The following is a 144,179-nucleotide window of genomic DNA, read 5'->3' on the forward strand; positions in this document are numbered from 1 at the left end:
ATAATACTCCAAGTAAAGCAGCCATCTTCCTCTTTTGTTTGTAGTGAACACCTGGTGCAGGTGACTTCTGCCTGTTATTCCCAAGACGTGACTGTGTTACCCTCTGTGGCCCCATCAAACATGAAAACATTACAAGGAGCCCTGCCTCCACACCCGCTGCTACAACAACCATGATCTCAGCGGCGTCGCTAGGGGGGGCGGCCGCGCTGCACTCTAGGTCCGTTGCGGCGGCATTTATCATTTATTTGGTGACACTCACTCAATCAGTGACAGTAGCATACATGCCAATAGACCCGAATCAGGCGGGAGACTACCGATTTTTCAAGCCAAAAATTACTTTATTTGAGCGGTCTCCCGCCTGAAATTGCATTTTCTATAATAGAAGTCAATGGTCAATTTTCCTTCTCCCGATTTTTTATTGTAAATCTCCCATGTCCCTGTCCTAAAATGTTGGTATGTATGCAGTAGTGTCACTGTACCAAATATATTATAAATGCCGCCGCAACCAGTGTTGCCAGATTGGTAATGTCACGAGAGAAAAACGCATAAATAAAATCAATAAACCAATATAGTTAGAACACCGGCGAGACAGACCGGAATCGCCAATTAGACCTTGCCGGCACACCTAAGCTTGAGTTTCTATCAAACTCGTCCAGCTTAAAACTGGTTGCTTCTTCAAGTCGGAAGGCAGGCCGTGGCAAAGAGAATCTATAGCCAACCAGCACATCGGAATTTTAGCGGCGCAGTATTATTGGCTAACGTGACTCATATGGTCCAATGGCAGGCCATATTACACATTAGCAGTACATCCCTCTCCCAGACGCTCCTGAAAAATGTTTAGCCGTGCGATTGGCTGTTACACGACCCGGAAGTGCAAAAGTTAAGAGTTTTGCGGCCGACAACGGACTTTAGGCTGATTTTACAGACAACCCGTGTAAGTAGGGGAGTTATGACATTAGATTTGGGGTAGGGATGTAGACTGTGTGGCGTGGGGCAATGTCCGTCTTCGGTGCTTCGTAAAGTTCTGTGGCAGGGCTTCGGTACAAGAGGGTCAACGTGGATTTCTGAGTTTATTTCCATGTGTGCACCATGTGGGCCTTTGCCAGCCATGTTTTGTGACCGCTTGCTCTAGCAAATGTGTGCTATAGAAGTAATCGTATGTCCCATGCGGTGCAAGGCTGATTTAACTTCATACTGAGGCAGTCTTACTCCAATTGGACTTTAACGAAGTTTTGTCTTTTTCCAGTAGCCCTGATAAATCGAGCTGAAGTTAACGATTTATCATTTAGGATAGGTTCAGGCGTAAAGAAGCCCATACATGTTTTCAGTAAGGTAGAATTTTGTTTTTGGTAAAATCTGTGTATTATGCAGCAAGTGATGGACTCTGACAGATGGGGCAAATCCATAATTATGCGGGAAATGCCCCAGTGCAGAACCACAAAATTCCGGTGGCCCTTGTTAGAGGTTCATCAGTAAAGTTAGAGAGGTGGGGAAATTGCAGTCTCCACAGAAGAGCACTTTTTGACGAACTGCTTATAATGGGTCATTTTTTTCTGATCTAGTGTAACAATAAATCATGGCATGGAGACTTATGGTTGTAGTAAATAAACTACTTAAATAGTAACGGCTTCTTCGATTCCGGTTTTCAGCCAGTAAAGCCAAAATGTGCATTGAATCCACCACAATTGCAAAGGTAACACTAATCTCTCAAAATCACAGGAAAGGTACTTGAATCTAACTTAAGAAGGCTTATGGTGAGTGATTTAAGCAGGTTTCTTTCCTATCTGTTTCAAGAGACATTGCCCTTGGCGGAAGTGAAACTGTATCCATGCCAAAAAGTTTGGGAAAGGTACTTGGCACAATCTGGAGAACTTCAACAAATCCAGCTCTGCTTGCTTCAATGGCATCTTAAATTGGGGGGGGGGGGAGAAAGACATATAAAACAAAGGTTAAGAGTATGCTCTTTGAAGTTTACAGGCAACCTTCTCGGAGAGCTTGGGATCCAGATGTACTGACATTGAATTCTGAAAAAGCTGTCGCAAATTTTACGCTGAGTGTTTACAAATCCAGAGACATTTTGAAAAACAGTCTATGTACTATTAGGTCACTTTGCAAAATCAACATTCACAATTTGACCTACATTATGAATATTAATGCGATCGGTCTGAAATTGTGACGAATTCAGATTGGATGGCATCGCAAGGATGGTGGCCTGCAGGAGTCAGTAGAACCCCCTTGTATGTGATTGTATTTAAATAAAGTATGTTTGTTAAAAACAAAAATGCATCTTGTTGTCCTAAAGGAAATGGGGCTGTGCGAAAAAACAAGTTTTTGGAAAAGTTCGTGAGAGCTGGACCAGAGCCTACTCCTTAATAATAAACTTTTTTTTTTTTTAAAACATCCGCCAAGTGGTAGGGGTCCGTAAGGGATCCCGTACCATGTGCAAGTTGGTTACAAGCCATCTGCGTTCGGTATCGGCAGGGATGTGCAATTCCTATAGCCCAACGCCTAGGACATATTGTTTGGGTTCTAAGGAAACATGTTTTCATGTGTATTTTGTCCTTGGGACAAGTAGGCCCAATACCCTGCAGCGTAAACCCTTTGGCTGCCAGTTTGCAGTACCACATTATGGATCAGGAAAGGGCACGATCTGCAGTTAAAAGATCATATTTTTGTCCATATGTTAATGCTTTTCAAACTTGTATTTATGGTTAATTTAATTGAAAGCCTTTATTATTAAGGTGAGCACTCTAAGTAAATGTTGTACGCTCTGACTGCACTACTGACAGTAATTCCAGTATAAAAATGTGTACACACATTTTCTAAGTTTAGCAATATGAGGCTATGTATAATGCTCTTAGAATGCCCTCTGATTTGATGCAGATATTTGCAGAAGTTTGAAAGCAAGATTGATGATTCTTTGCTTTCAAAATAAAATGTTCCTAAAAAAATGAAAGGGAAAAAAAACGGTTAGATATAATACTGTAAAATTTAAAGTATCATTTCTTTGCAGCTTTATTTAGTGACACGTGTTGATGCATGCTAGTCTTTCCCAAAAATATTCATAATGGAAAATCAGTGTAACCTGTTTCAATAAGATTATGGGAAACACAAATAAACAAACATTGGCAAAACCAGTAAGTCTAAAATTGGTGGTTAGCTTTTTAGTTTTGTCAATGTATGACTTGTTTTGGCTTGGTTTTTGTAAAACCTTATTGGTGTGGGAGCTGCCAGGCCCTCATCATTATAACAAAAATTGGCATAATCAGAGAGGCTATATCAGAGCTCTTATATAATGAGATTGCTACCATAATTTGTCGCCACACTACATGGCACTAAAGTTGACAAGTGGATTTTGTTACAGGACAAGTAGATTCATGAAGCAACCTGCCCCATGGACAAGTAGATATTTGATCAAATTCCACACCCCTGTATCATATCTCACCTGCATCTTTAATGCTATAGTGTCAGGAGCAGATATCCCCAAGTCCTGGAAGGGGGCAGAGATTATCCCTATTCATGTAAAAGGAACAAAACCGACCCTGCAAACTATCAGCCAATCGGTCTCATTGACTCAAGCCCCCAAAAAGTTTGTAAGATTATCCTTGATTGGTTACTGTCCTGGATTGAAGAGTAAAATCCTGACCCAATTCCAGGCCGGTTTTCGCCCCAAGACCAGCACAGTTGACCAGGTCTCCGGGTTCCATTTGTTCAGGTGGAAATAGGTGGGTTTGGGTAATGGTAGTCTGTATGCTGCTTATGTAGACCGTAAAGCGGCCTTTGACATAGTCTCCAGGGATAGATTGTGGAGAACCCTTTTTGATATTGGGATCCTGGACCCCCTCCTTACCATCATTACATTTCTCCTCGCGATAACTTTTCTTGGGTCAGACGGGGACCAAATGGGGAATCAACTGGCCATTTGTGGTCTAAAAAGGAGTTTGGCAGCCACCCACACTTGCACCCACATTATTCCTGCTGTTCATAGATGGATGCACAATCTACTTGCAGGCCTGTGACAATGACTTCCTAGCTCTGGGGGTGGGTCAGTCGGTCCAAGATTCCAGCTTTGTTATTCGGAGGCGACATGCTGCTAATATCAGACCCCTAAGGGCTATATGTCTGTCCAGTACCAACTCCTAAGTAAATCAAGTCACAGAAAGCGCCCTTATCTTAAAACACCGGGCGGCAACATTATTAAAATTCGCAAATAATTCCTCCATCAATCCACTCTCTCCATTCCTTGGAAGTCTGGAGGGCCCAAGTTGAAGCTGCAGGTATCTATGTTGCGGAATTGTGGGGTCACGTTAACTTGGATGCACTGGAAGTGGCTGCTTATAGCTTTTTGAGAAAGGTTCTTAAAATCCCCCAAAACACCCCTCTAGTATTTAAATTTGATCTAGGCATCCAACACGTTGTCCGCCTATAACAACTCAGACCAATTTCATACTGGTTTCGAGTCTGGGTGAACCCTGAATTAGCAAAACTACAGAGTCTTGATACTATTTGATAGGTCTCAAGGTGGGAGAGAGCTCATGTGGTTGGCCTTTGTGAAACAGATACGTTTTTCATTAGGTCTAGAAAAGTATTGGACCGATCCTGAATCTCTTCTCATGAAATAAAAAACCTGAAGGCAATATATTGAGGTCAGGTGGGGTCAGAACTAATTAGCTGGCCAGACCCGGGGAAACTGACCAAATCTTTTCTAGATTTTTATACCATCTCTTTGAGAAATACATGGACCAAATTGCCCCCCCTTTCACAAAAGCATTATATACCAGCTTTAGGTTGGACACTCTACCTTTAGCATCTGTTACTTGTAAATGTAAAGCCAATCATGAGGATTAGAACTTATACCCTGCATTCAGATAAAATTAGGAAACAGCAGAATATACATTGTTCTTTTTTTTAAATACACTAAACTAAGCAGGCACTGTATATTTCCATTATGCCGTTCGCTTGGTCTCTGCCACTACAGGATAGCTATCAGATTCTGTACAGCCGATAGGTTCCCAGTCAAAGTGTTTTCAATCACTAAATTTTTAGAGGGTATTTTTGCCAATTTGCTGCAAAGTTTTTTTTTTTTTTTTTTTACATCTACTAACCCCACAATAAAATTCAACACATCAGCAGAGGTTACCTAATTACATCTCTAGGAACAACGCTGTATGACTTTATAGTCTAAACCAGTGTTTCACATTGCTATGCTGATTATATGCTACTTTTATGTATTGTTTTTGGACAGGATAGAAGTAATTTATTTGTACTGTATCTTTGTGGATATTGTTTTTATGAATTATGACCGAAATAAAGTGAACGAACGCTGTGCCATCTCCTTTGACGATTTGAAAACGTTGTTCGTCTGCAAACAAAACTGTGGATGCAAACAATTGATGCATTGCAAATTGCAGTTTGGATGGGAAGTCCTAAGCATGCCTTGTGATTCATTATGCATTTCTAAATGCATTTTGTGATTCAGTAACTATTTGTCGAATCACAAAATGTGCTCAGTACTTAGTAAAAAGCCATTTAATGGTCGAAAACCATTAATTTGGAAGATATTGTCTCTTCTACTTTGAATCTTTTGAGAAGTAGAATGATTCTACTGGAATTTAAACTAACATATATTAAATACTGTTAAAGGTGCCAAGCCTGATATGCAGGGTCACTGTTGGGCTCTCTTCACCAACCGATTCATTATTTCCTTCCCAATAAAATATTTTTTGTTAGTCATTTTACTTTGTTACGTGAATGTGGAAAAACATTGGTCAGTAATAAGGATATTTTTAAAGTGGTTCTTACATGAAATTGGAACACAGTAGGTGTTATGTAAGTTTGTGATGGGTTGGATATGCACATAATGTGTGTAAATAGTATGTATGCAGAGTGTAATATACTATTTACCTTTGTTGAGTGTGGGAAGGGGCCATCACTCGAGAGGTGAAGCCTCAAGTGGTTATGTTGCCCCTCCATCAACAACAATAATATTGTCATATTTTATTCTGTACATCTGCATACATGGTTAAGCTAAGACATTTTTATTTATACTTGTTTTAAAACCAATTATTTAACCACAATTGAGATGAAAGAAGTTGCATAAATTTGTGGGTTGAGGTAAAATCACAATAAAGAGGCTTCCTAACTGTTCCCTGTACAGGCATCATAATGTGCAATCTATGAGGCACTAAACACTTTTTCTCATAAACTGTGGTGTACACTGTTAATAATCTGGAATTTGTCATTTGCTCTATAATAAGTGCTTGAAGAAATGTGTGTTTATTAGTACAGTTAAGTAAATAATTATTTGGCCACATTTTTCTAATTTCCACAGCTCAACAACACGTGTGTATGTTTGTGTGTGTATACATAAGAGAGCGCCAAATAACGTGATTTTGTAGATTAATATCGTCATTTTATATGATTGGATAGACTTGTTTTTTCTATAGCATGCAATTGCCTATCTACGTCTAGTAGTATTGAATAAAACAGGTTGGTCCAACTACGTAACTTTTCTCTCCCTTCTTTTCCAGCTCTCTTGCATCCAAATCATGGCAGTCCGTGCCTCCTTTGAGAACAACAATGAGATCGGCTGCTTTGCTAAACTCACCAACACCTACTGTCTTGTTGCAATTGGTGGCTCCGAGAACTTCTACAGGTGAGGGAGGTTCATCCATTGATTGGTCTTGTATTACATGAAGTGCCTCAGGGGTGTACAGATTATGCCAGATAACAAATAACGCCAGGGCAGACATGAGGTGCGCGTTCCCATGCAAGTGAGGAGAAACACTTTGCCTGTCCCCTGCAGTGTATTATGGACACGGGCGAAGATTGCCTCACAAGGTGCACCGACTATGCCACAAGGTTACCCGCAGAAAGGGATCCCATGCCCCCCCCAGCCATTCTGTAGAGGGATCTTTGTCACAATGCCTTACCACCCCCCACCTTGTGCTCCCTGCACTGTGGAAGACAGTGTCTGCTTGAAACAGGCACTCTGCCTTTCACTAACGTGCAGACCCCATGGCAGCTGCGAATTTGCGTCTGCCTTGGGCTTGCTGCATTATCTGATGGGGTGCACCGTCCCTGTGTGGGCCCAGTGCACCTAGTTACAGGTGTGCTGTGTTCCAAACAGACATTGTGCCCTCTACATAATGCAGAACCTGATCAGACATTCATTACTTGCCAAATTGTTACCGTTTCTCCCAGTTTTTCCACTAATTTGTGCAGAGGCTCTACATTTTCAGTAAGTTTGTTCTGCAGGGGCTAATGTTCAGCAGCTGCTTGCATTGGAACACAAGACTTGTGTTTGGTTTGTGCCAATAGTGTACATATTTCATGTACAAATACATGTTGTATAGGGGTGTTTCCACTCTTTCACGTTACTGCATTTGTCTTGTGAGATAAGTAAGCCACATTATGGTTTCTGGACTCGCAATGGTTGAATACCATTATAATACAAGGCCAATATCTTCCTTTAGGCTTGTTCAATAAAGATTTTTGCCCACATGCATCAAAGTAAATTGCATTCGCAAATGGTGCGAATTGCAATTTTCGGCCGTTTGCGAATGCAATTTACAGAATTGGGATGCATCATGTTTTTCGCAATTTTAGAAATTGCAATTACGTTGCTATTTCTAAAATTGCGATTGCATTTAAGAAATCGCAATTTGAGATTTATTAAATGCAATGCATGAACATTTTAAATTTGCGAATTCGCAAATAGGGAGAGGTAAATTACCATGAAGTTGACCTTCATGGTAATTTGCGAAAACTTTAAAAAATGCACAAAAGTGCATTTTTGATAGTTTCATTTTACACACACACATGCCCTTGGGGCATGTGTGTGTGAAAAATGCACTTAAAGTTATATTTCAGGGGGGGTATCCTTTGGACCCCCCTGCACCCTTGAAATTGCATTTTAAATTTGCGATTCGCAAATTGCAAATCGCAAATTGAAAATGACTTCCCATTCATTCCTATGGGCCTCTAGGCATCAATGGGAAGGGATTCCTTAATTGCGATTCGCAAATTGTGAATCGCAATTAAGGAAATTTAAGAAATCGCAAAAAAAATGTGATTTCTTGGTGCATAGCCGTTTGCGATTTTTTTTAATTGCGATTCCTTAATTTTCGGAATTAAGAAATCGCAAACGGCAGCAATGATGCATGTGGCCGTTAAAGACTACTCCAGGTATAAGAAAGGCTTGCCGTTTAATTGCCTTCTATGCCGAAGATCGTGGAAGGTCTCTTCTCAGGTTAACCACTGCCCTCGACATGCTAAGGGATCAGAGTTTGCAGTCAGCTTTCAGTTAATGTGAGATGACCTCTGCACTTTCAATGGTTTTACTACTCATTGCGGTAATGAGTACTTTTTTTTTTCTTTCTTTTTTTTTGTTCTCATTTTTGTCTTGACATGGATTAAGTATAAAAAGAAGGCTTCCAAATTATCCCAAGCGCCTCACTCCCTCGGTTCTGATTAAGGAACTTTTTTAGGGGGAAATATCTGCGAGTAACATTTTGGTAATCCTGTATTAGATTACTCTTTTAAAGAGGGTCACTGAACTTAACTGTAATGTTCGAAATATTAAATATGTTCATAATGTCAAAGTTGCCCCATGTATCATGCAACACCTTCAGGTCTGATATTTAATCTAACAGCATGTTGCACTGTGGCTAGGTTTCACTTTTACCTCTGAAGTATGGGGTCAAAAAATCCCAGCACCCACCTCCTTTTTTTGACTAATAAACCATGACTGACTGAAGGTGTCACACATGACATGTGCAACTTTTTTGGTGTATATGATAATGTGAAAAAATAAAAAGCCAGAAAAAGTCATCAATTTTGACATCCTGTATACTTCGTACATTTTGACTTCTTCTTTGCTCAGTTTATTTTAAATGTAATAAATGCTGTTTATCATGAGAGAAAAGTAACACAAACCCATCCTTTTAAAACGCCTCTACCAGGTGATACCACAATATGTTTGGTTTACCTGCTTTTTTATTATAAGAGTATATTTATTTTGTCTAAATTAAACGGCAACATTCCATATTTCTTTTGCCTATATTTGTTAGGGATTGTACTGACAAGGCCCAATAACGTTTGTCATCTTACTTGTAGAATGTAACATTTTATGGATTAAAGATTCGAAAATATTTAGTAATTTTGGGGGCCTGATTAAATGACACATTTTTATGTGAGAAGTGGAGAATGAAATACTTTTGAAGAGTGTTGCTTTGACGGCATGCACATATTCGGAGGGCAGGAACAATTAGAGGGCTAGGTCAAGTATCTCGACTACAAAGGAGGAATGGATTCTGGAATAGTTAAACAGTTCCTTTTAAAGAATGACAGTTGCGATTATTGTGGTAATTGTACTGCGTCTTTGGAATTCGTATACAACAAGGCATTATGTAATCGTGTGACAAACGCCATAAAGGAGTAACAATAAGGCTATTCGCAAATGACATGGCTTCAAATGTGTTGTCAGTAAGGATGGCGTAGGCATTTAAAGCAAGCTTAACTGTAGAGTTTGCATTCAGTAGGATCTTTTTGCTGAAAGATCATAAAGGCATCATGGGCTATATGCTTTGTGACTGTAATGGAGAAGGCTGCTTTGGCTTATTTTATAGACCATATAGAAAGGTTTGCTTCAGAATTGATAAGTAAATTGCACCCTTTGCATTTTCTGCTAGTTTTTGTTTTGCCTTGTTTTGACATGTTTAGGATTCTGGGGCTCCTATGTTTATAATGGGTGCATTAACTATATTTTTGTACTTGGGTATGTGGGTTATTATAACAGTCTAACAATATGGTTCTAGGATTGGGATTTATGAGATCGGACTGTCGCTCTTTGGATTCTGACTAAAAGCTACTACTGTTGAAGCAATGTTTTTCACAGTCAAATATTGTTTTTTTAGTGTCTTTGAAGGGGAACTTTCTGAGACCATACCCGTTGTTCATGCATCTATTGCAGGCTGCAGAATCATTGGCCGAATGTGTGTTGGTGAGTACTGAAGAGTCTCTTCTTGTATTCAAAGTAACTATACATACCTGTATATGTTTGCCGAATACTATTGGTAAATTTTGAATTCCGAAATTGGTTGCCTATTTCCAATGTTAGATGCTTACTAATTAAAATGTGATGGTAATCAAGGAATGTCTGTAGCGCCGTTTAATCTTTTTGCTTTCTATTATGCATCCTGTGAATGTGAAAGCAAAGTCTAGACATCTTATCTAAGTAATGTGTATGGTCTAAAAGCGATTTGTGTCCTGTGAAACCAAAATTCCCTGATCCAGGAACCCTCCCTCTCAAGTACAGTGTGCAAACTGGTTTGTCCCATGTGCTTCTGCTGTCTTCTCTCCCCCAAACAAGAGTACTTGGAAACGTGCTAAACTCAAATATTAACTTGCACTCTGATGCGACATAGTAGAAAGAATCGAAGGACTACAGGAGATCTCATTTGTGGAAAGTAATTTTCACCACTAGGAAGTATAAAACAGGCAGATTTGTAATAATGATGGGTAACTCAGTGAGGCCTTCATAATATTTGTTATAGCTAATGCTCCTGCTGCCTGACGAAAAATAACCTTGAAGTACCTCAAAATATATACTCCTAATATAGAGAGAATGTGTGCCTATATAGAGTTTTTTTGAACTAGGGGCCTTTGTCCAAGGTCACGTGGTGTTAAGAGGAATATCCACATCAGAAACTCAGCGTTTTAAGTGTCAGAAAACGGCCTCTCTGGTAACAGTGATACAAGGGCTATCAAACCCATAGTCAATCGTCCATGGCTAAATAGGCATTATTGGCACCATCAAAGAAAAAGGATAAAATTACATATAAATGTAGCTAACCGTTAATTTGACTCGCACCTTTAGAGCAGGTCTGCACCGTGCAAGCCTCTCATCCATCTCTGATTTACAGTGATGCCATAGCTTCTCTACGCCACGTCTCTGCCCCTCCAATAACTTTTACACTTTCTGAACAGCTGCCACGCTGCTATACAATAATGCTAAAAGATATTGGCATAGCCAGTACTTCTATTTTATCACTTGGAGAGAAAAGGAGGAAAACATAGACTACTGTAGTTCCACTTGACATTCAATTTCATTATACAAAAAGTGCAGTAGACACCCTATGAAGAACAGAATTATTTTTCTTTTGAGTCAAACTAGGGGTTCAATAATGCCAATTCATTAAAAGTGGATGAGGAGGCCTCACCCACGTAGTGTGGCACGCTTAGTCATTGGCCACCTAACCCCACCCTCGTAAGATGGTACCACCATGGCAGACTCAACTTCACCAATTACGGAGTTCTTGAGATTATCTAAATTCCTGGATATTGCAGGGATCCAGATTACATTAAAAATACCTTAAGTCGGGGGTCTTCAAACTGGTGGGCGCGGGAAGCATTATGCTGATAACAGTGCTTTGTTTGTTTTTTGCTGAAACAAAATGAGTGGTAATAAGCCCCTCTGTAATGGGCCGTCATTGGCATCTATCTTTTCTCTTTTATATCCTGGCTGGCAGAAGGTGTCAAAAGGGAAGGTACTCCAAATATTCTTCAGTGCGAGAAGCAGAAATGTTAGACCTGACACCCTTGGCGTGGTTTTCCCCCATCTTTTTGCCTCTGCCTCCTGTATTTTTGATGCTGTGCTGGATTTCGTTTTTGTTGGTTTAGATGCTTCGGACACTCTGCCACTGCTGATCAGTGCCAGAGTGTAAGTGCTCCCTATGTAAATTGTCATATTGATTGGGCTGGGCCTAACCCTTCCCTGTCTGTGCACATCAGTCACCCCTGTGGAAGGCTCAAGGTACCCCCCTGGGCAAGGTGAAGTGTATGGGTAAGGTAGAGCATGTACTAGTGCAGGTAACATGCTCTGGTAGTGAGCAGCAGCCATTTTGTGTGCTCACTGCTGCAAGGTTATCTTGCTCCATAGACTAACATGTGGGAGGCTGGTCCCAATGGATACCAGCCTATCTTCCCATAGAAACAAGATGGGACATAAGTGATTGATATCCCGGAACTCAGAATTTAATAACACATCTTTTAGGAAAGGTTGTTTTTAAATTCTGTGTTTGAGAATAGTACTTTTAGAAAGTGACTGTTCTCTTGTCTAACCTTTCTGTGTGCCTGGGCCTGCTTGTGGATTGACTGTCTGGTTTGAGGGTGACCGGGGCTGCAGAGCCCCCAGGAGGTTGTCTGAGTCAGCCGTGGTTGAAAGGATGCATCTGCTGCCAGGGAAGTGGGAGGAGATAGCACCTGGGAATGAATAGGGCCTCCAAAGAAAAAGAGTGGTGGGTCCTTAGTTTGTAACTTTTTAAGCTTCAAGGACCTGCCCTTATTCGAGGTTTTTCTTGATGAGATAGAGCCACCACTTGCCAAAACTTTATTTATGAAGTTAAGATATGGCAATCTTATGACTAATTCAACTGTGGCACGTTGGTCCAGGAAAAACAATTGTGATAACGTTATTGTCAATGATATTTGTACTATGTGTGATGGAAACCTGAAGGAAGATGATATGCACATCCTCTTCTTCTACCCTGCCTGCAGGCTGGCGAGAATGAGGTGGATTAAACCTTTGTGTAATTCCCTAGGAATAAGGTCTTGTACTAATGCACTTAAAATAATCAAAACAGATACAATGCAAACAATAGTATTCAGTGCTAGTAGATTTTTACAATCCATTTATTTCATTCGAAGGAAGAAAGAATTAAAGCTGTAAATAAGAAAGGGAGCGTAAATTGTGTATAAAGGACTCATACTTTATTTGATATTTGATAAGACAAAATTGATAGATAGTAAGCAATGGTGGAAAATCGTTTCAACATTTACTGATTGTAATTATGTTTTGAGATGTTTTTTCTATTATTGTATGTTTTAATCTGTAAATCTTTTATGGCTTTGGTAGCTGAAATAAAGATATAAAGAATGAATGAATGAATAGGGCTGTGCCTGCCAGACCACAATGCTGGCTCCACCTCCCGCAGGGCGACCGCCACCTCTGTCCCTCACACTGAAAGAAAGAAGGAAGTCAGGAAGCCCAAGGGCTCCAGCAACACCCAGAACTGGTTTGGACCGGGCTCAGGGCCCACTTGCACAAAGACTTCAAAGACTTTTAGGGGTATAAGAGAAGGACCCCTGACAACAGAAAATTAGATTCTACAATCAAGAGGAACCTCTGGTGGAAGAAGGACCGCTGAAGAACTAAACTGCTGACCAACTGAAGCTGAGGAGAAGAGGGACTTTGCTGTGTGCTGTGACCCTGCCTGCTTGACCTAAGAAAGACTTTGCTGTGTCTCTGAATCTCCAAGGGCCTGAGAAGAGCTGGCCTCCTGTTTTGCAACCCAGGAACAGAAAGGTTGTTAAGGACTACAAGACTCTGCTATGTCCCCTGAAGCTGCTGTGTGCGGTGGAAATCGGGGGCTGCTCGACTAAGACCTGCTGCTTGCCCCGTGTAGCGCGCTGGCTGCTCTCTGATCTGATTGAGAGCGCTGCGCTTACTGCTGCCTGCCGTGTTCCGAGATCGACGTGTTCATCGACACGTGTTTTGTGGTGGCCGAAGGGTTGTGAGCCTCCCCAGTGCGGGCGTGTTGATTCAGCCTGTCCGACTAAACACCGCCGCGGGCCGGGGTCCTGAAATCGACTTCGAGGGTCCGTTCGCAACACCGAAGGGGCCGTGCTATGATTGGCTGCTGCCGAAGGCTGGTCGTGAGGCGGCGCGCTCTGGTTGGCTGATTCCACCCCCCCCCCCCTGCAGAAGTGTCTACGTCACGGAGGGCTCGTCCGAGTGCCGAGCTGTGATTGGCGGGCTGCGGTAAGCCTAACGTGTGGAGCGGCCTGCTGATTGCTCCGCTGTGAAGAACGCCGTTTCATCAAGGAGGGCTTGCCAGAGGAACCACGGCCGGATTGGTCCAAGCGAGGTGTCATCGGCGGGAGATACCGGGAGCCTCGCCGAAGCCGGGAAACAACAAAGAAGCCGCAACGATCACCCCCGGCCTGCCGCCTCCGTGTTAGCAAGGTATTTGAGGCTCCTGCCGCTCGCTGTTGTATCAGGAGCCGGCAGGGAGCTAGCAAGTTCAGCAAAGGCCAGGGGGGAGTCTGTGTGATCCGAGTGTCTAACAAGGAAGGAGCGCTTCATCGGAATAGCGCTAGGCACGGCCCCATGATCGTTTGATAAGCGACCATAACCTACAAATATATTCTTTGATAATTGTTATTAAGAGAGACTTGAGACTATTTTTATATTAGGACATTCCTGACAAGTACTAGTGCAACCATCAAGATTATGTGCAACCTTATGAGAAAGAGCTATCATCGTATAACTGCTGATTTTTACTGCAAAACTAGATAAAGTTATATTTTTATAAATATACTTACCTGTGTGGTCTCAGTTTGTGGTGGATTGGGGATCATTGTTTGTGTTAAGTGCATTTATTATACACATTGCCTTGGGGATAAGCCTGTCTGCTCGAGCCAAGCTACCTAGAGGGTAAGCAGGGGTTATCTACTGTGTGTATTCCTTCACCCTGACTAGAAGCAAGGATCCCTACTTGGTCTAAGGTACTTACCTCTGCCAATGAGAGACCCCCAGATCTAACAAGAAACATAAAAATGGTAAACACTACCATGTTATGTTTCTGCATCTCGCACTGCGAGAAAGCAGAAGTGCCTGTTTGGGGGTGGGATCGTGGGCGGTTGTGCTTGAGGGCAGGGGGGAGTGGCTTACCTACTGTTGTGGGTACTGACTGTTTGGTCGGCTCCAGGGCCGACCAGACAGACAGTACCCACAACCGTGGGTAAGCCACTCCCCCTGCCCTCGAGCACGACCGCCCACAATCACTTTCTCTCTATGAAGGAGAAAACGGCGCGGCTGGGGCGCTGTCCCCTGCGCCTCACAGCATTGTGATTGGCGGAGGGAGGGAGGCTGCCTGCTTTTCCTCATGACGAGAAGCTGCAGGAATTGGCGCTGGACCGGACGGCGGGAGTTGGGAGTCATCGGACCTATCCAGAAGCTCAGGTAAGTTATTTAATTTTTTAATTTTATTAAACCCTTCTCCCCCCCCCCCCCCCCTCCACCCTATACCCCCCCCTGCGCGACGACCCTTTCCACTCCACTCCACCCCACCCGCCCGTAATGCCGGCCGAGACTGATTGGAACAAGAAAGGCCACGCCTGCACAGCCATGGTAAACCGGCTCAAAGCACGAGGTAATTTAAGGAAACACTGGCCTGGTAGGATAGAGTGAAACGTTTTGTTTTGGGGCAGTTACATTTTCATTTGGTGAAGGGGTGCTGCCTGCAGTGCATCCCCTTTGTTCAGCTGTCTGGACGTGTGTGCGGCCGCGGGAGCTCAGCCCTGGAGCAGGTATGGTGGACGCTTGGTTTATGGGGCCCTTGGACATAACTAATCTCAGCTGCAGACCTTCATGACTTGCCAGTCTTTCAGACAGTCTGAAAGGCCTGCAGTGCCAGAGCCTTCCCAAGCAGGGGCATGGAGGGACTCAGTGCTGTCAGGCTGCCTAGGTCTAGACCGAAGGTGGGGGTCCAAGACCGGGAGGAGAGTCTAAGACCTGACCTACACAGTGCATCATTTAAGCACTGGCAGCACAAAAAGACTTGTTTGAGTAAAGTTAATACCCGTTTTCCTATAGTGCTTCATATTGTACCCCTGTCGTTTCTAAGCACTATATATAGCAAATATTGGTTTTCTTTAGCCCTGGCATCATGTTGATGTTTTTCATGGAGACTGGGCCTATGTATTCATTTTAGTGAATTAAACGATTAAAATCACAATTTTTGAGATCCATGGTAAATCCCACACTTCCAGGGAGAAGGGGGCTGCTGTGAATCCTTATGAAAGCATGACCAGATTTTTTATATAGGGGAAGGAGTGTTTGTTCTTGCGCACATATACGTAGAAATATATGCTCCACATTGCTGATGTTTTTTCACTCATTTAAATTGCGTTTATATAGCACTTACTACCCCTGACGAGGTTGTATCCCCAGAAGACGTGAGCTTGTAGAAACTCGGCAGCATTTAAGCACAAATCGCTGCTGAGGATTCACATTTTTTCTACGCTTGTCTGCTTATTGTAAAGTTTATCCGTCCTAAAAAATACATTTTCCAGTTTCCTCTTGAACATATAAGTATATTATGTTTCTCATAGAGAAGTAGAGCGTTTGCTTATTTATTTGAAAAGAGAAAGTGCACTCAGACAGAGGTTACGCCGCACCACTTTCGAATGTCACCAGCCACCACTGTTAAAACGGTAACAGAACTTTATGTACAATATTTAAATAAGTATAGACTTATTTAAACCGTAGCAGTTTAATAGAGTAATTGTGAAAGTTTGTGGGGTGGTCCTGTGATTTTTTTTTTTTTTTTAAATTCTCCTTTTACTGAGTAGGGCACTACATAAAGTTTGAAGACCACTAACTTAAGATATAACACAGGAATTTTCGTTAAATGAGGGGCACCTTGGGTATCATTAGTAGAAAGTAAACTATGAATGTTCTTAGGGTATTTATACCCAATCACCCTTCAAAGTGCCAACACGTTTCTGCGCACTTATGCACTATGGATCTGGTCGGTGGTATTCCTCAGGGCTGTGAGTAAATCCTGAGTTAATAGAGTGTGTATGTGTGTGTGTATATATATATATATATATATATATCAGGGCGGTAACATTACATAAGACACAAACAAGATGCAGGCTTGTTGGGAGACAGTTGTGATGTCATTTCAAATACTGAATCGTTTACCCACAGAGGGTTACAACCTACTGCATGGTCTGATCAGGGGTGGCAATTCCTGTAGTTACACACTTCGAAAAAACAAGGGCAGGTAATAATACCACAGGTTATATGTTGGTCACATCATTCCTCATGTAGATTACTAGTTTTTCTGTAATGGATATTAAGAAGCATACTCTAAACTCAGTTGTACACAATTCAAAAGTGTCAAGATTCCTACTCACCTACACACCATTAGGGAAGTGTTATAAATATTCAACATGTTGGTATCAGTATATAGACCTGTAGTAAATGCACCGAATGGTTTAGGAGAAAGATTTTTCATTTGGTTCCATGGATAAAGCTCAGAATTTTTATGTCCACCGGTAATGTGCCAAATTATTTACTTCGTCAAAGAGGTGCGCCAAACCATTTCTTTTGCCATCGGCTGAAATCTTTGGCGCGATCCTGTTCCCACATTTAACCAGGAACCTAAAAGGCACCATTGTTTGGTGTGGCGAGCTGCATCACCACATGAATACGGAGCATGGTCATCTGTTCCCCTCCATATTATTATTGGGAAATGTAGTTCTGTAGTTCCAGATTTTTACTGGTGCCTGGCCATCCATCAACTGAATTTATCTCCAGCATTTTTTTACAAATTTAGACAGGACGCTACCTGGTTCGGCAATGTACAAATTTAGAGGAGAACAACTGTTATTATTAGTCACTGATTCTTAATCCAGGGCGAGGAGTAGGAGAAGTGTGGAAATGCTCTTTTAAGAGGAAAAATCGGTCAAACAAAGCTAACTCAGCTATAATATTGTTGAGAATATAGTCAGTTTAAAAAAAACTGAAAAGCCAGGTTCTCATGCCGGTCTTTTCAGAAGTACCCAAGGAATTTTATCATTAAGATCATGAGTTCCCTAACAAAAATAAGGGCAAGTATTTTTGGCGGTAGAGGTGAATACAGTTATCCATAATAGGTCTACATTTGTCCCCCACCCCGTACACCACTTGCTGTGAACCTTGAGATTGATGCCCTAAGGGAAACATGACCACTAGTATTTCCAAATATTATCAAAGTGGAGCTAGAGAAGCAATCCAGGAATTAGCCGGGGATCAGTCAATGGCTATAAAACCAGCAGACCTGAGTGTGGTTTTAGTTGTGTTACCCAAACCAATGTATCACAACGAGTGCCTCAAGCTGCTAAATGGTGAAGAAAATAAAACCTAATAGACAAGGGACCCCAAAGCTGATGAGATGCCATTCTTTGTAGGTGGAGGGTTGGAGAACAGATGGATTACAAAAACTGATACTGATAACCTCTTCAGACAAGCATTTGCAATGCAATAGGTTTCGCATTATAAAAGTTTGAGCAGTTGGCATTTTTAATAATAATGCAACACTAGCACCTGACTGCCTCAAACTAAATTCACAACATAAAACAGACCACAATACCTGAAACTGGTCACAGTACTTAAAAATAACTGCAGTACGATCTCTTAAATTGACCACAACCTTTGAAACAGGCATATGTGGTACTAGGTGGTATTATGTTGAGTGTAGTTATGTTGTATTGAGTTGAGTGTAAATGTGTGTTGTGTAATTATGTGGTATTGAAGGTTATGATGTGGAGATTATTTATGTTGCATTAATTTGTGTGTAAATATGTGGTTTGTAATTGTATGGTCTGAGTGGTATGAGGGGTGTATTTCTTTAAACTGGGCTAGTGCCAGGAGGGTTAAGGGTGAGTGGCAGGGAGGTGAGTAGTGAAAGCCAGGAGGGACAAGGGCGACTGTCAGGCCATGTGAAGGGTGATTGCCAGTGATGTGAGGGGTGAGTGACAGACTGCAAACAGTAGTGATTTGAGGTCTAGAAGGAGGTGCGGAGATCATCAGATGGCTGGGACGCTCCAGTGCCATGCCCGATTTGGCTGGATGCAAGAAGTTCTGAAAGGCGGGTGTCAGGTTACTTATAACCTTAGTACAGTAGTGGAGTGTGCAGGAGAGAGTAACATCTTCAAACAAGAAACTAGTAAAAATCCTGAAAACTCCAATTTATGGTCTTGCAACCTTATGTTGAAATTAATTAGCAAATGAATAGTCTTCCGTTGCAGACTTGCACGTTTTTACAGCAACTTTTTGAGATAGTTTGCATTGAAAATAAGCCAAAACTAACACAATTTTAATTAGTAATGGTAAAATTTGCATTGAACTAGACAAGTTAAAAAAGCACCCCAGTATTGAACTGAGGATACAGCATAATTAAATATGGCCAATATTTGTCTATTTTTCACATCTGACAGTGAAAAAAAATGGTTGTGTGTGTAGTTATGTTGGTAAATGCACAGTCATCCTGTGACGTTTGACTGATCTCGTGCGGGTTGGAGTAGGCCGATCTGTACTCTGCTAGGGGAGTGTCTTAAGGGGAGGTAGTCAGGATCTGGCAGTTAGATGTGAGACTGGTGGTGACAGTTTTTCGCGGCGCGCACATGCCCTCCTACTTTGATGTGCGATTGTAGGGAAAGGGAAAGTTCTGGGTTTGACTCCGAATGGTGAGTTTGAGTGATGGTCGAACACAGGAGCCAGGACATGGTTTCCCTGCAGCAGCGGTCGATTTCCGACTGACAGCCTACTGTGAACTGAACGGACAAAAGTGCTGTACACGTTTCTGTAGCTCAGCGTTGTTGGTAAATGACACACAAAGCTGGCTTCTATAGTGTTATGTTATCTGCAGTGGTGTGGTGTCCCACCCTCCTCCCAGTCACTCAAGTAGCTTACCCCACCCCGGTCTGTTCTTGTTGCTCCCTCCTCTCCCTCACCTCCCTCGGCTTGTTTTATTTCACGGCTTTGAGCCGTCGTGTAAACTTTGATTTAAAAAAAAAAACAGGCCACTAGAGACACACTGGTGATAAATACCTGGTGGAGGAGACCAATGCTGAGGGTGTTTAATGCATCCCCCTTGCCAGTTATTGTGTATCAGTCATCATGTTGTGTTTATCTGCTACAGCCGAAAACACGGTGCAGTAGGATATAGGCCAAACACCTGTTGGGTACTTGGGTGTGAATGCAACACTTTACTCTTTAGGCACACTGCACGTGTTTCTTCCTGGAGTAAGGCTGTAAACATCACCACGGTGGAAGCTGTATCCTGCGCTGCAGGTGGCAGCACAATGCACTTCTTTGCTGAGTGCACCACTTTGTGAACCAATAGCAGTACTTAATTTGAGCCAGTGGTTTCCGGTACTCAGCACCAACACGTAATCATCGTCACCGGTGCTTTTCATGAGCACCAGCTAAGAGCATATTCATTTTTGGTGGGCATGGGGAGATTAAGTGATTTTCCCAGAATAATCACAGGATGTTAGGCCAAGTCTGTAGACTCGATGCTGGTTCTCCAGCTCCGAAGTCAGCGGCTCTAGCCGTTATGCCACATCATCTCCTCTTGTTCATGGTTAGTAGTTGGTTCGGTTTTAGACCGCTAACAGGAGCAGAGGACTGGTGCAAGGTGCCTCCTTACGAGAGCCCCTGCACGTATTTTTTTTTTTTTTTAAACAAATAAACCACTTGGGGATTACAAGGCACGGACTAGCTGTGTTTCTGTGGCTTATTATTGCGACTGTTAAAAAAAGCCTATTCGTTACATGGGTGCGACTGAACACTGCGTGTACAAAGGTTGTGTCTACATACGAGTGAATACTGCCTGACTGAGTTCATGATGGCGCATAAAGGAAATGTGCATAGTGTGTGGCTGCACGCGTGTACACTGATTGCCGGTATTTGTTTTAATTACCTATGGGGGGGGCACATGTGTCCTGATTGCATAGTACACACTACTATTGTGTGCCTGCTTTCGTCATAGCTGCCAGCAAGCCTTCCTCCTTTCACCTGTGTTGTTCTTATGTGCGCATATGTTGTGGCTGCATGTAGGGGTTAGGTGGATTGTCTATACATGTGCTGATCGTGTATATGAACTTGTTTGCGTGAAGAGTGAAAAATGTGTTTCTACACACATGCGTGCACCACTGGCATCAGTATTGTGGTGGTTGTATATGTATGTTGTAGTGGGCTAAGAGCGCACAAGTGTTACCGTGTGTTTGTACGTGCATAGTCTGTCAGCATTATACCTCTGTGTTGGTTATGTAGAGATCAGAATGAGTGCGCGCGCGTGAGAGGCACCCTGTCTGCACATATGTATTTATAGTGTGAACACAAGCGTGTACGTGTTGAATCCGAATAAAGGGTCAGTGCACATGTGAGAGAAAGAAAGAGAAATTGAAAATATTTGCACCAGTCTGAAGACGATCGCATAATAAATCGCCAGAGTACACTAAGGAATTCATCATTCCATGTCTGCATGTGTCGGTTACAAATTAACCACTGACTAATAGAATACAAGGCACGGGCTCGCTGCGTTTCTGTGGCTTACTCTTGCGACTGGTAAAACAAGCATTTGCAATGTAATCAGTCAGATTGCATTGCAAATGCTTAATTTTAAAACTGAGCGCCGTGCCGCTTCACGGACATCACGCTCGGTTGCTTTATATATTTCTTAACTTCAACACTGAGCGTGGTGTCCTTGAAGCGGGCGCTGCACTCAGTGCTAAAGTTAAGAAATATATAAATAAACCGAGCGCGGTGTCCGTGAAGCGGCGCCGCGCTCAGTTTCAAAGTTAAACGAGCGAGACTGTGCAGCTAACGTGGCAAAAAACACCTAATAGCCAAATAGCTCTAATATTTGGCTTTGTCAAAGTTTTTGACACATTTCTATGTAAACAAATATGCAAGTTTAGAGACCTCAAACTGCAAACCTTTTTAAATTGTAATACTCTTAAGTTATCAGCGGAGGCAAAAATTGAGAACAAGGAAAGAGTGAGTCAGATGACACAAGGAAGCACTGGGAATGACAAGAAAACAGAACAGAGCAACGAGAAGACACGGGGTGTACAAGGAAGCACAGACTGCCACAAGGAAACAGTAAGTGAGAAGATACAAGGAAACACTGGAGCCATAAGAAACTAGCAAAAGTGACCTGGCCACGCGCCCGCCCACCCGTGAAAGTGATTCCGATCAAAGACAGATGGCGGTGCGATCGCGATCAAAGACAGACAGATGGCTCGCGTGGACTTAAGCATCAGGCTAGTCAGGCCAGCAAAAGCCTCTGGTGGCACTTTAAAAACCACTTACTAAATGACTCGGAGACAGCTTGCGCTGTCTCAAGCGAGACCTAAAAAACACCCCTCCCTTTTACATTCTTCCAAAGGTCGTCAAGAAAAAACACCCATCACTGGGCCGCTATATTGTTTCTGGAACAGGTTCAGCTCTCAACCCCATATCGGAGATCTGTGATTTCTTTCTTAGACCTCTAGTGCATAATATACCCTCATTTCTAAAAGATACTAAAGATATGTTGAATCTCCTTAGTAATAATGAGTTCTACCCAGAGAAACCGATCTTGAGCACCCTAGATGTCCAATCATTGTATACTGGTATACCACAGGAATCCACTCTAGAGGTGACTGAACAGCTGCAGGTCTCCTTATACTGATACCAATTATTTTGATATCTATTGTGCCTCCATTAGTGGTGTGTGAGCCAGTGGGAATCTTTTCCACTTTGTAATTGTGTACAACTGGGTTCAGAATATCCTTCAAAATGCCAATTTCAGAATAAATTAGTAACCTGCATGAAGAATACTGCGACCAATATTATTTACAGTCCATGTTAAAAAAAAAAAAAAAAAAAAAGTGTGTGACTACAGGAGTCTTCACCACTAGTCAGACGACTCAATAATTTTCAAGTCTCTGTTAGGAAAGCAATTGAGTATTTACAAACATTGTATGACTAACCACCAAGCATGTATGTTTGTGTCTTGTGTAATGACCCCTCCCTGTCACGAGTGTGCAAGTTGTGTAACACATGTACATTTATCATCAATAGTATGCTATCAAAACGAAGAACCATGATAAGAATGTCTTTGGTTTTCCCAGGCTGACTCAAAATGTGAGGTGAAGGTAAGATATCACTGCCTCACCTGGTGTATTTCTGCCCATTTATGTAAATATTATTAATTAGGGATCCTCTTGCATCCCTGAAGAATTTCCCTGACCAGACCCAAAGCGTAGGAGTGGGAAGAAACATGTCAGCACTTTGAAGGGTAATAGGGACATTATACCCATAGAACATCCATAGTTGACCTTTCTATCTATCATACATAAGGTACCACCCGTTGAAGGACATTCCTGTGGTATACTTAGTTATTTTTTATTTGATGTTGATCCCTGCAGTTGCTATGAATTTAGATAAAAGTTGAGTCTACCCTGGTAGTACTATCTCACCAGGGTGGGGGTGAGCTGGCCAATAATGAAGCGTTCATGAGTGGTGGCTCGCGGTTTACGGGTCACCGCCTTGTACACACTGGTCTTCAAATTTATGAACCATCAACCAACATATTTCCATTTATAATACTTTTTATTAAAAAAAGTTTTCTCCAATTTTGATCCATCACGTCAAAGGTGCAGGATTCAATAAATCTTGTGCATTTTAATGACTCCAGAATTGCCCATCCGGGCCTATTCATAGGCAATAATCGAACACTGAATCCTCTGACTGTTTCCCAATAACATATCACCCCATGCATTTCGGTCAATGATGACCTTCTTCGGGGGTATATGTAATTTACAAGAAATATGTCTGTCACACTCTTTTGCCAAACAACATTGTGAAGCGTTATCTAACAAGTTTCCCTCCCTTGCATATAAAAATGATAAACCGTGAGAATACACTCATAATCTCAAACTAAAATATTACTTGTGTTCCCCCTCCTCCATGTGCCTCAATCTTTTAAAGAACAGAATTCTGGGCGTTTAATTAGTGTAAACCTTTTTTTCGTGTACAACTTTTTCACGTAACTTTTCAAATTAAAAAACGGTGATCTGGACTGTGCCGTGCATATACAATCCCCCATTACTTAACTATCACCCCTCAAATTGCACATTTATCTACCTGATGATAATACAGGATCTACCCTATTCGGATTATTACCAAACTTCCTAAATACCCGACCAGTCTTGCATGAGAAATTTCCTCATGTGGTGTGCCTCGATCGCACCTCTGCCAAGACTGGTCGGGTATTGAGGACGTTTGGTAATAATCCGAATAGGGTAGATCCGGTATTATCAGGTAGATCCAGCACTACCAGGTATTCTACACAAATTAGTAGGAAGGGTGGTTAGTAGTGTGAGTTTTCGACCACATCACTGCCCTAGCTGAAGATAGCTGACAAAGATTTTTTTTAGGTCCTGACAAATCGCCCCTAGATTTAGGAGTAGGTGAGAAACATGTTTACCTTTTCACATGAAGGAGCGCCCAAACTGAGACTTAAATCTCAGCCTTGCGCCTTTTATTTTGTTTTTACTCAGGGTAGGAGAGCCACTTATAAAAATTGTCTTTGCAGGTACTCCCAACCCTGTTTAAAATTTACTTACTTGACACATTTTTGGACATCTTCACTCGCAAGGCCCCTCACCCCTATGGCACCAAACGGCAAAAAAGATTTCCGCCAAAGTGCCCCACATCGGGTACCTGTCTGGTATTGCAGCACCGATCTGACGAGGAGCAGCCCTATGATGAAGCATAACACCCATTCGGGTGTTTGAGGTGCCATAAATTCAAATAGAATGAATTCCCACCCTTTGATTCACTCTTAAGCAAGCACTTTTAGATCCCTTCAACTGACTCAGCCTTTTAACGATTAGGAATAGCATGTTACTTGTTTTTTCCATGATTCAGGGCGCATATGCTGGACCTTGCGAAAAGCCCTCTATCCCTCATTTCATATATCACTGTCCAACATTTACCAGTGGCCATAGTTTAATGTTACTTCAAATTACTGTTGTAATACTGTCAAAAAGAGTTGTTTAAGCATGCTGTCTCAGTTATTTATTACTTGACAAAGTTGTGCATGGGAAAATCTTCGTAATAATGCTGCTTGTAAAAAAACATTTGTTGTTATTGCAGAGTGACTCCAGATATAACTCATTTACAGCAACGTTTACTTTGTTTTTGGTTTTATCTAGGGAACCGTCATGGATTATTGGTCCCAAATAATACAACAGATCAGGAATTGCAGCACATGAGAAACAGTCTGCCTGATTCAGTCAAGATTCAGAGAGTGGAGGAAAGGCTGTCCGCCTTGGGAAATGTCATAGCATGCAATGACTACGTAGCTCTTGTTCACCCAGATCTTGACAGGGTAGGTCTGAATAGTTGCCTTCATGCTAAATAACAACTGAAAATTATTGTAAATGTCAGATTCACATGTTGAGATACATCATTCAAAAGAGTTCTACCTTTGGATCCCATTAAATGCTCCTTAGATCTGCAATTTGTTTTCAAGCAAAATGTAGGTCTGATGCTTTGGACCGATTTACCACTTAATGATCGTATCATTAGGCTATAGCCCCATCCCAGATGCAGGGATGGGAAAAGGGCTCTCTTTCTGTGAGGAGTGTCTATGAGATTTCTTTAATGAAGGTGTACGGTGTGCTTCTATCGATAAAGGATGTCGTCTCTGGACAGGAAACTACACAGTGCTGACAGGGGGATCGAAACAGATGTGTTGCATCATGAGGAGGGGCATAGTGCTGTGTTTAGTAGTTAGGATGGGAGACAACATAGGATGTTAATGAAGACTCGACTTGAGTGCTACCCTGCATGAGGAGGGAAAAAGTGCAGCAAGTCAGTGCTATGGAATGGAGAGAACATGCAGCCTGTTGGAATAACATGAAGTCTTATTGTACTTTTTTATTCTTATTGGAAATATAAGATCAACTGTTGTCTTAAATGGACCGCTTTTTTGTTTTTCCGACTGATTTTTGTTAGTGTTTCTGGGATCCATTGCATTATGATTTAATGAAGATACCCATGGCGGACAACAAGAATTGCACGCAATTCTTTGTTGTTAATGTTTTTTCTTTCTGACACGTAACAGGGTTATGCCCATGAATTTGTAATTTTCTTGAATTGGATGATCAGAGTTTGTATGATTGTAAGAATGCAGATGTGTCCCTCTACAGTGGTATGTACATGTCATTTTGAAACTTTACCCAGTTGTCATCTTTGACATCTGGGTCTTGCCACAATTAATAGCCATGTACTGGATGCATACCTTTCCTCCAACTCCATTCCCTGTGAGTTGTGCCCCTCAAATGGCAAGTTGATGGTTTCATCCCCAAATGATTGCAACAGAGATGTGGGTACATGTAAGATATGTGCACTCCTCTAGGATTGCCTGTTGACCCCCCCCCCCCCTCTTCCCCAAAAGCAAATTTCGGAAACTTCAATTATGTCTGGACATTGGGATGTGACACCACTCTGCAAGACCGGATGCATGAGCTCCTCTCACTTTACCATTGTTCACCTTTTGATTGATTGATTGAAACTCTAAACACCTATGTAAAGAAAGGGCTGGGACAAAGGCAAGTCTGCAGACAAAATCTATCTAGGTAGACTGCCTTATGTACTTAACTTGCATGGCTATAGCTCCAGATCCCACATTCTTATGCAACAAAATCTGACAAATATGAGCAACAGCACAGCTCAACCCGAAGCATCACATTTGTTGAAGCAGTATAGGCCTATGGCTGGCAAAGCACCCTTTGAGGTACCCTTTCAAGCTGTGAGCCACTGCCCTTTGCATATGTCAATGTGTGGCCTAGTGACAGGCACACAATAAGGTTTGACCCATAATTGTTGTGAGCCTGACACCTAGATGGGTGGGCCTGTCGCCCATGACAGTAAAGTTCCTAAAACTCAACTAGGTTTTTCTTTCATAGTACCTCATTTTGGTAATGTTGGTGGCTGCAGTATTTAAGCCGGGTGCAGCTGTCTCCAAGGGAAGCCCACCAACCGCAGAGATTACTGAAAACTAGACTTCCACGAGAATCAGGATGGTGTGACTTGCATCGGTCCCACCACCTGTCCTTACCTAGAATGCCTTGTAGATTTCACACTTCGCCTAAAATCAAAGTGTCTCCAACATTTCTGTAAGAGGAGGTTCTTAAATTTATTGGGATCTGCAAAATTCCTTCCACCCAGCACTTCCACACTTCTACCGATTGAAAGCAACACCCTACTTGTGTAGGTGGGCCTATTGCCTGCTACAGGAACTGGTCAAAATTACACTGTTTGATGTCCCTGTGGTGTCAAAGAGGTCTTATGGTTACAATTTTGGTCCTTTCCTGTGACTTGAGTAACAATCACCAACTCATGGGGGCCAGCATTTTAATCGGGAGGCCTTTACCCACTGGCAGGATGTGTTCAAGTTGTCTGTCACATAAATATTTTAAAACATTTTTTTTAGCTTATACTTTTCCTTCCATGGCACATTTTAGGTTAGAAAACTTGCTGGAATCTATGCAGTTCATTCTGCTCTGGGTTTCTTGGTTTCAGCAGTGACTTGGGTTGTGTGGTGTGCAGCCATTCATCATGGCAAGTGAGAGGAAATTGGGATTTCTTTGGGTGTGGTTTTTAAATGTAGGCAGATATGGGGGGTTTCTAAAAATCTCCATTTCGCCCACCCAGAGTGTGGTGGTAATAATAATAATAATAATACTTGCATTTGTAAAGCATGCATCTACCTCAGGTGAGGTGTCCCGGCGCTTGGGGCCGCGGGGAAGATTAAGCAAGGTATTGCCCAGAGTCACAAAAAGCTGGGCTAATCAGCCGCCGGCACGGGTGATCAAACCGCGAGCCCCCACATTCCAGAGTCCGCCGCCTTGGCCGCTGCACCACACTTTTTCCCGAAGTAGTGTTGTGTCTGGTACCCTGAGGTGGACATTGATGTCAAGATGGCATATTATCCTACCCCATTAATTATCCCCTTTTTCCTTTGGAGATATGGTGGACTTTCGGACACCTGGGTGTGTAGATTGGGGTGTTCACCACCAATCTGGCTATTGTGGAGAGGGCAAGGGTGTATGAGAGACTACCCACAAGGCCATCAGGGAGAAAAAAACGGTGAGAAACGGAATAGAGTGAGACGCTGGTCTGTTCTGGCACTGCACTATAGCTAACGAGAATGCAATGTCAAATGTATAACACTGTGCCCTGTTGGCACTCCTCCTGAGACGTAGTCGCACGTTGTATGCACAAGTTCAGATGCGTTTATACTCATAACAATAAATCCGTTAGACGTTCATGTATTCAAATGTTCATCTTTAATTGTATTCATAACATTGTTGCATCACAATATTGATGAATTTTTCATATCATTCCTGCTGTACACAAAATCATGTGATTTCTTGTATTGTAGTCGAGTTAAATGCTATGCATCCCTATGCATTTCGGGACCATGCCCTTCATCAGGGGAATTGCAATACATCTAGAAAGGGAAAAGAAACATGCTGAACTGTAACCAGGCTAGTCTGCGCCCCCATGCTCCAATACAACAACTATGGAAAAAAAACTAAGGAATCTTCTGCATGGTGTACTGCTGGTGACCGTCATAAACTCTGAAGAGAAATATTCATGCCAGTGAATGATCGTGGGTCAAACTTAAATGAAATTATCAGCCGGGTGCCTATGCGTGTTAGTAATTGAACATTTAGACGTGGTGCTTGTAAACCTGTGAGGTTAAAACATGCTAAAAATGCACTAGTGTTATCCTTATGGGCGTATGAAAGGATCCTGGCGTCGATACGACTTTAAAGTGCACGGGCAAGTGTCCTGTTAACACTGCCGGGGTCTAACTGTGAAACTTTCAGTCAGGCAAACATGCAGGTTGCTGATGAGAGGTAACAACCTCGAAACACGTGTCCAGGGATGGCCAACGCTACAGTGATTTTTGATCAAGACTCTGGCAGAGGCGCACCCGCTGATGCTTACTTCATGGACCACAATGCTTTGGGGTAACATGCTGATAGGACGAGCAGTGTGCGACCAATTGGACTTTTGGCACCCAGAAGAATCATTAAAGCTTTATTTTTAACAAGAAGATAAAAACAAACGGTCAACAATAGATTGTATGCTGAACACCACGCATTCACTGCACTATAGCTCCCATCCACATATGCCAGACAGTCGGTCTGCAACCTGGGAGAGGAAGAGTTGAGGTGGAGTGGTGGTTAACACTCTCTCTGCTGACCCATATGCCCAAATAACAGCCAAATTAGTATATATTTCCTATTGACCCCGTGGCCTGATGCCAGGATGGGCTATCCCTACTCCACATATATATATATATATATATATATATATATATATATATATATATATATATATATATATATATATATATATATATATATATATATATATATATATATATATATATATATATATATATTTTTTAAGCTACGCCTGGCATCGGAAGGCTTTCATCTCCTTTCTCCCCCCCCCCCCCCCCGCCCCATTAAAAAAAACCTCCTGCTGTGATCTCCAAGCAGGGATCAACTAGGGAGTGGTACCATTGGAAGGGGTCCCAGTTCTTTAAATTTCAGTCTGTGTGACAACAATGCAGTTTTTCGCTTCAATGAGAGGATGAGACCTTCACATTCCTTTGCATTGCAATGGTAGTATGGATGACATTTACATCTTGTCCTGGGCACTGAAACGACTAAGCCTTATTCCTTTCTTTAAAAAAATAACACTTTTGGACAATCTGTTAAGTGACCCTTTTTATATCGGTGATACAGTCTTCCCCTCACACCAGCCTCCAAGAGTAACCCTTGATAGTTCAACCTCGCTACCATCTGAAAGTCGAAACCTTGAAAGGAAGGCTTTGGCATTTCAGCGAGCATGGAGTAGGATCTGGTTTCTACATTTTCAGGACATCCTCATATTTTGCAAGGAAGTTTTGTTTAAATATCCTAGTTTCATGCGGGCCCCTAGATGAGACTTTTTAGGTCTCGCCTGTCGATGCGCATGCGCATCGAGCAAGCGAGAGTATTGCGACTTATCCACTCTTTATCTACACTGCAAGGAATCGTGGCGATTCCTTGCAGTGCCCGTGACTTTTAAGGTCAATGCGCATGCGCATTGAGCTTATGCGCATGCGCATTGAGCTTATGCGCATGCGCATTGACCTTAAAAGCGCGTGCGCGTGCACGTCCGTCTTTGTTTACCCGCTCCGCCCCCTCCAGCCGTGTCGCATTTCTCCTCCCCCTCCCCTCTCTTCCTTCCGTCTAACGCCGTCTAACTTCCTTCCGTGTAACATCGCCGCAACGGTCACATCACTCGTCTTTCCTAACACTAAGGCTAACCCTCCGTCCTCCAAGCCCACCCCCCCCTCCCCCGGTAAGACTCCACGCGGTTTGCGTCCCTCGCGCAGCTCACCCGCTCCGCCCCCTCCCCTTCCCGCCGTGTCGCAGCCTACAGCAAGACTACGTCTCAGTCCGCCGCGAGCCATGCTCATCTACCGGGCTGCAGGCACACTGATCCTGCCAGTCATTCCCACAGGCCGGTCGCAGCTCCCTCGGTGCCGCCCGTCCTCCAGCTGCAGAGCACAGCGTCACACGTATCTTGTGTGTGTAAAGGTGCCCCTCCGATCCCTAATATAACCATTTGAGGGTAAAGGGCTTCTCTCGGGTCACCATTTAGAGGTTAGTGGTGCCGAAGTTTAATTTTAGATAAAGAGAGGCCCCCAAAGATAAGGCAGTCAAGGCGCCCCCAGTGACCCGCTCACCGCAATGAGCCGCTTCCGCTCTTCACTCACCGGTTCAGGGAACGTTCAGGAGCTTTCAGGGCCTCGGGCGCAGGCCTCCTGACTACGTTGTTGAATGTGCCTGCCATCTCCATCAATCACCCCCGGTGTTCCCCGGCACTCTCCACTGTTACTGGAGGGACACAGAGAGGCCCCCAAAGATAAGGCAGTCAAGGCGCCCCCAGTGACCCGCTCACCGCAATGAGCCGCTTCCAGCTCTTCACTCACCGGTTCAGGGAACGTTCAGGAGCTTTCAGGGCCTCGGGCGCAGGCCTCCTGACTACGTTGTTGAATGTGCCTGCCATCTCCATCAATCACCCCCGGTGTTCCCCGGCACTCTCCACTGTTACTGGAGGGACACACGGGAGATTGTGTGGCTCACAGGTCTTCCCCTTCGCTCTGAGTCTCCGCTGCCACTTCAGTGCAGTGATGTCAGGTAGAGGACCCTTGCCAGGCTCACCTCCAACACAGTGTCTTGGCTCCCTGGGGGCTTGCAGTTCTCCGCCACCCTCCCGATGCTGCAGCAGGTCCTCCGCGTCGCCCGGCAACGGGCCCTCCACCTACGCCCTCTCCGACGCCATCTTGATTCCACGGCGGCCACCAGTCTGGAGTCTGATTCACGGCAATCCTCACCACTGGGGTATATCCCTCGCAGCGCCGACTGTTCCGCTGATTCCCTCAATCATTGAGAATTGAATCACGTGTTTTGGAGGTGGCAAGCGCTATGGATGCGCTCTCCTCAGGCTGTTTGGAATGCTTTTAAGATGGCAGCCTCACAATGGTCAGTCAGACTTCCAGCTGTCCCGCAGTCAGCATTTCTTCAAAACGGACAATGCGGGCATGTTTTGAAAGGTGCTGTGTTCCAATGCAGTGGGTCATCTGCCAAGTCAGATGATAGAAGCGTGGGTCCCGACATTTAGTCGTGAAGCTCCCAACAACACAGACTACATCTCACTCACCCTCAACCCCCACTCACCCTCACCCCCTCAACCCCTCAAAACCCTCACTCACCCTCACTCACCCTCCACTCCCCTCACTCACCCTACTCCCCCACCACCCTCACTCTCACTCACCTCTCACTCTCACTCACTCCCACTTCACTCACCCTCACCCACCACCCTCACTCACCCTCACTCACCCTCACTCTCACTCACCCTCACTCCCCTCACCCTCACCTCACTCCACACTCTCACTCACTCTCACTCACTCACTCACCCTCACCCTCACCTCCCTCCACCCTCACTCACCCTCACTCCCTCATCACTCTCACTCACCTCACTCACCTCTCCCTCACCCTCACTCTCACTCACCCTCTCACTCACTCTCACCTCACCCCTCACTCACCCTCACCCACTCACCCTCACTCACCCTCACTCACCCTCACTCACCCTCACTCACCCTCACTCACCCTCACTCACCCTCACTCACTCTCACTCACCCTCACTCACTCTCACTCACCCTCACTCACCCTCACTCACTCTCACTCACCCTCACTCTCACTCACCCTCACTCACACTCACCCACCCTCACTCACCCACCCTCACTCACACTCACCCACCCTCACTCACTCACACTCACCCACCCTCACTCACCCTCACTCACCCTCACCCACCTTCACCCTCACTCACCCTCAACCCCTCACCATCACTCACCCCCACTCACCCTCAACCCCTCACCCTCAACCCCTCACCCTCCCTCACTCACCCTCAACCCCTCACCCTCACTCACCCTCAACCCCTCACCCTCAATCCCTCACCCACACTCACCCCCACTCACCCCCACTCACCCTCACTCACACTCACACTCACCCACCCTCACCCACCCTCACCCACCCTCACTCACTCACCCTCACTCACCCTCACTCACCCTCACCCTCACTCACCCTCAACCCCTCACCCTCACTCACCCTCAACCCCTCACCCACCCTCAACCCCTCACCCTCACTCACCCTCAACCCCTCACCCTCAACCCCTCACTCACCCTCACTCACCCTCACCCTCAACCCCTCAGCCTCACCCTCACTCACCCTCAACCCCTCACCCTCACTCACCCTCACTCACCCTCAACCTCATACTAAAGATTTACAAAAAAACCCATAAACAATTCTAAAAGCACTAACTCTAATGCTGCGAGACCTATTGCATTTCTAATGCTTGTTTTGGTTGCTGCTCTGCAGTAGTTTTGGGATCTGTGAAAAAAGGGGTACAACTGAAATGCAAACTCGCCGTTGCAAAGGGACAGTAACACTCTTTTTATCTAGTTTCCTGGTGGACCATCAGGCTACAGTCCCTTCGTATTTATGGTCTACACTTTCCTTAGGATTGGACGTCTCTTTCTGTAAATTGTTATATTCATTGAGTGCATGTAGTCTCTGTAGACAAGGAGTTTAGTTGTATCCCTCTTTCAGGGGCATCCCCGTGTTTATAACTCAAAGATATTGCAGTTGCCTCTTAAAACAGTTGTAGAAGTTCAGGCTAGCCCCTCCCCCACTCCTTCTCTGCACAAACTAGTGTAAATTGTTGTAGAATGTTGGTTGCATTCACAAAAGCTACAGTGGACCATAGACTACATCTTTGTGTTTAATCATACTGGTATGAGCACGTTTTAGCAGATCCAGGATGTGAGAAGATGCCACTTGGCAAATGAAAACCATGGACTTGGCCACTTCATTATATCTCAGATAAACAGAATTGCTGCTCATGCAACTGCTCCCGTGTAAAGCTTAGGTAGAGGAACTGAAGCCACAGCAGGGACCTGATTGGAATCCTTTACAAGAGAAACAGCAGTCCGTAGGACTGCTGTGGGATGTTACAATAACGGAAGAATTGCGATGAGATGAGATTTTGTTAATACTCTCCTAATTGTGGCCATCGCACAAATGGTATCATTAGGAGAAAATAACCAGAATATCTATGTAGATGGGTCAGAATGGCTCTGGGAAGGAAAAAAAACATTCACACAATTTGTGGCATGCTTCGTCATCGGACCTATCTTCATCCAATAAATATATTGGGATTGGATTGACCAAAATAATTTGGTAGCTCTTGATATTATATATGTGGATAGGAGGTAATTCTATTCAAGAGTATATATAAAAACAGTGAACCGCTTACATAATATGATCTCTGAGAAGTTCACCAGACAACTTCTGATGAATTTTATGTATAGTTATTTTTGCTGAGACAGACTTTTACGCTCCTGCTGAACCCGGAGATATGCAATGTGTTTCAGATTAGAGTTGGCTTTTTTTCGTTATTAGATTTAAGCTATGTGATTTTGCAAATTTAGTTTCATTGACCTATGTGTGCACCAATTTGTTGTCTTTGGATTGTGCTTGTTTCATGCATGCTGCAGATTCTGAACCAAAACTGTTCTGCTTTCAGGAGACTGAAGACATTTTATCCGATGTTCTAAAAGTAGAAGTCTTCAGACAGTCTGTGGCTGAACAGGTGCTAGTGGGAAGTTATTGTGCCTTCAGCAACCAGGGTGGACTGGTGCATCCAAAAACCTCCATTGAAGACCAAGATGAACTTTCTTCACTTTTACAAGTTCCACTTGTTGTAAGTAACAACATTTTTAACCTGTACATCTGCTTGAAGAATTTGTGTTTTTTAATTTTGTTTTTATAAATGTTACTTTGGTGTTTTGTAATTGTGTAAGCTGATTGATTAAACACAGTATTCTGACTGGAAGGGTATCCACGGTCACTGTGTAGTACTGAATGCCTGTGGAGGGGCTTGCAGAATCTTTACATGCACCAGTGTCTCCAAGTGTGGTATCCTTCCTGAGATTAGCATAAAACATCTTTACAGCTGTTTTATATACAGTGCCTAGGCGCCACAATGAAGGATGATAAATCCAAGGCTAATGACAGGCTGATCTGTGTGAAAGTGCGAGAATATTTTCTGGTCTTGTCCACCTCCAGTCTCTCAGTTCATTGGAATGATATTTCAGGTGCGTCATCTGCGTGATGAAATCTAAAAGCAACCAAATTGAGGATGAGGAAATTGCAGCAGTAACACAGCAGTTGGTCTGAAGTATGGAGTTATGAGGTTCAGAAGTACCAGAGACGGCCAGGGCGTTGAAAAATAGAATTTGGCACCTATTAGTAAAGGGCAATGATAGAATTTAGGTGCCCGTCAGAAATGGCTGTTATGTCTAATCTTCAGCCATTTGGGCTGAAGATCGTACCCTTCCTGAACAGTCTCTAGTGCCGTGGTTCCCAAACTGTGCGCCGCGGCTCCCTGGTGCGCCGTTATGAGTTGCAAGGGGCGCCGCGGCACAATGTGGGTAACATGCAGAGTGGAGCTGCAGGGGCTCTTAGAAGGGGTGAAACAACAGCAAGGCCTCATTAACATGCAAAAGGTCTTTTAAAGACCTGTTAAGTGCCCGGGTGCGGCTATGTGTGCACCCGGGATGCTGTCTCATCCTGGGCTGCCACACACGATGGGGAGGCGGAGAAGGGGGGGGGGCGGGGGTCGGGGGCTGAAGCCCTTTGAGTCTGATGGGTGTTGCGCGTCCGAGTCTGAGGGCACAAAGCGAAGACATGGAATGCTTTGTTTTCTGCGTGAAGTTGTCCCACGCAACATTTGTAGAAATTAGAATCTTTAATGCCTTATCTCATACTTTCTGCATCTTTATTTACAAGGACCATAGCCCTTGGAACTCTCACTTGTCACTTATCATTGTGGAAAAATGTACCGGAACGTCTGCTCTGGCATGTGACAGCCCTGCTCAACAATATACACATCCTAACTTTGCGAGTATGGAATGAATTTTCATTGTGTGGAACTCCACTTTCCCACGATTTAAGCATGGAAAAGGTTTTTGCTAATCGAGCCCTTGGATTGTGAGGCTAGTCATGGAGTCCGAAAAAGCTCTGTGGGCTCCTGGCCTTCCTTATATCGTTTATTGCTAGCTCCATCCTGTAGCAAGCAATAATTTTCTGCTGACTCGAGTCACCGGCTTCTGCTGAAAACTGACCCCCTGCTTCAGCAGGAATAAGAAAGCAATTTGTAGCATTTAATCAACTGCAGCCTTCCGTTGTGATGTCATAATCCTACCGCTGCTATTTAAGGGTATTTTAATTGTTGAATGGATGATAAATTCTTAAACCCTACTCCGAGCTAAAGAGCTATTTTAACGCAGGTGGCTGTTTATACCAATTGGTAAGATTAGAGAGGGAGTATTGTTTGACCCAGTACAGAGATCGGATGGGTTCATTTACACATGTTATGTTTGGGGTGAGTAGTATTGCTAGTCATGTGAAATAAATACTTATTCATGATGCCAGAGTTCCACAGTAGATGTGAGGGCAGGCCCGGGTCTCTGCTGTAGCAATTACTTTATCATACATCAGGGGTAACAAGTGCTATATCAATGCAAACCTTTCTTCCCCTTCTATCCCTCCACTATCCTTCTCACTCCAAATAACTGACTAATATCCACCATTGAAATTACTTCATACTTTTTTAAAATTTCATTGTAAATGCATATTCCATATATTCAATAGGGAATATGCATTTACAATTACATAAAAAGAAAGTGTATTTTGTTTAAAAAACATCTTCAAATATACGATGACAGACAGGGTCATTGTCATTTTTCAAAACTATTCTAGACCAAACCCAGTAGAACTCTCGGATGGTCCTTGAAAGGGGAAGGCATTCAAATATTACTGAAACATCAGTATGGTCACTGGCTTCAATACATCCTCCCACGCCTGAGTTCACAACGCATTTACATTCTCAATGAGAGAAAACGTATCAGCACATAAAGCAAAAGTTTGTTTTTCCCCTTTTACAACTGTTATCTTTTTATTTTGTTACAAATGTGATAAAATACCTTCATTGCATCCCAATTAATTTAGGGAAAACAACAGGAAGTACTCCTGAGGTCGGGCTTACATCCCCACCCACCCGTCCACCGGTAAAAAAATGGGGGGAGCCACGGCCAACTGCCAATTAGATCAAGGGAGCCACGGGTCAAAAAAGTTTGGGAACCACTGCTCTAGTGGAATAAACCTGAAGAAACCAGTAAAGATATCTGGGAAAATACGATCACGCCAAAATCAAATTTACCTCCCAGGTAATGGATTGACGCTAGCAGGGAGGCTTAAGAGCCACTATAGTCTCTCCATAGAGAATCGGCTGCTCATCGCAATAATCTTGGTCTTTTTGGTTTTTATTTTGTGCCAGTGACCCCCTACCCCTCCATCATCCACTCTGTGAAGTTCTTCAAATAGTTTAGAAAATGTGCAGCTAATGACACCAAGCCATCCGACTGGTTGATAAATTGGGTTTCATCACTATACATTTACAGCCGAAAGACTCCAGATGGATGGGTTTGACAAGTGGCTCGACATGTACCTTGAAGAGGAGGGTGGGCATGGTTGTGTTTTTAAGAACTCCACAGTGTGAAGAGATTTTAAAAAGTCTACTTGAAAGATTGTTGTGGCTTTTGAAGAAAAATTGTATCTGTTCTAGCACTCAGCTGGTAATCACTGTAGACCAGGGGTAACAGAGCATGCCGGTATGCTTGCCAGTGTCATACCAACTGATACGTCCAAAAGAATCATGATCCAGACACCAGCGTCCACTCTTGCTTAATGTTGTCCAGAGCCACCAGGAGGAGAGGCAAATGCAGAGAACTGTGGCAAGCATAAACTCTTGCCGTTTGTGTTCAAGATAGCAAAGCAAGGCTCCAGAACATTGCTAAGCTCCCTTGGTCTTCAGGCAATTTGGCTGCAGGAGTCTGTAGCGAGTTAGAGCCATTGTTTCATAATTAACTTGGACTAAGAGCTCGTTTGTAAATCTATATGACCTGTGCCTATTTAAATTGGTCACAGAAAACGCCTTGTCTAAGTGCAGAATTAACAATATTAGTATAAAATGAATGACTGGGAAATTGCTATCTTTAAATGTAGCACTGAGGCCCCTAGAAGATCTAGATTTGATTAGGTTCAAAGTGGTGGGAAGCACATGAGTTTAGACCTCACTGCAGGCTTCAAGGCAAGTAATATGTTTATGGGTAAAGGAGCTGGTGGGTGCCTGTAAGTAGAAATAATAGAATTCGGAATTGAAGACATTGCCAAGGGTCTTTTAAGTTTGCAAATGGTATTGGAGACAATATCCTTAGTATTCATCATGCTTTCCGTTAGTATGACGTGCCTGTGGAGGCCAGCATTGGAAGGCAAGTTATCATTTTAACAACAGTGGCATTCACCTTGTTGGGCATTCTTTCTTACCAAAGCTTCTTCGAAGTTCAACCTGGGCGCTAGCTTAATCTGGTTGTTTGTGGTGTTCACATGAATTGGATACCGTTTATTAGCATACTTATAATCCTTTCACAATAACAGATCTAGTCAATGAAACATCCTGGTCTGAATAAATAAACTATTTTAAATTATCCTTAAAGACATGCAAAAACGTTTTTGACTAACTGTGGTCACTACAAATGGTCAGTCCAGGTTGTGCGTGTATTATCGAAATGGAAATAAAGTCCGCAGCAGCCCATAGAGGATTGGGAATGTGGTCCTTAAAGCGAGTTGGTCTTTGATCCTTTTGAACATACATTAGTGCTAATTGTAACTAATGTATTTTCCTAAACTGGCATTGAAGTAGTAATGCAAGTAGATGGTAAAGCAGGACATTGCTGTGCATATGATGGCCGGACAAAATATTTTGGGCTTTGTACTTGTGATGTAAGTGGCAGATGTGTTCAGAAGGAGTAGGATTGCGTGTGAGTAGTACAGTATGGTGGAAAAGAGAAATCTTTAAAGGGTAGGTTCACTTTTTGCCTTCCTTGAAAAACATGTTGCAGAGGAACTTGTGGTGGGGTGAGTGATGATGTACGAGTGTCTGTTGGGTGCTTTTTATTTTATTGGCTGCAGAAGCAATAGAGCGAGGAACCACTTGCACAGATAACAAAAAGCAGGATTGTTTAAACTGAAGAAGTGGCAGAAAGTCCAGCACTGGTGTTAAGTACAAACATCATGGTTCATAATTAACTTTAAGGTTCCATTATGGGGCTCCTGTGATGCTTGTGTTTTTATGGGAGCGTCTTTGTCAAATTTTGTTTGCGTCTTGCAGCTAATAAGGGGAACATGCAATTGTCCCAACTTTTGTGTGCTTTTTTGGGGGGGTCTTTTTGTTTTGTTTCCCCGCCTTACTTTTTTTACAGGTGCGCTGAGAAAGTGGCATCACTTCTTGTTAGCGATGGAGCCAATAAATAAAAAAATGTACTGAAGTGAACCAAACAAGTTACTTTCTTATGGGCCATTAAGTAAAGATGATAAACCAGAGGTCATAAATAATCTCTCGACTCTGTGTAATCTCTGAATATAGACCGGGCCAGGCACTAAATCCAAGTGTAATAGAAAGACACTGGTAGTGCCTGGACGTGAAACCCACCTAAAAATACAGGTGCTCTAAGGCTTGAATTCCAGAGAAAACCAAGCAGGAACCGCAGCAAACAAAAAAGCAGGATAGATGCTTTCACTTAAAATTTGTGCAAGAAAAGTTGACTAGGCTGTTCCTCAAGGGGGCAAGGAAGTGGGGGGGGGGGGGGGTGTTGTTTGGGGTTGGGTTGTACAGATATCCTGGTCAAGGAAGCAGTGGTGGTAAAAAGGTATTGACCTCCCACTGGGTATCCATAATGTTGGACATGTTGGCCTCACACACCCTCGCAGGTGTCATGTTTCATCATTGGCGGTTGCTCCTAGTCGGGTAGGCGGTGCAATTCCCAACGGGCTCACCTCATAGAGGGGCTCTTTAGCGGAGATCTTTTGAGTCCAACTGCCTATTGGTGAAGTGTGGGTATGGGGCCAGTAGGTTTAGTAGACAGAAGTGTGTGGTTAAAATGTAGCGTAGGGTACCTGAGACTATTTTATTCGGGTGGTCCCTCGTTACAGTTAAAAACGTGGATCTAGACTAGAATAGCTAGAAAAGTGATGTTTCTTTATTCTAGACTAGGCTAGAGTTTGGAGAGGTTGGTCGACATGTTTCTCGCTATGTACAGTGACTGCGATTCATCAGGACCTATTATGTGTTGTCTACCAAAGGAATTACCTAAATCAATAGTGTTTACTTATTGATCAGCATATGGGTAGAAATGTTACCTCACTGGTGATTTGTCCTTGCCTGGAGTAGGGGACAAAAAGAGGTTATAAGAGAAAGTAACAATAAAACCGTGACCAGGTGTGGATATCATGGCATGCTCTACTGTGTAATTGTGTGCCAGGCATGTACCCCTTTGAGAACTGGACCACATATGCTTGGTGTGGAACAGTGTGGAAATACAATATTATAGCATCCAGGTGTGTGGCTGCATGCTCGTGGATCATGTGGTTAAAAACACTAAAAACAATACAGCAGTATTCAAGTTGTTATTCAAAACGGATATTCTCAACTTACCTAAAGGTCAAGAATTAACCGCCTCATCAAAACTCGGCGGGTTGTACAGCGCGTAAAAATGCCTCTGTCATAGGAGGCTAGGAGGTGGGAGTTAGAATTGAGGAATGGAATACAATAGTATTTGATCAATTTGGATCACCTTCTCCCTTCTTTTGTAAACATTCCAAGCACGGCTAACCACCGTGGGAGTCCCTTTCTGGTGGGTAAGATTGGCTCTATCCCCCAACACCTACCCAAACCAATCAGGTGGAAGGTAATATAACGACCACCGAAAGAGTGGCCAAACCCATCCACGAATTTGTATCCCAGCTTTCTATTGTTCCTCCGGAACAACCCCTTCTCTTTGATTCCCCCTCGGACTCCACATTATGGAGGGCCAGGGGTTGAGTTTTGGGGAGGAAGATGCAGCAGCGATTCTAAGAATCCCATCAATCCTGGGCGTAGAGACTAGTATAGCAACAGGGAGTAACACAGCGGACTGGCAAGCCCTTTCTGATTTAAAAAGAGAATGGGTCAGAATAACTCTCCATGGCGCTTTAATGGCAGAATACTTTAAGGCCAAAATTGCTCCTAACGGGCTGATCGTAAAGAACTTTCCCAGAATTTTCTGGGAGGATGGACAATTTAAAATAGAGTGGTCTCAGATCTCATGGAAATGCACCCATGATCTGCTAATCCTGATCGTCAATACCTCTAAACGTCTAGCTGACGAATTACTACCCGCATACAAGCAGCTGAGAGTGCACTTAAATCAGCAGTCCCAAATCCGGGTTTTAAAACTAAACTAGCAGAACTTAACAAGGAGTTGGCAGAACACAAGGAATACCTTATGAACCAGAAAGTCACAAAACTACAGAAAGACATCAAAAGGTTCTCCAAAGAAAAGGTATACCCTTACTTAAAAGACGATTATGTCCCACCGGGAACCAATTACCAGTCAGACTCAAGTGCAACCTCATCTAGAAGGGGCTCCAATAGTGGTAGTGACTCCAGTGGGGATGACCCACAAACACAACAATACCAACGAAGGGGAAAGCGAGGAGGAGGACAGGGAGGACAAGGCAATCAGAACTTCCAGCAGCATCCTCCATACCCAATACCACCACTGTGGCAATTCCCTCAATTCCCACAAACCTTTCCACCCTATGGCCCACAATTTCCTCAACAATTTCCTCCCCAGTTTGCCCCACAAGGAAATAACCAACCTTTTTTAGGCAGAGGTTGGGGCAGAGGGCGAGGGCGAAAGCGAGGCAACGCGCCCGAAAAGAGAGTGCAGTGGGAAACAACAACACCCCAACAAGGGATGGACACCAGGAGCATGACGGCACGCAAGTAAGCCTGGTCGTTAACCTCTCAGCACGCGAACTTTCTCTGAAGAGGAAGAAAAAGTACTACAGAAAGGACTAGGTTTCGTACCAACCCCCAAAACAGACTTATTTCAACAAACCTGCGAGATACAGAAATTTTTCAGAAAAATAAGATTGAGGGCATTCTTTGATGGTAAACCTAGAGAACCGATTGAAGACTCTGGGTTGCACAATCCCTCTACTTTCACCCCACACAGCGGGATGGTGCCTAATGAAGTTCTCACATATGAACAGGCAGTCTTAAAAGAAATCAAGACCTTAAATCTCCAACGAAGTCACCAAAACATCTCTAAAGGGGAACTGGTATTACTGGAATCCTTGGCCAATGACCCAACTATCACAATCAAACAGGCTGATAAGGGGGGTGCGACTGTACTCATGAATACTCAGGACTATGAGACAGAATGCCTCCGACAACTGGGAGATAGACGCTATTACACCCCAATTCCATCTGATCCAATGGAACGCCTCAGAAGCACCATTGTGAGTTTAATTGAGGAAGCTGAAAGTGAAGAATGGATAAGCAAAAAGGAGGCAGAGTTTCTGGTCAAGAAGGAACCACGGACCCCATACTTTTACATACTCCCTAAAATCCACAAGGAAACTATCCCCACACCTGGACGCCCCATAGTATCGGGAATAGACTCAATACTTGAGCCCCTATCCCAGTTCTGTGACCACTTCCTACAACCGTTGGTCAAACAAATACCATCTTACATACAGGACACAACCGATGTCCTACGCACCCTTGAGAGCTTTCAGGGTAACGGACAGGCAGAGGGACAGATCAACTTTCTCATCACTCTCGACGTGGAGGCCCTGTATACCAACATACCCCAGAGGGCCACACTCAGGGTGATAGAAGAAGTTCTAAGTAGTGCGCAATGGGGATCCAATACACCACCGGCTTTCATTATGGACTGTGCCACCCTGGCACTAACAGAAAACTATTTTGAGTTCAAAGGGAAATTCTATCACCAGACACAGGGCACCAGTATGGGTAGTACCTTTGCTCCATCGGTAGCCTGTTTATACATGGCTGACTTCAAGGATAAGCACATACACCATGCAACAAACCCCTACCACAGCAATATCATACTTTGGAGGAGGTTCATTGACGACATCCTGATCTTTTGGGTGGGTACAAGTGACTCCTACCAAGCATTTTTTGACTGGATCAATACCCTGAACCCCTACCTACACTTCACTATGACAGTGTCTGAAACAGAGATCCCCTTCCTTGACTTGACCATCAAACTCACTGATGGTAATTTGAATACCACTATGTTCAAAAAAATCCACCGACCGTAATAGCCTCTTGCATTTCACAAGCCACCATCCAAAAGCTCTACGAACGAATCTTCCATTTGGGCAGTTCCTCAGAGTGAGACGAAACTGTAGTAGCTTACCTGAATACAAAAAACATTCTACCATCTTATCCAAGAATCTACTAGACAGAGGCTATCCGGTGAGGGACATATCTCAGGTACAGAAAAGAGCTAGGAATAACCACAGGGATGCTTTGCTTGAACAAAAAGTAAAGATACCAAGTGAAAACGAGCCCATGACATGTGTAACCACTTTTACACCAGTCTCGACACAGATCAAAAGCATTATTAAACGCCACTGGCATATTTTAAACACAGGGGACTGTTCCTTCGAGTCGCCAAGATTTGCATTCAAAAGGTCCAGAAATGTCAAAGATATTCTGATCAAAACCAGACCAAAAGCGATCAAGAAACCCACTCAGTCTACCCTCTGGCATCTACCTCCAGTTACGGGACACTACCCATGTGGGTCCTGCAGTGTATGCCCCTACACAACCACATATAAGACAATTCAACTCACAGAATCCTTCAAATGGGAGTTAAGGGGCCACACTAATTGTAACACTTCACACTGCATATACCTGCTGAAATGCCCTTGCGACTTACAATATGTGGGCATGACCACACGTCCTATTAAGACACGAATCACGGAACACCGAAGCAACTTCCGTTGTAAAAAGGACAACACAAAAATGTGCAGACACTGGATTGAACACCAACACACTGCTGAATCATTGAAATGGTCAGTCATAGAGGCAAGTCCTAACTGCACAAAACGAAGTTTGTTCTTCAAAGAACAACGGTGGGTACATCGTCTGGCCACAGACAGGGAGGGACTCAATGAAGATATCCCATGGAGTACACTATAAAGGTGTGCGACAATTAAACCACCCCAGTAGTCCCAACTCCCCTTTCTGGTCCAGACTGGGTTAACCCAATACAAGTGAGCAATACCCTTAAAAAACAAACGCATTGAAAACTTGCTAGGCTTACAGACAACCCCCCCCCCCTTTTTTTGGTTAACAAACCCACAAATTCCCTCCCATCAATTGGAGCCAACCATGGGGATGCCATATACTAACATATTTGTCTCCCTACTCGAACACCACTCTAAAATGGCCGTCGTACTAGCTGCTCTAATCACATGACACGCATTGTATTAGCACACACCTCCGTCCTCCTGTCCCGAGGGACGTGGCCACGCCCCCAACAATTCGGTCTCAATACCGGAAGAGACGGGCGATCCCTCACCAGCCCGATCTCGGCGGTCAGAGGGGTAGGACACAAGCCTACAGCGCGGAGAAACATAGGTGAGTGATTATAACGAGGCGCACCGGCCAGAGGCACAAGCTCAGTAGCAGATGGGCCGGTGAGTTAGTCTTTGGTTAGCGTAATCCCCACAGGCTGCTCAGTAAGTTATGAGACAACACAATACACGGGCACCCTCAACCTGAGCCAAGGGTCCACATAATACAGCATGACGCTCCGCAGAGAGCCGTTAATTACTGAGATTGCAGACACCATGCACACAGCGCTACTACTTATGGGACTAGTCTACAAACTGGTAGATTGCATTGTTTAGCACAATCTGGTGACTCGTGGGTTCAAGCGCTCCTTACTAAACGCTATATACATAGTACACACCTGCTGTCACCTGTACACTGTATGTTTGGCTAAGACTCTGGGGTAATATGGTCCAAGGGCACCCCACTTATAGCCAGAACAAAGGGCTCCCTATCTGTAGTGAAGATAGATCTACAATGAATTAACAGACAGACTAAGATACACTGTATAATCTTGATCTAATACTATTGTATTCCATTCCTCAATTCTAACTCCCACCTCCTAGCCTCCTATGACAGAGGCATTTTTACGCGCTGTACAACCCGCCGAGTTTTGATGAGGCGGTTAATTCTTGACCTTTAGGTAAGTTGAGAATATCCGTTTTGAATCACAACTTGAATACTGCTGTATTGTTTTTAGTGTTTTTAACCACATGATCCACGAGCATGCAGCCACACACCTGGATGCTATAATATTGTATTTCCACACTGTTCCACACCAAGCATGATATGTGGTCCAGTTCTCAAAGGGGTACATGCCTGGCACGCAATTACACAGTAGAGCATGCCATGATATCCACACCTGGTCACGGTTTTATTGTTACTTTCTCTTATAACCTCTTTTTGTCCCCTACTCCAGGCAAGGACAAATCACCAGTGAGGTAACATTTCTACCCATATGCTGATCAATAAGTAAACACTATTGATTTAGGTAAGTTCGAGGCATGTGGGCTGCTAAATTCATATCTTAGCATTAGATCGCCACCTAGTGTTGGGTCCGGATGATCGCACATTGTTGTCCTGGAAGAGTCTTCGAAGTATCCTGAGATGGGTGGCTCCTCCCCTGGACTACAGTGCGCATGGGCATCGGCTCCATCCCCAGATTGTTTTTTTCCGCCATTGGGTTCGGATGCGGTCTCGACGTCTCTCCGTCGGAACCGAATAAACATCAATCTTAACGGCCAAAAGGCTTTGGGTTCTTTACGTCGGTATTGTTTGCGTACGGTCTCGAGTTCTTCCGTCTCTCGGAGCCGGAATCAGCGGAGTTTTTACTACTCTTCGGACATCGAGGCCTTCTCATCGCGACTCGACACCAAGTTCCCAACATGGAGCGGAGTCCGTTTAAGCTTTGTCCGCTCTGTGGGTCCAAATACCCACATATAGACGTGCACCCGGTCTGTAATAAATGCCTTTCGCCAGACCATGACGAAGGAAGTTGCAGGGCCTGTGCGAGTTTCAGGTCGAAGAAGACTCTCACGATTCGGCGCGCGGTGCGCCTTGTGGCCAAACAGGCGGCCCCGGATCCAGAAAACATATTCGACGACCAAGAAGAGGAGGACCAGAGCCATCATCTTCAAATCTCCCCGCCTGAGACGGAGGTCGAGGCTGATCCGGAATATGACGACGACGGAGTCGTGGGTCAAGGCCTTGAATACGTCGACGAGGTAGGAGACGACGATATGGTTTATGGGGCCGCGGAAGATAGCTCAGGGGACGAGCTATGCCCCGAAGTTGACGGACATCAGGAGAGGGTCGCGGGATCGCCTGTCGGCCTTACCCAAGACCCTGTAGCGCAAGCCACGGCCCCGCCTGATGGCCCGGCCACGGACATACTTGCTGCGCCGAGGGTTTCGAAACCGAAACTGAAAGCAACGGTCTCGACAGCACCTAAAATGGCCGACCCGAAACCGAAAGTTAAGGACTCAATCGTCCCTAAGATGGCGGTCGTAACAGCAAAAACAAATAAACCGGCAGCCTCATCGACTCCGTCGACCTCAGGTCCGCAGAAGTCGAAGAAACACGGCGATTCCACAGGGTCAAAATCGGCGCCGGAGGAGAGATCCTCTAAAAAGGGTGGCACGCACAAGACAAGCGCGCCGGCGCCGGCAAAGCCAGCCAAAGCAAGCGACACAGCCCCGGCTCCAACGGGGACATCTGCGCATCGCTCCAAGGACTCTGGGTCGGCGCCGTCCATCCCTCCAAAAGACCAACGGAACGTCGCATCCGAAGGCAAGGCCACCTCGTCGGTGCCAAAGACATCGGTCACCGACGCATCTCTCGTTGCTTCTTCACTACAAATAATTAGGGAGAAGGCTTTTTCTTCGTCGACGCCAACGCCATCGACGCAGAAGGTGGCAGACGTCCCGGTCAAGCCCGCTAGTAAACTCCTCTTCCTTCTACCGCCAAAAGTGGTGCCGAAGGCCTTTTCATCGAAATCGACGCCAAAGAAGTCGGAATCTTCGACGGCAGGGGCATCTTCGGGTCAGGTGCTCGACCCAGAAGAGGATTCGGAGTGTTTCATAGACGCGGACACAGGGAAGTTAACCCTTTACAAAAGGAAAATCACTTCGCAGCCAGTGGAATCCTATGTCATCCCCCTAAAGAAGAAAAAGTTTCCACAGGACGCCTCAGGCCTCATGGAACCTATTCAGCCTCCTCTGGGAAGGAGCCCAACACCGTCTCCAGACCATTCTGAAAGTGAGGGCTATGGTGAAGACGAACAATACACGTTCCCAGTCAATGAACCTGATGCACAGCCAGATTCATATGATGCCATTGGGGACCAAGGCACCCAAGATGTGGGACAAGACCCACAGACTTTCAGTACACGTGCATCCCCTACAGAGGATTCTGCAGGTTTTCATGCACTCATTGAGAGGGCAGCTGCTAATCATGATGTGGACATGCATGCTGACCCAGTTGAGGAAGACTTTCTATTCGACACCTTTTCAGTTTCGGAAAGAACTGTAAAGACACTGCCTATGCTCAAAGGGGTCCTCAAGCATGCTGCGGACATCTTTAAAGAGCCTACCAGGGCGAGGGTGGTCAACCCACGTATTGAAAAAAAGTACAGACCAGCGCCTGCAGACCCTGCATACATTCGAGGACAGTTGCCGCTTGACTCCCTGGTGGTAGCAAACGCATGCAAAAGGGCCAACTCCCAAACAACGGGTGAAGCTCCTCCCCCGGATAAGGAGTCCAAAGTGCTAGAGGCAGGAGGCAAAAGAGTGGCTGCGCAAAATTTCTGGCGTATTGCAAATACACAGGCACTACTGGCACGTTATGATAGATCACATTACGACACACTAGAGCAGATTGTGGAACACCTGCCTCCGCAGTTTCAAGAGGGCACCAAAATGATTATACAAGAAGGACAACTGATCTCCAACGCGACCATAAAGTGTGCACTTGATGCCGCGGACACGGCCGCTAGGGCCATTAACACCAGTGTCATGCTCAGAAGACAGGCTTGGCTCCGCATATCGGGGTTCAAACCTGACATTCAAACAACCATACTTAATCAGCCAGTCAATCCGGATAGACTGTTTGGTCCAGATGTTGACACCACCCTGGAAAAAATTAAAAAAGACACTGAAACTGCTAAATCTATGGGGGCCCTACAATCACAGCAGTTTCGTGGCAATAATTTTCGTCGCTCAGGTGCCCGTGGAGTCACCAGAGGACAGTTGGGTCAACAGTCACAGTTCCCTAGAGGTGGAGCACAATCCTCGTACCCCAAACAGAACAAGAGGGGCTACAGGGGAAACAGCAACAAAGGACGCGGCAAAGGAGGCAACAATTCACGCTCCTCTGCCACAAGCAGCCAGTGACTCTCTGTCACTGCCCCCCGACCACTTAACACCTGTCGGGGGGAGAATACAGCAGTTCCTGCCAGTCTGGATCAACATCACCACAGACAGGTGGGTGCGACAGCTTATCCAGTACGGTTATTGTCTAGAGTTAAAATCCACTCCACCCAACATTCCACCAAGGCAAAGACCTATGTCCGCAGAGCACTTGCACTTATTGCAGCAGGAAGTGTTGGTGATGCTGCAAAAAGGGGCAATCGAGCTCGTGCCAGTGGGGGAGGAAGGCACAGGGGTTTATTCCCTGTACTTCCTCATTCCAAAGAAGGACGGATCTCTCAGACCAATTCTGGATCTCCGTCCCCTCAATCTGTACATACTGTCAGAGCATTTCCACATGCTTACACTGCAACAGATTCTTCCTATGTTAAACAAAGGAGACTTCTTAGCAACCTTAGATCTCAAGGATGCTTATTTCCACATTCCGCTACATCCGTCCCACAGAAAGTACCTCAGGTTCACTATCCAGGGCACGCATTATCAGTTCAAAGTCCTACCCTTCGGAGTCACAACTGCCCCAAGGGTGTTTACCAAGTGTCTGGCGACAGTAGCAGCGCACCTCAGGAGGCAGAACATCCATGTCTACCCCTACCTCGACGACTGGCTCGTTCAAGCCAGGTCGGAACAGCAGTGCGCCGCGGACATGTCGACTACCATTCACCTCCTTCACGACCTGGGTTTCTCGTTGAATTACCCAAAATCACACCTTCAGCCGGCACATGTCCGGCAGTTTCTGGGTGCAACAATCAATACCCTGACGGCCAAGGCGCAACCAAACCAGGTCAGGATAGACGGCATACAGTCTTTAATCCAAAAGTTCAGACCGGGACACTCACTTCCAGCAAGAGTGTTCATGCAGTTGATAGGCATGATGGCCTCCTGCATCTTCATAGTCCCTCACGCACGGTTGCATATGCGCCCGCTCCAGGAGTGCTTAGCAAATCAGTGGACACAGGCTCAGGGACAATTAACAGACCTAGTGTTGGTTACCAGTCGGGCTTACAACTCTCTGCATTGGTGGACTCCACACAACCTTTGCAAGGGCCGACTGTTCCAGGAGCCAGTGCCACAGGTTATCCTGACAACGGACGCATCTCTCCAGGGATGGGGAGCTCATCTGCTCACTTACACGGTGCAGGGACTATGGACGACGCAGCAGCAGAAGATGCACATCAACTATCTAGAACTGATGGCGATCTTCATGGCACTCAAGTCCTTCATTGTACATCTGTGCAACAAGGTGGTGTTAGTCCGGACGGACAACATGACCGCGATGTACTACATCCAAAAGCAGGGAGGCACCCACTCACCACAGCTGTCTCACCTGGCTCAGAGCATGTGGAAGTGGGCCATTCAGAGGAACATCTTCCTCATGGCAGAACACCTCCCAGGGAAGGACAATCAGATGGCGGATCTGCTCAGCAGATACAGTCATCAAATGCACGAGTGGGAGATACATCCATCGGTACTCCAGCCGTACTTCCAAAGGTGGGGTCGTCCAGACATAGACCTGTTCGCCACAAGGGAGAATGCAAAATGCCAAAGCTTCGCCGCCAGGTTCCCACACCCCCAATCGCAGGGCAATGCGATATGGATGAACTGGTCAGGCAAATTTGCTTACGCTTTTCCCCCGACACCTCTGATACCACTGGTGGCGAGAAAACTAAGGCAACACTCGATGACACTCATCCTAGTTGCTCCAACGTGGGCGCGCCAAGCCTGGTACACCACGTTCCTCGAACTCTCAGTGGTGCCGCATCAAAGACTGCGCCTCACGCCCAGACTTCTGACGCAGAACCATGGAGAAATTCAGCATCCAGATCCGCAACAGCTCAACCTAGCGATCTGGCTCCTGAAGTCTTAGAGTTTGGATACCTCAACCTACCTCCTGAATGCATGAACATCATCAAGGAGGCGAGGAAGCCGTCAACCAGGGCATGCTATGCCGCAAAATGGAAACGTTTTGTCATTTACTGTGCAGACAATGACATAAACCCGCTAGATGCATCTATCCCTAACATCATTTGCTATCTGTTACACCTTTATAAGTGCAAGCTAGCGTTCACTTCTATTCGGATACATCTATCCGCCATCGCAGCTTACCTTCAAAATAGGCAGCACCTCTCGGTCTTCAGGGTGCCTGCCATTAAAGCGTTTCTTGAAGGTCTGAAACGAGTCATTCCCCCAAGAACACCGCCAGCTCCGGTGTGGAACCTCAATGTGGTCCTCACCAGACTGATGGGACCACCATTTGAGCCAATGCACTCGTGTGAACTGCAGTTCCTAACGTGGAAAGTTGCTTTCCTAATTGCTATTACGTCACTAAGGCGTGTTAGTGAGCTGCAAGCGCTCACAATACAAGAGCCTTTCATTCAGATTCATCCAAATAGGGTAGTGCTACGTACTAACCCCAAATTCCTTCCAAAGGTGGTGTCACATTTTCATCTCAACCAAACTATCGATTTGCCGGCATTCTTCCAGAACCCACAAACGGTGGCAGAAAGAATGCTCCATACGTTAGACGTACGGAGGGCATTGATGTACTACATAGACAGGACACAACACTTTAGGAAGACGAAACAACTCTTTGTTGCCTTCTCACCACAACACAAAGGCAACCCAATTTCCAAAGCTGGAATAGCCAGATGGATTGTTAAGTGCATTCAAATCTGTTATCATAAAGCCAAGCGCACTTTAACAATACCCCCAAAAGCACACTCCACACGCAAGTTGGGGGCATCCATGGCTTTCCTAGGAAACATTCCTCTAGAGGACATTTGCAGAGCAGCCACGTGGATTACACCACATACCTTTACAAAACACTACTGTGTTGATGTACATTCCAAACAGCAAGCGGCTGTAGGGCAGGCTGTTCTCAAGACACTTTTTCAGGTTTCTGCAGCTGGCACGGGCAACCGCCGCTGATGGAGGGACTGCTATGTATTCTATGCTAAGATATGAATTTAGCAGCCCACATGCCTCGAACTGAATATGCTACTTACCAGTATGCATCTGTTCTTGGCATGTAGGGCTGCTAACATTCATATCGCCCACCCTCCTCCCCGGTGCCTGTCGCAGCTGCAGATATACTATTGTATTCAATCATTAGCATGGACATCCTTTACACTTTTCACTCCATCCTCTGCCACAATGGTGAAAAACAATCTGGGGATGGAGCCGATGCCCATGCGCACTGTAGTCCAGGGGAGGAGCCACCCATCTCAGGATACTTCGAAGACTCTTCCAGGACAACAATGTGCGATCATCCGGACCCAACACTAGGTGGCGATCTAATGCTAAGATATGAATTTTAGCAGCCCTACATGCCAAGAACAGATGCATACTGGTAAGTAGCATATTCATTCCTTTGGTAGACAACACATAATAGGTCCTGATGAATCGCAGTCACTGTACATAGCGAGAAACATGTCGACCAACCTCTCCAAACTCTAGCCTAGTCTAGAATAAAGAAACATCACTTTTCTAGCTATTCTAGTCTAGATCCACGTTTTTAACTGTAACGAGGGACCACCCGAATAAAATAGTCTCAGGTACCCTACGCTACATTTTAACCACACACTTCTGTATACTAAACCTACTGGCCCCATACCCACACTTCACCAATAGGCAGTTGGACTCAAAAGATCTCCGCTAAAGAGCCCCTCTATGAGGTGAGCCCGTTGGGAATTGCACCGCCTACCCGACGAGGAGCAACCGCCAATGATGAAGCATGACACCTGCGAGGGTGTGTGAGGCCAACATGTCCAACATTATGGATACCCAGTGGGAGGTCAATACCTTTTTACCACCACTGCTTCCTTGACCAGCATATCTGTACAACCCAACCCCAAACAACACCCCCCCCCCCCCACTTCCTTGCCCCCTTGAGGAACAGCCTAGTCAACTTTTCTTGCACAACTTTGACTGAGGGCCTTGACTTAGGCTGGACCTTCCACTCCATGTGAGTGGTAATCACGCCCTCCTTGATCAATTTGGATCACCTTCTCCCTTCTTTTGTAAACATTCACTTAAAATTTGCCTTGATAACACGATTGTGTGTGTTCCGACTGAGAATTTTTTCATTTGTAAAATCTTTGCATATGGTTGTATAGTGATCAATGTAGACCCTTTCTAAACAACATCTCAGGTCAAGTGAAAGTGCAAAACATATGCCACCGCCTGATGGCACCGGATCTTGCAGACCGTAATCTGTCTACAATGAGACCTGGCTTCTACCTGCTAATATCCATTCTTGCTACTAACCTCCAGAGTGATTTTTGGGAAAGTAAGTTAGTTGAGAAAAGCCTAAGGTTCTGGGAAGGCTCTTTGCCATCGCGTAATTGCCTGATCAGCCAGATATTAAGATCACTGCTCAATAGAAACGAGTAAGTGTTGGCCCATGATGTAGCACCATATTTTGGGAGTTGAGATTAGAATTCGATGTTTAACAGCCAGGAATTTGCCCACAGTACTTCATGAATCCTGATACTGGCACAAGCAACCAGGGGGGGAGAGTGCTTGGTGTATGAGACTGAGAACAATCTCTGATAGACAAAAGCACCGTCCTGCAGTCATAGAGGGCCAATCTCAAAATAATACGTTGTAACAATTAAGCATCCTGGCATAGATTAAGTGACGAACCATGTTTCATTTGTAGGAAGTTATATCGTGTGTTGCCAATACTATCATATCCTTAATACATGTGATGTTGAACGACCATTATCCATGTGCTCTATGTCCACTTCTAATGTTTGAAGCTTAGTTTATAATGATAATTGCAGACTGCATTTAACACAACTAGATATTGGGAATGTAGTTTTATATCTATGAGAATTCAGGTAACCTACAAGTACATGTGTAGTTTGTCTACTCTTAAAGTATCACAAAGGGTTTATGGGGGGGCTGTGTTGGATAAGGATATGTTGTGTTTAAATGCCAATAAAGTTTCTTTAAAAAAATCTACAGAAATGTAGATTGTAATTGAGAGGTTTACAAATCCTCATTTGAATTGTTCCACTGTGTCTGATAAATTGCTTTGTATTTATAGTAAAAATTAAAGAATTTTGATAAATACCAAAGTTTCTGTACAACATGCTATACTAGTTCAAATCATTTGATAGTGTTGTACTGTTGCACCAACTCTACTGCTTAAATGTTTCAGGCTGGAACAGTAAATCGTGGCAGTGAGGTGATTGCTGCAGGGATGGTTGTCAACGATTGGTGTGCCTTTTGTGGACTGGACACAACCAGCACAGAGCTTTCAGTCATTGAGAGCGTCTTTAAACTAAATGATGCTCAGCCGAGTACTATTGCCACCAGTATGAGGGATTCCCTGATTGATAGGTAAGTATGGTTAGCATCTCCTCAGAGAATTGTTAGTATTTTGAATCCTGGTATTTAGTGAGTGTCTCCAAAGCCTGCATCACGCAAGATGAAACACACCTGAAGTTAAATTCATATCTCTTTTTCAGTCTGTTGAAAAAAGTGGAATCTATAGGAAAATAAGGAGTTTTTTAAATTTAATTACATAGTAATTCATTTAACCTTGGCACTGCAAAGGTTAATAAATAGGACAGTGAACACTTTTGTTATTTGGCCTCATTTTCAGTGGCGTTGCATATATATTTATTTGTAGATGTATTTTTTACATTTGACAGTGTAATTTACTACCTTTCCAAGGAGATTTCTGAGTTCCACATATAAATGTAACTAGTTTGATTAGTTTGTTAAACGAATAGGCGTGGAAAGGGGGTTGTTTAGAGGACTCTCAATTTAAGTTTAAATTTGTAAAATGTTTATTTAAATATTATTTGTACGTTCATCTCACTAGTGAAGGTTTATGTTTATTATCTTAAAGTGTATTTTTAAATAAGTGAGAATGAAACCTGCAATCTAAAAAATATTTTCTTTTCTTTTTAGTTTAACATAGGAAGACATCGTACAACTTTATTTGGACATATTCTCTGCGAGATGTATGTTCTTCAGAATCTTGTATTGATATTCTTCAAGACTGCTGCTTCAACTAGGCTATCTTCACCGTTAAATGCACTTCTATGGTTATATATATATTTTTTAAAGAATAAATGCTGTGCTTTTGGTTATTGTAACATGCAGAAAAGCAGACTCCCAAATTCAGTGGAAACCTGTTCGACTTTATTGCCTTTGCAGTCTATAAAACGTTTCTTTGCCTGTTAAGAGCTAGCATAGTGTCTCAGCAGTAAATACGGCACATATTAAAGTGTGTGAGGAATGGATTAATAGTGCTTGCCCACATCCTAACCTACAAATGGAAAACTCATGTTAGATCATCCTGTGCTGATGCTTGTAAATTACGACCCATATTTAATCAGACTGCAAGACTCGGTTATCTCATGCCTTTGGGCACTGTAACATACTTGCTTTTCCGCTGTTTGTAAAGAAGAAGCAAAAAGTGACACATTCCCCAGCTTGTGATCCTGCATACTACCCTCATGTTGTTTTTCAGCTCCCAGCCAATGGCCCAAAAACTGTTTTGGGGGTGGGAGCAAGAATAGGGTAAATGGGGAGGAGGTTGGGAAGTCTTGTTCTCCATGTGAAATATATTGGCGATATTGCCCTGTTTTGGACCTTCTTAATGTGATCTTCAACTTTCAAGGGAGACTATGCACTTGCACGTTACTAATTGGATCCAAAGAAAGCTAATGGTATTTGAGCTGTACATAATTCTGGCATCAGTATGCACTGGTGTATGCAGAGTAGCATTAACAGTCTTGAGCCTGCCTTTGCTTGGCCCAGTGGTGGAAGTGGGTAAGCCTGTTCTTGTTGATTACTATTTTCCATCTTTTCTACTAGTCAACATGGCCTCTGATCTCTGTTGAGAGGGAGTTGTACTAAATAGGGTCTTCCTTTTGAAAAAGCTTACCCAAAGCTTTCTTATGTTGCTAACATCTGTTATGTAGGAATATATCCCTACGTTGTCATTGAATCTATCTTGAGCTGGTTCTGTGAGCCACTGTTCAAGATTATGATTTTCTCTCTCCTCCAATGAGTAAAACATTCATTAAGCTAATCGAGTTAAATTGGAGCACTGTTCAATGTACAAACAGCGTGACCTAATGTTACGGAAGTCAGCATTATTAATGACCGAGGGGCAGTTCATGTCACATAAATTATCTTGTAGGGAGTTTTTTGTTCTGTCCATTGCTGTAGTACATCTTCCTGTTACTCCGAACTATTCCATCAGGACTATATCTTTTAAGGAGTGGCCAATGCCATGGGGTTCTTCACACCAGAAGGTTCTAGCCAGAAACGGTTCCCAGGGGCATGTAGTGACAGATGTTTCTCCTCTGTTTGAGTACGCACACTGAAAAACTTCCAATACAGCCCTTTCATCTCCTCATACATCCTCTGGTCACACATGTGTACCCAAACCCAGTTGTTGCAGTAGCAACTTAAGCTGCTGTCTTACACTTTGAAACAACAGTGTGTCTTATGTGGAACAATTATAATGTATCGTGTATCGCAACCAGAAAGACTGAGATCATGTACTGCCCAATGTTGTATACGTCTGTGCGTAAAAAATGCTATTGAATAAAATGTGATTGCAGCCCATCTCTTCGACTTAAATACAGTTTGGGTAAATGTTTTTTTTTTACAGCTACTACCTGGTCAACAGTTAATTAAAGCATTATAGCAACAACTATCTACTGCAAAACCCGTGCTAACAGCATCAGTGCAAGGATAGGGAAATTATTGGGTGCTGAGCTCTGTTTGTCATTTGGTACTTGAGAAACAAACTGTCAGTTTCTTTGCATTGAAAGGCAGGGCATCCTAGTGTAAGATGAGAAAGGAAGGGTCAGGAGTCACAATTTCGTCATGGATTTTATTACAATGTTAATTGTTGCTGAAGGCTTTGCATAGGCACTTTCACGTATAGAGTACATATTATCAACCAAACATCCCTCACTTCATCGTTCTTAAAAGAGGCACTGTTGTTAATTAGCTTTATCTTCAGTTGTTTTGGCCACATACTACTTTGTCATACCTGACCCGCAATGTGCGATGGAGAGGTTTATTATTCCAAACCTCATATGCTGTCATGTGAGCCATACTGTTAATTATGACTTAATATCCTTGCTTGGTTTGCACATAGTTTATGCGGATGCACTGTGTTTCAATAAGGAACCTAAAATGTAGGACTTCTTTAAAAACAGAACAGTTACAGCTGTTCAGTATATAATTGTGTATTTATCATCTGATGTAGAAAGTGCCAACTCTAATACCATTTCTGAATAAAACTGCTTTCTTCCAAGTTTACTTTCTTGTATTTACGAAATAAAAGTAATAGTATCTGAATAAAAGAAGTAAGTAATCTAGTATACATTTTAAGATTAAATTGGTCATCTATTCAAAGACCTCTGGGTCTTAATACAAAATTGAGGGGTTACGGGTCTTGAACTTTGTGACCAGTTGTTCTGCAACATTGGCAAACGGCAATGCCAGAGATTGCTCCTCCTGGAGAGGGCCAGTGATGTATATACATGATCCTCTGCTAAGTGAAAATGGGCAGTACTAACAACAAAACGTGCACTAATCTATGCATCAATTTTGGATAATGAAGAAATGACTTCACAACTAAATTCTTTTGTGAAATACGCCCTAACTGTTTTACTCATATGGCCTGGCTCCTACATTCTCAACCTATGGTCCACGTAGTGGCAGGACCAGAAACTGTTTATATACATATTTAAAGCTTTACAATCCCAAGGCCACATACCAAGGTGTATGACATCAGCATATCCATTCCCTTTGTGGAGTGTGCACTTTAACAAGTCTCTCTTTTCTGCCAATCTGTGTGGTTCAGATTCGGCAGTGGTGTGGTGTTAATCCCCATGGGAGGTGTTTTTGGAGTTACGTTAATTTATGTCAACGTTCTATACGGTTAATGATGCAACTTGATCTACTTTCTACTCCCTATCTCCCCTTACTAACGGTCTTTCCGATATAAGCCTTTAGAGGCTTTTAGTAGTTTCAGAACGACATGCTGTGGCTAAATCAGTGCGTTTTTGTTTTGTGACACGCTTGAACAAATAGCACGTAACTAAAGTAATAAGTAGTGCTGCCATGTGGTTGCCATTTACTTTGCTTAGCTTCAGGCCCCTAAGTAACTAAATCCAGTTATTGATTACTAGGTGCCCCACCCACCCCCACCACAAGTGTTACCATGAACTGCACACAGCCGTGGACTGCCGTGTTATAGGCAACTGTGGTAATTGGGCACTGAACTATATAATCTAGACTGTTTCATAAAGAAACTAAGGGCCATATGTATCATCACATATCCCCATAGACACAGAATGAGAAAAACCCTTTGATACATCTGACCCTGAGGACCAACTTTATATGCCTGGAAATGGTTCCCATACTGAGGACTTTTTTCTGCATATAAGACAGAAGCCCGTTCCTGTGGAATATATAAATAAACACAGGGAAGTTTTACATAGCTCAGCAGATCGGAGTACAAATGTAGAATAGGTTCTTGCTAACTAACAATGTTTTTTTGTTTTTTGTTTTTTTTGTTCTCCACCACCATTAGATGCAATTACTGTACCAGTGAGCCCACCCCACAACATCTGAATACACTTCTGCTGGATGCATCTGAGCAGGTCATATCCTCTCCATAGCTATGCCTGCTTTTCTCTGGGAATAATTGGACTATTACCTTCCATTTCGAATATTTACTCCACAAGGCTTTACATTTCTCACTTGGGCGAGACTATGTCCAACTTAATGAATTTATCCACAGAGGTCAGTCATTCATTTGCTGAAGGTAGATTACATACCCATTAGATGCAAATCTCTCTTCTCGCTAAAGGCATTAAGTAGAAAACCAACTGCTGCAGTCGATACCAAAGAAAAACAAATATGAGCTTACCTCCACACACCGCCTCGAGAATTATATTATTACAATACTACCTTCCAAAAGTCCTGAAGCACCAGAAAAACCATAAATTTATGGATGTCATTGGCACTGGGCTCCCCACACCTCTGACACCTGGAAACGTCTTCTGGGGTTTTTCGTGATATCTTGTCTGTCTTCCAGTAAATTGTGTGTAGAATGTAGAAGTGGTTCTTTTTTGATTGTGGCAGACTTCACACTTGTATACAAAAGATTCAAAGATACTTGCCATAAATTCCTTTGCTCTAGCATTGAGGAATGTCCATCCCATGCGGGCTCCAATCTTGCATTTTTCAAATCATCTGTATTCACCAGTTCCCAATAGTATAGTGCAACTTCTTTGGAGAGCGGGGCAGGGTCCTGTAATCTTTCCTGATGGGTCTTTTCACGACCATTGTTGTATCTCCCACCATGATTGTAGCTGATTGACCTTAAATCTGGATGGTCCAGCACTCATCAGAGCCCTCATCGCTTCCCATGAGGTCAGGTCGGGCCCCTGAGACATCCAAATAGGAGCAAACTCTGAATAGGAATTGATACCTAGTGGATTCCTAACCAACCATGTTTTTACATTTTTTTTCTTTGTTTATATATAATCCTCTCTAGTTTTGTTACCTTTGCTAGTATTTGCATTATATTCACAACTATTGTGATCCATATTTTCTACAATAGGTTAGAGTACGATAAACCCAGAGGAAAATCTGACTTGGAAACAGTCTGGTACAGGGTAAGCTTCTCAGTTGAGACAGCCCCTCGCATGGTGATGGATGTGCCAACCCCCCCCCCCCCCAGCCCGGAGTCCCTCAACTGTAATGATATCCAGAGCCTTGATGCTGATTTTTGTTGTTGTTGAACAAGAGTCAAGGGTGTGCCCTCTGATATAGACCTGTCTCAAGGATTCTGGAATTTTGGACCGGGAAGGGCGCCCTATGTGCTACCTTAATAGTGGTTAAAGGCTACTGCGTCTGCCAGGAGTTAAGTAGCACAGGCGCGGTGGTGGCCGTATACTGTGTAGTGATCAGTTTGAGTGAACAGGCCTTTTTTATCTATGTCACTGGAGTAAGGCCTAAAGACTTACTTATTTAAAGTTCTGTCTGCTGCGGTGTACTTAACTCGCCCTTGGCCTACATCAGTTTGGTGTGTAGTTCTGTGCATGTATACTATTCATGTGCTGGGTGTATACATGCATTTGAGTGGTATAATACATGGAAAATTCAGGGTTCTATTTTGGGACACCTGGGGCTAATTGGAGGAACATGGGAATGTAGAGGAATCACCCCAGACTGATCTATGGATTGCTGAATTCCTGTAAGCTGGGTGGGACACTTTTGAGAAGGGAGAGCTAGGCTCTTCAGTACACTTCAAAGGTTGCTCTTTAATTCAGAGGTGGGGTCACTGGGAAGGGGCCTATTTACTTCTCGGAAAGGAAATGTGGCTGATAAGAGAATCATAAAGACCAGGGCTAAACCCCTGGGGTTTCCTATTGATATCACTTTGATAGTCGCTCCTGCGGTGACAGGCTGTTTTCTGGAGGAAGGGGCAGAGGAGGGGGAACTTCAATAGGAAGCAGATACCCAACATAAATGAGGATCTTGTCCTAAGTACTCCAGTGACCACAGACCACTGCTTTAATCCGCTGATTCCACTCTAATGCACCATCTGAATTTTTTTTCTCTTGGCTCTGACAGTATTTTGCTATGTCGTAGTCACATCACCCTCTGGTCGTATAATATGTCATTATACCACACTATGGCTTCATTGTTTTTGGATGCATGACCTGCTTCGCTCCCTCCCCCCCCCCCCCCCCCGACTGTGCTAGTCCCACAGATTCTGCGGATGCCCTTGTCAGGAGGGCCACATCCTGATCATTTATTTATCCACCCTCTGCTCTTTTCTATCCCTACATATAATTATCTGTCATTCTGCCTTCGGGCCCCCCCAATCCACTAACTTGGCCATCATACGACCACAGTAATTATTCTCCTCCACCTTAGCTTTACATACGCTCCTGCTTGTTCGGATATTCCCCCTCCCTACCCTTTATAGGCCCCTTCCTTAGATCTCCTAGTCCCACCCCCATCATCAACATAACTGAGGCCAGATTGCTGAGCGCCTTGCTATTACCCTTCTTGAAATGACTTGTTTGTAATAAACTACCCCACCCTCCCCCAACATATCTAAAATGCCAAGAGAAATCTCAAACATGAAATATTTAACCTCAAAAAGAAATGCTTTTCACTGACCCCTATATGTGCCACAAATGCGCCCTAATGAACAACCTAATTTTCTCCCCCAACCGGCATACCAAATGGAGGAATGTTCACTCTTCCTCACTCAACACCACCATAACCAAGAAACTCCCTTATGGCCACACTCACTATTGTGCCCTCCGCGCCTTACCACAGCAATGCCATGATTTCCATCTACAACAAGGGCACTGTACTCGTTCAATCCTCTAATCACAACTTGGAACTCTTCCACAATCCTCCTACCTCAAAAACAAACTAGAGACTGCCAGTTCCCTTCCTACTGACTTGCCTCCACCCAACCCCTTTCCCCAATTACCCTGCTAGTCCACCATTCCCACCGGGTGGTGAACCAGCTATCCATGAGTTCCATTACTGCCCTTTGCAACCCTCTCCACTGACTTCACTACCAACATCAACCCCCTCAATACCTGTCAGACACCACCATTCCCTCCGCACCCCCTACATCCACACTCTCATTAACAGGTTCCACCCTGACACAACCTCTGCTCAACCACCCACTTCCAATGTTCTGTTGGTGAACCTTACCAATGCCAGCTCCCCCTATTGCTTCATCACCTCCCACACGCACACTCCAGTGCTTCCCCCCAAACTGAGAGCCCTCAGAAATCTGTTGCATGACATAATGCTTGACTCTGTAAACTCAGACCTGCATCAGATTTGTGCAGAAGTTCCAAACTATTATACATCACCTTGAACACAAGTGGTCCCCACACTTTGCTCAACACCTATCTAATGACACCCCAGAATCTTCAACCACTACTCACACCGTATCCCTGCCTACACAGGGAGCACCCAGCCTGGTTACATGACCACACCAATACATAATCACTCCCCCTGACCCATTAGAATAGTCAGTCCGCTATCAAATGATGACTTACTTGACCTTCTAGACTCCTACAACCTTATCTTGGCTGCTCTTACCTAACCCGCCACCAAAATCGACAATTGTCTCCCACCCCAATACTAGGTCAATGAACAAATCAAAACAAACTCAAGTCTCCTCTCTCATACTCATCCTGATAGGACCACTTCTGACACATCTCTGAAATGTGCATTACTAAACTGCCGCTCGGCTGTGAAACCTGCAGCTCACATAGCTGCTCTTAACCTCAACCAGGACCCTGATATTCTCATGCTAACGGAATCCTGGGTAAACTATTCCTTTGGGCATACTTTGCACACCCTGGGGTCCCCTAGTTCTGGCATTATTGAACGAGTCCGCCCAGGATGCGCAGTGGTGATATAGCCTGTTTATACAGAGCCTCACACTCTATGAAACAGGCACACGTCACATCTCTGCCCATCAGTCAATACCTCTTCATTGACATCTCCACAACTAGCAACTCCAAGTGCTCCCTTCACACATTTTATCACCCTCCTGTTGGTAATTGCATGTTCACTGAACGGATCAGGGAGATTATCTCCTCCAACGTTGATAATCATACCAATCAGGTCTTCCTGGGTGACATAAACATTCACCGGAACAATTCCAATGACCCACTGCTTCAAATCCTTCCTTTATGAGCTCAACTCATTCAAGCCTGCAAGAGCCGACCTAAAAAAGGAGCCACCCTTGACCTAATCATTATTAAAGAGAACACCATACAAGTTGATCATATTCTCCCATATGACTGGACCTACCATCAGTGAGTCACCTTCTCCCTAAATATAACGGCAATCACCTCCAAAGAAAGCCAAACATTGGATCTGTGACATCTGAAACAGTAACTCACACACTATGTCAACTATCAGACGCTGCTCCTACCTCCCACCATTACACATGCACAGGACCTCACGGATCACTATTTTAATTCCATGTCCAAAATCATTGGCACCATATCCCCTAAGCCAGTGCTTTCCAAATTTTTCATGTTGGTGACACACTTTTTAGACATGCATAATTTCGCAACACAGTAATGCAGTTTTACTAGCAAACTGGAGGTTAAATTAACTGTATATAATATATATATATATGGACAAATACATATATATCATAGAAATTGTAAATAACGAAATGTATGGGGACGCAACATCTCACAAAAACCTTTCATTGATATTTTTAAAAATACGATTTGTAAGACAACACACATGCTTTTCCAAAACATGTCCATTATGAGCAACAATATGTGCAAGAATTAAAAAATTGAAAGAAAAAAAACATTATTTTAATGAGATGCATTGGGTTGATAGGATGAACACAGCTGGTCAATATTTTGTGGAATATTAGATAGACACTTTTATTTCATAATGAAGCATTTTCCAGCTTCTACGTTGCGGCGTCTTTAAGTTTGTCTTTTGTTGAGGAGGATACTTCACAAACATATGTAGTAGAAAACTGCAGGAGAATTGTTAATGCTTTTTTACCTATGTTTAGATGCATTTTTTAAACAAATCTAAAAGCTGTCTAAATCGCCCTCTTGCATCATTAACAGACTTCGATCATTATTTATTTCATCTAATTATTCTTCAATAAGTGAGAAGTTCTCAGTTGCAGTAGAAATACTGGTGTTAATTTTATTCAAATGTTCAAATATGTTAGCAAGATATGCCAATTTAGTGCACCAAAGTTTGTTCTGAATTGGAACGTGGAATTTGTGTTGCTGATTTACCTCAAAAAGTTTAAGCATCATTTCCTGCAAGTCGTATACATGAAAAATCACATGCGACCTCTTGAGAGCCAACTAACATCTGTGTGCAGTAGAAGCTTTTTAAACCTTGCCCCCATTTGTTCACAAATATGAGCAAATAATCTTGAATTAGGTCTGCTTTTAAAGTAACCTTTTGTACCACTTTGTCCATAACTTTTCTTAATTTATTTCCGATGGGTTGCGCAACTAGTGCTTCGCAATGTAAAAAGCAGTGAGTATTATATTTTCATTCTTTCTATGCGTAAGCTCTAAAACCTTTTGTTGAGTGACTATTGAGGGTGCAACATCTGTGCATATTCTGACACAATGTAACCATTGCAAATTATTTTCCTTCATGAAGCAATCTAAAGTTTTAAAAATATCCGCACCTCTAGTTCTCATTGGAAGTTTTAGGCAACACAGGAATTGCTCAATAATTCCATCAGTATGAATGAAACATATAAAAAACCATAATTGAGCTAACCCACTGACTTCTGTTGATTCTTCTCCTTGCAATGTAAAGATCATATTATCGTAATGAAAAATATCCTTCATTTGCAGATTAATGTTAGCAGACATGTCTTGAATGTGTCTTTCAATTGCTCTTCTTACGTACTGAGAAAGATCTTTAAGTTGATTCTTGGGTACTTTTCTCAATAGCTGCTACATTTTATTCATCGCAAACGTCATCTTCACCAGCTTTTCGCTTCTTAATTACAAGCGTATCCAGTTTGTGTTTTTGTTTGCATTATCTTTCCCTTGCCTAGTGATCTCTGGAATGTCCCACAGCAAATCCGGAACTTCAAAAGTGTCTCCTTTTTTAGGCTTTCACTAAATAGGTTACCAGATCTGGGTTAAACTACTAGAACTAGAGATTGTTATTATATTGTCCCTTTTTAAGTCTCGGACTAGGCAGCGCATGCACTGTCTCCTTAGAGAGATGCTGTATACAGTATTGTGGGGGAAGCTCCACCCACTTTCTGCCTATGCTTTTGATTGGCTCAAATCTGAAATTCTGCATTTTGATTGGTTGCCGGCGTATTAGTCCCACCTCCTTACTGTTATGATTGATATCATGTTTATCCTTCCAACTCTTTTGTTCCCCTGTTCCCGCCCGCAGTCTGTAACTTCTCTGCCCACCACCACCACTCCCCACCCACTCCCCACCCACTCCCCTTCTTCGCCACAGGCATTTTGTTTACAATGCAATAGGACTCTTGTAAATACAAGTCCTATTGCATTTGTATATGTTTGGTTTTTCATGTGATTGGCTGCCTGCATTGTACCCTATTTTTCCTGACCTGTCCCTCTCGCATGTGCGCGATGCTTTACATCGTGCACATGCACGCCAAAAGTCTGCTTCTACCGCTTGTTCCGTTTTATATTCTAACTCGCTTTTGCCTCCCTCTTCACAAGATCAGGTGCGTTGCCGTCTGAGCATGTGTGCTAGATTAGTGTTTCGGGGTTTATCGCTTCCACGCCGTACAGCTCATTAAAAAGTCTTAGCAAGCTTTTCATCACCACACATCACAGTATCCCGCACGTTGGCCCCTGTTAACTGCTACCGAAACAAACCTGGCCTTGCTTAATTTACCCCCTTTACATCTCTCAACGGCTTAGAATTGGTAACGTAGTATTTGCTGCATTTCGGAGACTCAACCCAAGATGTAATTGCTAATTTATTTGACAGGAAGCTGGGTGATCACGGTGCTTGGCCCCACACTGAGAAAGAGCAGGCGCGCCAGCCTGCCTCCCTGAAATTCGATGCCCCGGTTCCTGAGCTGCTCAGCTGTGTGCAAAATAGAAGGTGGTTCCCCCAGGGAATTACTGATATAGGCAGGAGAGAAGGGGTTTAGCACAATACAAAATAAAAAGAACAGAGAACCCTGCCAGGATAAGTCTCAAAGGTCCCCTAGGGGATCCAAAAAATTATAAATGGGGTGACATCAACTATGTATCAGAGCCAAAAACATCACTGATATTTTAGTCCATTATTTTTTTTTTTTAATATATTTTCAGATCAGGCATTTCTCAAGTTAAATATATTCCATATACAGACAATAAAGATTCTTTTGATAAAATAAGGAGAGACGAGGGGATGTTTCACATGATAAATTTAAGAGAAGGATTAAACATACATAAGTCTTCCACACACTCACATACAGACAGGGTAAATTCACATACACACATATACTCAGGGATTCAATTAAATACACATTCATTCATACACATACACATCATTTATACTTGTACAACAAAGCCTGCAACCGATAGATGGAATTATGGTTGCATGGTCAAGGGTGCAGTTTATGGAGGCAGTACTGATGGAAAAACGTTGTCCACAGGGGCTAAGAAGCTATCGTCCATATGAATCACGCCGACGCGCGTTTCGGTGTTAGGCCAAGGTAGGCTGCACCTTCGTCAGGGCAGGGGTGTATAACCAGGGAGGGGGACACACAAGCTGTGAATAAAAAACATTTCTCATTACAGTGATCACACATGGATTAAAAAAACAGTTTCAACATCGATAATACATGCACTATTTTAGTCATTCATGTTAATAGATATCTTTAGATACGTATGTCAAGGCTCTGATATCCTATATTCACTCCCACATTTAGTCTTCCCACAATGGAGAAGTCAAAGGTTAATACATGATAGACCAGGAAGGAGGTGGATATATCTGCATTCTATACTTTCAACACTCATTCAATATTCTTCATGATTCATTCACACTCATCATAGGTGCTGCTTTCCCTCAGAATTCACGAGGGTATACCCTAGTGGGGCCAGTGGTGGCTTCGATATAGAATGTTTGCCAAGGGTTTTTTTTTTGAACGCTCATAAAATGGCGCTATCATAGTGGCAGATGAAGATTCCATGGAAAATAAAACATATGAATCCAGATGACAGAAAGAATACTTACAGGGGGAGAGTAAAGGATAGAGATTTATAAGTAATCCCATATATCTGGGCAGGTGTTCGATCTCAGGTATTCTAGGCAGGAAAGGGGACAAATGTATCCGTTAAAAAGGCAAATTCCCTGTGTCAAAGATAGAGTCCAGAACATTAAACTGTTGTGCTAGGGTTGGAAAATACCTGAGGTTAAGATGATTTCCAACCACATTTGGGTTCAGAGCGTCCATAGGTGACAGTGCTTCAGTAAGGTCTTTGGTATGGCAATATTAAAAACTAGTTTTTCTTCCTCCTCATTCAGGTTGGGTTACACTACAGAGGGTTGTCTAGGTAAGAGCAGGGGGAAAGGAGGATAGACCTATTTAGAGAATATATGCGTAAACCTAATTTCCCGCTAGAGACGCACAGCACCAAAGTTCTCAGTATCTTTAAACGAGACGGCCATCTTTTTTCTATATATGGGCATCTTACATCCAAGACTAGACCTGGTTCGGGTAAAAGCAGGGGGCCCTAGGGTGATGATCACATATCTAAAAAAGCGTTAAGGTTCTGACGGCAATTCCCAGTATTTTACTTCGTCTGATACCTTTATGTTGTATGGAGATGTTCCCGCATGGGATATATCGGTGTTCTTAGCTCCCATACTGGTATGATAAAAACAGTAGGGGAATAAGAGAAGCGTCATAAGACTGCTTACTACAAAATGATAATCACAGGAGGCTTGCGCATCGGGTCACTGCTACTGATCACATTTTGTAGACCGTGTGATGGGTACATGGCTCGAAGAGAGTCGGGAGTAGGCACCAGAATGATATGCAGGGCTCACCTTACTAATAACCCGGTTTCCTAAGGGAAAGGGAAAGGTAGCGGTAACGGTGTGCTCGCCTGCCGATCAGGGTATCCTTAACGATGGAAACCTGGTAGTAGAAGTTTCCCATGGGTGAAAGTAAACATAAGGGAATTATTTCACACACTGGTCGCCTTTAAAATTACAAAAGGGCCCAAACTTCAGATCCACTCTATTCACGATGTCTGGCCCCAATATCCCAATCAGGTTACAGTCCTAGTTTGCTAGTCTCTCCTTATTTTATCAAAAGAATCTGTATTGTCTGTATATGGAATATATTTAACTTGAGAAATGCCTGATCTGAAAATATAAAAAAATAAAATAATAATGGACTAAAATATCAGTGATGTTTTTGGCTCTGATACATAGTTGAGGTCACCCCATTTATAATTTTGTGGATCCCCTAGGGGACCTTTGAGACTTATACTTGCAGGGTTCTTTGTTCTTTCTATTTTGCTCAGCTGTGTGGCCACAAATCGGCAGGAGGAGTTGAGGTAAAAAGCAGACCAGCTTCAAAGGGAAAGCACTGAAGAAAATAGCCCAATGGCTTTGTGTGCCTTACCCTGTGTTATGGCCTGCTTGCCGGTGTATTCCCCCCTTGGAGGCTGCGCCCTGAAAAAAAACATTTTGTAAACATGATTTGCGGTGAAATGCAGAGATCACGTGACACCGTGGCAGCTACATGTATTATTTTTTGAAGACTGCGGACGCAGATATGAATAATTTAAATAATCTGGGTGTTTGATTTATTATGCCTGAAAAATGGAACTCCGTGGAGCCCTGGGGTGGCCCTTTTAAAGAAGGGTGAGGTGGTGAACATTTAACATTTATTGTCTCTCTAACCTTTTTTGAGGTTTGTCCTTTTGTTAATGTGACAATTTTCACCTGATGAAATATGGCAGGGCAAAGTTGCCGAAATTAACTGGGGAAAATGTTCCATAAATACAGTTACTAGTGGATTTTAGGGCCTTGAACAATCAGAAAAATCAGAATGTTATGCCCCATTTTGAGATACATTAAAAGAGGCATAAATAATATAGGCGATAGAAATATCCACTTGGAGCAGCATGGTTTTTGTTAAGTTTCTCCAGGGCAGGGAGGTTCAGCACAATCCATGACATCCGTTATCACCATCAATGTCCTGCATAGCGCCAGATGTCTTCCAGAATCTAATCAGCAAAGGGCTGGGGTACATTTATCCAAATCTGTCATGATCATGTCAGATTACTGTTATTATACAAGAGTGCAGGTTAAGAGGCCATAGAAAGATGGTCTGGAAACCGGAAACAAAGCGGATAACCCTTGCCTCTCCCTTGGATAGCTCTTCCCAGAACAATGAGCAAAGGGCAAACCTCCTCCCATTAGTCGGAGTACGTTTTACATTATGGATAATTATTATGGAGATAAAAAATGCTTTCTACGAAGCATGGTGAATAATCTAAAATGTACTGAATAGGAGTGCTGAACCAGCTTTATGACTTGGGTGCTATATTGTGTGCATGAGGATTCCATCATTCCTTTCAAGAATGTTCTGTTTGCGAAAGGCAATTGTGAAGGTGTTGTGCGATGAGTCTTGCTGGGTGGAATTGTAGCTTTTATAGCATCTCTGGCGTCGCAGATATTATAACACAAATCAACCTAGAAGCACTCTTGTCTGTCCTCTGCTTATCTAGTGAGTCACTTTCTGGTCAGCCCTCTCAATTTATCTTGCTTATATTTAATCAGCATTAAGGTATTGCTTGTCCTTAACAGCTTTGTCTAATGGGGTTACTGGGCGCTTTTGTCGGTTTGACGTTTCCTTTATATCATATACTTAACTTTGAAAAGCACAATTGGGGACATGCAGCGCATAAGGTACTGCATAGCTCAATACACATAAGGTCCCAAGGCCGAGACCGTTTGCATTGCAAATGCTTGTTATTTCAAAGATTTCTAATGAGTTTCTTAAAGCAAACATATTCATAATTATGACACAGTGACTGCTGTGTCCAGAGCTGTTGTCTCTCGTGCCTCTGTGTGACTGGTTCCTGCTATTGTCTCTGGTGCCTGTATCTGCAGTGTGGCTGTTTCTGTGGCTAGTGCTGCTGTATCCGCTTCTTGCAGCCAATGTGCTGCTGTGTGCAACGTGGCTGTTTCTGTGGCTAGTGCTGCTGCAGGAAAGAAGAGAATAGTTATGGAGACAGAAAGGAAGAATGGGGAGGAAGAGGGATGAATTGATTAAGGTGGTCTCAACATGTTTAAAACACTAGAGCTAAAATGAGTAGGGCATCCCAAGGGATTTTTTAATTTTCAGCAAAACTAGGGAGCCGACCTGTTAAAGGAATGGTAGCCCTTTATAAAGCAAAAGGAATGAGCCCAGCCCTTTATGGATCAGGCCTCTGGGGTTATGCAAACAGCACCGCCTTGCAGATAGAACAAAATTGCTATTTGAAACACTTATTATACCTACCCTCCTCTGTATCAAACACTATTGTACACCATGAGGTTGGACTCAAGTTTTTAAAGGCTCTTTATTGGTTAGACCGTTGTAATTGTGGGCTTCGCTATGGACCAAGGAAAAACCAGTTTTTACTAGATCAATTATTTTAGACTGTTTAACTCTGAATGATGTACTAAGTATTCCTTGGCCATTGTATATTAATTCCTCCCTCGTAATGCTGTTTAATATATCTATCTGGTTGGACCCCACAAAAGTATTGTCTCTTACCAAAAAAAGATCCAAGAAACCTTTCCCCAGCATAGGCTGGATTGTTGATCAATGGACGTGCAGCACAAATCTACGTTCGCCTTTTATAAATCTTTTAATTTGGAGGAGGGACCAAATAACAATTTATGTGACCAATGCACAGCAACGTTTTGTGCTGATAAGAATGAGATGTAGTATTGTGCATCATCTAGTTGCCTTCCCAACTATGAAGTCCTGCCCACCTGATATGGCTCTCTGCCCTTGTGACAACCAAAGCACATTGCACTTTCTATTGTTTTGTAAATTTGATCAGTATGTTAGGTGTTTTATTAATTATCTTAAACCACTGTTTGTTGCACAGAACATTAGGTCACACAAAGTAGTAATGAAATATTTGGCGACATTAGATGATTCTTTTATATGCTATAATATTGCTCCATTTATTTTTAAATTGATTAATGGGAGGAAATGCATCATGCTACAGTACAACAAATGAAACAAATCTAATGTTTATCACTTTATGTTGCACCAAATGTTTTAACTGTTTTAGATGGGCGACTTTGTTTGTACTTTTATGGCTGTTTTGCTAGCCGAATAAAGATTTTGAATGAAATTGATTAAGGTGGGGGAGGTAGACAACTAAAAAGAACAAAGGGAACAGTCCAGTGCAGGGAAGTTAAGGAATGGTGTAAAGATAGAAACGTGGAAATCTAGAGATTGGAAAAGCATTACATTCGAAATTCAAGGATCGGGTTGCGAGGGTGCTATCGAGCGCTAAAAAAGATGGTGAATGGTAGCGGAGTACAAAAAGAATCACCCTAGTGTGGCAAACATAATATACACCTAATGTAAGACCTGTTTGAGGGGCATGGAGAGCAGTCTCGCGGCTTGGATCAGTCTGTGATTGCTGCGACGGAGGATGTGAGTGATGCGGAAACCGGCGCTAACTCACCTCGGCTTGTCGTACGCTGACCGGGACATCAAGACTGGAGCGCAGGGCCAAGATTGCAGCCACAACAAAAGTGAGGTACAGCAGGCATGGAAACTGGGAGTGGACAATCGTGACATCAAACGGCTTAGCGGTGGCTGGATCCTCACCCATTCCAGCTGTGTGGTAAATACGAGGGAGCGGGAGGAACAGAGGAACACCGCCTGGGGCTCTCACTGTGCAGTATCCAGGGGCTGTGTGCATCGCACACTCCGGCAGACGACCAGGGAAACAGCTGATACCTGCGCTAAAGTACATGTTGGAATGCAAAGATTTGCCAAGTAAGGTCGGTGTGAATTTGCGAGCGCGGCGAACACTTCTTGGGTGACCAGATTTAAATCGCCGCTGGGGTTGTGCGAATATTAATGCATGTGAGGCCTCCGAGGGAGTGGAGGCAGACGGTCACCAACAGTGGCGGTGTACATATCAACGAGTGAATAGCCGAACTGCAGCCAGATACTGAACGGCCGTGGCAGTATTGGATAAAGTAAGGGACATGGTGTGCAACAATTTGGGATCTCTGGTTAAATGGAGCCTGGGTGGCGTGCTGGGCCCTATTAATTGAAGTGTGGGAGGAGCTGTGATCCACAAAGGAGGCCTGTACTGCCAACGAGAGGGGATGGGAGTCCTGCAACTATGCCTACAAATGGCAAAGATACTGGGCTAGTGGAACCACTGTGGGTTGTGCTGCAGAGGTGGGGACAGTGAGCAGCAGTCTGTGTGGAAAGAGGCATTAGGGCACATTTGATTGAGAAACAGAAACCCCTGTATGTAAGGTACTGAAAGTGCAGTAGTGGGAAATATGATAAGTAACAGTCCCAGTCCAAGCTCTCCTTTTGAAACGCGAAGCTCGACTCACCCGACGGGCAAACATTCCGACACTGAACTGGAGACGGCCCAACCGCATACCTCCACACTAGAGGCCACCCTACAAGCCATGTAGCAAAGCCTACAGGCCATTGAGGGCAAGATTGACACCTTGTCACTCAGAATGGACAATATGGCAGCCAAGTTAGACAAGGAGGGAGAACGTCTAACAACGCAGAGCACCATATCTCAGCAGTTGAGGATAAATCACATTCCATGGCGGGCAAATGTCAAGAAATTGAGAAACTGCTTGAAGTCATAAGGGCCAAAATTGAAGACCTGAAGGCGCGCTCCTGCTATAATAATCTACGTATAATGGGTGTCCACAAGAGCACGAATACAAAGCGGCTTGAGGACTATGTAGAGGGGATGCTGCGGAACCTGTTAGGGTCGGAGACTCTTGTAAGTGCTAATTGTTGAACGGGTGCATCGCTCTCTAGCACCCAAGCCTCCTCCAGGTGCGCTGCGCACCCCATCATAGCAATAAATCCTTAACTACAGGGATCGGGACACAGTCCTGATATTGGCGAGAGAGTAGCAAATCACCAACTATCCAGGAAATATGGTGTCTTTTTTCCCTGATTTTACTATTGCAGTACACTGGGCTTGCAGAGAATATGCAGGGATTAAAAAGAAACTACGCGAGTTGGAGATCCCGTATGCAATGCTTTATCCCGCCCGGCTGAGGATTACGGAGGAGGGAAAGGTGAAAATATTCCAGATGCTGAAATCAGTGCAAGAATTTGTGAAACAAGTGCAGGCTGGAAGGAAAGCGGCTAGGAGGAATACTTCGCCAACGCACTTTGAGAGATCAGACACAGTGGAATGATATCTGTGCTCCCGGCTTTTATAATCTTTCTGGATTTGTTAGATTTGCGATACAACTTTGGCATGTCTCTTTAGGTGTTATAAGAGGAGTAGAACAGAGTGAGATTGCGATCAGGGAAACTCATCCAGAGAAAGATGGCTGATTCCTTGGACTGTAAGGTTATCCGGACACATAAAATGTCTCTAACATGTATATATTGGGTGGCTGCGGGACAATGGGGGTGTACAACCTCTACAGAAATATGGACAAATGACAATAACTGCATTCCTGGGAGCTCCTGATTAGGCCAGGTGTGACGAGATGGTGGTAGAAAATGCACAACAGAGCATACTATTGTACTGTTTCATTGCAACCCTAGTACTTGTGTTCAATATCAGTGTGTGCTGGAGAACAAAGATTATTAGCAATGGGGTAATAACACCTTGGTGTATGGCATCTGCATAGCTGTGAAACAATGGGGATGCAGACTGGTAATATGTAAATTGAGCTTGGCCTCGCCTGCCCTGCAGGTGGGAAACGGGGACCTAGAGCCCCGAGTGGGTATTCCCGCAATGGTTGTTATCTTTACTATTTGTTCGGGACATGTCTTTGGCATAATTGAGATGCTGAAGTGGGAGGGGGGATTTGTTATTAAAGTTAGGTTGCGTGACACAACTTAAACAGCAGGGCATCTTTGTGAGGAAGGATACTAAATATCTGGTCCTAGGGAAGCGAAAGATACGATTCAAGAGAAATTGATTAATGGAGGGTGACCTCCGGCTCATGACATGGAATGTGAGGAAATGCAATAATCCACAAAAAAATCTGACAAGTCCTAGCGTACCTTGAGAGACAACAGGTGCAGCTGGCATTATTACAGAAGACGCACCTGACACAAGTTGGCTAATGTAGAGTGGGGGGAAGATGGGCACTGGTAAGAGCAGCCGCTTCAGACACTAACTACGCCACGGGGGTCATGATTCTGGTTAAAAGTGGGACACCGTTCAATCTGATGCAACCGAGTCAGATCACCTAGGCTGCTTCACACTTATACAGGGGATCCTGGGGCAACGGTGCTTACGATCATTACAACATATGGCCCCAACGTTTATGTTCCTGATTTCTATCAATGCCTTGAAAATAGGATATTTCAAATCCAACGGGAGCTGGTGATATTTGTGGGGGGCTGAATACTTATCTGGATCCTGTGATGGATAGGAGTGCAAACACACCCTGTCAGGGGAAACGTGCAGCACAAGTAATACATGACATTAGCATACATATAGAATGAGGGACATTTGGAGGGAAAGACATCCCACCACACGAGAGGGCACGTACCTGTCAGCAGTTCATAAATCAAGGTCCAGACTGGACTATTGGCTTATCTCTGAATCAATAGCTCCCTGGGTTAAGGGTGTCAAGCACATGCCACAAACGCTCTCGGATTACTCTCCGGTGGTGCTGGACATTAATATACTGACTAGACATTGCCAACCGTTTCAGTGGTGTCTGCAGCCGTCATCTCTCCTGGATCCAGTATTTAACGAAGAGGTGTGCCAGGCCATCAAACTCTTTTTTTTTGTGAGAATGAGTGCACAGTAGAAGAGGCAGAGACTCTTTGGGAGACAGTCAAAGGTACGGTCAGAGGGGCCTGCATAGGGCTACAGGCAAGTGTTCTAAAAGCATTACATTCCCGTATGAGACACATTGATGGAGAATTGACGCGACTAGAAAAAGAGTATGCAAACACATTGAACATGGACAGGCTGGCGTAAACCATACATACAGTAATATAGTAAGGTGAAACGTATGTCTACTCAAAGGAGTCGACGTTTCGATCTCGTGCTCAGGTTATATAGGGATCATCTTCAGGACTTAAAGAATTATTTTTGCCTGACTATATTACTGTATGTATGGTTTACTCCAGGACACACTGATAATTTTGATTCATGACAGTGGCCTGATAGTTCACCCTATTTGCCTGATATTCTTTCATTCTATTACTTTCTCACTTTCTCCTCCCTTGTACGGTACAAGACTGTGCCCTACTGTATTTATAATGCTTTGTTGCTAAAATGTACCCTTACCTTTAACGATTTGCTTGATTATTAAATTCCCTGTCCGGCTGGACAAGGGACAGAAATATATAGTAGCCTATTGTGGTCTATATAATATTTTTGCATCAATTCCTTTATGCTGAGGACCTTTCGTTTCCTTTATAATACTTGATACCCATGGTCCCTAGCTACCCATTGGGTTCCCCTTGTCTTTTCAAATGAACTGAGCGCAATCGCTGGATTGCAGGGGGTTTTTCTCTAACCTCCCACCCTCGTCCCACGAGGTCGGCCACCCTAGTGCCAGAGTACTTATTTTCACTCTCTCTTTCAAATCTATCATTCATCTCCTAAGTGATGTCAGCCCATGCTCCACTATACACCGCAGAGTACCTAAAGCATTTATGTTCTGGGCCCACCTTATTGTCCGACACCCCAGATGTGCCAACAGTGACCAACTCTTCCTTACCTGAGCAACTAGAAAAACTGAAAAAGGAAACAAGTTCGCCTACAACTAATGGTGCTAATGCTCACAGATTATTTAAAAGCAGACGTTATACCGGTAGGCCTCCAGGTCCGTAACATCCCTGGTATTTTCACGGATAATCCAAAATACGTCTCCAACTTTAGTTACATTGGAACTACTTGCTCTAGGCATTGGCTCGCACTAGGCATAGATATAGCCACAGAAACACTTAAATTGCTAGAAACTGAAATTAGCGACCTATTGAAGCAGATTAATGACTCAGATCCTACTGCAGAGTGTAAGAAGCTACTAGACCAAGTAGAAAAAACAGTAGCAGATTTTCACCGAATTGAACAAAACAAGAAATCTAATAAAATCAAGAAAGATATTAAGAACTATAACGTAGAGAACACCTATCCCTACTTACACAAAGATTTCTACACCAATAGACCGCACTTTAACCCTAACAGCAGACCCTGGGGCAGATACAACAAACGCCAGAACATAGTTGGTTTCTCCGATACCTCGGAGGACTCCTCTGACAGCTCAGATCCAGGTGAAGGAGGAAGCAACCCAAGACGAGGAGGAGGGGCCCACTCTAATTTTTTATCCAGAGGCCAACCAGGCACGCCACAAAGGGGGCGTGTAAAGAAACCACAACGATGGTTCAATGCCCCAGGCGAGCGCAAAACCAGGAACAACTTTTACCAGTGGTAGACCAAACTGCAGGCATTGATCCCTCAGTCCCCCCACTCTCCGTCCAACCTTCTTCTGAATTAACACCCATTTTCAACCTATCCAAGCACACATTACAGGACCCAGAAGTTGCACTTCTGAAAAAAGGCTTATCCTTTGTACCCACAATCCGCCCTAACTTTATGGAGTTGCAGACTGAACTATTAAGATTTTTCAGGCTAATTCGCCTCAAGGCCTTTTTCCAGCTCCATCCATCTACCCCAATCAACTCCAATACACCATTTCGCCCCCCATCTACATTCCTTCCAACTGCCAGTATGATTCCATCTGAGATAATAACATTCGAAAAACTAGTCCAAAAAGATCTCTGTGACCTAGAGAAGAAGAGACTATACATTCCTTACAATATCTCACGAGATGAGAAAGATGCCATAAGTACGCTTAAAAGTAACCCCTCACTTATAATAAAGAGTGCAGACAAGGGTGGTGGAATTGTCCTTCAGGACATTGACTCCTACAAAAATGAAATCCTACGCCAGCTCGGTAATACGGATCATTACCAGAGATTACCTGGCAATCCTACTAAAGGTATCCAAGACACCATACTCAGGCTTACAACGGATGCTCTCTCTGAAGGCTACCTGAGCAAAAAGGAACAATGTTTCCTCAATGTAAAAAGCCCCCGCCAACCAGTCATTTACACCCTCCCGAAGGTACATAAGAATATCGACAAACCACCTGGGAGACCGATAGTCTCTGCCTGTGGTTCAATCCTTGAACCACTCGAAGCTTTTGTAGATTTCTTCATAAAAGAATTTGTACCATCCACAGCCTGCTACGTAAGGGATAGCATGGCGATGATTAATTTGGTGGAACACTATCCCTATGACCCTGCAGTTAACACCCTCTGCACCATGGACGTAGAGTCGCTCTACACTAACATCCCCCAGACAGCGGCTCTTTTGGTTATCCAGAAAACCCTTGACTCACGTCCCCGTCCACATAGGGTCCCCACACTTTTCATCCTGCAGCTGCTCGAGCTATGTCTTTCCCGAAACTACTTTATGTTTGATAATGTATATTATCAACAAATAAAGGGCACTTCCATGGGGGCGATTTTTGCCCCCAATCTGGCAATTTTGTTTATGGATGCACTCGAAACTGGCAGTATCCTAACGGAAAGCAATCCATTCCTCCCAGGGATAGCACTCTGGCGTCGTTATATAGACAACATTTTCCTGATCTGGAACCTTGATATTGCCACATTGCATTCCTTCAATCACTGGCTAAATAATAACTGTGCAGATCTCAATTTCACCCTTGCCTATGACAAAAAACAAATAGCCTTCTTAGACTTAACAATTTTCCATCATGAAAGTGAACTACTAACACGCCTTTACAGGAAGCCCACATAACAAAACACCCTTCTTAGCTATGATAGCAATCATCCCAGGGCTCTGAAAGATTCTCTGCCGTACTCCCAATTTCTGAGGATTAGGCGAAATTGTTCATCTAAGGCAGACTATTTTAGGGAAGCCAACACCCTTGCCAATAAACTTAAAACACGTGGCTACCCTAGAAGACTTGTAAAGACTGCATCCAAAAGGGCCTGGTACTGCCCACGAGAGGTCCTCCTCACACCAAAGACACGTGACAAAACAGAGAGGATAGCCTGCGTAACCACCTTTTCTCCTGTCTCTAACAAAATTCGTAAATCTATTCTCAAACATTGGCCAACGATAAACGCAGAACCAATAAACTTAGAAAGACCACTGTTTGTCTTCAAGAAAAGCAAGAACCTAAAGGACCACTTGGTCAGAGCAGCCTTACCTGCCCCCACTGCCAGGGCAACCATTGAATCTAACTGGGGACTACCACCAATCTTGGGGAACGCTAAGTGTGGCTGCTGCACTGTATGTGAGTTCACGATTGAGGCCCGCAATTTTAGCCACAATGGTGTGACTGTAGAAATGAAACGCTTTACCAACTGCAACAGCTGCAATGTCATCTATGCAATTCTTTGCCCTTGCCCCAAAATGTACGTGGGCCAGACCACCCAAAAAGCTAAGACCCGCATATGCCAGCACAGGAGTCGCATCAGATGTGGGACCCCCAACGCTCCTCTTGTTGAACATTTCTCTGAACTCAACCATACCGCTGACGACATCACATGGACAATTTTGAAAGCGGTAAAGCTACCACAAAGAGGAGGCAACCTGGGCCAACTCCTAAATCGAGAGGAACTAAAGACTATTATCCAATTCAACACCATCCACACAGGATTGAACAGAAGTGAGGACTGGACAACTCTCCTATAAGATCCAACCCTGAAAGACATTATCTAAATCAAATGTAAGCACCTCTGAACAGAGCAATGGGGTTCTGGACCCAGACGAAGTTCTAACATCTGAAATGTTTTTAATATATGTCACCTTGCTATTGTGCCACGACCCAAACACCCCCTCACTAATTTATTTTTCCAACAAGTAGGAGTCGCACCCCTTTAGCTTGATTCACTGTGCGTCAACAGAGACTGCACTCCCTGATCGATCCCCTCTCACCTAGAAACAATTGCGCCGTAATTGTAATTTTATTTTTATTAAACGCGCACATCTTTCACAGTTTCACCTAATATATCATGGACGGCAATATCACTGGCGCACCGTTCAAAGATGGCGGCCGCAAGACAATGAAGCATCACTGGCTCTTCCAAGGCCCATGTCACGTGACCGCCATGTCCGTAATAAGATGTCAGCCATTCATCTGCTTGGCTTGGATCCGGCAAGGCATAGCCCGCAACCCGCATCCCGATATCCTTCTAATCCTCGGTAAGTCCTACTGCCAATGACTCCTTGGTGGAAACACACCCGCACCTCGTGCTAACAATTTTTGCCATCCTCCCTTAGCGGATCAGTCACTGTACCGACCGCGCTTCATAGACGGCGTCAACGCACACGCTGCCCCCATTGAAACTCCGCTACTTCAGACGGCTCGAACAGCGGTTGAAATCAAGAACCTAACGGTAAATGTGCGCGCCTTATCACTCGAGTTACTCGAAAGCACTCCTCACATGGTTTTAACTACCTCCTCCTCCCCAACAGTGTAGCATTATCTGCACCCTAATTCGTGCTAATGGACACTCGCACAGAGCCATAACTCCGGCCATCCCTCCAACCAACGCTGTGCCAGCCGCGAGGATTCGAAACAACTCCACGGTAATTTCTTGCACATCAGCAACCCCCGCGCCCAAAAGCGCTCCAAATAATGTTCTAATGCCCTCCCTCCTCCCCGCAGTGTCCGACCAATTGGACGTCTAGACCTGGCAACTGAAGCACCAACAGAGCTATCACATGGTCCTGCCTGGTCAACGTAGCTGCAAGCTTATCGGAAGGCTTCTACCTGCTTAAGCCTCCGGTACGTTCTTCCTTTCTAAAACTCACCCTCACCACCAGAAACATGTAATATTACCGGATAAAAATCGGTACCGGTATTGTTTCCTGGGCCCTGTACGAATCATAAGGACAACATCCCCCACCCTACCCCTCTCAGAGGTTAACCTTTGGCAACACGCAATTTTTGAAAACGCAGACCCGGCTCACTGCCCGTGCGCCAAATCCACATCACGGCGCCACAGCAAACCGTCACCTTATCCCACCGTAGAATACGCGTAAACTGGCCTCTTCACCACCTGCACATAGCAGCAAGTTTTTCAGCACTTTGACCAATTCACCACACACTTATTGGTTAATTATATGTTTGCAATAAATGCCCACGCCATCAGGCATCACCTTGTCACTGCGGTTCCTAATACTGTAAGTAAATGGCTAAAGCTGATGTCCATCAATATTCTTCGTAAAACTGACTATATCTGTATACTTTTTGTTTTCTTCCCTGTTTTCTTCCCAATAGACGTTTTAATTTCCATTCAGGCAAAAATAATTCTTTAAGTCCTGAAGATGATCCCTATATAACCTGAGCACGTGATTGAAATGTCGACTCCTTTGAGTAGACATACGTTTGACCTTACTATATTACTGTATGTATGGTTTACTTCAGGACACACTGATAATTTTGATTCATGACAGTGGCCTGATAGCTCACCCTGTTTGCCTGATATTCTTTCATTCTATTACTTTCTCACTTTCTCCTCCCTTGTACGGTACAGGACTGTGCCCTACTGTATTTATAATGCTTTGTTGCTAAAATGTACCCTTACCTTTAACGATTTGCTTGATTATTAAATTCCCTGTCCGGCTGGACAAGGGACAGAAATATATAGTAGCCTATTGTAGTCTATATAATATTTTTGCATCAATTCCTTTATGCTGAGGACCTTTTGTTTCCTTTATGATATTTGATACCCATGGTCCCTAGCTACCCATTGGGTTCCTCTTGTCTTTTCAAATGTACTGGTGACTGCACGGCACAGGCATGGTGTGCAATGGCAGACCGGCAGGCAGATCCCCTATATATGCTCCGGCTCTCCCGTTGGCGTATCACTCTAGCATTTCTGTGGCACAGGATAAACGAGCATTGGAAACACTGGTGGGAATGGGTATAGTTACAATGGGTGACGTAAACCCGGAAGGCACCTTTGTCATGATGGCTACCGTACAAGCCCGACATTCCAGTTCACCAATGTCAGGCTTCACGTATTACAGGCTACGGGAAGCATTTACAACTTTTAATGTTAGGCACCCTGCAGAGCCTACAACGCTGAGTCCACTGCAATCGTTATTGGCAGGCCCCTCGCGGGTTAACTTAGTCACTCGACTATAACGCTATTAGGCCTGGGCGGTAAATTCCGTTTTGCTTGCGGAATTTGGGTACTTTCGGGTTCCGCCGAGAACGCAAAATTGTCTAAAATCCTGCGTTCCGCGACTTCGTGAAATTTTTTGCTTGTTCGCGTTTTCAAAATGCGTGTTCGTGAGATATTTCCCCCCGAGCAAGCAAACAGCAATTGCGACCAGGAAAAAAGCATCACGAACAAGCAATTCCGCGTGTTCGCGGAATTTCTGCGTGTTCGGCGAGATATTTTATAGTTTCGCGGAGATTTGCATAACGCAATTACGCAGATTACACCCACCCCTAATCGCTATGCAAGCAGAAACTGCACCCAAATCTAGCAAAGCAGGCGGGCAGTGGGAATCAACACTGGGGATCAACGCTTAAAGATGAGGACTGGGACTTCAGTTGTTCTGTGACACATCTGCTGACCGCCAACTGCAATTTATGCATAATACACTTCAAATTTGTGCAACAATTGTACTATACCACCACAGTTACAAAGGTATGAGCTGAGGGAGTGCACTAGTTGTAAAAGATGTCTTACACAGCAGGCAGATTTCATCCACTTGGCTTGGCTGTGCAACAGAGTTCACAGGTTCTGGGTTTTGGTCATACGGGCCCTCACTGAAATGGTCCTGGAGGAAGTGGGCTGCACACCGCAGCTGTGTTTACTGGGGCTTGTGAGACATTTGAAACCGGAGAATAGACGCCTAGTTCTGATCCCATTGTTATTAGCCAAAAGAAAGGTGGCACTAAACTGGGATAGTAAAAATTTACCCAAGTTTAAAGATTGTTTGAAGGATGTGGTCTTCTGAAGAGATCAGTTGCTGTGTCATGCCGAGGAACTGCCTACATAATCAAGGACAAGGACTTCTGGGCTGCTCTCATGGCATATCTATTGTCCATGGCTAATGAGGTCCCCTAAACATGAAAATCGGGGAAGCTGAAATTGTATCGAGATTTAAAATGAATTTTAACATTGCACTGCATTTTTGTTGAGTCTTGCAAAAGAAAAAATTAAGTTTATATTATGTTGTCACACTGGGTTTGTTGACCCGTATTATACGTGTCTTTTGTATGTTTGAAAAAAGCTTAAAATAAATATATATAGGATTGGGTTTGCAAAAATTTGGCAAGCAAAAGGCTACAGATGAAGGGATGCAATGTGCGTGTCTCAATGAAAGTATGTGTAAAAGGGATGATACTGAGATGTTGGCGGGTAATGCACACCATATGCCACCTTGGTGCAAGCTGCGAGGTGACCATGGGTGGCGGACGGACATAGCAAAGCAATACTCATTCGAATTCTCACACTAGGTAATTGTAGACCTGCTGAAACCATACTATACATAACGATGGCGCCTGCCTTCTACCTCGAGGTACCCTCAGTAAAGGTCAGTTGGGAAATCTGTAAAGGGAGAGAGCTTATTGATGGTGCATGGATTGGTTTATTAGGCTACCCAAAGACTGTTACGAGGAACCCCTGCTTTAAATAGACCCAGATAAACTATGTACACCAGACAGATTTGTCCCCTCAGAAGTTATCCATGTTATGTACTGGGTTAACTGACCTCTGCCCCAGATGGCAACAAATACACTAAAGATTTATGGATATAGGCACCAATATTATTATAGAAAAAGAAGGGGACTTCAGAGCGGCCAGCTGGAGACGCCACAGTATGTTACTCACCGCTGCTTCACTGGGCCATGAGAAAAGCAGAGCAATGCTTGGTTAGGTTGACTCCCTCTCTCCCACCTTAAGCAGGAAGCAGTTGAGAACACCGAATGGCGACCCCCAAGCCTAATGTGTCTGGCGGCCTCCCCCTGCCAGTATAGGCTGGAAGGTAAGCAGGACTGCAGAGCTCACAAATGTGAGTCCTAGATATCGCCCGGGGAGGCCGCAGCCCCGCCGTCCGCCTCCTTCTCCATCTCATTGATTGCTACCACCAGAGGATGCATGGACGGGGTCCTAGCGTCCTCATCACCAGAAGAGTGTCCACCAGTGTCTTCCTCTCCTTCGGATCGCGCATTCAGCGCCAGACAGCTGACTCTTGACCCTGACCAGTCACCCACCACTGGGGAGGACGAGTTCCTCCGTTTCCTCCGAGCTGAGTTGTTTGCAGGATAAGGAGCCGACAGTTGCCTCCTTGTGCCGCGGGACCCCCTGGCTCTCTGTGATCGCGACTGGCGCCACTGGGCCCCCTCCGTCGACGTGCCAGGGTCCGACTCCCGCCGGTCCTCCCGCTCCCTCCGGATCGGGCGCTCCTCAAGCTATTGCCAGGCATCTTCCGGATGTGTGAAAAAGTACGTCTTCCCCTGGAACATAACTTTTAATTTCGCTGGGAAGAGGAGCATGTACTGCAACTGCAGATCTCTCAGCTTCGCCTTCACCTGATCGAACAAGCTGCGTTGTTTCTGGACTTCCTGGCTGTAGTCCGGGAAGGTCATGATGGACGCATTCTCCATTCAGATCTCCCTAAGTCTCCTGGCTTCTCTCAGGATCATGTCCCGATCCGCGAAATTCAAGAAACGGGCAATCACAGGTCTAAGTCGGGCCCCCTCCGGCGGTTTTACTGACAATGCTCGGTGCGCCCTCTCTATAATAAAGCAGTTGGAGAATCGCGCAGGGAAGGTCTTTTTGAGCCACGTGTGCAGAAAGGCCTCCATGTTGTTTCCCTCAATTCCTTCCCTAAAGCCCACGAAGCAGAGGTTGTTGCGGTGTGCCCTGTTTTCCGCATCGTCCACCTTCCACTGCAGGAACTTGTGGGAGGCCTGGAGCTCCGCAACGTCTTTCCTGAGGCCCTGTATAACATCCTCTGCATCGCCAAGTCTGTTTTCTGCAGTAGTCACCCTCTCTGTCAAATTACGGCAGTCCTAACGCAAAAGGGTTACCTCCGACCCCACCTCGCCGATTTTAAATTCAAGGGCTGCTCGTGACCACTGGATGTCATCCCTAGATGCTTGGATGGCCCCCATCATCAGAGCCGTGTCCGAGCGGGGAGGTTGGGTCTCAGCGTCCGTGGCAGGAGGCCCAGTGGCATACCTGTCCAATGTTCCTTGCCTAGGGGTCGTGGCCGCCACCTCCTTCTTCCCCATCCTGGGCGCCCAAGGGATATCGCCACGTGTGACAACCCTCGCACCTCAGCTGTATCAGACCCCAGCCACCGGGTATGGGGCTCCGCCCTTGCCTCTGCTGTTTTGAGTTCAAGGACCAGGGGTTCAGTCCTCTCCGCACTCACTGATGGCTGCACCGCACCCCCCGGCGCTAGGTGTACTGCCCCAAGTTATCAAAACGCCGGGCCGGGCACTTTGGGCGCGTCTCTGGGTCAGTCCGAGTATAGTATGCCACCACTCAAGGTCAGCAATTTTTGAGATGGTGTCGCTCCCATGCCTTCTTTATCAGCTGCAGAATCATCCCTTTCAGATACCGCCCGTCTGGTTCAGTCAGCTTTAATTCAAGGCTAACCTGCTTCCTTTGGAATGATCAAGCCGCTAGAGTTGCGCTAAAAACATGCTTTCAATCTACATAGTGTGGGGGGATAGCGACCCCTGTCATCCAGTCGTATCACTTAGCATCTCATCTCCTGGTTTTGAACGATTGGTGATACAGGAATAGAAATGACCCGGCGTACCAGGTGGAAAAGTGGCTCATGGGCAGCACATTATCCCACTTACTCCTACATACCCCAAAAGAGCTTTGACGATTTCCGCCTGCCACGCATGTGGTTTTCGGGGTATGGAAAGATTCATTGTGCAGAATGGAATGGTAGGTACGACTGACGGCAGAGACTCCCCTCTGGCAGAGCGGCCTTCTGCCACAGGTGTCCGGATTGGAATGCCATAGGTATTTCTACTTTGGGAGCCGCAATGCAAGGCACCACCTTGAAGTCCTTCCAGGAGCTCATGAAGGAATGTGTTATACCGCATTCACAATTTTATAAGTACGTACAATTGTGGCATTCTCTAACCCCGTACTTCGCATGCCTGGAATCTCTCCCAGAGTTCAAACCAATAGAAGCTAAGGTATTCATGGGCGACTTGGGAGACCACAAGATTGCAAAGATATACCACACCCTGGTGACAAATCTCTCTACTATACTAGGCTCACTCCAAGAGAAATTGCAGGTAGACCTTGGTCCCCTTGATAATGACGACTGGACAGAGGGGCTAGAATCCCAGTGTGGAGCAACAATTGCTTCTCACCTAAAACGTATCCAGTTTGAATACTTACCCCGTGCTTACTTTACCAGACATAGGCTGTGGAGGGCAGAACTGATAAATTCCCCTATGTGTCTACGATGTGGCAGCGCGGAAGGCACGTTCATACACATCATTTGGGAAAGCACTGCGCTCAAAAGATTTTGGAGGGGAGTCACAGTCTGTTTATCAGAAGTATTGGGATGGGAAATACCCTTGTCTCCAAAGCTCGCCCTACTACGTATCACAGAAGAAATAGGGGGCAATATCTATAAAAGGCATTTGCTGTTCTTGGGTCTCACCTTGGCTACAAGAGATATAGTTAAGGCATGGGAGAACCAGCCCCCACCCAAACTGGGAGTGTGGAAGGCAGGTCTTGATTGGTGCATGGGTCAGGAGCAACCTATATTCACAGCGCAGGGCTGCCCACAGAAACACCTGAAATCCTGGAAACTATGGGCAGACTTCAGAGGTCTTGTTTTGGAACCCCCTGTACCACAAACTACTGATGTGGAAGCCTTTTGAGAACAAACAACGGGGAGGGTAATGATACAAAGGACTATATCACATGTGAACTGACTTGATGGGTACGATACATGGACTATTACAAAGTACATTGCACACTTGGTTGTAGTGTTATGGGCTGATGTTTACAGGCCCAAAATGTTCATATTATTATATTGTAAATTCCGCTTTATTGTCATAGAAGTCACCAGCTTGGATGCTACAATACCGATCAGTTTTTATTGTACTTCTGTCCAAAATGTGGCTATTTTATCTGCTGAGTCAATAAAAATGTGTTTAGAAAAAAAACACAAGCATCCATTAGTTTCTATGTGTGTGTGTGTGTGTGTATACAAATGCTTTATACATTGTCTCTGAGATGAGCCTGACTGCTCGTGCCAGCTACTGAGGAGGTGAATTGGGGTTATCTTAGCTGTGTGATCCCATTACCCTGACTAGAGTGAGGGTCCCTACTTGGACAGGGTGCATACCGACTGCCAACTAGAGACTCCATTTCTAATAACCCGCAATAATCTGGATCAATAAGTTAGGAGTGTTAACACAAGTATGTAAGTGTTTAGCATGTCAGTCTGTAAATTTCTGAGAATAGTAGTGTGTTCAGTAGTCCAATGTTTAATAGAACAATCTGGATGAATTAAGTCTTACAACGCTTTAACCCATTGTGCATAATTGATATGTATGTGCTAACAAAGTTTAAAATCCTAAAAATTATTGGAGCTTTTTCAATATACTTGATGTTTGCAAGAGAGCAAATTTCTCTAAGAAATGTGGGACTAGACTTTTGCCTTCCTTCGATAACTCATATCCCAAAAACAGGACACTGAGAAAGGCAATTTTAGATTTTGGAAAATTAAATTTCTAACCATGCCAGTGAATCCTAAAATTATGTGATCCACCCTGGCCACATGTGTGTTTAAATCATCATCTGTGAGGTAAATTTCATAAACGTGATAAGTCTTCTGAGTCAATTTCTTGTAAGATTGACGTTACTTTGGCATCAAACAGACTTGGACTGTTTTTATACCCCAGTTAGAGCCTACAGAACCTTCCCTAGGCTCTTTGCACTGTGAAGGTGGTCAAATCGGGGCTTTCAGGCACTATATTTTGACCGAAAAAGCCATTGAAAATTTCCAGTGTAGTTTTATATTTTTTACGAACAATTTTATTTATGAAGCTTGTGCTATGTCAATTTTGTATAACAAAAGTGTGTGTGCGTGTGACTGTTTACATTTCTATAGTCTAAGACTATAATATAGGAATTATGTGGTTTGAGCACAGGAAACAGTTGATTATTCATAGGGGAGACACAAGGCTCAATCACAACTTGATATTCTAACTGTGACATAATCACCCTAACAAGGCTTTTCTCTTCATATTTATTAGGGTACTGTGCTTGTGGGCTTGACGTTATAGGTATAACATGATATAAAGAGTTTTTATCCCAATTTGACTGATTACGATATACTGTTGGGACTTGAGCAAGAGCCCTTTCTGTAGCATATTCTGCTTTAACTTCCCCTGCAACAGTAACGGAAAAGGAAGGCACGATCACATCCTCTCCTTGTGGGAGGTTTCTAACAAACTCAAGTGGCCAATCAGTCTCGCCAAGAGAATGTCATATTCATTCGTTAATTTCTGCCAGAACATTTCTTTAGACATTTTGTATGTCTCGCTGTTGGAAATGGCCCATTCTGGAGGGTCCCCCTACAATTTTGCCTTCCTATTGCTCTTGCCTTGTGTTCTCTATATTTAGGAATCTGGGAACTTTACCGCTGCTAGCCACTGCTAATATGATTGTGCTCTTTACTTAAAACATGATAACAATGGCTCATCCACACTGGCATATTTTATTTATTTATAAGTTTAGTTTAGCTTAGTTTAGCCATTTATAGAGCACATGGTTACACCACCGGTGTGTCCCCGCTCTGGAACAGGCACACTAAAAGGGTACAGAACAACAGTATTTGCATATTATAGCTGGTCACTCACTCTGGTCCGCATGCTAAATTTAGTATGCTGTTAGAATAACCATTTGTTCAAGGTCAGGGATAGATTCAGTTAAGGACCCTAGAGGCTGGAATCTGTGCAACATGAAGCAAAAGAAGGTTACCTCTGGGACCATCAATTAACAACATTTCTCAGGACATAGGTGTAATTATTTTGCCTACGTAAATTTCTATAAATAGAAGCTATAATTTGTAACTGTTTTACATATAGGGTAGATAGACACCATCTCATTTTTATGCCATTACGAAAAAAATCAGCACAACAAAATTAGTTAATTTTATGTATTCTTTTGCATAAAGAATTTACTTCATATCTTTGACTTTATAAAAAGCAAAATTACTAAATTTTCAGTGCTCTTTTTTGCATGCAATTTGTGTACATACACTTATATATGACAATTTTTCTGTGAGCAAAAAACAAATATCAAAAACCTTTACAAAATACATGTATATTTACACAAAATCATTCTCATTCAAAGGATCATAGATTGTAGTAATCCTACTCTTTTTATATATATATATCAGGATACACGAAGCTCAAATTATCCTCGATAATCTGTCACTAGGTGGTCCTACAATAAAAAATGTTGTGCTCAGAGTAAAGTTCAAGAACTATTCAAAGTTTAGACTATCTTGTGTTTACTAAACTTTTGTGTCATTTGTAAAGTCCCAATTTTGTAGTAATGCTCTGAGTCACGTGAAGAAAGCAGTGAATAGTGTTGGTGCCGACTCGTTTCGACCTTCGTGCAAGAGACCGTGAGGATTTCTGGGAAGGTCTTCCTCAGGGCTGTGGCTTGTGAGTGTAGGATTTTGTGATCTAATGTGCAGGGAATATCTTTGGGCTTATTTCATAATCCTGTTCTGGAGGACACTGAAGGTTTACATATTCTTCCTTTTCCTTTTTTTTTAGTTTTTTTTTTTTACTTTTCCTGTAAATGGACAGGCGCAGCCCGGAGGGAGTGCCCAGACTGTAACTGGGAGGAAGAATCAGAGCTCCATGTCATCTTTTTTTGCCCAGCCTACAAACTAGCAAGGAAGTACTGGCTCGTTTCTCTCAGTAGGAATTTATGGTTTGCACATTGTGCAGAGGGATTTAGCGTTTTAAAACACGACACTGGCAAACCTATCACATTTGCTGTATCGTGATTCTTGACTTCTATGTGGCGTAGGCGCTGGTTGTTTGTTGACAAGTCTATACAGCAATAAAATCAACATTATTCTAAAAAAAATGTAGGTTTTATAAAGAATCTTAATCCTTTTTATTTTTAAATTTCAAAAACCATTGAAGTTCGTATGTTTTGAGAAGCATAAGTCACTGTTTGGTTTTATTCTAGTCACAATGTGATTCAGTGAACGGACACAGCCTGGCTATCTTACATTTTGTATTCTATTTGTACCACTGCTGCTATTATCCATGGGTTTATACCAGGGCTCTGTTCTATCAAGCCAGGGCCTCTGGTCTTTGAACTTAATCAGTTGACATAATTTTACAAATTATTGTATATAGGAGATGTGCCAGTGTAAACTTTTTTCTATTTGAAGTACGGAGGTGCTGTAACTAGATCCACGCAAACAAATATGGTAACCATTGTATAATGTTAAATTGTCATGAATTTTAATGTACAGTTTTTTGTATGTACGCTTTTATGGTCGTCCGACCGAAATAAAGTTTCATGATGATGATCATGATATTTATTTTTTGCCATGATATTATTTTAGAAATACGCTGTACATGTTATTATTATTCATTTTTTCTTCTTGGGATTCAGTCTGAACATTTCGTATAAGGTCGAACAACATGGTTCTTTTGCTATGATCGGTCACCAAAATCTCCTAATGTTTAGACATAACACAAAGGCACAGTTACTGTTTTTCAACATGGCACTTTGCATCATATAAACGAGACTTGCCTTTGGAAAAACAGAGAGGAGGATTCTGCAGAGGGACATGCCTTGGAACAAGCACCCCAGCAGTGTGTAAACTGAGTTTACACTTGGAATACAGACCACCTAACAAAAAAATACCAAGTATGAGGTCCGGTGCTATTCCAGAGATCACTGATAAGTCCCTGTACTCACTTAGTGAAGGTAGGCTTAGGTAGATATATCACTCACCATGATACGACTTTTTATTGTATACAGTTTGATAGTTATGTTGATAGCTTCGCTCAGTTGTATATGTTTTCTAATCACAGCACAGTATCTTCATAATAGAGCACAATAATGTCAATAAATATTGTAAACTTACCTTGTGTCTTGTTTTTGTTTATTATGGACATGCATAAGTGAAAAAACTAAAGGTGATGATCTGTTTCCACACTGCCCTTGGAGACTAGAGTGTTCTGTTCTAGATTGCCAATCCACCTGTTACTCTGGGATGGTTAGGAGGGCATGTGTGGCACTGTGAGCTAGTTGGATTTAGGCCCATAGTTCCTTGTGTGGTATAGTGACTCAGTCCCTACATTCTGACATCCTATGATTCTGGGCACAGTTCTGTTTCCAAACGGAATCTCTGAAACAGTGTGCAGTTACTGCTTGCCTGAAATTAACAGGAATAACTACTAGTTGTACCATATTTAATGAATGCAATTCAAAGAAAGGAAAGGACTATAGGGGACAACCCTCAATAACAATCACGCTTGATTAACCTACAGACATAAATTGATGCTTCCTATTAAGTTGAAGGAGGATATACTCTTATCACCACGGAGGTCTCTGTATAGAGGAATCAAAGGAGCTTTGGGCACGCGTAAGTAGACTTCACAGGAATCATATTAAATAGGTACCAAGCCTAGGACATTAGTGACACCATGTTATACGGTTCCTACGAATCTAACAACACTGTCTATTCAGATCAACAAAACGTCATACTACACAGTCTTATATAATCAGTAAATGTTTGTTTGTTGGGCTAGCTCGCAGTAACATATCTAAACTCCTAACCTCACAGACTTATAGATATTGTCAGTAACCTTGAACATGACTCTCAGATTCCTGAGTCATTTGTGTAACCAGATTTAACCCTTTTGTTTGTCACTTTTGCATGCCCAGAGTGTCACAAATAAAAAATACGATATTAAATTTTCATCTATTAAAAAGCTTTAATCTTTGTTTATAATACTTGAACTTCAGTTATCAGAAAGATGAGACACAGGGGTGTGTGTCTGGGTGCCTATGGAGGAGGAAGCCTAGATCCGAGCTCCCGAATGCAATCCCCCATCTAGCGCCATCCTGATGTTTATTGGAGGCCCAGTGGCGAATAAAATACCCCACCTGACTCTCCAAATGCGGGACAAGAGAACGGTTTGCAGCCTGACTTGAGGAACAAGGAATGAGCGAGCCGCAGACCTGCCGGCGAAGGGACCGCGAGGGAGAACAAAATGGCGCCTGCGATGTGGAGCTGAGTCCGGCCACTGTCTTTGGGGCAGGAGCGGCCCATAACACGCACTGTTGAGCCCCTGTAACAGGAAGGAGAACGGGCTGACCCACGGCCAACCCAGGTCTGGCAGCAGTGAAAGCGGAGGGCACCCCGAGTGGGGCGCCCTGTAGCATAGCCAGCGACACAGCGGAGGGGAAGCTGACTACAGAGCCCACCTGCGGAATTCTGCCCTCGGGGTCGGTGTGCACTGCGGAGAAGAGAACTGAGCCAGGGGGTAGCTCATGCTCGGCAAGGACCAGGGCCGACAGGTGAGCCCCCCCAAGGGTGCAGGGTACTCAAGACACTCCACCGGTGGGTGAAAACAGTGAAGGGCTTGAGAAAACTCCAACGCATAAAAGAGGCAGAGGCGGCCGGGGAGCAGTGCTGTAAGAGAGCTGACCACCCCACCCTCAGCACATCAGAAGGGGGCTCCGGTGCTCAGATCGGAGCGAGTCACCAGAAAGCAGGCAGCTCCCAGCGTAGGGCGCGAAAGACTACTCCACTGGAACAACTGGAGGAGCACAGCAGGAGACGCCAGGCCAGGAGTTAAAAGTAACCTCCAACCCTGGTCAAGCGCGGTAGCGGCGGCAACCAGCATAAAGCGGTCGGCACGCCAAGGATCGCTAGCTGGGAACAGGAGAGAGAGGCAAGGACCGACCGGAGGCTGCAAGAACTGCGGCTGAGGTAGTGGAGGCCCACAGAGGGGACAGTAAAGCACCAGTGCAAGGCAGGCCCACAATCGACGCACATAGCGGCCAGAGCAACATAAGGAGTCAAACAAGACAAGAACATAACCAGACCAAGAACTCCTTCCTGGCCTGGCAAGCATGGGGCCCGCCTAAGACACGAGGAGTGCCAGAAACCGGACCACAGACTGACCTCCACAACCGAGTGTGACATAAAAGAACCCCACCACACGGCACCCATCGCGTGGAGGTAGTCACCATGGGGGAAACCACCAAAAGAAGGGACCAGCACCAACAAGAACTGCTGGGGATGTATCGGGGGCCGGACTGCAGGAAAAGAGGCACCGGAAGACCCATCACTCTCGGACATCCTCCTGGCCATAGAAACATCAAGGATGGTGGTGGAGACTAAAATCGATACCCTCAGAAAAGACTTGGGCCTATTGAGAGCGGAAGTCACAAAGAAATATCCTCTTTGGCGAAAAAATAAAAAATCGAACACACTTCACATCATCATACTGCATCATCAGAACATAAGCGTTACAAACTCTAACCTTTGTAGCAAAGAATTTATTTCAAATTTAAATTACATTATAAAAATTACCTATTAAAAATAATCTTTGTTAAAAGAAGGAATTTCCTAGAGATTTCATAAACAAACCAATGAAAAAGACAACACAATAAGGAAGATTATCACAAGCAAATATACACTTACATAGTACATAAATAAACAGGCGGGAGAAAACGATAGACATACAAAAATGTTCTAATCACTGTATATCACAACCAGTAACTGTTGAATTATCTGTCAAGGCACGATATTTTATATATTTTTCCACCCTTGCAGATACCCTTAGTAATCTAGTGTATATACATTAAAGGCATCGACACGTTTTGGTGGGTAGCAAACAGATAAAAAACCACCTTCTTCAGGATTGTTGATGGTTCCCAACTACCAATTGAATAATCAAATTTAAGAGCTTCCGGTGACGTAGGCCGAGTAACTCAGGTCCAATGTTCCGCCAAGAAATAGAGTTCCAAATCTGTCTAATAAACTGTAGGGCATTCAGAAGTTCCAGAGACGTTTGGCCATAATATTCAGGCCCAATGTCTCAAGGACTCAAATTAAAATCTGTATATCTCAAAGACCAACACCCAAAACAATGATAACAACATATACGGGCATCAGTATCTAAAGTATATATAGGCATGGTCTGTAGAGTGTAATTCCTTCACTTTTCTACAGGCAGTGGCTGTTCACATGCAGCACATACCACATTTCTTCGGATAAAAAGCGTGGGTAATAGCGGAGGTTCCTCCTTTCTTTCAATTGGACATGCCGTGACCACATGTGGGGATGGGAGACAGATACAGAGGACTGAAGTTGGGGTGATAGGTACATCATATAGCGTTAGACGCTAATGACCTCCTACTGTTCCTGAAAGACTCAGGGGAAGACCTGCCGGGGGCTAGGAATATGATGGAGGATTTTGGGGCTCTTTCGGGCCTAAGAGTGAACTGGCAGAAATCCTGACTGTTCTCCATGGTAGCGAACCGACAACCACCTGAGGGGCTGGGGGATCTGAGGTGGGAGCCTCGCTGCTTCCGATACTTGGGAGTAAAGATTTTCCACTTGCTCCAGGACGTACAGGAAGGAAACCTAGGGGGGGGGGCACTAAGGACCCTAAAGGATAATATGGGATTCTGGGGGTAACTCCCCATCTCAGTGGCGGGAAGGATCTCCTTGCTAAAAATGGTGGCGCTCCCTCGACTGATGTGCTTTTTTGTCACTCTGCCTGTGTGGATCCCCAGGACATGGTCCCAGGTTGTGGATGCGTACCTCTCAGACTTCATTTGGAGAACTGGGAGGCAACGAGTGGCCCTAGCCACATTAAAGCGGTCTTCGACAGAGGGAGGGCTGGCGACCCCGGATTTTGAAGTATACTACTTGGCAGGGTAACTGCAGAGACTCACTCAATGGGTAGTGGAGAGGACCACACCAGAAAATATTTATATAAGATTACCCTTGTGACGAGATGATACACTGAAATAGCGCATTAAGAGGACGTGCTTTGGATTTCTACTGTGAATTAGTTGAGGGGGTCCTTCTTAAAATAACTGTCCTATATTGTTAAACAACTATTTACATAAATTGTCTCAGTGTTGTTAGTAATTTAAAAGATGTTACCTTAAACGTAATGTGTATACCTATGTTCCATAATAGGAACACTTAATTCCGCTTTAAGACACCAAGTTTGCAAATCTTTAGATGTATGGTCAACAGGCAAGATCTATTCTGCTCTGAAGATACATGAGAAAGAAGAGGGATACTAGATATTCTGTCCCAGTGCTTAGAAAAAAATATTTTTGGTCATACAACCTATGTAAGTTATGAGTAAAGGAATATACCTTAATAAAGAAGACAACTCGGTGTCCAATATGCGTATTGGATGGGTTTTATATCCTAAGGGATTACGAATCTGCAAAGGCAAATTATTATCTATGTTTTAATCAATATTTTATTTCAAGTTAAGACAACAAGTTTTATGCCTCTCCAATTTGTATATTTACATTAAGAGCGATTATATTCAAACTAATGGGAAAGAGATGGTGTAAAGCACATAGGACTTTATGTTTAAACCATAATACTTACATTAGATATTGGTAGGTGATGTCATCTCTGAATAGAAATGTATTAAAACATGGGTACTAGTCTCCAGAGCAAGGATGGTTGACATAAATGGCTGCAGAAAATGTAATGTTTAAACAAATGTTGAGTGGCATAGCCATACATGATGGCTAGTTTCATCATGGTCTGATATTATGTTTAATATTACTTACTTATTGTGTTAATGTGATGAAATCACCATCACTCAGAGTTTTTTCAGCAAGTGTTGTGGGATACAAGACCCATTCAATAGATGGTATCTGAAAATATAAGTACATTTATATATATCTGTCCCTACTAAAGTCTTGTGTGATCGAGAAGTATGAGGGGTAATGATATATTTGTACTTGTTTGTAGTGGACCATAGTTCTACATGTCAGGTGGTATAACCAACTACGTTTATTGAGGGCATATATATAAAGTGGTAAACAGACAAAATATCGACTACAAAATATCGAATGGACATAATATTGAGTACAAAATATAGGCTGGACAGAATATCGAATGGACAGAATATAGACATCAAAAATATCGTTTTGAAGGTAAGTAATGTAATATCGAATTTAAAAATATAGATAGTCAAAATATCGAAGTACATAATATAGGTAAAGAAAAATATCGAAATTTTAATAATATCGAATTATTTATAGTGTATTTTATGTGTTAAAAGTGTTTATTTATGTTATAATGTAATTTAATTAATGAATTTAATGTTATTTAAATTTTGCGTTATTTAATTCTGTAGCGGGTTGTGGGTTTATAGGGGAATAGGGTGGGAAGTAATTTAATTATAATTAATTAAATAAGTAAATTTATTTATTAGTATTTGTTTATAAAAATTGTTAATTAATTTTTAATTTTTAATTAATTACATTTTAATTGCCAATTAATTTGATTTAATTGATTAATTGATAATTATGTTAATTTAACTAATTTAATTTCTGTAGCGGGTTGTGGGTTTATAGGGCAGTAGGGTGGGAAGTAATTTAATTATAATTAATTAAATATGTTAATTTATGTAGTATAATTTTATATTAAATAATTAAATATTTTAATTTATGTATTGGTATTTGTTTATAATTAATTGTTACATTATTTTTATTTGGTAATTAATACATTTTAATTGCCAATTAATTTTATTTAATTGATTAATTGATAATTAGGTTAATTTAAGTAATTTAATTTCTGTAGTGGGTTGTGTGTTCATAGGGGAATAGGGTGGGAAGTAATTTAATTATAACTAATTACATATGTTAATTTTTTGTGTGTATTTATTAGATTTTAATTGTTAAGTAACTGTTTAATTACTAATTAAATATTTGTTAATTAGTAATTAATTAGTATTAATAGATAACTAATTGTAATGATTAAATTAAATTGGTATTTGTAATTAATTAATTATTATATTATATTAAAGTGGTGATTACTTTTAATTATTTTTTTTTATAGATATTAATATATAAATATTTTTAAATAATATATGAAGTATCTACTTTCCCTACTGTTGCACTCACTGGAGTGGGAATAGTAATTTTTACCCCTACGCTATCCAACGCTTTCCCTACTGTTGCACTCTCTGGAGTGGGAATAGTAATGTTTACCCCTACGCTATCCAACGCTTTCCCTACTGTTGCACTCTCTGGAGTGGGAATAGTAATTTTTACCCCTACGCTATCCAACGCTTTCCCTACTGTTGCACTCTCTGGAGTGGGAATAGTAAGTTTTACCCCTACGCTATCCAACGCTTTCCCTACTGGTGCACTCTCTGGAGTGGGAATAGTAATTTTTACCCCTACGCTATCCAACGCTTTCCCTACTGTTGCACTCTCTGGAGTGGGAATAGTAATTTTTACCCCTACGCTATCCAACGCTTTCCCTACTGTTGCACTCTCTGGAGTGGGAAAAGTAAGTTTTACCCCTACGCTATCTAACGCTTTCCCTACTGATGCACTCTTTGGAGTGGGAATAGTAAGTTTTACCCCTACGCTATCCAACCCTTTCCCTACTGTTGCACTCTCTGGAGTGTGAATAGTAATTTTTACCCCTACGCTATCCAACGCTTTCCCTACTGTTGCACTCTCCGGAGTGGGAATAGTAATTTTTACCTCTACGATATCCAACGCCTTATCTACTGTTGCACTCTCTGGAGTGGGAATAGTAATTTTACACTTCCGCTATCCTACGGTTATAATATTGGATATTTTTTATTTATATTATGTTACTATATATATATGTTTTAAGAAATATGATTGTTAAACATTTTTTTTATAACTTTAATTAATTATTTAATTATTATAAGGTAATTTAAGTATTTGTAAGTATATTTTAGTAAATCATATTTAATATTAATTTAATTTAACATTGTTTTTAATAAAGTTGATATTTTTACAAACTGTATATTTGTAAACAATATTTTTTACTCGATATTTTTGTACTTACCTGTTTGTAGATACAAAGTCGATATTCTGTCTGTCGATATTTTGTTGCCGATATTTTTGGTAGTCGATATTATGTCCCTCGATATTATGTCAGTGATCCATATAAAGGAATGGAAAGTCTAATGGTCATATTTTAATGTCGGTGTTGATATAAAGCTCCGTTGCAAGTGGACTGAAACATTGCAAGAACCCTCTGTTGGAATAACAAGGTGAGGGCAGCGGATTTTATAGTGGTACGTTCACAATGATATGATTACTAATATACAATTATTAACAAATCTGTAAATGACAGATAAGAGAACCTAACCAAAGGGAAGGGCTTCCGCTAAATGTGCGAAACAATGCCCCGAATCTAAGAAGAGAAAGTTCTCTTCTAGAGTCCCCTCACTCACCAAGTGTTGCCCCTAGGTGACATGCTTCATCATTGGGGCCATCCCAGACAGCATCCCAGACAGCTACTGTCTGGGACTTGCTGCAACTTGTTGATACGAATAGGTGTCATTGACGGAGGAGTACTGAGCCAAGGATACTACAAGCCCTTCCACCCTGGCAGTCCATGAGGCACAGCGATGCCAAAACAAAAATACTACAAGTCTGATTTCAACTGTATGTATTTAATTTTGGTGCTCACACATTAGGTGTGCATCTGTTCTTTATTATATTATTTCTTTAGTATTGGATTGTTTTTCTCACGGAATGGTATGCATGGGGCTGGTTCCCACGTGGTCCTGAAGAAGAGGTTTAGGGAACACCTAGAAACATGTTGACCAAATACTAGGGACAGTATACACATAACAGTTACACTTCCTCCCTACTATTAACCACTTTTTATCCATACTAACTAGGAGCAGGAATAAATTAATTGCTCACTAGTTAAGTATTTTTTAGCATCACCATCACCACTCCCCCATGCACTGCACTACACATTTTTTCCCAAAAAGTGCTCCTACGTAGTTCCGCAAGGTGCAGCACGCCCAAGACAGTAGCTGTCTGGGATGGCCCCAATGATTAAGCATGTCACCTAGGGGCAACCCTTGGTGAGTGAGGGGACTCAAGAAGAGAATTTTCTCTTCTTAGATTCGGGCTGTTGTTTTGCACATTTAGCAGAAGCCCTTCCCTTTGGTTAGGTTTTATGATCTGTCATTTACAGATTTGTTAATAACTACACACAGTCTGGAGGATGAACCTAATGTCTACCTCCATCTCCCCCTGTTTTTTGTTGAAACTAATATCACAAGCCTCCCTGGCTTTATAAACAGAGAGGTGAGAGCTGAGCCCTCTCTTTCAATGGAAGAGTGGTCTACCATGCGTCTATGGCCTCGGTGTATAATCAAAATGCATGACCTCTATATGAGGGTCGCCATACACTTACTGCAATCTCTAGCGAAAACCGGCATGCTTAAAGTCTTCTGGATGAAAGAGAGAGGTTTACCGCCGGGACTTCTTTCTTTTAAGATGACTGTTACGGGCCTAAATGGCGTCTGACGCCGTCTGAGGGTGCCTACGCTGGGCGGGATTACTACACTACTACTGCGACCGCATAGGAATAGAAAGATTACTAGACTACGGTGTTCATCTTATAGTGGGCAGGTAGTGCTTGCATATATTAAAAGGGCAGGCATGAGAACTTTGGCCATTAATTTCTGTATTTAGATTGTGGGATTTGAGACAGAGATTTGCGGCGACAACTTCTTTCTTATAGGTTGACTATTGCAAGCCTTCATGGCATCTGACGTCATCTGATGGTGTCTGTGATAGGCGGGAATGCTGCACTGCTAGTACAAGCGCATGGGGATAGAGAAGGGACTAAGCCATGGCGTCCATCTTGTGGTGGACAAGCCGTGATTGCATGTCCTAAAAGGACAAAAGTGAAAATTGTGTCCAGTAACACCTGTATGTAGATTCTAAGCAAATATAGTCAGGTTGGGGATATGAGTATTTTTGGTTTGTAAAACAATATTTTTAAGGCAGGGTAGAAATGCTCATATGTATGGTTATGCAAAAAGAAAGTCATCCATTAAGGATCATGTATATTATAAAAGAAAAGTTAAACATGAGATGTTATTCTGAATTCTTGCTAAGCGGACAGTACTTTACTGATTGAACCTAATCACTTGTTCCCATGGTTCAATCCTTTCTTAAAGTTGTCAAGAGTGAATCTCCAATATACCTTGCATTTTTTCCTCATAGGTTCACTGCTCTGATTCTGTTTGGGGAAAATTGTTTGAAGAATGGACCACTTGATATCATCTTGAGTATGATTAAATGTTACGTAGTGTTCCACTACAGGTGCTGACACTGTCTTAGTACGGATCGCTGAGCGATGCTCAGTTAGGCATATGTTAAGGCTACGTGCCGTTTCACCTCTTTACCCTAATCCGCACGGGCAGAGTAGAAGATAGATTATATTTTTGGTTTTGCAATTTGTCATGTTTTTCAGCTTTATAGTCTGGCCATTCAGTTGTATGGTATCACTTTCTAATGCCAGCGGACAAACCTTGCAGGTACCGCATTTGGAATTTCCTACCGCTGGTGATGTCCCAACATTACTTCTCTGTATTGGTTGTTTTATTTGGGGCATCCGTGATCTCACTACCAGGTCTTTAAGATATTTATTTTTGTGGTAGGTAAATAAAGGTTTAGGTATTTTTTCTTGTGTGTCTTTATTGACATTCAGAATGTGCCAGTTGGAAGAAATTATTTGTCTTATTTGTGCATTTAGCATGGAATGTCTAGTGACAAATACCAATGCTGAGGGGCTTCGTTTGTTTTTGTTGGTAAGTAAGTGCTGTCTATCATAGAATCTGTCTCTCTTATAGGAGTCTTTCACTAGTTTACGTGGGTATCCTCGTGCTAGAAATTTTTCTCCCATGACTAAGGCTTTCAAATCAAAGTCAGTGATGGAGGTGCAGTTTCTGTGCAAGTGCAGAAACTGTCCAAACGGGATACTATTTTTCTGTGTTGTAGGGTGGAAGCTGTCGTAATGCAATAACGTATTGCGTGCCATAGGTTTTGTGAACAAATCAACAGCTAGCATTCCTGTTACATGTTTGATAATAATATCCAGAAACTCTATCTGGATATTACTGACAGCAGAAGTAAAGTGTTGATTGTTATCACACAGGTTTAACCATGTCAAAAACTCATTGAGATTCTTCTCTATATCTGACCAGTTGAAAAAGATATTGTCTATGAAGCGCGACCATTTCCAGATGGATTAAAAAAATGGTGCCACTTTATTGTAGAAATGTTTATATTCAACTCTGGCCATATAGATGTTTGCCACTGTTGGTGCGTGAGAAGCGCCCATGCTTACGACCTTGGTTTGTTGAAATAGCTGGCCATTAAATTCAAAAACATTGTCCTCAAGGACTACTTTGAGGCACTGGATGATCAACGTTCATGGTTTGGATAAACCATTCTACTGCTTGCAATGCCCCTTCAATAGGGATATTACTATAGAGGCTTTCTATGTCAAGGGTTACTAGCCATTGTTGTTGGGGATTGAAAGGGACACCCTCAATGAGATTTATAATATGTCTCGTGTCTTGGACATATGCTGTGGTTTTGTTGACGTGGAGGCGCAACATGGTTTCAAGATATTTGGACATTGGCTCAGTGCAAGAGCCTATGGTTGTGACAATTGGTCTGTATGGTGGATTGATCATGTTTTTGTGTATTTTGGGTACACCTATAGACTGGCCATCATAGGGTTTAGTACATTAAGACAGGCATACTCCTTGTCACAAATATCGCCGTCTCTCAGTGCTTTACTTGTCATGCGCAGGATTTTGTTTTTTATTTTGTCAGTGGGATTCCTAGTGATGTTGGTAAAGAATTTGGTATCTTTTAACATGTTCTCTATTTTTGACCCATAGCTAGTGGTGTTCATAATCAAGATACCCCCACCTTTGACACAGCTTTTGATAGTTATCATTGGAATTGTTTTTAGATCCAATAGGGTTTGGTGTTCTTCTGGTTGAATATTATAAGGGGTTTTCTGCACATATTTAGTTGCAGCAGTCATTTTTTTGATGTACCACCTGTTCGAATATAATAGCTTCTGGCGGTACTGGGTCAGCAGTGGGTGTAAAGTTCGATTTAGGCATTAGACCCAAATTGTTGGATTGGGTCGTAGATGGGTTTTGCTCTGCAAAAAACAACTTAAGGTGAACCTTTCTGAAGAATGCTATTAGATCCCCAAATAATTCAAACTTGTTGAGACCAGAATGCAGGACAAATGTGAGGCCTTTTGATAAAAGAGAGTAGGTGGCAGCTGTCAAATCTGAGGTGCTTAGATTAAATACAGTGATTTCCTCTACTCTCTCCAGTATTGGGCATTGCGTGTAATCAGAAATTGATTCTGGTTTGTCTGCTGGTTTCCCTGGTAACGGAGTTGGTAATAAGGCCGCCAGTTGCCCCTTCTCTGGTTGCTTCTCCCTAAAAAAGACAGGGGAGCTTGGTAGGGTCTAGATGTATATTGTCTATTTCTTTTGTCAAACTGGTTGGGGGCATTTTCATTGTCCGAATCGGACGTTTCTGAGAATGTTGTTACTTTCCTATTGTATCCCCTGTAATCTGGTTGTTCCTGTTGGCCCCCTTCCTGTTGTGTGTAGTAGTTTTCCAATAGATATGGGAACGTACTCTCTCTATTGGAAAACCAAATGTCTTTTTTTAATTTATCAGTTTTTCTTTTGTGGAGATATTCAGTATATGAATTCATCTCTCGATCTAACTCCTCTAGTTTTTTCTTTGCTTCTTCTACAGCTGTGTTATTTTTGATTTTATTTTCTAATTCTAGGATTTCTGAGATTAACTCTTGTAGCATTTCCTTTGCTGTAACGACGATCAGCATAATTAAATCCAAGCCGAGGACTAGTCACGTATCATACCAAATCAGAATGGTGTATCTAGATGTCTGTCCTATCCTTCTTCTCCGCTTATTCCTATCTTTTCTTCTTCTTTTCCTATCTCAGATCTACCTCTCTATGAATATAACCGGCAAAGGGGGACCCGCGTAAAATGTACTGTTTTAAACCCTGCCTTTACCTGCTGCGGAAAACCCATATAACATGTCTCTATTATGTATATAAAACTCATAAAAATAAAAAATATTTTTTTTTTTAAATCCCGCGAACAACGGTTTGCAATCACTGACCATTTTTCGAGAAAAGCTTTGAATTGGGCAAATAGTCCTGGAATGTTTTTAACTCGTAATCCTTGGGGAATGACACCTGTTCTTAGGTATTCCAGCATGTATTGACCATGCAGTTCAATCCTTTTGGTCTTTTTGTTTAAAGCCAGCAGTTTATTTGGATCTTCGTTTCTATCAGGGTTGGTAGTCGACTGCTGACCAAATGGTCCTGTGTTGCCTACCACTGATGCAAATTCATCATCAGTCAAGCCAAACGTCAGAAGATTGGCCATGGTATACTCAGGACAATATGTAGTGATAGATATCAAAGTGTAAAGGGTGATTTAATTATTGAACAATTTGTAAGTATATTGCCTTCTAAAAGGAAAATGTTTGAGGGTGGTGGAGAGTGATTTAATTATTGAACAATTTGTGTGTATATTACCGTCTACGAGGGGAAATGTTTTGGGAAACAATTAAGGTAAAAGAGGCTTTGGGCAAAAATGTATAGATTGAGAAGATATATGAAAATTACTGATTGTGTAGCTCCAACAAGTGCTATTAGTGGTGTGGTCCTCTGAGGACAAGGGCACCAAAGGGATTTAAACAACTGGACAGGCATAGGATGGCTGTCCCCTCACAGACAGTGTATCATCTCTTCACACAGGTAATCTTATATATATATATTTTTCCCTGGAGACATAAGGGTTATGTTTCCTTCTCCCTTCTCTTTTTTCCTCTTTCTTTGGGTGATAGTCACATCATAACTACACTAATTGCTTAGCACCGTGTGCTCCAACATCCATCGATACTTGGCATTAGCCCTATGGTTGTGTGTCCTTCCGCTAACATCGGCACATATATTATACTTAAGAAGCATGTACTGCTCTCACCTATATCTAAACCATGGTCTCAGGCTTAGAGTGCCTTAATATGTTTTATATTGTGTGTATTTTACACTTTGTTATAGAGAAAGTTGAGACTGTGCCCCTGACGAAGGCTTACACGCCGAAACGCGCGTCATGTTTTCATCGATCGCCAGCCTCTGAATTGTTCGACAGTATACCAACTCTTTCTCACATTTTAATTGTTTGTACAGTAATGTCATTTGTCGCATTTGTTATTATTTAGTGCATTTGTCTTTAGTATATATGTGCTCATGTTGATGTATATGTGTTGTATATATTAGTGACCTTATATTAATTACACTATATATGTGAAAAAAGGATTATTGAATATATCAAAATTTAAAAGAAAAAAAAAACGGAGAAAGACAAAATATGATATAGGAATAATTAAAAATATATTTTGTAAGAAAAACAATCCTCTTCAGTTATGTGCGCATTTTTATTATAATTGCACTCTATTTTTCTATGCATTAGTTCTAGCTATAATTCAAGCCGGATATAAACTTGTTAATAATTATCGCATATCTTGTGTCTAGCCTTTCTCTTTACCCTTTATGGCAATGAGGGAGACGGCCCATATCACTGATAGAATAGTACCATGTACACCAGCACACTCCTGTCTCAATATGTTCCTGCACACGGCCAAGACCAAAGTCACCGCCAGGTTTCAGGACCTGGCTTTCACCAGTAGGTGGAAGGCACCATATGGTCCTTGCATCATTATGTGGAAGCGATAGCTGGAGAAATGGGTGGGCTGCGAGAGCAGGGTCCTGATGAGGAATGCAAGATGAGGCTTAGGCAGAATAGAGAGGGGCCAAGCATGGGAGACACTGGTGGAGGAGATGAATCGCAACGGTCAAAAAACCGGCAATACTTCCCCAACAGTGGGATCTAGACAGGGGAGCCCCCAGAGACAGGACCCCGGACCTGCCCCAGAGCTGGGACCCAAGGGGGGAATGACCCATATAATTAACAAAGTGAACTAGACCAAACATGACAAGGAGGTGTAAACATGACAACTACACAGTCCACTAATGTGTTGTAGGTAAAAGCGACAAACAATGGAAGGCAAGGCTTGCGATGGCCTGCAGTGCGGGAGAGGGAGGGGGGAGTTGGGTGATGTGGGTAGGGGAGTTCGAATGAGCATAGCCAATTTGAAGATACCAAGACTTTAATGGGGTATTAGGACATGCAGAATGTAATTTAACAACAGATATCCATGCAATGTATGCCTTGTAACCTAAGGTGAGGACAGCATAAGAACTTGTGTTATACCACAACTCAATAACATATGTTTAAAAAATAAAATCTGAAAGATGAGACACAGAGAGCTCGATTCACAGAACTAACTTAAGACAAAATCCTAAACTTACTACCATTTTCGTATTCACAGAAGGCACTTACTCATTTTGGTATTCACAGAAGACACTTACTCATTTCGGTATTCACAGAAGTTAGGACTCCTAACTTAAGAACTCCTAAATGCCCTCTGTGAATACCGAAAGTCTTAAAATTCGAATTTTTCTCAATTTAGTAGTAGTAAAGTTAGGACTCTTAACTTTAGGACTCCTAAATCACTTCTGTGAATACCGAAAGTCTTAGAATTCGGAGTTTTCACAATTTAGTAGTAGTAAAGTTAGGACTCTTAACTTTAGGACTCCTAAATGCCTTCTGTGAATACCGAAAGTCTTAAAATTAGGATTTTTCACAATTTAGTAGTAGTAAAGTTAGGACTCCTAACTTTAGAACTCCTAAATGCCTTCTGTGAATACCGAAAGTCTTAAAATTAGGATTTTTCTCAGTTTAGGAGGCCTAAAGTTAGGAGTCCTAACTTTACTACTACTAAATAGAGAAAAATCCTAATTTTGTGACTTTCGGTATTCACAGAAGGCATTTAGGAGTTCTAAAGTTAGGAGTCCTAACTTTACTACTACTAAATACAGAAAAATCCTAATTTTAAGACTTTCGGTATTCACAGAAGGCATTTAGGAGTTCTAAAGTTAGGAGTCCTAACTTTACTACTACTAAATTGAGAAAAATCCAAATTTTAAGACTTTAGGTATTCACAGAAGGCATTTAGGAGTCCTAAAGTTAGGACTACTAACTTCTGTGAATACCAAAATGAGTAAGTGCCTTCTGTGAATACCAAAATAAGTAAGTGCCTTCTGTGAATACGAAAATGGTAGTAAGTTTAGGATTTTGTCTTAAGTTTGTTCTGTGAATCGGGCCCATCATTTTTATAAGCATTATTAGAATGTTGAAACCGTGTTAATTGTTCATAATGTTACTAAGGTCCCCCTTAACTATTATGCTAGAGAGAGCATGTCATGAGTACCCATCTCTCAGGTCTGTTGAATTGACCTAACCTCATACCTTGGTACTGAATGGCAGACAGCTGGGCTCAGTGCATTCATGAATGCACCTCCATCTGAGTGTACAGCTATCTTCCTTCTCAGGATGAAGGTCGAGGACAGCGAAACTGCATCTCAGTCACAGTTCACAGTAGCTTTCCATGATAACTTTGGTGGGAAGTGAACCTCCTGCTGACTTAAATATGGACGCTGGTTAAATAATAAAGCAGAAGCTAATCACACTGTGCAAAAGCTGCAGAGCAGCGTCTTACTTTGGCTGGGGAGAAATAGTAATCTCCAATGACAGAAAATAAAGAAAAATAAAATGAGGCATTGTGTTCTCAGTTGTGCAACCGTGGAATTAAATGTGCAGGCTGCACGCCAACAATGTCTAACAGGGATATTATAAAACGATGCTGAGTTTAAACGAAAATCTAAAATGGAGATTAGATGTAAGCTACATAGCAGAGAAGCCCCAGTGGACCATGTACAATATCCTGAGGGCACACTGTAACATGCCTCACTGCCACCCTCATTGCGCCCCAGCTTCACTGATGTTTGGGAGTTGGGTCCGAAATGTATTCCTAACAACAGCAAAGTGAAAACCAAAGAAACTAGGAGCAGCAGACAGCTAGAAGAGGAGCGCCCTGAACAACCATTGTGCCACAATAGCACGACAAGACAAGCACAGTGGAATCAGGAGGTGCGATTCAGTGTTCCACAAAGAAAAGTATCCTGGATGGAAGTAAAGCACTCCGTATGAGCGAGGAATGGGGACCATGCCCAACCAAAAACAAACTTTTGTCATGGCAACAAAAGGGACAGAAATCGTGACAAGTAACATATCCTGGTTCAAGAAGATATACCTGAAAACGATCTTGGAAGGTGGAGAGGGTAATTACCCCCAAAATCAGCGGGGTACACACAAGGAACAGCGTCATGATGAAGCTTAGAGACCCCTACCTGCAAGACCTGCTCTTGACCAAGGTGATACACCTACAACTGGTCACCAGCCAGAACACACCTAAGCAGTGCGAGACGCTGTCAGGAGCGACACCCGAAAGAACGTTATAACACAGTCAACATTAATTCCTGCGCCCTCATCCACTCCCCAATGCAAGCTTGACAGACTTTGTCAATTGTGCTACCCTCTCAGCGCCAAATAAGGAACTGTGGCAGAACTCCAGGAATAAGGCAAATATGATGGAAAGTGATGACGTGTACTAGTTGTTATTATGACATCAGATACGTCTGACATTGCATGCATCCTAGGCGCAACCTCCAGGGTTGCCACCTGCATGGGCGTAACAAACACCCCCGCATCCCCCGCAGTGCGGGGGGGGCCACTCAGCCCTGAGTAGGTGAAGGGGGCCCCTCAGCCTTGAGTAGGTGAAGGGGGCCCCTCAGCTCCTCGGTGGAGATCAGATCTGTGAGTGAGAGGCTCTGAAGCAGGTGCAGGCTGTCTGCAGCCTGCTCTGAGCCCCTCCGCTCTGACCCAGGACTGAAGAGAAACAATGTTTCAACTTACATTGATCCTCTTCAGTCAGAGTCAGAGCCACGAGCTGGAAAGAGGATGGGGTGGGGGCGCGGAGGGGGGGGGGCACAGGGGCAGAGACATCATTCTCCACGGCAATGCTCATGTGAGAAGGGAGAAGGGACGAGGCAGCAACACGGCAATGCTCATTTGAGAAGGGAGAAGGGACGAGGCAGCAACATGGCGCCCTCAGGTAAGAGCACACTTGTTAGAAGGCACACTACTTTGTGTCTGCCCTCAGTCAGGCATGTTTAGTAATTGAGCTCAGTGTGCCAAGTTGTGTTTGTGTTGCTCTGGTTGCAGATGAGAGGCGGGGACATTATTGTGTGAAGGTGGCTGACTGTTCTGGATGCCTGGGGTCGGGCTGAAGGCGTCTTATGCCACGGTAGAGCAATACACCTTGTTTGCTGTCCCAACAGACAGTGGAGAGAGAGTGGAGGGAGACAGTGGAGAGAGAGAGTGAAAAGAGTAGAGAGATTGGAGAGAGAGAACGAGAGCGAGAGTGGAGGGAGCGAGAGTGGAGAATGCGAGAGTGGAGAGAGAGAGAGTGGCGAGGGAGAGAGTGGCGGGAGGTAGTGGAGAGAGATAGTGGAGAGAGAGAGTGGAGAGAGAGAGTGGCGAAAGAGTGGACAGCGAGAGAGTGGACAGCGAGAGAGTGGACAGCGAGAGATGGACAGCGAGAGAGTGGACAGCGAGAGAGTGGACAGCGAGAGAGTGGAGACAGAGAGTGGAGAGAGTGGAGAGGTTGGAGAGAGAGAGTGGAAAGAGGGAGAGACAGTGGAGATAGAGTGGAGAGGTTGGGGAGAGATTGGATAGAGAGTGGAGAGAGAGTGGAGAGAGAGTGGAAGGAGAGCGTGGAGAGATTGGAGAGAGAGAGTGGAGGGAGAGAGAGTGGAGACAGAGAGAGTGGCGACAGAGTGGAGAGAGAGAGAGTGGAGAGACAGAGAGTGGAGACAGAGAGTGGAGAGAGAGAGAGTGGAGACAGAGAGTGGAAAGAGGGAGAGACAGTGGAGAGAGAGTGGAGAGGTTGGGGAGAGAGAGTGGGGAGAGAGAGTGAGTGGAGAGAGAGAGAGAGTGGAAAGAGAGAGTGGTTAGAGAGTTTTGCAAGCGAGTGGAGAGAGAGTGGAGACAGAGTGGAGAGAAAGTGAAGGGAGACAGTGGAGAGAGAGAGTGGAGAGAGAGAGAGTGAAAAGAGTAGAGAGATTGGAGAGAGAGAGTGAGTGGAGAGAGCGAGAGTGGAGAGAGCGAGAATGGAGAGAGCGAGAGAGGGAGAGTGGAGAGAGGGAGAGTGGAGAGAGGGAGAGTGGAGTGAGGGAGAGTGGAGAGTGGAGAGAGTGGAGAGGGGAGAGTGGAAAGAGAGAGAGTGGAGAGAGAGAGTGGAGAGAGAGAGAGGTGAGAGAGTGGAGAGAGAGTGGAGGGCGAGAGGGTGGAGGGCGAGAGAGTGGAGGGCGAGAGAGTGGAGGGCGAGAGAGTGGAGAGCGAGAGAGTGGAGAGCGAGAGAGTGGGGAGAGAGAGTGGGGAGAGAGAGTGGGGAGAGAGAGTGGAGACAGAGAGTGGAGACAGAGAGTGGAGACAGAGTGGAGAGAGAGAGTGGAGAGAGAGAGTGGAGAGAGAGAGTGGAGGGAGAGAGTGGAGGGAGAGAGTGGAGAGATTGGAGAGAGAGAGTGGAGGGAGAGAGAGTGGAGACAGAGAGAGTGGCGACAGTGGAGAGAGAGAGTGGAGAGAGAGAGTGGAGAGAGAGTGGAGAGTGGAGAGAGGAGAGAGAGAGGAGAGAGAGAGGAGAGAGAGAGGAGAGAGAGAGAGGAGAGAGAGAGTGGAGAGAGAGAGTGGAGAGAGAGAGTGGAGAGAGAGAGTGGTTAGAGAGTTTTGCAAGAGAGTGGAGACAGAGTGGAGACAGAGTGGAGAGAAAGTGACGGGTCACAGTGGAGAGAGAGAGTGGAGAGCGAGAGAGTGAAAAGAGTAGAGAGATTGGAGAGAGAGCAAAAGTGGAGAGAGCGAGAGTGGAGAGAGCGAGAGTGGAGAGAGGGAGAGAGGGAGAGTGGAGAGTGGAGAGGGGAGAGGGGAGAGTGGAAAGAGAGAGAGTGGAGAGAGAGAGAGTGGAGAGAGAGAGAGGCGAGAGAGTGGAGCGAGAGTGGAGGGCGAGAGAGTGGAGGGCGAGAGAGTGGAGCGAGAGTGGAGGGCGACAGAGTGGAGGGCGAGAGAGTGGAGGGCGAGAGAGTGGAGGGCGAGAGAGTGGAGGGCGAGAGAGTGGAGAGCGAGAGAGTGGAGAGCGAGAGTGGAGAGAGTGGGGAGAGAGAGTGGGGTGAGAGAGTGGGGAGAGAGAGTGGGGAGAGAGAGTGGAGAGAGAGAGTGGGGACAGAGAGTGGAGAGAGAAAGTGGAGGGAGAGAGTGGAGAGATTGGAGAGAGAGAGTGGAGGGAGAGAGAGTGGAGACAGAGAGAGTGGCGACAGAGTGGAGAGAGAGAGTGGAGAGAGAGAGTGGAGAGAGTGGAGAGAGAAAGTGGAGAGAGAGAGAGGAGAGAGAGAGAGGAGAGAGAGAGTGGAGAGAGAGAGTGGAGAGAGAGAATGGAGAGAGAGTGGAGAGAGAGAATGGAAGGAGACAGTAGAGAGATTGGAAAGAGAGAGTGGAGAGCGAGAGAGTGGAGAGCGAGAGAGTGGAGAGTGAGAGAGTGGAGATAGAGTACAGAGAGAGAGACTGACTGACAGAGAGACTGACTGACAGAGAGACTGGGAGACTGACAGAGAAAGAGAGACTGACCGACAGAGAGAAAGAGAGACTGACCGACAGAGAGAGAGACTGACTGAGAGAAAGAGAGACTGACAGAGAGAGACTGACTGACAGAGAGAGTCACTGACTGAGGGAGAGAGAGACTCACTGAGAGAGACTGGATGACTGTGAGAGAGAGAGAATGACTGACTGAGAGAGACTGACTGAGGAGAGAGAGAGAGAGAGAGACTGTCTGGAAGACTGATAGAGAGAGTGACTGAGAGAGAGAAACTGAGAGAGAGAGACGGACAGAGAGAGGGACAGACAGGGAGAGAGACTGACTGAGAGAGAGACTGACTGAGAGAGAGAGACTGACTGAGAGAGAGAGACTGACTGAGAGAGAGATTGAGAGAGAGAGATTGAGAGAGAGAGATTGAGAGAGAGAGATTGAGAGAGAGAGAGACTGAGGTAGAGACTGACCGAGAGAGGAACTGACAGAGAGAGACTTACTGACTGAGAGAGACTGACTGACTGAGAGAGACTGGCAGAGAGAAACTGTCTGAGAGACTGAATGACAGAAAGGGAGAGACTGACTCACAGAAAGACAGAGACTGACAGAGAGAGACTGACTGACTGACTGACAGAAAGAGAGAGAGATAGAGAGACTGACAGAGAGAGACTGACTGACTAAGAGAGACTGAATGACAGAGAGAGATAGACTGACTGACTGACAGAGAGAGAGAGATAGACTGACTGACTGACAGAGAGAGAGAGAGAGAGAGAGAGAGAGAGAGAGAGAGAGAGAGAGAGAGACTCTGATGGAATTTGGGTCAAAGTGTGTATGAAGCTATGCAATGCCTCTTAAGATTGCTATTGTCTACTAATAAAAATGTATTATCAAAATGTGCTCTTTGTAGTTACATCTGCTTTTGAAATACTGCATTGTCGCTTTGTCTAATGTTTTAAAACGGAAACGAGACAGAGCAGTGGATGCACTTTTGTTAAAACTGAACGATGAGTGGGCCCAATGTTATATATCATGACAGGAGTCTGCATCAGGAAACCCACCTAAAATTGGGCAAACTTCCCTGGCGTACTAATGGCAGAGACCCTGTAATGAATGGACCACCACCTATGATAGCCTGCTGGCAGACTAAGCCCAACCTTTAACTCCACCATCCAGTGTTACTTATAACGGCTGGATTGGTGAAAGTGGCGTAACAATAGCGCAGCGTCCCCTCCAGTATGGCGGGTCGCTGGCCTTAGAGCTCTAGACTGGCAAGGAGGATGGGAGGGGGGCCCTCTCCATGTAGTTTGCAGGGGGGCCCCTCAAGTTTCGTTACGCCACTGGCCACCTGACCAGTTTACTATCGACACCACCAGTATTTTATTGTCCCAGCGTTCCATAAATAAGAAAAATCACCTACAGCCAGAATTTTTAGCCCCTATCTGTACATACTCCAAACAGCAAATATAAATAAAAAAGCACTTTTAAATGAGTTCTAGTGCTGCATTAGCGATCCCTGATTAATAATTAAAGTAAAAAAAAGCCTAAAAATCATGTTCCTAATAAATACATATGATTTTGTTTAAAGACTTATTTAGCATCATGTTGGGCCTTTACAAACTCTTAGAACAACAAACTGCCAATATTTTTCTTTGCAAGGTGCCACCCTAGCAGCCTCAGGGATAAATAGACAGATGTCTTGCCATTTGGAGCATAGTCCTCAAATTTATTCTGAGTCTGCGTGATTATTCTCACGCCACATCCCCCAGGCCTAATCGGAAACCCAGACCTGCACCACATTTATTATACTATGTGCATACATGTCAACAGACCTGATTATAATTGGTGACTCCCAATTTTTTGAATCCAAAAATGGATTGTTTTATCTGTCTCCTGCCTGAAATTGCCTCTGATACAATTAAGTGAATTGGAAAAATGCATTCCCAGGATTAGTTTAGCAAAATCTCCCACTTTATAATTTTGAACTCTTGGCATGCTTGTCCAGTGGCAACTCCTCCTCAGGAGTGGAGGAGTGTCGCCCGCCTGCTGCGAGTGCAGCGGGCAAAAACAAATACATAAAATGCCATTTCAATGTTATTTTATGCATTTGCCACCGGCACCGGCTCATGCTGTGTGCAGCGCAAGGTTGGGGGCGCAGCCGAATCCTGCAAATGCAGGATTACAGCACTGGTCTAAAAAGCACATGATGGATTGGCTGGCTATTTACAGCCATCCTATCCGACATGCACAGTGTAGACGCAGCAATCCAAAGGCTGCGAAACAGCCTGGGGATTGCTGGCACAGGCCTCCAGCCTCAAAATGAGCACTGGGTGAGCCTGCTCCCACCAATCCTGGAGCTGCATTCACAGCATGAATTTTGGCGGGTAAGTGTGCCTACAGGGGATTTACTAGATTAATTGTTTGTATAATTACTGAAATCAATGTTTAGCAAACTCTATCGAAATAGTTTGAAATTCAGTTTCAGAATCAAATTTTAATTCACATAACATCAAAATTATCAGAGAAAGAATGGTCACACGGTTGTATTTATTTAAAAACAGAATTTTATACCAATTGAATTTATTTTAAAAGCGGAGGTACAAGATCATACAAAACCCAAAGCAACCAGAAGTTACAATGATGAAAATCGGCGCCTCGATTTTTGAGCGAGCGTTTCTGAAACTTCGTTCCACGTTGTGAATATACAGATTGACATAGCATTCAGAAGTTTACGAGTGGAAGGTCTTCTGGTAAAATAATACTAAACCTTGATTGCCGGATAAGTTGTAGGATTATGTGCCACCATACACTGCTTTGGATTGCAATAACATTAATTACTCTCAATATTGTTGAAGGGTCACTCATCTGTATTGTTGAAATTAAATCCTGAAGATGAGCTAGTGGATGCAAACAGCTGTAGACCGAAACGTCGACATTCACACCAATTTCACAGATCATTGTATTAAAGGCAAAGTTATCTACAGAATTTGGTTATACTGCCTTGTAAATATTTGATAACTGTGTACACAATTGTAACAAAGAAGGATTTTCATCATTGTAACTACTGGTTGCTTTGTGTTTTGTTTGATCTTGTACCCTCCTTTTTAAATGAGAGTCAATTAATATAAAATTCTATTTTTAAATATATACACCCGTGTGCAATGATGTGCATGCATTATGATGTAAGGCGTTCTAATATAAAAGGTTAGGGTTTTTTCAAGGGATACAAGTTCAGTTACTTTTAAGACTGGAGAAGTTATGAAGCTGATCTATCTGCTGATCTACACACTTTAATAAAACTATTACGAACTTACTTTATGCCTGGAGTAAGTCATTATAGTGGCGACGAGTCAGAAGAAGACCCTAGGAATTCATCATGAACGTCAATGCGTTGTTTGAAGCTGTCTCCATCTGAAGTGCCCTCATAGAAACGCTTCTTGAGGTGATTTTCTTCTGAGAGGAGCATCCGTGGCGTACCCCAGTTTAAGGCTGTCTGAGCCTAGTTGTCACACTCTTCTGATTATTTTCATGTGCCCGTGGTGAGTGACACATTGTTTGCCACTAGATGGCAAATAGTGAGTGTGGCACGGCGTTTTGCTCTGAGGGCGGGTGCAGCGCTCTGTGAGTCTGATGTGTTTTGCCTGACTCTGAGGAAAAACAAAGGCAGAAGCAAGCGCACATGCGCATTTTGCAAATTTCTTTTTTTGTGTGTAATTTCTTTATTAAACTGAATTTCGTTGACTGTGTGTGCGCATGCGTAGCGCACGTCATGCAGAGCACGTCGTTTTACAGTCACAGAGTGCGGCACTTCAGATGGTAATTTAGACGCTGATGCCCACGGATACATCAAAGCAAAGCTATTCAGCTATTAATCATTCTACAATCATATTGGCATGCTGGAATTGATTAGTTAAAAACGCTGATGCACACAGCTCTACTTTTATCTTGTGTGTCTTGTTACAGTAACAATAAGCAGGAAATAACGCTGATACACACAGCTCAATTTTCATCGCTGATGCATACAACTCTACTTTCATCTTGTGTGTGTTTTGTTACAGTAACAATAAACAGTAAACAATAAACAAATAAATATTAGAGGAAAGAAACAATATTGAAGATATTCGTTAAGAAAAGCATAATAAAATAATAACAATCATGATAACAGCAAGAGAAGAAACAGTAAATATGAATTCTGACATGCATGATGAGGAAAATGATGCAGGAAAAATATTGAGTACTGTCTTTAGGAGGCCCCTGCCTTTTGATCTCGCAGAACAACAAAATGTTGCTCAAAGGTGGGAGAGTTGGACAAGGCGATTTGAATTTTTTTTAAATGCAACGTATAAAAATCATACTGATGAACAAGCAAAAGACCTGCCGCTTAATATTTTTGGGGATGAAGTAGAAGATTTAATAATTACATTTCCAGAACAAGAACGGAACACATATAAAGGGCAAATAAAATGTTTAAATGATAAATTTGACCTCCACAGAAACTTAGATTTTGAAAGATATAATTTCAATATAGCATGTCAAAAAGAAGATGAAACAATGGATGATTTTGTTACAAGGCTTAAAAAATTGGTAGCATTTTGAGAATTTGACAAATTTAATAACAAGGAAGCAATAAGGCTAAGAGTAATACAAGGTTGCAATTCCAAGAAGTTAAGAAAAAAGCTTTTAGAGAAAACATGATTTACAAGAAATGTTACGTATGGCAAGATCTGAATTGTGAGCTGAGAAACATGCCATGAACATGGAAGAAAGAAGTGTCAGAACTGGCAAAATTCCGTTGGGTTCCTCAGGAGCAGTATCCTCAAGAAGCCCACCTTCCAGCAGCCTTGACTCAAGCTTAACTGCCCTGAGTATCACAGTGGCTAGACGGGGGGAGAATTAGAGAGGGTACTGCGGGGAGGGAGACCTGGAACAAGACATTGTCCTTGATTAGCTTTCCTTTCATGCTTAGTAAACTCTTTGACTATATTTAACCCTATTAGTGCCCATTGAAAATCCTTCTGTGCCAAGCCATTTAATGACTTTTTGGAGTGCTTTGCTTTAACATGCTGTAGTTTGTGTAATTATGGTTATAATGTTAGGAAACTATACATTTTTGGTTTCAGTACTTCTTGAACTATTAATTTGCATATAAATATTACATTTGTAAAACACCCTGAAGTCACATGACACAATTCAAGATGGCCGCCAGGTGACTGTGAAAATGATAAGTGTAAATGACCGCATTGGTAGGGTAATAAAAGAAATAGTGTTTTCCAAAAGCAGATACTCAGAAATATTTATTAGTCCGTTTGCTCACCTGGTAATAGGACAGATTTTGATTTTGATTTTGTTTTGTGTGTTTTTTATGGCTCTTTGATAAACTATGACATAGATATAAGGCACAAAAATGTTTCATGTTTTTCTATTGTTGTGCAGAATCTAAACTTATAGGCCTAGCAGAATTGGTTCACAGAAGTAAAATGGATGTTTCATAGACTACCATTAGTAAATTTATGAAAATACATATTTTTGCTGCTTTTGACAGCACCTTACATGCTACAAAATGGCTCACATGCTGTTTCGTCTGTTGGTGTTTTTCATATAATGATCTTAGTCTTGTTATTGGACATATGTTCAACATCTCAAAATATATTTTCTGACTTTTATGCACAGTAGTGATGCATATTTTGTGAATGGTTGGCATATGATTTCATGCATATTACTCCTGAAGGTCACAGTCCTTGACCTTTGACCCTAAATGGTAGCTACTTGAAGTGTGCAAAGGACATATGTGTAACAGTGAAATTGTTTTTGCAAAGTGAGGTATCTTTGTAAAGGTCGTTGTCTGATCTCACAGGTCAACTAGTCAAATTTTATAAGAGGTGAAAAAAGTGACCTTTGACCCCCTAAATACACTTTTTTTAACCTTTTTTCTGTTTATTCTGTTACCCTTGGATCAATTTCGACAAGTGTGGCATTATTGGACTGGGTATGCAAAGTACTATTTTTTCCCTTGTTCAAATTATTGTAGATGTCATAAAATTTGACCTTTGACCTCTATTTGCCCTTATTGTAGATGTTTATGGAGTTTATTCCATTATGGCGAGACCATTGTTTACAAGTGTTGCAGTGTTTGAATTGTAATGATAATTACTTACATTTTTGTTCATTAAATTGGTGGGAGGGGGGTCATATGATTTGACCTTTGACCTCTATTTACACTGTTCTAAGTGTTTAATGGTCCTTAATCCATTACTGTTAGATCATTTGTTACAATTGAGGCATTATTGGAATTGTAATGATGAGTACCTGCATCCTCCTTAGTTACTGTGTTGGAGGAGGCTATGCTTTTTGACCTTTGATCTCTAATTGTACTTGTTTAGGTGTATCAAGGTAGTTATTGCACACTACCCTTGGATAATTTGTCACTAGTGTCGCATTATTGTAATTGTCTTGATAAATACTTGTGTTTTCATTGGTTTAATTGGTGTTGGGGATCATGTCTGTTGACCTTTGACCTTTAATTACACTTTTCTAAGTCTTTCAATGTTATTAATGCATTACGGCTGGATCCTTCCTGCCCATATGACCCTCTACACCTCTAGTTTCCTCTGCTATCATTGGTCTCTCGCCTGCAACCTCCGGTGCCATGCCTGCAGACTTTTTGTCAAAAGAAGAAACTCCATTGAGAAGCATTGGGCGCCTGGCACTTAATTGGCACCCTGCACTTGGCCACCCCTGTGCCCCTGGTGGTGTATTTTTGGTTCTGCTGTGAAGCGCCCCCCTGTGCTTGTGCTAACCCCCAAAGCTTGGCACCTGCAACCAATCTACTTCTCTGCAAGCAGTGTGGCTCTAGGCATTCCCAGTCTCTATTGGAAAGCATTGGGCCAACCTCCGACTTTGACCTCTGCACCAAGCCGCCCCGGTGCCACTGATAGTGCTGTTTTGGTACTCTCCTTACCCTTTGCCCTAGCTGACCTTTCCAAGTATACTATGAATCCTTATATGGACGACCAGACTTGTTAGACCAGCATGGCCTGGCAGCATTTCTTGAGAGCCGGTGTGGGATGGTGGTCAACACAGGTTGCCAATGGAGACTCTTCGATGCTCTCCTATTGACGGAGGCTTGGGAGCCCCTGACTTCGAATGTTATTATTTATCCGGCAAACTACAGTGGGTGGCACAGTGGCCAGCTGGTGTTCCTGCCGGAAGGAAACAGGCCTGATGGGTAGATTTACTCCTCAAGAAGCATTACTAGAGAAGCTTCTGGCTTGAAAGGCTGACGTTCCACAGCACCGGATTTTGATGCCTGTGGTCCTGGAGTGTTGTAAGCGATTTATACAACAAACAGCTGGGAACCCACTATACAGCCCAGAATTAACACTGCTAGGATTGTTTGTTGTTATAAGTTTACCCTTTGTTTTGTTGAACGGCCACTGCAATAGTTCCTATCTTAGACACATGTGGAGCACTGCAAAATGGCAACACATCTTATTCAGTTTCCTGGTATCCTGGAAACTCCCTTAGAGGTTTTTTGCACACAGGGAGAACAAATGACTAACATTAAGGTATCTGGATGAATACGTCAGACAGGCAGAATCAGTATCCCATGGACACATGTTGAAACCCTGTGGTACCACCAGTCGGGGTTGCATGTGGGGTCATATCTCATACTGGGGATAACTGTAAGGTGATTGATTAAATCCTTATAACGTGCTATGAATATATGATTGGAATGTATGTTGTAAAATGGCAATAAAGATATGTTAAAAAAATAACATTCTTGGCAGAGCCAGGAGAGACAAAACAGGAGCGAGGTTGCCATGAACCAACTGTAAAAGTGGTGCTGTGGCTCTGCTGGCAGTAAACGCAACTCAGTGAGGGCATTAGCTCAAGGAAAGCTGCAAAGCATGTACCTACAAGCTGTCCCTAGGCTAAACATATGTAGTTGACGGTTGTTGAAGTTCTGGTCCACCTAGAAGGGGAAAAAGAGAGAGGGAGTGTGCCCTCAACCTGTCCCCGTTCAAAACATTCATGGCAGAGCGAGGTGATACAAAACGAGAGGCAGGGCGCCTTGAACCAACTGTACAAAGGGGTGCGTAATAACTGACTAACATGTCCACCACTCAAATTACTTTTACATTTCACTATACTAATTCACCACTAATCCTTTTTGGGTTCCGGAGGGAAAAAAAAGCGATTTGACGTCTGGTCAGGGATAGTAAGCACTAAATAAGTACAATTATAATTATACTTACAATTGAAATGTTAAGAATAGACCTGTCTTTAGCCTCCATCACTACTATGTATGGGTTGCACCAGTCCAGCCACAGAAATGCAGGCACTTTAAAAACTCCTCTCACTGTGCAGTCAGAGAAAGAAAAGTAAAGCTGGATACAATGGAGATCCAAAACGATTAACTATCAGGAAATGGAAATAAGACCATCATTACAGTAGAGGTTAACTTTACAATCAAATTCAGTCACCAGTATTAAAAGTATTATCAGCTATTCAAAACTAACAGTGAAAATATATGTAAATACCTATTTCGCTATAAGCAAAATTAGCATAAGAAAAATAAGTCATGTTGGTAATATCAAATTTGTTTTAGGCTATCTTTTTCAGTTTGTGAAAAACATATATGGCTGCGATTCTTTTGTAAATTACCTCAAACAATTAATAGAAAATGGCCAACTCTTTCCACTGAAAGGTGCACTGTGTCTGCTTGTCCTTCTTCTCTGTTAGCGTACTCCTGCCATGAGCAGACAAAAAGAGACATTAGTCCCCTCACTGACAGAAATTTCTCTGACAGGGATTTGGGTGTGCTGGAGAGTGGTTGGGTTTTTAGGAGCTTGTGAGTGAATTAATATTCTATAATTGTTTTGTTTTTTCAATGCTACAGATTGTTTTTTTATGAATATATAGGGTGTGTTAGGATTCATTTTTCAATTATTTTTAGTAAAACTTGGGCAGTGTGAAGGAGGGTTTGGATTGTTTATCTGTGTGTTTTTTTTTTACACTAACCATAGTCCTCACCAATTTTCAGGAATAGGATGTGTTGGTTAATAATTATTTACCTCACAGAAGTTACACAACTAAGGCTTGTGAGGGAGGGTGCTAATTTTTTCACCTGTGCATTTTTTCAAATTAAGAACATGAACACCAAACGATTTAGGATTGACACAGAGGAATCTTTGTTCAAATTTTTGGATAAAGCTCCAGATGTTTATTCAGAGGGTGACAGTGACATTGAGGTGGATTCTAGGGAGGGTCAGGAGTCCAGCAGTGGGGAAGAGAGTGTAGGTGATGAGGACTTTGGTGAGAGTGGAGGAGAAGAAGAAGAAGAATTATCTCAATAAGATCTGTATGAGACTGTCTGGGATGAAATTGCACCAGGCAATGATAAAAACAATTATGGTATTGAGTTTATTCTGAGGAATCCAGTAGTCCGAAAGTTCCACCACGAAATTCCCCCCAGTTGCATATTTGCAATTGTTTTTAACTATGGAACTGCTTGTACACATAGTTTGTGAAACAAACAAGTATGCAAGAGATTTGCTGGACAAAATGGCAAACTGGATCAGTGAGCATCCCCATTCACGGCTACGTCGATGGATGAATGGGGGCTTGACTGTAGGCCTCTTGAAAAAATGGATTGGTTTATCTATTAACATGGGCCTTAAAAAGAAACTTAACGTGAAACATTACTGGGATTTGTCACACCCTTCTCAGGCCACACCTTTCTTTGGGCAAGTCATGCCATTGTGGCAATACCTTATTGTCACAAGAATGCTTCACATAAATGACAATGCCACTGCAAAGGTGAGGGGAGTTGAAGGTTATGACCTGTGGCATAAGATTAGGCCAGTACTTGATTCATTAAACCATGCTTTCAAGCGGTACTATGTGCCACATCAGGTGATTTGTATTGACGAATCAATGATTGGCATGAGAAATAGGGTGGCTTACATTCAATACATGCCTAATAAAAGGCATGCTAGGTTTGGCATTAAGAAGTTTGAGGTATGTGACAGCAGTAACAGTTATGTCCTTCATGTAGATGTATATTCTGGGAAGGATAAACAGAAAAGGGGTTTGTGTTCAACAAGGTGATGAGTCTTCTCCGCTCATGTGATTTACTAGGTAACGGGTATCATCTAATGACTGACAACTATTACACAAGTGTCAGTCTAGCGGAGGAGCTACTAGAGCACAAAACTCTATTAACAGGCACAGTGCGGGCAAACTCTAAAGGGCTGCCTCCAGAGACTGCAAGGGCCAAATTGCAGGCAGAAATGTCTAAGTATATGAGAAAGAAAGGTGTATTGGCATGCGCCTTTAGAGAAAAGGAAAGCCAACGCAAGCCTGTTCTACTGCTGTCCACCTCTAGCCTAGCAGATGATGTGACTGTACAGACAAGGTCTGGGAAGTCAATCATCAAACCTCAAGTCATACTAGACTTCAATAAAGGAATGGGTGGGGTGGCTGTAAGCGACCGCAAAATATACGAATTCGCAGCAGAGAGATCAACACACAGATACTGGTCCAAGGTTTGGCGTAATCTGATTGATGTGTCGATCATGAATGCTTACGAATCGTATAAATTGAATATGGATCCATGCAATGTTCAGAGTTGCCACAGTTTTATAGTGAGTCTTGTAGAGGCACTTTGTCTACGGCAGGAAGGTGTCTCTCAAGAACAAATATCTACAACACCAATACTTTCTCTTTGTAGTGAGGAGCACGGCTTTGCGCTGTTGCCTGGGCGAAAAGAGAGAGACTGTGCTGTGTGCTCTGACAGGAGTAAGCCTGGGGGGAGAAAAAGGTACCGCCACTGGTGTCCTGCCTGTAAACTTGGTGTTCATGAGCAATGTTATCCCCAGTTAAGTCACTGTAATCCCTCTCCTAGTGTTCAGGAGGAACAGGACTAGCTTTTTGTTGCCTTAAATTTTCTTCATAACTATTACATTATCATTACTATATTACTATTTTAAATATTTCATTGTTTGCAGTTTATTTGATGTAGTTGTAGGTTAAGTAAGTAACAGTTATAAAAAATAAATAAAAAATAAAAAACCCCAAAAATATAAAAATGTAAAAAATAAAAAAAGTTTATTCTTTTTTTGTTTATTCTTTATAGTTCAAACCTGAAGTATAGTATATTTAAATATTTTTTGAGTACCTTTTACTTGAATGGGTCCCAAGTTGCAAATGAAGTCAAACTCTGCCAAATGAGATACATTTTCAATAGAAAGAAACAAAGCACATGGGTCAATAATGTTTTTTGGGGCATGGTATCTGTGATTATGATTCTTATTCCAGCTCTTCTACAAAAAACACATTTAATGAAAGGAACAATAATTGTATAAATGGTTGCACAGTTGTACAACACTGAAGTCTTAACCCTGCTCCAATCTCAAATGTCTTTTTGCCTAGTAAAATTGTGAAATGGCAGGTCGGTAAGAGTTTAATTTGGTTGTAAATGTGTACATAGAGTAAGAGGCATCTCTGGATGGAGTCTGGTGAAGCCTCATGGCATATCCTGAACACAACCACAGAAGGCCTGCACTTTTGAACCCCTTTACAATATTGAAAAGGGGAACACAAAAGACGTCATAACTTGGTTCTTAGTAAGCAATGCACTTTTAGCTGCATAGTGTAGGGCACAGGAATGAGTCCTCTTTTCACAGCATGGCTAGAGAAACAGGGTTTCGCACAGTAGAAAATGTGTAGATGGGTCCACCACTTTGAGTGCGTAGGCAGCCGACAATGAAGTTTGACCCTGCTTCAGTCCCAATTGTACCTTTGCCTAGCAAAATTGAAACATTGGAGGCTGCAGCTCCATATGGAGCCTGGGAAGCCCATGCTGCAGCGTGGATGTCCTGGAGATAAATGGTGCAGATAGAGCTGGATTTAGCTGAACCTACTTTTTGACCATATGGCCTCCAGACTTTACAAAACAGAATTCATCTCCATTTGTGATGCTTGATGAAATTGAGGATGTGAGTTCTCCTACTAAAGCATCATAGCCATTTGTATATGCTAAAATAGATTGTGGAGCTCAAAGACAGACATTATAGAGACAACATATGCTTTTCTGAGTGCCCATGAACCAGGAAGGTACTAACATGTTAGCCTTACTTACCCCTTTCATACAAAGTCTCACAAACTTCACGTTTGAGCCACACCTAGAGTTCCAACAGGCTAATAGGATCCATTCCAGACTCATGACAAGTATGATAGGACTACGTTTAGATAGTCGCTTGTTTCCTCCGACACCAACATTTGCATCTGATCCTCACAGAATTGAGGAAATGGAGGCACTTCATCCACACAGAACACATAATATTCACCTTCAGAGAATTCTCACAGGAAACTGTGCATAGACCCAAAAGAATCCTGAAGCAACAGCCCTGTCTCTAGATGATGGACATCTCATATGGCTTTCAAGACCCTAAATCAAGGTTGATCATTCATGTCAACAAGACAATATATTATGATGACCTAGGCCTGCTGGAAACATTTTTGACCTCAGTATTTGATACAGACATGGACACTTCTGATAGAAAATCTCGACCAGCCCTCAACCTAGCATGACAGATTACTCTCTGATCAATCAGTAGATGAGCTGAAGTAGCTAGGAGAAGTAACAAGGCAATGGTCCACTGGGAACAAATGGAAAAACCAGCATTGGTATCTTCTGTCCAGAGACAAGTCATGATTGTAGTCGAAATCTACATAACATGATGAAAGGGGTGCGGCAACTTGATGATCAGGATTCATAAAACACTGACCTTGGAATGTCACTAATGAATGAGACCTATCTCCTTGTCAGTACCTTACTTGTCTACCTGACCACCATATATGCAAGCTTTCTGCATTACAAAAGAAGTGAAATCCTGTGAAGACTACTGGCTATGCAATTGAGACAACAGGTGGCCTGCGATTCCATCCCTGCAAATTAAAATAAGCAGAACGTCTGACTGCACACCATATTGAAATCTTAAACATGTGTCTGTGACTTTTATAAAGCCCATTCTACTCCTTTGATACCAGAATACGCATTTAGAAGCAGACACGTTTGTGTACAAAAGATGAAAAAGGGAAAGTGACAGAGGTCATCCTCACAGTGATAAAAGGTGGAACTGTGTGGCGGTACTCCCTAGTGGAAACTTGGTGACCTGATACTGCGGCCTGACTGGAGCCCACCAAGGTGAGATATCTCTTAGAATTTGCACCCCTTCCCTACATCATATACGGAGAGGTATCTGAGAGGGGCAGGCCTCGACCGGGAGGCTGAAGGAGGGGCATGTGGCAACACTGATGGATGGACGGTACACACCTGGGACCTGTTGCATGTGGGAGGTGACCCTCGGGCGATGCTGCGATGGTGGAGGTCTGCTCCCTTTCTGGCCCGACACAGTGTCCCTTACCTAGAAGGAAATAAAACTCTCCTTGCCTAGTGGAGAACACTACTGCCGACCCTGAGCCTACTTCTATAACTACAACAACTTGTGACAGAGTTACTATGGGTTAGATAAGGTCCAAACAGCCAACAATGCAGCCCAGTTTTGAGGAGTCCGACCCGCAGTGCTGGTTACGGACATCCATGATACACCGGAGCCTTCTATGCAACTTCACTTCAACAAGGTGCTGGCTGCCATCATGGATACCAAGCTAACACTCAGCAGGCGATCAGTGCTGTGTCGATGGGGTTGGGATTGATCTGGGCAGTATACAGCAAACTAGCAGATCAGATGGACACAATGAAAATAGTCTGAGTGAGTCATAGCTAGAACAGAAGGCACTGAACCCTAATATAGGGGATCTCTCAGAGAGAATGTGCGTCCTGGAACGACGCGCAGAGGATGCGGAGGGGCCTAACCGGCGCAATAATAACAAGAGGGCATACAGTGCTTTTATACCAGTTTGCGTAAAATGGATAATGTTATGTGGCCAGATAAACATGTACAAACCCAACTCGGGGAGGCCAGGGAACTCTAACAAAACAATGGAGTGTTTATGGTGCCACGCCTATAAAGAATACATAGCGTGGGCGCATGACGAGGAGGGTAGACCCGGTAGTTGTTGGCATGGCTCATTAGACCTGAGTCCATAGGGACGTACATCACCCAGTTTGGATGACAATACCCCAGTCTGTGCCCCTGGTGAAATTAATATGGCTTTACAAGTATTCTCTCTTTAGACCAGCATGACCTGGCAGCATTTCTTGTGGGTGGTGTGTAATGGTGGTCGAAACAGGGTGCCAATGGAGGCTCTTCAATGCTCTCCCATTGACAGGGGGTTGCGAGCCCCTTACTTTGAGTTTTATTATTTGTCTGCCCAATTACAGTGGGTGGCACAGTGGCCGGCGGGTTCCGGCTGGGAGGAAACGGGCCTGACGGGTAGATTTACTCCTCAAGAAGTATTACTAGAGAAGCTTCTGGCTTGAAAGGCGGACCTCCTGTGGCTGGGGATTCTGTTGCCTGTGGGCCTAGAGTGTTGAAAGCAATTTATATGACGAACAACTGGGAACCCACTATACAGCCCAGAATTTCCACTGATAGGGCTGTTTGTTATAAGTTTAACCTTTCCTTTGTTTTGCTGAATGGCCACTGCAATAGTTCCTATCTAAGACACATGGGGAGCACTGAAAAATGTCAAAACACCTTATTCAGTTTCCTGGTATCCTTAGAGGTATTTTACACATAGTGTTAATAAATAACTGACCTTAAGGTACCTAGGGCCAGATGTAGGTAGGCCGTTACCGATCGGTAACTGCCGAAAATCAGTATTTTCGGCCGTTACCGATCGGTATTGAACATTTGGGATGTAGGTAAGCGAAAATTGCCCGATTCGGTAAATTTACCGAATCGGTAAAGTTACCGAATCGGTAGAATACCGAATCTGTAAATATACCGATTCGGTAAATTTACAGAATCGCAATGGTTTGCGAATCGGTAAATTTACCGAATCGGTGTATTTACTGAATCGGTATATTTACCGAATCGGTAAATAAAAACTTTAAAAATTGACAAATGAGATGTAGGTAAGCTCTGAAATACCGATTTCGCCTCAAATTCGGTATTTAAGAGTCTGTATTTACCATGGATTGAAATCAAGTGGTAACCAGGTGCAACCTATAAAAATGGACCCAAAATGCAGTTCATCCTGCACAATGGCGGCATTTTATGTCATTGCAAGACGGCTACGGCTACGGGAGGAAGGAGAGAGGGAATGGCAGAGAGAGGAGCAGGTCCACAGACAAAGGATCACCCTGTTCATGCTCACAGAGGCAGAGATACTCCAGAGGTACAGGGTGCCCCAGACACCATCACATACCTCATCAGGGACCTCCACCCACTGTTGGAGCACACTGCCACAAGGGCACATGCTATTCCACCCCACGTACAGGTGCTGTGCAGCCTACACCTCCTTGCATCTGGGAGCTACCAGAGTGTGGTTGCTGCGGTAGGTGGGGTGACACAGAGCAGCCTGTCAAGGTTTTTACACAAATTCCTTGACGCCATGTTACAGAGGATGGACCAATACATTTCTTTTCCTGCAACACATGCGGAACTTGTCCAAACAAAATCAGATTTCTACCAGATGGCACGATTCCCCAATATCATTAGCTGCATTGATGGCACGCATATTCCCATTTGTCCCCCTGCTGCCACCGAATACATATACCGCAATAGGAAGTCTACGCACACCATCAATGTGCAGGTGATTTGCAATGCAAAGTGCACCATCACTGACCTTGTGGCAAAATTCCCTGGGAGTACCCACGACTCCTATATATTTCAAAACAGCTGCATCTATGCACAGCTAACTGCAGGGGAATTTGGTGAAGGATACCTCCTAGGTAAGACACACTGTCTGGCCCCCATAATACCTATTGCAGTAAGAAGTACATGTATGCATGTGAGTAATGTATTCCCTTTACCTTTTAGATGACAGTGCATATGCCCTCCGCTCTTTTATACTCACCCCCTACCTCAACCCCTCAACACCCAGCCAAAGGAGGTATAACCGGGCCCGCAAAAGCACAAGGAATGTGGTCGAACGGACCTTTGGCATCTGGAAAAGCAGATTCAGATGCTTGCACAAGAGTGGAGGTGCAAGGCAGTATACCCCCATCACCTGCTGCAAGATAATTGCTGCCTGTGCCATGTTGCACAACCTTGCGGTGAAGAAGGGTACTGAGGTGGAGTTGTCAGACTACGAGGATCATGACGACGACATTGCTGTGCCTGAAACACAACCTGCTGGAGTGTCGACACCAAGTGATGGCAGATACAGACGTGAGGAGATTACACACAACTATTTCTGAGTGAGTAATGAGACACAGACAGGTCGTGAATGAGTAGAAAGTAATTTAATGTTGTCACAACGTTCATGCACTGATGTGTAACAAAAAAAGAACAATAAACGTGTGGACTGTATGTCCCGGGTTTCCTCACCCACACCGGCAATGTCATTTGTGGCCGCGCTTCCCAGAGCCACTGGGATGTTGCTCGCTGCTTTCTGCATGGCCTGCAGGCTCAGCTGAGCGCCTTGTGCTCCTACGTGGCTCAACTACAGCGCTTGCCAAACTGCTGCGGCTACTGCTGTCGTCTGCCTCTGCCACATCCAGGGCAGGATTTGCAGCGGTATGTGAAATTATCATCGCCTCCAGGGCACTCGTGATCCTGGCCATGCCCCTGGTGACCTCTGCCGTGTTCTGTGTGAGGCTCTCCTGCATATTGACGCCTCTACGGCATAGCTGGGATGTGGCAGTGGCCAGCCGATTCATGGCCCTATTGTGAACACGCGCATCCCTGCGCCTTGTGTGTTCCAGGCTGTCCATTTTAGCGCAGAGCTGGGTGATGGCGGTGCTCATTTGATGCATTCCTGATGCAATGTCTGCATTTGCCTTTGCAACCTCCCTATTACTGTCTACTATGTCACTGATGCCCTTCCCCATGTCTCCTATTTGTTGGTTTAGGACTCTGAATTGGCGGTGGCAGGCCTGTATAGATTTTCCCTGCATGCGCTGTATGCGCACCATGCTCCCCTCCAGGCCACGGAACACAGTGCCATCTCCAGGTGCATCTGCACTGCTGGGTCTGCGTTGGCGTCTGCGCAAGGTGCTGGACTGATTGGTGGACTGCAGTGCAGCAGGAGTCACTTGTACAGTTGCTGGAGCATCACCCTCTGCTCCCTCCATTACTGGCAGTGGGGCCACGATTCTCCTTCTAGCTGGTGAGGTTGCAGGTGCACACAGGGACTTTGATGGGGAGTTCTCGGTGAGAACACCAATGGAGGGGATTGTGAAAGGTATGGGGAGTGGGGAAACTCAAGGGACTGTACTGTATCATCCTCATCGAAGATGGCAGTGGTGTCTTCTCCCTCCTGCGAGGCTTGTACATTGCTTGGCCCTGCCTCCACACTCTCCTCCCTCACTGGTGCAGTCCCTTCTGATGCTGAGGCTCGACTGCCTGATGTTGCCCCTAGGTATTAAGAAACGTATGTCAACTGAGTGCTACTGTGTCACAGTCACTACAATAAATGCTTTGCACATTTAACTTTCATTTATCTGATTTACGTTCAGTGCCTTGCTGATGTCTGTGCACTTACACATGGTCCTACATTTGCTGACTACATTTCCCATAATGCATTGCTCCTGTATAGTGCTAGCAGTACTGGACTGGGATTGGCCTGTACACAAAGGCTAAAGGGAAGCTGGTTGCAATGGGGTGTCATGCTGCGCAGGCCTCTTACCTTTTCTTGTAGCTCTGGCTGAGCTGTCCACATCTCCTAGTCCCACAACACTGTCAGGCTCGATGGTTGAGGCCGCCAATTCCTCCAGGTCAGTTAGGGGGGGCGCTGGGTTCCTGCCTTCACCGGTGACACCAGCCTGCTTATGAATTTCTGTCATCTTCTTTTTTGTGAGGCTCCTGCTATCATAAAAGCGTTTCTTCAGGTCCTCAATGTTCCTGCTGGTGACACCCACTGCATTGACCTTCTCTCCTATAGCAAGCCACATTTTTCTTTTTGCAGACTCAGGTACAGTGAGGGACTGCCTGCCAAATAGCTGCTTGTGGACTCTCACCAATTCCTCCACCAGTACCTGCAGCTCCATGCTGCTGAACTTCATTTTTCTTTTTCTCTCTCCCTTCTGGCTCTCAGTGCTGCTTGCCATTTTTGTTGTATTTCACTTCAAACAAACTCTCCCTGCTGCTGTGCTCAGCTCCAACTGCCTCTCCAGAACCTTCTAATTAGTTGCAGCTGCCTGGGTAGCCACTTCCTGGTAGGGAGGGAGAGGGTGGTAGCACCTGATTGGCTGTTTTCTTAAGTTTCACATTTGCTTGCTTTCCGATTCGGAAATTACCGAATCGGTATTTACCGATTCGGTAAATACCGATTCGGTATTTCCAATGCATTCCTATGGGCCTTTTGGCGGAAACGGGCCTGACGGGTAGATTTACTTGACGGTTGTTGAAGACCCGGTCCACCTAGAGGGAAGAAAGAGAGAGAGTGTGCCTATAATCTGACCCTTTAATAAACATTGTTGGTACAGCCAGGAGAAACCAAAGGAGACGGAGGTTGCCTTGAACCAACTGTACAAAGTGGTGCTGTGGGTCTCCTGCCACCAAAAGCACCTCAGTGAGGGCATTAGCACAAGGCAAGCTGCCATAAACCTACAAGCTGTCCCTAGGCTAAACATGTGTACTTGACAGTTGTTGAAGATCCGGTCCACCTAGAGGGAAGAAAGAGAGAGAGCGTGCCTATAATCTGACCCTTTACTAAACATTGTTGGTACAGCAAGGAGAAACCAAAGGAGACGGAGGTTGCCTTGAACCAACTGTACAAAGTGGTGCTGTGGGTCTCCTGCCACCAAAAGCACCTCATTGAGGGCATTAGCACAAGGCAAGCTGCCATAACCCTACAAGCTGTCCCTAGGCTAAACATGTGTACTTGACGGTTGTGGAAGACCCGGTCCACCTGGAGGGGAAAAAGAGAGAGAGCGTGCCTATAATCTGGCCCTTTACTAAACATTGTTGGTACAGCAAGGAGAAACCAAAGGAGACGGAGGTTGCCTTGAACCAACTGTACAAAGTGGTGCTGTGGGTCTCCTGCCACCAAAAGCACCTCATTGAGGGCATTAGCACAAGGCAAGCTGCCATAACCCTACAAGCTGTCCCTAGGCTAAACATGTGTACTTGACGGTTGTGGAAGACCCGGTCCACCTGGAGGGAAAAAAGAGAGAGAGCGTGCCTATAATCTGGCCCTTTACTAAACATTGTTGGTACAGCAAGGAGAAACCAAAGGAGACGGAGGTTGCCTTGAACCAACTGTACAAAGTGGTGCTGTGGGTCTCCTGCCACCAAAAGCACCTCATTGAGGGCATTAGCACAAGGCAAGCTGCCATAATCCTACAAGCTGTCCCTAGGCTAAATATCTGTACTTGATAGTTGTTGAAGACCCGGTCCACCTAGAAGGAAGAAAGAGAGAGAGTGTGCCTATAATCTGACCCTTTACTAAACATTGTTGGTTCAGCCAGGAGAAACCAAAGGAGACGGAGGTTGCCTTGAACCAACTGTACAAAGCGGTGCTGTGGGTCTCCTGCCACCAAAAGCACCTCAGTGAGGAAATTAGCACAAGGCAAGCTGCCATAAACCTACAAGCTGTCCCTAGGCTAAACATGTGTACTTGACGGTTGTTGAAGACCCGGTCCACCTAGAGGGAAAAAAGAGAGTGAGTGTGCCTATAATCTGACCCTGTACTAAACATTGTTGGTACAGACAGGACAAACCAAAGGAGACGGAGGTTGCCTTGAACCAACTGTACAAAGTGGTGCTATGGGTCTCCTGCCACCAAAAGCACCTCAGTGAGGGCATTAGCACAAGGCAATCTGCCATAAACCTACACGCTGTCCCTAGGCCAAACATGTGTACTTGACGGTTGTTGAAGACCCTGTCCACCTAGAGGGAAAAAAGAGAGAGAGTGTGCCTATAATCTGACCCTTTACTAAACATTGTTGGTACAGTCAGGAGAAACCAAAGGAGACGGAGGTTGCCTTGAACCAACTGAACAAAGTGGTGCTGTGGGTCTCCTGCCACCAAAAGCACCTCATTGAGGGCATTGGCACAAGGCAAGGTACCATAAACCTACAAGCTGTCCCTAGGCTAAACATGTGTACTTGACGGTTGTTGAAGACCCTGTCCACCTAGAGGGAAAAAGAGAGAGAGTGTGTACCTACAACCTGTCCCTGTAGTAAACATTCATGGCAGTGAGAGGAGCTACAAAATGAGAGGCAGGTTGCCTTGAACAAACTGTACAAAGTTGTGCTGTTGGTCTGCTGGCAGCAAACGCACCTCAGTGAGGGCATTAGCTCAAGGCAAGCCCCAAAGCATGTACCTACAAACTTTCCCTAGTCTAAACATGTGTTGTTGATGGTTGTCGAAGTTCTGGTCCACCTAGAAGTGGAAAAAGAGCGAGAGTGTGCCTACAACCTGTCCCTGTATTACACATTCATGGCAGTGAGAGGAGATACAAAATGAGAGGCAGGTTGCCTTGAACCAACTGTACAAAGTGGTGCTGTTGGTCTGCTGGCAGCAAACGCACCTCAGTGAGGGCATTAGCTCAAGGCAAGCCGCAAAGCATGTACCTATAAACTTTCCCTAGTCTAAACATGTGTTGTTGATGGTTGTCAAAGTTCTGATCTACCTAGAAGGGGAAAAAGAGAGAGAGTGTGCCTACAACCTGTCCCTGTATTACACATTCATGCCAGAGCGAGGAGATACAAAACGAGAGGCAGGTTGCCTTGAACCAACAAGCTGTCCCTAAGCTAAATGTGTAGTTGACTATTGTTGAAGTTCCTGGTCCACTTAGGAGGGAAAAAAGAGTATGTCTATAACCTGACCCTGTGCTCCTCTTGATGAAAGAGTAAAAACTAGATCCGGATTCCTAGAGCGTATACCAAGATGCTTCCCAGTAGGTCCACAGATTTGGTATACCTTCTAGTCACCGACTTACCTGAATGATGCTTCTTTGGCAACATCCAACAGTCTTTCCAGCGTGACGTGATTATTCATCTTCTTCACCTTCATCACAGACACCGTCCAAGTGTTCTCATGAGTACGGTTTCCAGCATGTGAAGAAAAAAACATAATTTAATGATTAAGTGCTACTAGTCACACATCCCCAAATAGCACAAATCCATTTATTTGATACTCGCCCTCTTACTATGCAGAGTTGGATTGTAAGTAGCATTTTCAGAAGCAGAGCATCCCACCAGAAACTCTCATGCAGAACACAGTTGGTATTAGTGAGACCACGTAGTGCTAAACCAAGGGCAATCAAATCACTTCTAAAAAGACATTGGTCACCCTCTCTCACCCCCACATCAAACGTGACTGACTTTCCACTGGTTTATATCTACCCACTTGTCAGTCAACACAGTATGCTTCTCTGTATCCTTTTCTGATAAGTTAGACTGCTATTTATTATGCAGAGTAGAGCAGTTCTATTTACTCTGCACTTTCCGCAAGGTCATGAAGGCTAAGCTCATTGTTTATCCAAGCTGAGATCAAAAGTTAGTCACAGAACAGGACCCTGCCTGCTAGACTAACAACGCATCTGACCATCCCCCTGACAACAAGATACCAAGAGACCAATGCTTGCTTCAGGTTCACCAAACAAGCCATGTAGCAAGAGACCTATGCCCGATATCAGATATCCATGTTATCCCAGAAGGGTATCCTGGTGCTGAAGCAGGAAATATTTAGGCCAGAGTAGGTGCTAGATCAAGAGTCAGGTCTTCACTTTCTAGTGGAATTCAAGAACTGAGGCGGTGGCTCTGATGCACAGGGGCAGACCATTCCTGGCTTTAGGAGGAAGGAGAGAGCATGACTGCCAGATCTGCTTCTGTTTATGCAGGGGTGTGCGCGAGTCAAATACCAATGTTCAGAAACACATAATAAGGAGTTGGGCCAAAAACTGCATTTCTAATGAGAAACTAAGAGTGGAAAACTGAAAAAAGATAATAGTGAGTAAAAGACACAGAGAGAGCAGTAAGGCTGTTTGGGCCACTATACAGGAGTTGACAGTTGGAAAAATTAGCTGGTTAATTAGTGTGGTGCATGACTTACCTTGACACTGTCTTTACCTGCCAATATGCCATCAGATACCCTAACAACGCCAACCCCTTTCACAGATGGCCCAAGATCAACACGGTACCAGCACTCCAAGAACTCTAAAATGCCTCTAGGCTCCCTCCACACCATTTCAACCTATACTAGTAGAGAAAAATGCTTCACAACTCCATCAAGGGTAGCAAGGACTGTATAAATGCAAACCTTTTTCCCTCTACTATCTCTCCACTATTCTACTCAATCAAAATAACTGACTAATATCCACCACTTAAATTACTTTCATATTTCACTATACTAATTATCCACTAATCCTTTATGGTTTCTGGAGTAGCGTGCTACTCGCCAAAAAAGCACTTCAACACCCCATATGGGGTAACAAGTGTTATATAAATGTAAACCTTTTTGCCTCTTCTATCAATTCGCTATCCCTCTAAATCCAAATAAGTGACTAACATATCCACCACTCGAATTACTTTCTCATTTCACTATACTAATTCACCACTAATGCTTTTTGGGTTCCGGAGTAGCACGCTACTCATTGAAAACATGATTTGAAGCCTGGTCAGGGGTAGTAAGCACGGCGAAAAAAGTGCAATTATAATTACACTTACAATTGAAATGTTAAGAATGGACCTGTCTCTAGCTTCCATCACTACTATGTATGGGTTGCCACACTCCAGCCACAGAAATGCAGGCACTTTTAAAACTCCTCTCACTGTGCAGTCAGAGAAAGAAAAGTAAACACCAATCCTGCAGTAATTTGTCAGAAGACATAGTTAGACATTTGACCTCTGTCTTTGAAGCACCTGTAAATATGACAAGTTAAACACAGACAGATTCAACATCACTCTGTTGTTAGTCGATATTCTGGCTATGATTTTTTTTGAAGCACAATATATTTGTGGTTGATATTTTGTCTTGCAATCCAGTGCTGTTGGTGCCTTCCAATCATTAACCATTGCTTGGAGGAGCTTAGCCAGCCTATGCACATGTGTGTATTTACTAGCCCCTTCCAAATAGATTTCTGCTCTAAAAACCTTTTGTATTTTATGAGTGTCTCAGAAGGTCCCTTTTCCTTGTGATTCTTCCCCAGGCATGCATCTTTACAAACTGCGCCACGAGATTGATTGTGATACATAGCGTGTGCCTGTATGTGGGACTTCACTTCCTCACTTCTTTCTCCTAGGGCCCTCATTACACACAGTCCTTTGTGGTAACTCCAATTACCGCACATATCACAATTATGAGATCTGTGATAAATTTCAGCAGGCCAAATATGGCAGTATGTTTTGGGAGAAAAAAGCCCAGTATTTAATAGAAGATGAGGATTTTGTTGCAGTATGTACCAAAATATTCATGTTAATGCCCAAAAGCTCATGATTGTGTTACAGCAAACAAATGTAACACATATAAAATACAACCAGTAAAGACCAAATACTGTACTGAGCATTATCACCTTCAACAAACGCATTATGTCTGCATCATATTAGGCATAAAACACATTACGAACTAGGCATCAAAAGCATAAACCACTTATGCATAAATCACAATCAGGAGAGCAACTTAGTGACAATTCCTAGATGCATACATCACCTTCTTCTAGGGCCTTGCGCCCTGCTGGTACACACAGGTACCAACCCTGAACCCATACTGATGCTAAATCTGAGCACACCATTGCACAGACTCTATTATTACTATTCCAACCATACCAAACTTGACCACGCTGCTCCTCTCATATCCGGAATTAACACTGAAACACTTATCAGGGAATCCACAATGCATTCCTATGAGAGGGCAGCCTCAGAGCAGTGAGAAAACAAAATGGTGGTTTGTTACCACCCGGACATGTCATACACTTAAGGTACATGTCCTACCTTCCACCTACAATGCATCCTGACCACAGGCCTAGCTAGGGCCTACCTTACGGGTGACTGACATGCAATAAAAGGGGGGTCACCAACATGGCACACACTTTAGGTGCCATGTCACAGCAGCAGTAACACTGCGCACACAGGCCCTGCAATGGCAGAGGCCTGAGACAGGTTTGAAAGGCTACTTTGGATCAATCAGCGCTGCAAGCCCACTAGTAGCATTTAATTTACCGGGCCGGGTATCTGAGATACCACTTTACAAGGGGCTGACAGGTAAATGAAATATGCCATACAGGTGTAGACCAATCTTACCACATTTACCACAGGGATCACACACACTTTACACTGGACAGCAGTGCTAAAGTGCCCAGAGTCCTAGAACGACCAACACCATGTCAGAAAAAAGGCTAGGAGGAAAGAAAAAAGTTCAGGGATGACCCTGCAAAAAGGGCCAACAGTCACCTTGTGTGGTCATAAGCTGAGGTGGGTTGCATTTGAATAGTAGCAGTATGGACTGGCAAATGCCACTATCAGGGTTCCTTTCCACCAAGGGGCTTCAAGTGGAATCATAGACAACAAGAGTAGAGCGAGAGTTTTTTATATCGATTGGAAAACCAAAGTTAAATACTGGACTTTAATGACAGATACCCATCTAAAATGTTATGCGGCGTTTGACAACCCCAAGTCCCCCTAACGCTGAATAGTTGAGACCATGGATTAGGTGCTCAGTAGTAGATAAATCATGAGATAGACTTTTTGACACATAGCGCCACTACCCGAGTTCAAGTAGATTGCACATTTATTTCCCTTGTATTCTGTGGTCTACCTTCGCCAAACTCTAACTGTTCCTCCCACCCTAAAAACATCAGAATCATACCTAGCACTCGACCACCATTGGCAACAACCTTCCCTTGCACCACAAATATTTTTTTCAAATTTAAATACACTTTTTGTCCTGCCAGTCTTCACTGCTAATCATCTATTTACATATTTCCATCTTCCTAACCAAATATATTTTCAATTATATCCTCCACATTACCTTCTTGTGGGAGGGGGCGTTCAGTCTTCCCACCTGAGTGTCCTATTATGTATTTTTGATGTACATGCAAAAAAGCCATTGCCAGGCTGACAACAGTTTCGGCTGAGCTGCTGTCAGCACAGAAAGTAATTCCCTGCTAGGTCTGGGTGCATTCAGAACTGTGGCTGAATGGGAAGACCATCACATAAGCACCCACCACTAGCAGGCTGGACTACGGCAACACTCTCTATGGCAGATTCTACAAACAACTCTTACACAGTCTCCCGACCATCCACAACACTGCTGCAATACTCATACTCGACCTTCCCATCACACCCACCTAAGGAAGCTTCAATGCCTCCCCATTCACAAACGCAGTTAGTTCAAACTTCTCATGCACAATACAAAGCCCTACACAATGCAGGACCAGAATACCTGAACATCCACATACACATTCACCAACCCACCAGAAAACAATGCTCTGCCTCACTCGCACACATTCCCTGTATCTGCTAAAGCAAAACTGGAGGTTACTCAATCGCTTACATTGCACCCAAGATCTGGAACGACCTCCCGCAGAACATCAGAGCCTCCTCCTCACTTCTTAAATTCCGCAAGAAGCTGAAGATATGGCTCTTTGTATAAGCACTTTGGGGCCCACAAACCTACACACCTGCCCAAGCCCCTGGGTACCCTCTCAGGTGAAAAGTACATTATACAAATCAATATGACATAACATAACAGGATACTTGAGTGTGTGCTGGGTTACATGGGCATTCCTGTGCACGGTACATAACATGAAGACGTAGGCCTGTGGGTTTTATTTTGGAAGCCCATGGCCTGGAGAGGACTACAATCTTCAGATTGGAGATGAGTACTGCTGACATTCTTGAGAGCAGGGATGGGGGACACATGCACACACACACACACACACTGACGAAAGAGGAGCAGGACATACTCTGTCCACATCAAGGGGCTGTTTGATTCCCGAAAGAGATAGCGGGCAGTGGTGTCTGGGCTCATTGTCAGGGAGATGATGGGACTGAGAAGGCTGGAATTACCAGGGAATATGATAGAGAAGGCAGCTTAGTCTTTTGATCTTTTAGGAAGCATATTTCATTGAAGGCTGGCATCCAGGGGTAACCCCTGGTTACTCCCTTGGCCTGTGTTGTGGGTCACTCAGAATTAGTGACCCACAACACACTCAGAGAGAATGTGGCAGACTGCCCTTTAGACCAAGGCAGTGCAGAGAAGGAAGCAATTCAAAGGAGTCAACACTTCCAAAAAGAACTCCAAAGATGAGATACAAAATCACATGTGTGTCTGTGTATAAAGTTGGGGGGCCCTGCCCCAAACTGGGTTGAACAACACCAACTCATCAGGGAAAGGGAATATCACCAAGACTTCTTGCTACTGAAATCAGGACCAAAGTGTGTCAGTCTCCCATACGGGTGACAAAATTCCAGAGACTCTTACAATTCCCTCCAAACACCAACAATCACACCCAACAGCCCGGTAAAAACGTTCCTACCACACTCCCTAAACAGCTAAATAGAGCATCAATCGCCCTGAAGACACTAAGATTTCAGGCACCTCCTCACACTCGATATACAGTGTGCTATTTCTTTTACAGAATCCAAACTAACACATAGCCACAGTTAGCTATACAAACACCCAGAGACACCCTCATACATCCAAAAGCACAAAGGCCAATACCTCAGACATGACCAACCTCACAGACACCTAATATCCATATGCATACCCACAGAGAGCAACACAGTCTAACATATCACCAATCAGTACATATAAAGCAACACAAATGAATACTCAAATGCTCTCAGGATGCCTCATTTATGAAAAGTGGTACAAAAGGGGGTGGTGATGGACGGAGCATCTGAATCAATCAAACACTCACACCCAGTCAAAAAATCTGGGTTTAATCCATCACCGTTCTTTAGCCCACTCTGCCACCCCAGTTCAGACATGGCTATATGCAAATCAGTCTGACCCTGTGCCTCATGGGAACAGTCCAGCCCGAACTGTCAAGCCATATCTTCCCTGGACCGAAAACAAGCTTCGAGGACCGGTTTCTGGCATTCCAGCCGTCTTCAGCCCAGCTTGCTTGAATCCAGTGGCAAAGTGAGCAAGGGACTCACGTCTGAGCATACCCCGCCACACCTATGGCATCCAAAAGCGGTACAAAAGGGGGTGGTGATGGACGGAGCATCTGAATCAATCAAACACTCACACCCAGTCAAAAGATCTGGGTTTAATCCATCACCGTTCTTTAGCCCACTCTGCCACCCCAGTTCTGACATGGCTATATGCAAATCAGTCTGACCCTGTGCCTCATGGGAACAGTCCAGCCCGAACTGCCAAGCCATGTCTTCCCTGGACCGGAAACAAGCTTCCGAGGACCGGTTTCGGGTCTGGGAAAGACATGGCTTGGTAGTTCGGACTGGACTGTTCCCATGAGGCACAGGTTCAGAGCTGATTTGCATATAGCCAGTGTCTAACCCAGGGTGGTGTGGAGTGCAAAAAAACGATGGATTTAGGCCCAGATCCTTGTACTGGGGTGAATGTATGAAATTGTTCTGCATTCTGTCCATCAACTGTGTTTTTTGCAATTTTCACCCGAGTGGGCTGGGTATGCTCAGACGTGAGTCCCAGGCTCTCCACACCACTGGAGTCAAGCTATCCAGGCTGATGAAGGCTGATATCCAGAAACCGGTCCTTGGATGCTTGATTCCGGTTTGGGAAAGACATGGCTTGGTAGTTCGGACTGGACTGTTCCCATGAGGCACAGGGTCAGAGCTGATTTGCATATAGCCAGTGTCTAACCCAGTCAATCAATCAATCAATCAATCAATCATAGCATTTCTATAGCGCACTACTCACCCGGAGGGTCTCAAGGCGCTTAGGGGAAGGGGGGTCTGCGTATTGCTCGAACAGCCAGGTCTTGAGTTGTCTCCTGAAGGCGAGATGGTCCTGGGTCAGCCGGAGGTGGGTGGGGAGGGAGTTCCACGTCTTGGCCGCCAGGTAGGAGAAGGATCTTCCTCCGGCGGTGGCTCTTTGGATGCGTGGTACGGTGGCGAGGGCAAGGCTTGTCGAACGTAGCTGGCGGGAGGGCGTGTAGAAGGTCAGGCGGTCGTTGAGGTACTTGGGGCACAGGTCGTGGAGGGACTTGTGTGCGTGGGTGAGGAGTCAGAACGTGATTCTCTTGCTGACGGGGAGCCAGTGCAGGTCCCTCAGGTGTCCAGAGATGTGGCTGCGTCGGGGGATGTCCAGGATGAATCGGGCGGAGGCGTTCTGGATGCGTTGGAGTCGTTTCTGTAGCTTGGCTGTGGTTCCGGCGTAGAGGGTGTTTCCGTAGTCCAGTCGGCTCGTGACGAGTGCCTGGGTGACCGTTTTCCTGGTTTTGGTCGGGATCCATCGGAAGATCTTACGGAGCGTGCGTAGGGTGTTGAAGCATGATGAGGAGACTTCCTTGACTTGTCTGGTCATTGAGAGGGAGGAGTCCAGGATGAAGCCCAGGTTGCGTGCGTGGTCTGTTGGCTTGGGTGCGCTGCCTAGGGCCGGAGGCCACCAGGTGTCGTCCCAGGTGGAGGGCGATGGTCCTAGGATGAGGACTTCCGTCTTGTCTGAGTTCAGTTTCAGGCGGCTATTCTTCATCCACTCGGCGACGTCTTTCATCCCTTCGTGTAGGCTAGTTCTGGCGTTGGCTGGGTCACTGGTGAGGGAGAGGATCAGTTGGGTGTCGTCGGCGTAGGGTGGTGTGGAGTGCAAAAAAACGATGGATTTAGGCCCAGATCCTTGTACTGGGGTGAATGTATGACATTGTTTTACGTTCTGTCCATCAACTGTGTTTTTTGTCATTTATGAAAAGTGGCACATCGCTGGTTAAAAACAGTGATGCATCACTTTTAATTATGAAATCTTTGCGACACTATGGATGTGATGTATTTACACTACAAAGCTCCAAGTATGAAGGATTCAACAGATACGTCAGGAATCCTGCCGTACTATTTGGTGCAATATTGACCCCTTGCTGGAGTGTCGGATACCTAATGCAACTCCATCAATGTGTCATTACACGAGTCCTATGTAAAAAGCCCTGCATCACTCCCATACGCCTGCTTGACGCAGGCTTAAGGATTGTTATGCAGTCAAGTCATAGGAGTGGTACAGTGAAATCGCAGGGGAACGCCCACCCTCCATACATTATTCCTGATGCAGGTATAATGTAGTGCATGCATTTACAAAATGGCGCATCTGCCTAGATACGCCACTTTGCAAATAGGGTGCAGTGTGGCTCATAGTTTACACCGCTGCATCGTCACAAAAAGGTGATGCAACGGTGGCGGAAGTCATCATAAATAAGGGCCACAATGTATATACCATGCAATTTGTAATAAGAATCATCTCCTCTGTCTCTCCACTTTTCTCAGCATAAGGGGAGGTTGATGGGAAGAGGTACAGGATCACAAAAACTCACCTGAGTGATAAAACCATCTTACCTTTCATCAGACTATCTTCGCAGACCACAGCCTTAAGATTATACAGTTCCCACCATCAAGGAGGTCTGCACTCTTTAGCCTGTGAAGTGGAATCTAATGATGTTTTTCATTTTTGCAAAATGCTCAACTTCAACAATGATACATTTTCAGAGCAAGAGAAAAATGCAGGTCCAGCCTGACGCTTTCTCTTCAAGTAAAAACATAATATGCAAAATCCAAATATGCATCTGGAAATTCAGGCTGTCCTTTTGTTTTTTTTACTAATTTTCAAAGTGTATTCCCTGCGCAAAAATGTGGCATGTATCTATTTTTGCAAATTGGTAGAAAATCAAGCTTCTCAAGAGTAAACGGAGGCTGATTGATTTAGCAGTCTGCAGTTGGGACTCAGATTGTAAATACTAGTGTGTCTTTGCATGCTAGTCAGCAAAAAAATAAATTTCGATAGATTAGAATAGCAAGCAAAACATCTAAAAGACACACAAACAATACTTACATATGCTTACCTATGCCCCTATTCATCTGCTAAATGGTATGTAATAGGAGCAAGATGTCTCCAGCCACACTGGTCTCATCATGATGTTTTTTACATGCAGATTCCTTGGATCTGCTAAATGGTAAGGGCTTGTGATGACAGGGAAATAGACATGTGAAGGGCTAACTCAGAAATTGGATGAGCATTTTGTGGCTTTTTTGTCCCTCTTCTGCCTGTGACTGGGTGCTAGACTCTTACCAAGTCCGTGTATATGTCATTGCTGCTAGTGAATGACAGTCCACCTCCAAGCTTGTCACTGTGCCTGCCCCTTCCATCCCCCCTCAACTCAACTCCCCAAAAACGTACCGGTCTGTTTTTTAATAAATGTAATCTGAAGCCTATCAACAAAGATGGCCACAGCATTGAAAACACTGCATTAATCATACAGCCATCCTAAAGCAAATATTCCAATTATTTGCCTTACCACATAGTGTTTATGTTGCATACGGTTGAAAGCTATAGAACTAAGTTCATGCTATAACTTGAAAAACAGCTGCTTCTCAAAACACAGACGAAACACACAAACACAGCTTTCAAACCGTAGCCTTTCTTAGCCAAAGCTGTTGTATAGTAAAGAGAGTTACGAAGCAGTAACTTGTGTTTTCATTTCAAGGCAATACATTTTCCAGTGCCTGTGAGATCTTTATTACATAAATCGTTATTATTGCAGCTTGTGAGGGCACTGTGAGAACAGAGGAGGAAGACAGGCCGAATTTATTGCAAAACCATTAACATTACAATATAGTCAAGTTTAAATTCAGTTAGAATAGTTCTGATTTCAAAGGCACCGTCCACGAAGTTCACCCATTGTGCATGATAAAATTACATGAACCACTGGCCTCGTTATGGCCACTGTTAGTGCTCCCTTCATTTATTTGTTAGATGTTCCCTGCAATCTTGAGTGCTCGAATTTTCTTACTAAATATTTTAAAAAATTGGCCTGCACATGTGTGCTACTTCTCCCAAACCCTGTAAACTGCCTACTTGCGTTATTTTCATTATGGCCATGCTCCGAAGGCCTGCTTCCAAAGGCCTGCGCCACTTATCTGAGAGGGGAGAACGACCTTTAGTTACTGACTCTGTCCAATACACGTGGAAATAAGGTTGGGAGTATTTAGACGGATTGGTTAAAAACAGGAATGCAATATAAACAAGTAGAATAGACAAAATGAACAGTTAATTTAGAAAACGAGTCGGAGAGTCTCCCGAGATAAGTAACGTGCAATTTTGCATCATATGAATACTTTTGATTTCAGATAAATTCGTCACAGTAACCAATTAATTGGTACTGAGCCGTACCTGTGCTGCTTTTTGGATGTTTTCAGCCCGATTGCCAGAAGCTTCCGCAGTGCAACCCTCTCCAGCTCGGACACTGCCGGGCCCCGGGGGAAGCACAGTCGCAGACTAGTCTTCCCACGGGGTCATTCGCACATGATAGGGCAGGCAGGGGAAGGGGAGGAGCTAGGGAGTGGGGGGTATAAGGCACAGGGGAGGAAGGGAACTTCCTCTTCCTGCGCCTAGCACCATCGGGAGGGTTAGCAAAAGGGAGAGTGCGGAGTCAGTTTAGGGACAGTGTCAGTGTAGGCCGAGGGTGCTTTTTTTGGCATTTTCTTAAGTCGCGTGGCTGCCTGACGGTAGCGGATCTAGTGCACACACCGGAAGAGTGAGAGACGGCGATGTCGGGAGTTTCGACGGAGGAGGTGCGGGCCTGCTGCTGCTGGCCCGCGCGGGGCGAGAGGATCTTTTACAGCCAGGTGTGTTGGGCCAGTCCTGGGTAGGATGTACAAGGGCCCCGCGCGCGGCCTCGGCAAGGGTCGCGGCGGCGGTCCTGGCCTGCCAGGACGACGACCCAGCAGCGCAGGGGCCGGCGGCTGGGCGAGGGGGGGGCGGAGCACCGAGGGACTCAGCGCGGGGCGGGAAACGCAAGAGCCTGCCCCCGCGAGCCTTCCCCCCGCTCCAGTTTTTGCCCGGGGCCTCTGGGGCGGTCCCTAGGGGCGCGGAGCCTCCGATGGGGCTGCTCGGGAGTGCCCAGGAGGCGGTGGGCACGAAGGAGGGGGCAGGGCCGGGTGACCGGCCTGCTGCTCCAGCCAATGACTCCCCTGGGGCGGGGGGGGCGGACCAGGCCACTGAGGAGGGGGTGCATGTTGAGGATCGGTTGGGCTGGGCAAGTTTGGGGGTCCGGGGTCAGGGAACGTGGGGCAATGGGATGATGCCCCAATCGACCTGTCCACCAGCTCTGGGGTGCCCACCCCTGCCCCTGAGGGGCGGGAGTCGGCTGGGAGGTCTGTAGAGGAGGGGGCACTAGCTGTTCCTGGGCCACAGGGTGCTGGGGGGGGGGCCCCGGGACTGGTGCAGGGGGGCCCTTTCCCACCCGGGGTGGGATTCCAGGGCTATTGCCCGATCCCACCCCCGCAGATATGGGGCTCTTTGTCATGGGAGGACAGGGCCAGGGAGCAGCAGATCCTGGAGCAGATTTGTGAGGTCAGGTGGGCGGAGCAGACCATGGCCAGAGTGGGGGCAGTGTGGGGGTCTGAGTTAGAAGGGCTGCCTACCCCGACCTCGGAGGAGGAACGGGAGGCAGAGTTAGAGGAGGCGCAGAGGCACGTGAGGGCCAGGAAAGTGGTGGATGAGTCCCCTAAGAGAGTGATGGCAGGTGTAGGGACGGCCAAGACGGCTTTGAGGCCCGATGGTGCTGGGGCACGCTCAGGCTGGAGCGACCTGAGGGGCAGGAGGGGAACCAAGCCAGCGGCTGTCGGCAGAGCCCGGGGGTGCCTGGCGGGGCGCAAGATGGCCCCGAAATGCGGGAAAGAAGCAGCAGGGCAGTCTGCGGCGGCTGTCCCTCCTCCGCGGGCTCGGGCTCCGGCGGCGCGTGTTGAGTCTGGAACTCATGCGTCTGTGAGTGTGCAGAAGGGTGTGAAGAGAGCAGTGAAAGAGGTTGTGAGTGCGCATGTGGAAGTGGAACCGGTGCTTGAATTGGATTATGGTGACGAGAGTGAGGAGCTGGAAGAAGGGGAGGTGCGGGATGACGCAGATGGCTCAGGGGGCGCGGCGGACAACGGCGCCCTTGGTGTCTTGCAGGCCCCGACGGCGACAAAGAGCAAGGCCAAGGTGGTGGCGGTCCAGGTGGTGGCGCCCAGAGGAAGGCCCAGGGAGCGGATCACGGAAGTCGCAGGTGAGGGATCCTGGTGGGCAGCCTGGGATGACTGTCCCCGAGGCGGGAGAAAGAGGATGTGCAGGTCGGTGGGTGTGGGGGATGGTTCAGTTCGGGAGTCGGAGAAGCCATCGGGCAGTCCACCTGTGGAAGGTGAGAAGGTGGACGGTAAGTCGGTGACTACGGGGGTACAAACGGACAAAGGGGACGGTAAGGAGGATAAAGGGTTAAAGCTACTGAAGAAACTCCCCTATATGGGTTTGGCGATGCCCTTGGGTTTGCATCTTTCGGCAAAGGTCAGGACTTGGATTTGGAGGCACGAATTCGTGGATGTGTTCAAGTTGCTGCATAGGGAGGTACAGGCCAAGGAGGGCTCGAAAGAGGAAGAGTGGGAGGTGACACGACGACTCACGGTGCCAGTGACAATGGAGAACTGGACTTCTGCATTCTTGATTTATGCCAGTATTTAATGTGAGAGGTATCTGGATCGGGCCTTTGCATTGTTTAAATACATGGACATCATTCGCAAGGCTCAGATGCAGTTTGGGGGTTTCGCCTGGTTGAGTTATGATGAAGAATTCAGGGCACGGGTTAGTGCGGGTCCAGAGAAGAATTGGGGGGAGGTAGACCAGGAACTCTGGGTACAGTGGATGGCGTCCACGCACTCCACTGCATCTACACGCACAGCCAGCGGTTTGCCGGTAGTGTATCGGTCCTTTCCGCCGCGTCCCACCCAAGGCGGGGCGGGGAGAGGTGCGGTGCCCAACACCCTCATCTCTGGTCAGCCGAACAAGCCAGGGGGATATTCGACGGGGGCTTGCTGGAGCTACAACAGGGGGTACTGCTCCAGATATCCCTGTAAGTTTAAGCACAAATGCTCAAAATGCGGCGGGAAACATGCCCTCACCCAGTGCCTCACGCTTGTCACTCCCTCAGAGCAATGGCGGAACGCCAAAGGACGGGCCACCCTGGACAGAAGGGCGCCTACACCGGTTAGGGTGGAGGCGATGGCCCCGTGGCTCTCGTGCTACCCGGACCAGGAGGCGGCATCGCAGCTTTTTTGGGGTTTCACGGAGGGCTTTAGGGTAGGCTATCAAGGTCCCAGGGTGCATCGGTGGGCGGACAATTTGAGATCAGCAAAGGAGTTGCCTGGCGTGGTGTCTGCCAAGTTGAGGAAAGAGGTTAAGGAAGGAAGGGTAACCGGCCCGTTTACTGATTGGCCTTTGGAAGATCTGATCATTTCTCCATTGGGGGTGGTGCTGAAGAAGGAGGAAGGGGAGTTTCGGATGATCCACCATCTCTCGTGGCCGGAGGGCCAGTCAGTGAACGATTTTATTGCAGAGGAGGATTCAAGGGTGCTCTATGCTTCTGTGGACGATGCGATCAGTTTGGTGAGGGTGTGCGGGTCGGGGGCTGAATTGGCAAAATGCGACATCAAGTCGGCCTTACATCTGCTGCCCATACATCCGGCGGATTTCTCACTCTTGGGAATGCAGTTTGGGGGGGCCATCTACGTGGACAAGGTTTTGCCATTGGGGTGCGCCATCTCTTGTGCATTGTTTGAGCTCTTTAGCACTTTTCTGCAATGGGCCATGGTGAGACTCAGTGGGTGCCGTGAGGTCACCCACTATTTAGATGATTTCCTCTTCCTGGGGAGGGCGAATTCTGGTGATTGCGGCAGGGCCCTGTCGCGGTTCCAGGAGATGGCCTTCCATTTTGGTGTACCTCTGGCGCCGGAGAAAACGGATGGTCCCAGCTGTTGCCTGACGTTTCTGGGGATTGAGCTGGACTCGGTACAGTGGCTGGCGTGCCTTCCAGGGGCTAAGGTGGCTGATATTCTATCATGTTTGAGGTGGGCGATTGAAGAAAAGCGAATCCCTTTGAGAGTGGTGCAGAAACTCTTGGGCTTCTTGAACTTTGCGTGTAGAGTGGTGAGAGCAGGGCGGACGTTCTGTAGGCGGCTCGGCATGGAAGCCGTCGCCAAATGGATGAAAAACAGCTGCCTACAACTAAACACCAACAAAACAGAAGTTCAGACACTGGTTGTCAGTAGGTTGGATTACTGCAATGGACTGCTCTTATCTGCCAATGAGGAACAATTGAGCCGTCTGCAGGTGGTCCACAAACTGCGGCCAGACTGGTTCTTGACGCTCCTCCTAGCTCCTCTTCATGCCCCCTTCTGTATAAACTCCATTGGCTGCCCATTCGCCAGCGGGTTGAGTTTAAAGTGTGTTGTGTAATCCATAGATGTCTCAATGGACCTGGCCCTAAATATCTGGCTGAACTATTTCAGCTGTATATACCGACCTGCTCGCTGCGCTCTAACAACCAATTATTGCTTCAGGTTCCTCGTATCAAGAAGGCAAGACAAGGGGGTCGTGACCTGTCCTACAAGGGCCCTACCCTATGGAACACTCTGCCCCTTATCTTGAGACAAATCACTAACCTTTATGCTTTCAGGAAATCCCTGAAGACACACCTGTTTCTGGCTACGTAAGATCTAGGGCACTCTATGATTATGATTTTGATCTGGGATCTTGGGAGATCACAAGCGCGGAGATACCCCTCCGGGGTCGATTCCTGCGCTATAGAAGCATATAAATAAATAAATAAAATGAGACTTTTTTGCGGGGACAAGACATCAAAGTGATCTCGCACGGT

The 144,179-nt window shown here is 44.2% G+C and overlaps 1 protein-coding gene across 1 annotated transcript; it reads left to right on the top strand.

Annotated features, from left to right (window-relative positions):
* Positions 1-814: 814 nt before the first annotated feature.
* Positions 815-56,053, top strand: LOC147666426 (eukaryotic translation initiation factor 6). Its single transcript, XM_086949069.1, has 7 exons — positions 815-934; positions 6,531-6,655; positions 9,918-10,003; positions 24,823-24,998; positions 33,830-34,006; positions 52,925-53,106; positions 53,683-56,053. Exons 2-7 carry the CDS (start codon positions 6,549-6,551, stop codon positions 53,690-53,692), a joined length of 738 nt encoding a protein of 245 aa, XP_086805195.1. The 5' UTR covers positions 815-934; positions 6,531-6,548; the 3' UTR covers positions 53,693-56,053.
* Positions 56,054-144,179: the final 88,126 nt, after the last annotated feature.

Source organism: Lissotriton vulgaris, unplaced genomic scaffold, assembly GCF_964263255.1.
Source record: "Lissotriton vulgaris unplaced genomic scaffold, aLisVul1.2 SCAFFOLD_1397, whole genome shotgun sequence".
NCBI lineage: Eukaryota > Metazoa > Chordata > Amphibia > Caudata > Salamandridae > Lissotriton > Lissotriton vulgaris.

Bases quoted from the DNA above. Each gene is read 5' to 3' on its own strand.
- LOC147666426 (XM_086949069.1), top strand. From the start codon at position 6,549: ATGGCAGTCCGTGCCTCCTTTGAGAACAACAATGAGATCGGCTGCTTT. The intron at 24,999-33,829 runs GTAGGTCTGAAT...TTCTGCTTTCAG, and splicing joins TTCACCCAGATCTTGACAGG to GAGACTGAAGACATTTTATC. The intron at 34,007-52,924 runs GTAAGTAACAAC...TAAATGTTTCAG, and splicing joins TTTTACAAGTTCCACTTGTT to GCTGGAACAGTAAATCGTGG.